Raw genomic sequence first — 137239 nt, forward strand, 5'->3', positions numbered from 1 at the left:
AAATGGTTAATCCTAGACATAAGTTCTGTAAGTTGCTCAGGGAGTAGAGGAATATCATAACCAAATTTGGTCACGTATTGATGTAATTGTTCCCTCAATTCATCCGTCGCATTGAGCAACATAGGATGTTCAGAAACTATTCAAAACATTGCTTCTTTAATAGGGCAATATTGGTCTCCATACTCATATTCTCTTTGCATAGTGGTGATGCAATATTCCCCTTTTCCCCTGTATGTAGGAAACTCCTCTCTTGGGGTAATCACCATGGTATAATTAGGCTCTTCTGGGTCCCAGGCAAACCCACAAGCTGGAGTCATCTGTTCAGTGATATCACATGGGCAAATGACAATGTCTTGTTCTAGGCAGATTTGCTAAAGTCTGGGGCAACACAGGTACTTCCCCCATCCAGGCCAAATATTTGGGATAATCTTGATATCGAACTATGTGTCCTGCTCTCTTTACCCCAATGCTTTCAACCGTAAAAATCGGGTTGGCTCTTAATCCATCCCTCAAAACAGGGTAATGAAGCACTAGCCCCAACAACTTGGTTGTATTACTGAGGTTCTGACACCTTTGTCTCACTGGATAAGCTCGGGCTAAACCTCGGATCTTACATGTACTATTGTTCATGACTAAGTTTGGTGCCAGTGCCGTGCATGCGCACTGTATGCGTGGCCATCTTTTTATAGGGGGCAATGTGCATCGGTGCCCATCCACGGTCATCACTGGCTCTGCAATTATTACAGCACTGGCAGTATCAAGTTAATACTTTTTCCTGTGCTTCTCTTTCTCCAACTATATCCTTTAGATGTACCTTCATTATTTGATCCCCATCTAATTCATCACCTTCTACTTTATTCATCTCGGTCAACACCTTCTGTAGCATTTTTTTACTGACTGATCTTGTGATGCCAAATCCAAACTATTAACTGAAGGAGTCCCCATGTTAAAAGTTGTAGACACATCATTTTGAAGACCTCTGCGCACCCACGAGATCTCATTAGGTCCGGAGCCATTCAATTTTAAATTATATAATGTTCCTATCACTCTCTTCCATCAACTCTGCCCATTCTCAGAATTCTGCAAAAGGTATTTGCAGCACCTGGTCCATTAAAGTCTTAGTAGGCACCAGGAGCCAACTGGCGGACCCAAAGGGCGGAATTTTTCCAGATTTGCACTAAGTGCGGTAGCAGCCAGATAAAACAATGTTTTACCTGCCGGCCACGATGGCGAGTTTTCACGCCATATCGTGTCGAACCTGCCTCATTATTTATGCACTCTTGGGAAACACGTCGTTTCCATAGGCTCTCGTTCACCCTCCCGCCATCACCTCGCTATTGCAAAATGCCGGCCGCCATGTTTAAAAGGCAGCCACCAGCACACTGCTCATCACTACCAGCTCACATCTGCTGCCTGGGAGACATGGCCAGCAAAGAAAAAAGACTGCAGCCCCATGGTTTAATGACGGGCCCTTCGAGTGACTGCTGTCGTGGAAGCTCGCCAGGATGTCCTGTACCCCCACTCTGGCCGCAGGATGGGCAGCAACATGACCAATCCAACTTGGGAGGCAGTGGCAGCGGTGGCCAGCACCAAAGCCCTTCAGTAGGGGACAGCCAGCCGGTACTGCAAGAGGATGAATGATCTCCTCCATTGCACAAGGGTAAGTCACTCTTTTCATCACTCTCAACTCACACACTCACAAACCCAGCACACATCCACAGGGCCCTCACGGCCAGTTCAAGGGACATCACCATTCTCCCTCACACACACACCTTCATTGTCCTCAGCCCATCCTTGGGACCACTCACCACCCAAACAGGCCAGGCACATTTAGCATTTGGCCCAGCAGGCATCCTGCTTATACTTTCTCCATCTCTCCATCCATGCAGGACAAGCTGGCACACAACAAGAGAGAGAGGTCGCAGACCAGTGGCAGAATGCCCAAAATCAAGGTCCTCACGGACTTTGAAAACAGAGTCACCCAGCTGGCCGGCGAGAATCTGGACCAGTCCTGTGCTGACGGTGAGGTGCTACCAAGTGAGGATCCAGCGGTGCAACATCCACCAGACAACCATGCCGTGAAGGATGTGTCCACAGGCCACTGCCATGCATTAATTATCTCCCCTTGCTTTCACAGGCACGTCGGCCAAACAGCCTACAGAGTCCATGACCCAGGGCTTCCAATCAAGCGCGAAGAAACGTCCGAAGGAGAATCTGAAGGCACCATCCTTGAATTTCCATCACAATGCTCACCCACACCCTCCACCAACGCAGAGACGGACGCCTCAGTGGGACCTAGCTTTAGAATAAACACGGGATCAAAATCTGGTGAGCACATCACACTGTCTGATCCACAGCAGGGCAGCGGCAGGGACTTCCCAGGTCCCTGGCATTCGGAGGATTGCTGGAGGCCAGAAATTTGCTGAGTCCGAGTCAGATGACGAGCCTCTGGATTCGGTCATGTCACAGTTGCTGGAGCTGCAAAGGCAAACTCAAGAACGCCAGGAAGGGGTGTCTGTTGCACTCCTCAGATTGCAAGGCACAATGGAGGAGTCTGTCTGCCTTCAGGCTGAGGTGATAACGCCAGCATGCCAATGTACTGAGGTCAACACTGGCAGGATGGTGACCGCCATGGAGATCTTGGTCCAGGACGTTGCTCCTGCACGCTGTGTGGTCTCAACTCCATCGCTGATGCCATAGCTGGCCTCCAACAGTGTGTATGCGAGAGGGGTGAGGGGCAACTCGGTCTCACTCCAGCTATCCCTTCCCCTCAATGAGTCAGCCATGGGCCCGCGGGCACCCATAGGGAGGAGGATCAGCAGGTGCACATTCCGGGCCCATCCACCCAGGTGACTCCAGGAGTGACCAGCCCATCCGAATCCCCTCTTCATGTGACCGCAACAGCTCCAGCTTCACAAGCCGAGGAGGGGGCCACTGCCACACAGCAGGACTGTGAAAGCAATCCGGGGCCCTCAAGGTCTCATCCCTCCAGAGGATGCCCACCAAAGTCATCACAGACAGGGCGTCGTAGTCAGCAGGCTGCCTCCACCTCTGCTGTGGATGTCCGGGGAGCATCTAGACGCAAAGACGGGGTTAGGAAAGTTAAGGAGAATTAATTGAACAACCTGGGCACGGGTGTTAATCACTTTACATTCTGTTCACTATTGTCGATAAACTCTCAAGAATGTCTCCCTGACTATGACTCTTTGTTCTGATGAGCAGTATTCTTGTCACTCAGATGTGAAACCTTTCTGCTCAAGATAAAGACAGATGTCTCAGTCCAGGGCCTCTTCCCTGTGTTTTGTGCAGCCTTCAGAGCAAAGTGATGGTCCGGCCGCACACTCCTGGAAACATTACAGATGCCTGCACCTCAGCGGTGCTTGTCATTGCTGTCAGAATGTAGTGGGAACGCGCCACAGAGTTCTCTCATACTCTGTGTGCTCTCAGCACCTTTAAGGAGGGGCTGGCCCGCATCTCTTCAGCATCTGTGACCACTGATGCTGTGCTCCAGCTCCTGAAGGACTCAGATGCTGAAGGCGGACAAAGCATCAGATGCTTCTAAAGTTTCTTGGCTGCGAATCTATGATATGACCCTGATCATAGAGTGCAAGCAAGCTGCCCTTGGCCAGACAGGAGTCAGATATTCTCAGAGGCTGTGTGAAGATTTATGGAGTGTCTTCACTGCATGTCGTCATCATCCTCCTGCAATTGAGCGACTATTAGGGCCTCCACTGCATCTCTATGACAGGAGCTTTCTCACAGAGGGTATTCATGCTAGCATAAGCCAGACTGGAGTCAAACGTTCACAAATGCGCTGTGAGGATGTATGGGGTCACCTCACTGCAAGTCGTCATCATCCTCCACAAATCTAACAGCTATGAGAGTCTCCCGAACATGCCTGCATTGTCTAGCCACTGTGAGGGCCTCATCGCTATCATCGTCGCCTCCAAGGACCTCCTCACCCTCATATCCGTCGTCATCTTCCTCATCGAAGGAGACATGCAGCTCTTACATTTACTCCTCAGCCAGCTCATCTCCCCGTTGGAGTGCCAGGTTGTAAAGGACGCAGCAGACGATGATGTGTGACACCCTCTAGGGACTGTATTGCAGGGCTCTACCAGACCGGCCCAGGCACCAGAACCTCATCTTAAGCATCCCAATGGTCTGCTGCACTAAATTGCAAGCTGCAGCATGAACCTCATTATACCATCTGCTGCAGTCTGAGGCCGCCACATGGTTGTCATCAGCCACATCCTCTGTGGGTAGCCCTTATCCCTGAGGAGCCATCACTGCAGCTTCTGTAGACCCTAGAAGACACCAGGGATCTGTGACCAACTGAGGATGTAGGCATCGTGCACACTCCCTGGAAACCGTGTGCACACCCACAGGGTGTGTATCTGGTCGTCACATACCAGCAGCACATTCAGTGAGTGGAATCCCTTGCAGTTGATGTATTCCACTGTGCGCAGCAACGGAGACCTGAGTGTCACAGGGGAGCAGTCGATCGCACCCTGCGCCTGTGGGAATCCCGAGATCCAGGCAAATCCAATGGCCCTTGCATCCTGGTTGTCCTGGTCCCAGGCGAAATGCATAAAGTTGTGTGCCATGGAGAAGATGGCATCCATGACTTCATGGATGCATTTGTGGGTGGTGGTTTGTGATATCCCGCAGAGGTCACCTGTGGAGCCCTAAAAGGAGCCACTGGCATAGAAATTGAGTGCCGTGGTCACCTTCACAGCCACTGGCACTGGATGCCCTCCATGTCCCCTTGGCGTCAAGTCCTGCAGTAATTGACAGATGTAAGCAACCAGGTCCCGAGACATGCGCAGTCGTCAGCGACCCTGGTTCTCACTCATCTGCAGGAATGACAGGCGATGTCTATAAACCCTGGGTTTACTAGGTGCTGACCAGCCATGGCTGGTTGTCGCCCCTGGGCAGCGTGTTCGGGTGCCCCAGCAGCCCCTTCTTCCTGAGGTTGCTGCTCCTGTCTTTGCGCGGCCAGGAGCCTTAGTCGCTCTCTCCTCCGTCGTCTTCTCTCTTTGTAGGCCATCAGGCATACAGCTAGGTCATCAGGCTTCGGATGGCCACAGATGAGTGCACTGCATGGCTGCCCTGTCAGCCTGCGACATGGGAGAGATAACTCCTAACCGGGTTCCTGAGGTTGCAAAGGGCTGTGAATGTCTCCAGCAGTGACTACTACATGGCCAGCATTGTCAAGGAGATTGTACAACGTGTGCAGTCCAATTGCTCTGCGGTCCAGTAAAGTGGCCGTGCGCTCTCAGTCTGTGCTGGGGGAGTAGAGGGAGAGGGGGGGGTAAGGTCTGGAGGGCTTGGTGGCACTTTGGTGCCTCCATGCTCCATGCGTGGGAGGGCAGATCAGGAGCCTGAACTGTGGCTGTGCCTGGACTGTTTATACAAGTGCCCCTCCTGCGTGGCCACTTCCCTCACCTACCCTGCTGCCACACACACACACACACACCCCCCCCCCCCCCCCCAGCAATTTCTTGTGCATGGCATCCAACACAAGGGCAGCAGTTGCCCCCGGACACTCGCACACCCCCGCCCAAAAACAGTCACCTTCGAGGCTGGGCAGCAGTTGCCCCCTGACACTTTCCCTCCACCCCCGCTCCCCCCCCGAAAACAATCACCTTTGAGGCAGGGTGGCTCTTCACCCAGGCCTCCCGGTGCCCCTGAAGCCTGCAAATCAACAGGCAACCCTGGTGAGCTGTGGAAAATGATGCTGTTCACTCACCTCTTAAGTTCCCCCAAAGTGAAAGCCGGCAAGTGCACATTGCCTGTGCGCCGTTGTGAAACACATCGACCTGCTTTCCCACCGACATGGACGGACGATCTGGCAGGAGTCCAAGAGCCTGGTGGGATGGCGTTTTAATGGTATGCTGATGTATTACAATGAGCTCCCTGACGACTGTTGGTGGGAAACGCAGTCCACCGTCGACGAGCTCAGTGGAAGATCGTGACCTCCCTTCCCGGCGTTGTGAAACCGATCACGCCATCTTGTCCGTGCATGCCACACATCACACCTGCTGCCAGCAGGCACGGAAAATTCCATCCAAAGTGTTCAGGTCTACAATGACTGACATGATTTCATAATATACATCACTGTAGAGGATCATCCGAGTAGGAATGACTATCAATCCATTCTGGGGTCCTGATCTGAGTGTGGGGCATTTAATGCTGGGCCATCCTTTGATCTAGTTTTGTCTGGGAGAGGCTTCTTTTCTGCAGCTATCAGAGTCACCACATGGGTAGCCCAATTTTCCAGGGAACAGGCTAGAAAGGCCTGTTGAAACCCAGTGAATGGGTACCTTACGTCAGCTGATCTTAAATCATTATAATGGAACATTCCTACGGCCACCCTGGGCATTTCTTGGCCCTCCCAAGTGACCCTAGATATCTGACTTTTTTTATGACGTGGCACAATTCAACACAGTGGCCTCATAACCTGGGGGAGGAGGAACCCACCCTACTTTAAGCCCTGGTGTTAGGTCATCACTACGTAAACATATAAAGTTGCCCAAGTGCAATTTCCTCCACATTGTGGCCATTATAACTTATAGTAATTTGGGGAGGTAACTCTAACCTGGGGAGAGATGGTAAATGCATCCCAAGAGTTTCTCACCTCCTCCCACATATTTTCTCCCGGTTGTTGCCAAAAAAACCAAACTTCATTCTTAAACAAAAAATGCTGGAAAAAATCAGCAAGTCTGACAGCATCTGTGGAGAGAAAGTCAGAACTAACATTTCAAGTCCGAATGAGAGTCATACGGACTCGAAACGTTAACTCTTTTGCCTTTAGCATTTTTTGTTTATCCAGCATCCGCAGTATTTTGCCTACACCCCATTCTTCGTCATTTTCGGATACTCGCCACTTGAACTTACCCTCAATGCAAACCTCGTGCCCTTCTTTAGAGAGTACAAATCTACCAGTAAATCAACAAACAAAACTAGAGGTTATAAAAAGAATAAAAGGATAAAACTAAAATCTCTGTCTCTGAATGCATGTAGCAATTGAAACAAAACAGATGAACTGAGAGTGCACATATAAATAAATAATTACAATTTGACAGCCGTACGGAGTCATGGCTGCAGGAGGACTTGGATTGCGACCTGAACATTGAAGGGTACAGGATGTTTAGGAAGAACAGGAAGCGAGGAAAAGGTGGAGGTATGGCTCTGTTAGTTAATGATGGTATTAGCACAATAGAGAGAGGTGACCTAAGTTCAGGAAACCAGGATGTGAAAACGTTTTGGGTAGAGGTGAGAAATGGTAAAGGCAAGAAGTCACTTGTGGGAGTTGTGGTTAGGCCCCCTAACAATAACCACATGGTAGGGTTGAGCATAAAAGAAGAAATAATTGGAGTCTGTCAGAAAGGCACAGCGATAATCATGGGAGATTTTAATTTACATATACACTGGAAAAGTCAGATGGGCAAAAATTGCCTGGATGAGGAGCACATTGAATGTTTTTGGGATAGTTTCTGAGAACAGCATGTTCTCCATGAGACCAGAGAGCAGGCAACATTAGACCTGGTATTGTGCAATGAGATGGGAGTAATTAATGATTTCATAGTGAAGGCGCCCCTAGGTAGCAGTGACCGTAATATGATTGAATTTTACATTCAATATAAGGGAGAGAGGAGTGGATCTGAGACTAAGTTTTTTAACTTAAATAAGGGCAATTATGAGGGCATGAAAGCTGAGCTGGCTAAAGTAAATTGGCAAATTAGGTTATGGGATAGGTCAATAGAGATGCAGTGGCTAATATTTAAGGGGATATTTCAGAATGCACAGAACAGACACATTCCAACGAGTAAGAAAAAGTCCAAGGGACGGACACACCATCCATGGTTAACTAGAAAGGTTAAATATAGTATCAAACTTAAAGAAAAACTATATAGTTGTTCAAAGATAGGTGGAAGGCCAGAAAATTGGACAGAATATAAATAACAGCAAAGAATGACTGAGAGATTAATAAGGAAGGAAAAATTATGAAAAAGTATGAGAGAAAGCTAGCCAAAATATAAAAACAGATAGTAAGAGTTTCTATAAATATTTAAAAAAGAAAAGAGTTGACAAAGTGAGCTTTGGTCCTATAGAAAGTAAGTCTGGAGAATTGATAATGGAAAACAAGGAGATGACAGGTGAATTGAACAGGTATTTTGCATCAGTTTTCACTATAGAGGATACAAGTAACATCCCAGAAGCAGCTATAAACCAGGAAATGGAAGTGGGGAAGGAAATCAGGAAAATTACAGTCACCAAAGAAGTGGTACTGAGTAAATTGTTGGAGCTGCGGGCTGACAAGAGCCTGGGTCCTGATGGACTTCATCCTAGTGTCTTAAAAGAAGTGGCTAGTGAGATAGTTGACGCATTGATTTTAATTTTCCAAAAGTCCCTAGATTCGGGGAAGGTCCCTTAGATTGGAAGACAGCAAATGTAACTGCATTATTCAAAAAGGGAGGGAGACAGAAAGCAGGAAACTACAAGCCAGTTAGTTTAACATCTGTCGTAGGGAAAATGTTAGAAGCTATTATTAAAGAAGCTATATCAGGGCACTTGGATAAACTCAAGATTACCAGGCAAAGTCAACAAGGTTTTGTGAAAGGGAAATCGTGTTTAACCAACCTATTGGAGTTCTTTGAGGAAATAACATGTCCTGTGAATAAAGGGGAACCAGTGGATGTACTGTACTTGGATTTCCAGAAGACATTTGATTAAGTGCCACATCAAAGGTTATTGCTGAAAATAAATGCTCATGGTATAGGGGTAACATATCAGCATGGATAGAAGATTGGCTGGCTAACAGGGAGTAGGCATAAATGCGTCGTTTTCAGGTTGGCAAGATGTAACAAGTGGCATCCACAGGGATCAGTGCTGGAACCTCAACTGTTTACAACTTATATAAATGACTTGGATGAAGGGATTGAAGGTATGGTTGTTAAATTTGCTGATGACACAAAGATAGGTAGGAAAGTAAGTTGTGAAGAGGACACAAGGAGGCTACAACAGATATAGCTAGGTTATATAAAGTGACCAGGCAAAGATCTGGCAGAAGGAGTTTAATGTGGGAAAATGTGAAATTGCCCATTTTGGCAGGAAGAAGAAAAGAGAAGCATATTATTTAAAAGGTGAGAGACTGCAGAGCTCGGAGGTGCAGAGGGATCTGGGTGTCCTATTGCATGAATCACAAAAGGCTAGTTTGCAAGTACAGCAAGTAATTAGGAAAGCTAATAGAATGTTATCATTTATTGCGAGGGGAATTGAACACAAAAGTAGGGAGGTTATGCTTCAGTTGCACAGGCCACCAGTGAGCCCACATTTGGAGTACGATGTACAGTGTTAGTCACCTTATTTAAGGAAGGATGTAAATGCATTTGAAGCAGTTCAGAGAAGGTGTACCAAACTAATACCTTGAATGGGTGGGTTGTCTTATGAGGAAAGGTTGGACAGATTAGGCTTGTATCCTCTGGAGTTTGGAAGGGTAAGAGGCGACTTGATTGAAACATATAAGATCCTTAAGAGCCTTGACAGGACTTTTTTTTAATTCATTCATGGGATGTGGGCTTCGCTGGCTGGGCCAGCATTTATTACCCATCCCTAATTGCCCTTGAGAAGGTGGTGGTGAGCTGCCTTCTTGAACCATAGAACCATAGAAAAGTTACAGCACAGAAGGAGGCCATTTGGCCCATCTTGTCCATGCCAGCCCGAGGACACCCTGGTGCTCTTTCTAATCCCACCTTCCTGCACCCGGCCCATAGCCCTGCAGCTTACAGCACTTTAGGTGCAGATCCAGGTACTTTTTAAAAGAGTTTAAAGTTTCTGCCTCTACCACCAACTTGGGCAGCGAATTCCAGACACCCACTACCCTCTGCCTAAAAAAGTTCTTCCTCATGTCCCCCCTACACCTTCTGCCAATTATCTTGAATCTATGTCCCCTAGTTCTAGAATTCTCTAGAGTTTCATATGGCTGCAGTCCATATGGTGTAGGTACACCCACAATGCACTGAGGAAGGGAGTTCCAGGATTTTGACCCAGTGACAGTGAAGGAACGGCGATACATTTCCAAGTCGGGCTCATGTGTGGCTTGGAGGGGAACTTCTTGGTGGTGGTGTTCCCATCTGTCTGCTGCCCTTGTCTTTCTAGATGGTAGTGGTCATGGGTTTGGAAGGTGCTTTCTAAGGAGCTTTCGTGAATTCCTGCAGTGCATCTTGTAGATGGTACACACTGCTGCTACTGTCCGACAGTGGTGGAGGGAGTGAATGTTTGTGGAAGGGGTGCCAATGAAGCGGGCTGCTTTGTCCTGGATGGTGTCAAGCTTCTTGAGTGTTGTGGGAGCTGCATTCATCCAGGAAAGTGGGGGAGTATTCCATCACACAACTGACTTGTGCTTTGTAGATGGTGGACAGGCTTTGGGGAGTCAGGAGGTGAGTTACTCATCACAGGATTCCTAGCCTCTGACCTGCTCTTGTAGCCACAGTATTTATATGGCTAGTCCAGTTCAGTTTCTGGTCAATGGTAACCCCAGGATGTTGAGAGTGGGGGATTCAGTGATAGTAATGTCGAAGGTCAAGGGCCATGGTTAAATTCTCTCTTGTTGGAGATGGTCATTGCCTGGCACTTGTGTGGCATGAATGTTACTTGCCACTTGTCAGCCCAACCCTGGATATTGTCCAGGTCTAGCTGCATTTGGACATGGAATGCCTCAGTATCTGAGGTGTCATGAATGGTGCTGAACATTGTGCAATCATCAATGAACATCCCCACTTCTGACCTTATGATGGAAGGAAGGTCATTAATGAAGCAGCTGAAGATGGTTGGGCCGAGGACACTACCCTGAGGAACACCTGCAGTGATGTCCTGGAGTTGAGGTGACTGACCTCCAACAACCACAACCATCTTCCTTTGTGCTAGGTATGACTGCAACCAGTGGAGAGTTTCCCCCCTGATCCCACTGACTCCAGCTTTGCTAGGGCTCCTTGATGCCACACTGGACCAAATACCTTGATATCAACGGCAGTCACTCTCACCTCTCCTCGGGAGTTCAGCTCTTTTGTCCAGGTTTGAACCAAGGCTGTCATGAGGTCAGGAGCTGAGTGGCCCTGGCAGAACCCAAATTGGGCGTCAGTGAGCAGGTTATTGCTAAGCAAGTGCCGCTTGATAGCACTGTTGATAACCCCTTCCATTACTTTATTGATGATCGAGAGTAGATTGATGGGGCGATAATTGGCCAGGTTGGATTTGTCCTGATTTTTGTGTACAGGACATACCTGGGCAATTTTCCATGTAGCCGGGTAGATGCCAATGTTGTAGCTGTGTTGGAACATTTTGGCTAGGGGCGCAGCAAATTCTGAAGCACAAGTCTTCAGTACTATTGCCGGAATGTTGTCAGGGTCCATAGCCTTTGCAGTATCCAGTGCCTTCAGTCATTTCTTGATATCACATGGAGTGAATCGAATTGGCTGGAGACTGGCATCTGTGATGCTGAAAATATCCGGAGGAGACCGAGATGGATCATCCACTTGGCACTTCTGGCTGAAGATTGTAGGAAATGCTTTAGCCTTATCTTTTGCACTGATGTAATGGGCTCCCCCATCATTGAGGATGGGGATATTTGTGGAGCCTCCTCTTACAGTGAGTTGTTTAATTGTCCACCAACTTTCACGACTGGCTGTGGCAGGACTGCAGAGCTTAGATCTGATCCGTTGGCTGTGGGATTGCTTAGCTCTGTCTATCACTTGTTGCTTTTGCTGTTTGGCACGCAAGTAAGCCTGTATTATAACTTCACCAGGTCGACACACCATTTTTAGGTATATCTGGTGCTGCAGCTGGCATGCCCTCCTGCATGCTTCATTGAACAGGATTGATTCCCTGGATTGATGTTAATGGTCGAGTGGGGAATATGACAAGTCATGAGGTTACAAATTGTGTTCGAGTACAATTCTGCTGCTGCTGATGGCCCACAGCACCTCATAAATGCCCAGTCTTGAGTTGCTAGATCTGTTTGAAATCCAGCCCATTTAGCACGGTGGTACTGCCACACAACACGATGGAGGATATCCTCAATGTGAAGGCGGGACTTCGTCTCCACAACAACTGTGCAGTGGTCACTCCTACCGATACTGCCATGGACAGATGCATCTGCAGCAGGCAGAATTGTACTCGAACAAAATCTGTAACCTCATGACTTGGCATATCCCCCACTCGACCGCACCAGGATGAGGTCAATCATGTTTTCTGTTCCTGTTCTTTTCTCATCACCTGCCGCAGACCCAGTCTTGCAGCTATGCCTTTTAGGACTCAGCCAGCTCGGTCAGTAGTGGTGCTACCGAGCCACTCTTGGTGATAGACATTGATGTTCCCCACCCAGAGTACATTCTGTGCCCTTGCCACCTTCAGTGCTTCCTCCAAGTTGTGTTCAACATGGAGGAGCACTGATTCATCAGCTGAGGGAGGACGGTATGTAGTAATCAGCAGAGGTTTCCTTGCCTTTGTTTGACCTGATGCCATGAGACTTCATGAGTCAATATTGAGAATTCAGGGCAACTCCCTCCTGACTGTATAGTACTGCGCCACCACCTCTGTTGGCCTGTCCTGCCGGTGGGACAGGACATAACCAGGGATGGTGATGGTGGTGTCAGTGACATTAACTGTAAGATATGATACCGTGAGGATGACTATGTCAGGCTGTTATCACAGGGCGGATGTGGAGAGGATGTTTCCTCTTGTGGGAGAACTAGAACTAGGGGTCACTGTTTGAAAACAAGGGGTCACCTATTTAAAACAGAGATGAGATGAAATCTTTTCACTCAGGTTCATGAGCCTTTGGAACTCTTTTCATGAAAAGGTGGTGGGAGCGGAGTCTTTGAATATTTTTAAGGCAGAGGTGGATAGATTCTTGGTAAGCAAGGGGGTGATAGGTGGGATGCAGATTTCAGGTTACTGTCAGATCAGCCATGATCTTATTAAATGTGGAGCAGTCTCGAGGTGCTGAATGACTCACTGCTGCTCCTTGTTCATATGTTCATTAACCTCCCATATCTGAATAAACCCCTATAAGGTACAATCAAAAGTGCACCCTGGAGTGTCGGGTTACACCTTGAAATTGGACGTCTCTTAATCCCCTGAAATTTTCCCGCAAATTCCCAATGCTTGTAGTTTCCAGGTTTTGGCTGGCGTGACCTTTGGTGCATGCAAGGCGAATCCACTTCTGCCATTAGCCCAGTCAAAATGTGTGCCCTTTGCACTATGATCTCCCATATTCCTTCGAAGAAATGGATAATTCTGGGTTCGAGGTGTTGTCATCAGCACAAGGCAAAGTAAGTGTAGGATCCTCATCTTCAAACTGCAACATAAAGACCAAATTTAGCATCTATCCTTTACAGTTTTCATCTCCTTAATACAGAGCCATTTTCATTTTCGTTCCCCTTTTCATCCAGAGGAGATCTGCAATGGATACACGACTGGGTTGAGCTTATTAATAATGGTGTACAAATCAATCCATTTCACATCAAGCAAATGTTTCTTCAGGGCAAAATTTCGTAACATCACTTGATCACCTACCCCGTATTCAAAATAATTTACCTTCTTATCAAAATACCTCAATCTGATATTGTGACTTGCCTGTGTTCTTGACTACCAGCCTCTTGACCTTATTTACATGGTCCATTCGTGTCCATAGCAATTTCTGACTACAGGGTTGCAACGGTAGTGGGACATTGGCTCCCAGCGCTAGATGCCCTGGTATTCACATTTGTTGTCCAGTCTTGGCCTCAGAAGGACTTGGCCTTGTTGTTCTATGTGGGGTGGGGTAGCCACCCCACATGCACCATAGCTTGTGACTGTACAACCATGGAACTGGCCCATGGTGTGAGCTACGGAAGGAGGCATCCCTGCCAATGCCAGGCCATGACTTGGCTGTGCGCAGGGGCAGGGGTCAGGGGGGTAGGGAAGGAGTTTTGCAACTCCAATAAACACTGGCTGTGGCCACCCCAACTTCTTGTGGTTTTGGTATTACTCAATATGGCAAGGGGGCTTCGCTAATGGTGACTTCCTTGGCCATTATACCTGCACCAATATTGCGTATGTTGTGGAGCGAGGAGTCCCTCTTATGGGCTTCAAGTTTTCCCACATGACAGGGAGAGTCACGCTGTTGGAGTACATTCCAGAGGGTATGGAGAAAGCTAGAATATAACAAAGTTTTGCCATCCTTTGATCAGAAACCATTCTTGTGGTACCGAGGTAGGGCAAAGACAGCATTGCAGAGATATCTGCTGTCAGGACAAGTATTGGTCATATCAGACAAGGTATAGTAGCAAACAAGGATAACAGTTATCAGTTCAGCTTGCTGTGTGAATAGAGGACAGGGACTTGGAATCCCACAGACCAGTCAGGACTTGTTGAATCAAACACAGCACAACCCATTTTAGGGACATGGTAAGATCCACATCTGCATTCCGTGCCCTGGGAATAGGATGTGGTTGTACTGGACTTGACTCATCTCCAAAGCAGGTAGTGGACACTGATGGGGGCTGCCCTCATCGGCAAGCATAAGTGCTATTCTTTTGGGGGTGATATCTAGATCCTACTGAAACAACTCAAGAGTCCATTTGCTGATCTGTTGAGACAATACTTTAGTATCCCCTGGTCTCAGGAGAAGGTAGGGAGGTGTCTGTGGAAAGTCAAAATGATTTTCAGTAGTCCTTTAACGTAAGTAAAATGATCAACTGCCCAGAATGTGACCAGAAGATGGCACTCGCATGCTGAGTACGTATTTTCTTCCCCTTGCAGCATGCGTGAAACATAAGCTATTGGTCATAACGCACCATTCTTTTCTTGGCTGAGTATAGCTGTTAAGCTGGATATGGTGCAGCCCACCTCCAGGTGGAACAGTTGTTCTGGGTCTGAAGACATTAAAGCAATGGCCTGCAATGTCATCTTTCTCAAAGCCTCTGCCAACTCCGTATGACAGCTATCCCATGATGATTGAAAATTTTCACCTTCACCCCCTTTCAACAACTCACATAGTGGTTTGGCTATCTCAGCAAATTGGGAATAAAGTTTCCTTGGTACCCCAAGTCCCAAAAAGGATCATTGTAATGCTGTTTTTGATACATTATACTCCATTTGTCAGATCTTTGTCCACTTACTTAACCTACCTATATCCCTTTGTTGCCTCCTTATGTCTTCTTCAACTTACTTTCCTACCTATCTTTATGTCATCACCAAATTTAACAACCATGCCTTCAGTCCCTTCATCCAAGCCATTTAAATAGATTGTAAAAAGTTGAGGCCCCAGCACTGATCTCTGTGGCATACCACTCATCACACCTTGCCAACCAGAAAATGGCACACCTATACCTACTCTCTGTTTCCTGTTAGCTAGCCAGTCTTCTATCCATGCCAATATATTACACCATACACCATGATTTTTTATTTTCTGCAATAACCTTTGATGTGGCATCATACCAAATGCCTTCTGCAAATCTAAGTACAGTACATCCACCAGTTACCTTTCATCCACAGCATGTTACATCTTCAATAAATTGGTAAAACATGATTTCCCTTTCACAAAACCATGTTGACTCTGCCTGAATTTTTCCAAATGCCCTGCTATAATGTTTTTAATAATAGCTTCTAACATTTTCCCTATGACAGATGTTAAGCTAAATGGCCTGTAGTTTCATGATTTTTGTCCCTCCTTTTGAAAAAAGGAGTTACAATCACTATTTTACAATCTAATGGAACCTTCCCCGAATCTAGGGAATTTTGGAAACTTGAAAGCAATGCATCAATTATCTCACTAGCCACTTCTTTTAAGACCCTTGGATGACGTTCATCAGGACCCAGGGACTTGTAAGCCCGAAGCTGCAAGAATTTTCTCAGTACCACTTCCCTGGTGATTGTAATTTTCCCGAGTTCCTCCCTCCCACTTCCTGATTTACAGCTATTTCTGCGATCTTACTTGTTTCCTCTATGGTGAAGACCGGTGCAAAGTACCTGTTCAATTCATCTGCCATCTCCTTATTTTTCATTATTAATTCTCCAGACTCACTTTTTCACACCAATGCTCACTTTGTTAACTCTTTTTTAAAGATCTATAGAAACTCTTACTATCCATCTCTATATTTCTAGCTAGCTTTCTCTCATACTCTAATTTTTCCCTGTTGTTTTTCTTTTGGTCATTCTGAACTTTTTTTTAATATTCTGGCCAACCTTCTGACCTGCCACGCATCTTTGCGCAATTATATGCTTTTTCGTTGAATTTGATACTATTTTTAACTTTTTTAGTTAACTGCAGATGGTGGGTCCTCGCCTTGCAATTTTTCTCTCATTGGAATCTATCTATTCTGAATATTCTGAAATATCCCCTTAAATGTTTGCCACTGCATCTCTATGACCTACCCCTTAACCTAATTTCTAGCTCTCTTTCGCTAACGCTACTTTCATGTCTTCATAATTATCTTTAAATTTCAAATACTAGTCTTGAACCCAGTCATCTCCCCCGCAAACTGAATGTAAAATTCAATCATATTATGATTGCTGCTACCTAAGGGCACCTTCACTGTGAGGTTATTAATTAATCATACCTTTGTTTGGTAGTACAGAACATGAGTATTGCTGAAAAAAGACATTTTGTCAAAGCTTTCCATCTTGCACTCATCAGAACAATCAGAAGAATACCAATGTCAGGGGAAACAACAACTTATACTGTATGAGAAGAGAATGCTGATTGGTTGGCAAGGGGACTCTGATTGGTAGAGGCATTGCCATGGAGAATGCACCAGCTAATGGTGACTGACAATTAACTGCCAAGCAGTGTTTGAAATTTAAACCAGGCAGTTTGATTCTGATTGGTCAAGGCATTGCCCTGAGGAATGAACCAATGAATGGCTGATTAGCTGAAACATGCACAATATGTGTACATGTTCTTTATGACTGCAAAGAACAGGGCCCAATGTATTAATGTACGTAGCTTCCAGTACACATAAATGTGCCATACTGCAAGCCCAAGTGACAATTTTAAATTGGTTGTCAGCGTAATTCTTAGCACACTGAGCATTATTTAGCAAATGTTGTCCAATCACAGAATCACATCTCATGTTGGACACCGTGTTTTGAGTTTTGCAAGTAGGGCCTGGTTGGGTATGGTCTGTATTTCGCCCATTGCAAACAGCAGAAGGGACATTCTGTTTGATACTATCCGCCAGTCTTTGGGATGTACGGCCTATATAACTAGCATCACACTGGCACTGAAATTCATATACCACATTATTCATTTTTGTGATAGGCAAAACATCTTTTTGGCTTGACGGCAGCTTCCTGTTAGTGGCAAATGCCACTTGTGTTGCGACTGCATTGTCGCAGCATGAAACAGCAAGCTTCACCTGTTATTCAAATTTCTGAGATACCTTGCCCTTCCAGGATAATCTGATATAGACTAGGCACTTCTCAGGGCTGAAAGGGATGGCCTTAGGCCCGTTCATGAGTTTGCCCAAAATGATCTGCTCATGGTAGCCATTATCCCGCAGGATGTCTTTGATACACCCTATTTCAGCATCAAGCTTGCATGATGAATAAATGGCTAGGGCTCTATTTACGAAGCTACCAATGAGGCCAATCTTACAGGCTGCAGAACTGTAAGGACCCCAACACGTGCATTGACCTATGAAGGTAGGCTTGTGGTAGATAGTGGTAGAGAACCTTCTGGCAGATTTCTCAATTAGTACATCAAGGAAAGGGAGTTCATTTGACTGCTCCATCTCAATGGTGAATTTGGGCACAGGGTACAGCCCATTTAGACATGCAAGGAAATTATTACATGCTGCTACAAAGTTAAATATAGCAAACGTATCATCCACATATTGGAAATAAGCAAGGGGTAGGAGATTAGATATCATTCCATAGAAGACGCTGTGATAATCTGAGGTGCAATACACCTTTAAGAGAATGTGAGCAGATTGACCACATGACTGTATTACCCAATTGCTATGTAGTACGGGCTACAATGTTAATCAGTAGTCTAGAATAGGGTCTGGTTGGAGAAGCATACATGTGTTAGTGCTCTGTTACTTGTGTTAATAAATGCCATGTGCTTCATCTTATATTGGTCTCTGGACCTGCAGTATATTATTTACCAACTCACTTACCATCAGATAGGTGTGCAACTGTAAAAACAAAAAACTACTGCGGATGCTGGAAATCCAAAACAACAACAGAATTACCTGGAAAAACTCAGCAGGTCTGGCAGCATCGGCGGAGAAGAAAAGAGTTGACGTTTCGAGTCCTCATGACCCTTCCGCAGAACAGAGGTGTGCAACTGTGTTTGCTGAGCAAAACGACCCGACAGTTGCTTGCTATGTAGCAGCCTTAAAACAACTGACAGAGCATTGTGAGTTCAGGACATCGATTAACGACATATTAAGAGACCGATTAGTATGTGGGATTAATGAAGACGCCATTCAAAAAAGGTTGTTGTCAGAAACTAATTTAGACTTCAACAAGGCGCTGGAGTTGGCGCTCACAACATAGGTCACAGTCAAGGATTCAGAAGCAATCAAGGGCGCACAAAATGGTGCCATCCTTCACATTGGGAGGGAAACACCCGTTAGAAATGGCGCAAAATCGCAGGGCTCCATGGAAAGGCGGGAAACAGCCACCATTAACAGACAAAAGCAAAAAGCAATGGTTTAACAGAGAAAACCCACAATAATAATGGCAGAAATGGAACCAGACAGCCTGCAAACGAACGACAATTTAAAAGAATCGGATGTTTCTACTGCCATCGTAATAGGCAAATTATGCAATATTGTAAAGACAGATTGAGACAAAACTTTAAGCAGAAAGGTAGAAATCACGAAATCCACATAATAGAGGAACCAGAAGAAACCAGATTCAGATGTTTACTCGCTACACAACTTAAAAATGGGTAAAACAGAGCCAATCTATGTGACAGCGGACGTCAACGGGAATGGAGGTGGATACAGGGGCATCCACAACAGTTATAGGGGAACATACATTCAAATATCTGAATGGAGGAGACCACTCATTAAATCTGGAAAATTCAGATGCTAAATTTAAGATGTATACTGTATATACTGTATATATAAGATGTATACTGGTGAAGACATGTGAGTAAGAGGTATATGCAAGGTTTCAGTATAGTATGGAATTCAGTCTGTTAATCTCCCCCTAATAGTGATAGCAGGCAGTGGATCGAGTCTCCTCAGGAAGAACTGGTTCAGAGAGATTAATCTTGAGACACTACTGAAATCTCAATCAGAAGCAGGAAATGTTACTGTTTGGAAAAGGAGTATGTAAAGATTCAACAAAAGTAACTTGTAGAGGTGATGCTTCAGGACAGAGTTTGATTTGAAATCAGTGACCTGCAAAACCTGCTGAAGGACTTTTGCATATTGCAAGATTCCCTCAGATCCCAATCTGTACCACTGAAAAGGTATGAGGAAGAACAGAAAGAATTCAGCATATCTCTGGCCTGGATGAAGAGTAAATTAGCTGAGAAAACACAACAATGCCTAATTCTCCAAGAAACATCTAACAAATATAAAAAAGAAATGGAAGAGCTGAAGAATCAGCTACATGAAAGCCAAGAAACTTTAAAAATAGAGACCCCTGAGTTTTCAAAGGAGCTGATTGATGAGGAAGTGCTGGAAGACTCAAGCACTGAGTTCACTCAAGTTGAGCTTATACCTGAGCCTAGCCTGGTCGATAGGGAAATTGAAAAGAAGGCAGAGGTTAAAGTCAGCGCTGCCAAGAAGAAAACCCATCAAAAGATGACATGTTGGAAGAAAAAGTGAAGTTACTAACAAGACCTCCAAATTTAAAAAAAATTTTTACACAACAGGAAACTGGTCATACCGTGTCGAATTTAGCCTTGCCCAACATGCTTATTTTGAGAACCTTCCTGACAGTTGACCTTCATATTGTTGAACTTGGAGGGGAGGGGCAGCAGGAGTGCATGCGATTGGGCCCGAAAGAGGATGAAAGCATTCCCGTTGGAGTCTGCACCACATGTGAAAGGAACTCCCCTTAGTTTGGAAGTGCCTGTAGGATCTATTAAGCCCAAGTCGAAGAGACAAACTTACAGGTTCCTACTGGAGAGCCTAGTGGACAGATGACTCCTGGGTGGGGAGCCTCGGATAAACCATCCGAAGTCGTAGAATTATAATGTTCGACACATTTGAAGAAGCCTCCAGAGAGACTGAATTTGTAAATAGTTTATTTATGTAAATAGTTGATATATTGTAACGGTTGCAAATTGTATTTTCGATTAAAGAGGAAGGGATGTGGTAATCGGAGGTGCAGTACACCTTCAAGAGAATGTGAGCAGATTGACCACATGACTGTATTACCCAATTGTTGTATATTACGGGCTACAATGTTAATCAGTAAGATAAAAGCAAAAAACTGCGGATGCTGGAAATCCAAAACAAAAATAAAAATACCTGGAAAAACTCAGCAGGTCTGAGAGGAACACAGTTAACATTTCGAGTCTGTATAACTCTTCAACAGAACTGAGGAAAAATGGAAGAGAGGTGAAATGTAAGCTGGTTTAAGGGGGGGTGGGACAAGTAGAGCTGGATAGAGGGCCAGTGATAGGTGGAGATTGCCAAAAGATGTCATAGACAAAAGGATAAAGAGGTGTTGAAGGTGGTGATATTGGCTAAGAAATGTGCTAATAGGTGACATTAAGGGTAGAAAGCAGGATGAGCAAGGTACAGATAGCCCTAGTGGGGGTGGGGTGGGGGGAAGGGATCAAAATAGGCTAAAAGGTAGAGATAAAACAATGGATGGAAATACATTTAAAAATAATGGAAATAGGTGGGAAAAGAAAAATCTATATAAATTATTGGAAAGAAGGGGGATCAGAAAGGGGGTGGGGATGGAGGAGAGAGTTCATGATCTAAAATTGTTGAACTCAATATTCAGTCCGGAAGGCTGTAAAGTGCCTAGTCGGAAGATGAGGTGCTGTTCCTCCAGTTTGCATTGAGCTTCACTGGAACATTGCAGCAGGCCAAGGACGGACATGTGGGCATGAGAGCAGGGTGGAGTGTTGAAATGGCAAGCGACTGGGAGGTCTGGGTCATGCTTGCGGACAGACCGAAGGTGTTCCACAAAGCGGTCACCCAGTCTGCGTTTGGTCTCTCCAAATGTAAAGGAAACCGCATTGGGAGCAGCGAATGCAGTAGACTAAATTGAGGGAAGTGCAAGTGAAATGCTGCTTCACTTGAAAGGAGTGTTTAGATCCTTGGACGGTGAGGAGAGGGAAAGTAAAGGGGCAGGTGTTGCACCTTCTGCGGTTGCATGGGAAGGTGCCGTGGGAGGGGGTTGAGGTGTAAGGGGTGATGGAGGAGTGGACCAGGGTGTCCCGGAGGGAACGATCCCTGCGGAATGCCGTCAGGGGGGGTGAAGGGAAGATGTGTTTTGTGATGGCATCATGCTGGAGTTGGCGGAGATGTTAATCAGTAGTTTAGAATAGGGTCTGGTTGGAGAAGCACACGTGTTAGTGCTCTGTTACTTGTGTTAATAAACAGCATGTGCTTCATCTTATATTGGTCGCTGTGTCTGCAGTATATTGTTTACCAATGCACTCACCAGTAGATAGGCGTGCAACCGTGTTCGCTGAGCAAAGCGACCCAATAGAAGGAACATCACAGACACATTTCTCATGAAACCCAACAAAGAGCTGGACCTAGAGGGGATCCCATGGCAGCACCATCTATTTGTGCATATATGGTGTCGTTAAAGGTGAACTCAACTGCACACATGCCGAGTTCATAAGCTCAATAAATACTTATTGACACAATGGTGGCAGAACTAGATAGTCATGATATAATGCTCCAGCGCAAATATCCAAGGCTTCCTTAAGTGGAGCATTGTTGAATAAGCTAACAATGTCAAATGAGCGTATGGACACAACGTTGCTATCAATATGACATACTAGTTGAGAAATCTGCCAGGCGGTTCTCTACCACGGTCTACTGCAAGCCTACCTTCATTGGTCAAACCACACATTGGGATTTTTACAGTTCCACATGCTATATGATTGGTCTCATGCGGAGCCTCGGAAATAGGGCGCAAGCCATTTACTCACCATGCAAGCTTGATGTTAAAATAGGGCGCATCAAAAACATCCTGCGGGATAATTGCTACCCCAATCAGAGCATTTGGCATTTATGTCATGCAAACTCATGGATGGGCCTGAGGTCATCACTTTTGGACCTGATAAGTGTCCAGTCTACCTCAGATTAGCCTGGAAGGGCAAGGTATCAAAAATTTGTGCAACAGGTGATGCTAGCTGTTTCATGCTGCCACTGTGCAGTAGCAACATGAGTGGTATTCACCACTAACAGGATGCTGCTGTCAAGCCAAAAAGATGTCCTGCCTATCACACAAATGAGTAATATGGTATATGAATTTCAGTGCCAGTGTGAATCTAGGTATGTAGGCCGTAAATCTCAAAGACGGACAGATCATATCAAAGAGCATTCTCCTTCCACTGTTTGCAACAGGCATGGTACAGACCGTACCCAAAATTCAAAATAGTGTCCAGCATGAGATATGATTCCGTGGTTGGAAACGTTTTCTAAATAAACCTCAGTGTGCTAACAATTACGCTGACAACCAAATTAAGGTTGTCGGTTGGGCTCACAGTGTGGTCATTTGCGTGTACTGAGAGATACGTGTATTAATAGACAGGACCCTGTTCTTTACAGACTGAAAGAACATGTACACAGAATGTACCTGTTCGGCTAAACAAAATAAGTGATAGCCATTCACTGGTTCATTCCTCAGGGCAATGCTTTGACCAATCAGAGTCAAGCTGCCTGGTTTAAATTTCAAACAATGCTTGACAGTTAATTGTTTGTCACCATTAACTGGTGCATTCTCCATGGCAACACGTCTACCAATCAGAGTCCACTTGCCAACCAATCAGCACTCTCTTCTCATACAGTATAAAGTTGTTGCTTCACCTGACATTGTCCTGATGAGTGCAAGACAAAAAGCTTTGACAAAATGTGTTTTTTCAGCAATAATCCTATCTTGTTGCACAACACCAGGTCAAATATAGCCTGCTCCCTGGTTGGCACCAGAATGTGCTGTTCCAAGAAACTATTCAGGAAATATTTTATGAATTCCTCATCGGGGCTACCTTTGCCCATCTGATCTTCCCAGTCTATATGTAGATTAAAATCCCCCATAATTATCACCACATCTTTCTGACAAGCTCCCATTATTTTTTCCTTTATAGCCTGTTTTACCATGTGGTTACTGTTAGAGGGCCTGTACACTACTCCCACAAGTGACTTCTTGCATTTTTCATTTCTCATCTCTACCCAAACTGCTTCTACATCCTGGTTTCCTGAACTTATTCATCCCTTTCTATTGTGCTAATACCATCATTAATCAATAGAGCCACCCCTCCACCTTTTCCTCGCTTCTTGTCCTTCCTAAGTGTCATGTACTCTTCAAAATTCAGGTCCCAATATACGTCATGCTGCAGCCATGTCTCTGCAATGGCTATCAGATCGTACTTCCCTGCTTTTCCCTGCCTCTGTGCTTGCATTATACCTGTTACATCTCTAACTTTTACTAGTTGTGGAAAACTTCTTCGACTTGAACTTAAATCTGTTTCTTCTCCACAGATGTTGTCAGATCTGTTGAGAATTTCAAGCAATTTCTGTTTTTATTTTAGATTTCCAGAAAACATATTATTTTGCTTTAGTATCAGAGATTTGTCTGGACCACATAAAACACTGTCAGATCATGGTCTCATCTGCAAAAACCGTTCACTATTCCCGGACCATCCTGGAATACAAAGATAACCCCTAGCTTCTCTCTCTGTTGTAAACCATTGTCTTAAACCTCCTCCCCTGACTCCTCCACCCTCACCTCCTACAAGATGTGCACGGAGTTCATGGTTCTCTTTGTCGACTGATTGAGACCATCCCATCAATTGCTCATCTGCTTCAAATTCAACGAGACTGAAAGAGGAGCTGATCAATCATGATACTGGAGTAACCTGCTTGACCCTTCTAGGACCTGTTCTGAGGCGATGAGTAATCCTTTGCTGCATATTCTGCTTTGCTGACTGTTATGACAGGGGACTAATGATACCAATCACCTACAGTCATTTTGAATTTTTTAAGGAAGACCTGTGTTTCTTTTAAAAAGAAATACGAGTTAAGATACTGAGCAAAAGATGGCTGATAATGTAAGGTGACCACTTTCTCGAAAATTCCTATGTGGATTATACTTGACCGACTGAGGGGCATAGATAGGGTAGACAGGAAGGAACTTTTCCCCTTGGTGGAGGGATCAATAACCAGGGGACATAGATTTACGGTAAGGGGCAGGAGGTTTAGAGGGGATGTGAGGAAGAATTTTTTCACCCAGAGGGTGGTGGGAATCTGGAACTCACTGCCTGAAAGGGTGGTAGAGGCAGAAACCCTTATAACATTTAAGAAGTATTTGGATGTGCACTTGCAATGTCATGGCATGCAAGGCTATGGGCCTAGTGATGGAAAATGGGATTAGAATAGTTAGGTACTTGTTTGACTGGCGCAGACTCGATGGGCCGAAGGGCCTTTTTCTGTGCTGTAGACCTCTATACTAGACAGGATAGATGCAGGAAGGATGCTCCCGATGGTGGGGGAGTCCAGATCTAGGGGTCACAGTCTGAGGATACGGGGTAGTCCATTTAGGACTCAGATGAGGAGAAATTTCTTCACCCAGAGAGTGGTCAGCCACTACCACAGAAAGTAGTTGAGGCCAAAACATTATATGTTTTCAAGAAGGAGTTAGATATAGCTCTTGGGGTGAAAGGGATCAAAGGATATGGGGAGAAAGCGGGAGCAGGCTATTGAGTTGGATGATCAGCCATAATCATAATGAATGGTGCAGCAGGCTTGAAGGGCAGAATGGCCTACTCCTGCTCCTATTTTCTATGTTTCTCTGTTTCTTAGCCACTTCCCTCCTAGCTTACCAGGCCAAACTTCCTCCAATGTTCCCCCTGTCCCAGCCCTGAATTTGAATTGTTCTATAGTTTCCCTCCTATTTCCCTTCGTGCCCTCCCTGAGCTCATCTTATCCATGACACCCACTTCCTGCTCCCTCAAACCACTAAACTGGTAGTGACCACCTAACTTATTTTTGTCCTTACTGTTATTGGTTCTCTCCCCTCAGGTACTGTACCCACTTCCTCAAATCTGCTGGCATCGCCTCTCTCCTCAAAAAACACCCCTAGACCCCTCCATTCTTGCATCCTCTCTTTCTTCCCCAAAGTCTTTATACATGCTGTCACCTCCCCAATTCATTCACAGCTTTTCTGGAATTCTATGATTGAATTCCTCCAATCAAGTTTCCACCCCTGTCACATGACCCAAATCACTGTTATCAAAGTCACAAATGACATCTTTTGTAACTGTAACAAAAGTAAACTCCTCGTCCCTCTCGACTTATCCCACCAAACCAGGGCCCAGGAGAGAAGGGGGGGGTACAGACGGTTCCAATCACCAGGGCCCAGGGGCTATGGGAGGTCCAGGCTCGGTGTTGTAACGGTATCCCGAGTGAGGAGCCAGACCTGAAAGACTGTTCTTTGAAAAAAAAATCAGAACCATCAGCCTGAGAGTTCAAATTTTTTAAAAGCCAGTTTTTCAGCTTAATTTTAGTGAGCTGTTGTGTTGCTGCTTGACCTTCAGGCAGCTTCGTGGTTCCAATTTTGAAAAGCCCAAAGGTCAGACGCAGCAACTGAGAATATTCTTGATTGAAGATCTGTTTGATTGTTGGCAAGTCCATTTGTGGTATATTGTGGGTTGATGCCAGAGAACGGGAAGGGTGAAGCAACCCAGTTCTTCAGTTAAGGCTATATTGAGTTTTTGTACCCTGTACCATTCTTCTCTGAAAAATTCAGATCAACAATTCAATGTACACCCCTACCCCTTCACTCTCCCAGAGAAGACAGAATGGTAAGGTTATATTAGCTAAACACCAAATGACACATGAACAAATGTATTAGGAGCAGGAGTAAGCTATTTGGCTCCTCTAGCCTGCTCTGCCATTTGATAACATTGTCCACATTATACCAGTGACTACAACAACTCAAAAGTACATAATTGGCTGTAAAGCGATTTGGGACATTGTGAGAGGTATTGTATAAATGTAGGTTTTGTGTTTCTATCATTACAGTAGGCAGAGTGACAGTATCAATGGTGAAATTGAAGGCCCAGTTATCTAACGATATCTAATCACAGAGCAATCAACTAGTGTTAGAAAAGTGTGTAGCTAATGGGCTCATAGTGAATCAGTAACCTGTTTTACATTGCACCTGATTCTCAAGAGTCTTTTCCATTGACTTCAATCTTGTCCTTTGCCCATTTACCTATTATCCCACTCTATCTTGGTGCTTTTATGAGTTTTTTGAGGCATTGAAATAGTGATCAAGTGGTGTTGCACAATAAATATTGAAACTATATTGTAGTGAGAAGCAGCAATCCACAGAGTCTTCAGACTTCCTGATCACGAAGACACAGATACAATTGTGAACCATTCAGTCTGTGCACTCTGCCCTCTTAAAAGGGCATAGAGACGCCTGAGGGTTCCAACTCTTCTCACTGACAGTAAAGACCTATGTTGTTCAATCATTCCATTTTGTTGCTCGGGAGTCATTTGATCTTTCTCCCCTGTGAGATTACTGATAAAACAGAATCCAATTACACCCCTTGTATGAAATAATTATATTGAATAATATCATGCACCCAGGCAGGAAAATGTCTTCTACTTCTTTTACAGAATGGAAAAGATCTGGTGCAGTTTATCTGGTTTGCAATTATTAATATCCCCCCCCACCCCCATATGAATTTAGTGTCACTGTGTCCATATGGTGCAATATGCAGAACATGTTAATTAGGGTTGAGGCAGTCACCAAAATCAGTGTTATCATCTGCACAGTGTTATAAATAACCAATGGGATATTTTCCTGTCAAATTAACAATATTGCTCGATGCTGAAATAAAATTTGTGTTTCCTGGTTTGTTTAATAGTCATGGTGGGGTCACCTATAGCACCTATAGGGTGCACACAAACTAACATGGCATTATATCATTGCTGCTGTTAATATTAATGACCTATGCTGCATATATAATCGGATGATATTTGTAACCAGATGCCAACAATGGGTATTATCATTTCACTAGGACCTCTGGTTGGTTGGTGAATTGATTTGTGATTCTGGAAAGCAGAAAAACATCATGCATGATTGAAGGGGAAGGTTAAAGGGGCGGCAGGAGAGGGGGTGGGAATAAGAAACCCAGAAACAATATAAGCACCAGGGCCCATGGTTTCTCTAACACATTGCTTTTACCCATGATTTCTCTCCCTGGTTCTGCACCAGACCACACTACACCATCATTGTCCAACTCCTCCCTCCTACCATTCAGCTGGGTGGGACTGCACTTACCTGGTCCCATTCTTATCTATCTATAAAATTACTTATAATGGTTTTTCTTCCGGCTCCCACATCATTACCTCTGGTGTCCTGCCAAGGATCTATCCTAAGTTGCTTTGTTGGAATTTTGACTCTATACTAAATCCCAGAGTAATAAAGTTCTTGTCAAGGGACTCTTGGAGTTTGATAGCACTGAGAGCTTGTTCTGGGCTGGCATTGAGGAATAATTGTGGGCTTTGATGAATTTAAGTGGGGGTCCTAGATGTTAGCAGCCTTACAGTTCAATGTGGGTAACAGCGAGACCATTTACTTTGGATCGGAGAAAGACATCTGAGAATATTTTCTTAATGGTGAGAGACTAGGAGCTGTGGAAGAGGAAATTTAGTTGTCCATACATGCCAATCACTAAAAAGGCAGTGCACAAGTACAAAATGTAACCAGAAGACCAGTGGAATATTGGCCTTTCTCTCAAGGAAATTGGAATTCAAAAGTGATGCTTCAATTGTGGAGTGACTTAGTCAGGCCCCATTTGGAATATTTCATTCAATTCTGTGCATTAAAACTGAAATATTAGCCTTGAAAGAGGTACAAAACAGATTCAGCAGAATACAGCAAGGCTTAAATGGTTATAAGGATGGGTTGCATAAAATTTACTTGTATTCCCTTAAGTTTGGAAAGTAGAGGAGAGGCAGAGGTGGATAGATTCTTGGTAAGCAAGGGGATCATAGGTTATTGGGGTAGGCGGGATGCAGGATTGAGGTCACTATCAGATCAGCCATGATTTTATTAAATGGTGGAGCAGGTTTGAGGGGCCAAATGACCTACACCTGCTCCACGTTCATATATTCGTAATCTAATCAAGGGATTTAACTGATAAAGGAATTCATAGGATATTTCAAGGGGTAATAGAGAACAAGAGGGCATAAACTTAAAATTAAAACTAGTCTATTTAGGAGTGACAACAGGAAGTATTTTTTCATGCAAAGGGCAGTGAAAATCTGGAATGGTCTGCTCTAAAAGGCCTGAGCCACTTGAAAATTTCTACACTAATATTGATAGATTTTTGTCAAATGGGGGAATCAAGAGATATAGAACAAAGACAGGTAAATGGAGTTAAGACGCATGTCAGTCATGGTTTAATTGAATATCAGAACAGGCAATGGGGGTTGAATAGCCTACTCCCATTCCTACGTTTTTATGTCCCTATGTTTGAGGATAAATCTCAAAAGGAGGAACAACTCTATTTCTCTTTCCCTGTCCAACTGTCCCTCTTTGGTATCTAAGTGTCACTCATGTTACTAATTAGAATATCAATTTTTTTTTACTTTTAACAGATGTGGTCAGGCTCAAATTAAAGATTCTGTATTTAAATTGTTCCCAATCTTCTGATAGGTGTCATGAATTATAACAGATCATAAGTGGTAATCAAATGGTAACTGGAGGTATAAAAACAGAAAATGCTGGAAATGCTTAGCAGGTCTGGCACCATCTACAAGATGCAGGATGGGAGGATCTCTTCTCAAGGCACCCCACTTCTCAGCTCTTGCCCTCCCAGATGCAGACAGAGCTGCACAAGCTACCTCCTGCCTTGATGATCAAGTCTGCCCCTGCACAGATGCAAGTGAAACAGCCTTTGGTGGGGCCCTCACAGGTTCTGAAACACAGATGCCTACAGTGGACATCCTCTATGTGTCAGATCAGGGTCCAAGCAGCTTGTCTCCAGCTCAACTGAAGCCACAGGGGTAGCACCATGTAGTAATAAAAAACGAAAGAGGGAGATGTCTTAGTTGCACAAAGGGATTCACTTGGGTACTAATAACAGTTCATGTTTCATTAATGCTTTCCATTTCAATGAAAGCACATGTTTATGTGTGTCATGAAGCTATTAATGTATATAATATTATTGGAAAATATTTTTCTTTTAAAATAGAGAATTAGTCTGTGGGTGTGTCTTAATTGGATTAAAACCAGCTAGTCTGGATGCTTTGATGTGCACTAGTTTTCAAATTTAAGAGAGGTAGCGTGCATTTACATTTTTTGAATAGAGCATTCAAGAAATGGAGTGAAATCTGACACCTAGCTAGCAGAAACCAAGCAATATGTTTATATTACTAATAAAATTGGTGCTATGAAAATGGTTTTATTGTTAGAAGAGGTGGAGTTCAAAGAGGCTGGCGATACAATGAGAATTTACAGTCAATGAGATATGCTGGATATAACCAATAGCAGTTTCCTCGTGTGCAGGGCAGAGGCAGTGTAAGATCAAAGTAGCTGTAAGCCTACAACTGTCTCCACAGGAACCAAAGTGAAAAGAACCTCATTTTGAATTTGTAAAGTGAAAATACTATGCCTGGTGTCTGATTAAGTCCATGGGTTGCTGTTGCCTTAATGGAGATTAGTTTGAAAGCATGTTTCTACTGCAACAGCATGCTCAATGGTCAAATGAGGATATGTCAAGCGCACTACACCTCACACTTGGTCCATAAGTTCCAACTCTCTCTTTGTCAATCCCTCCTTTGTTCTCACCTATCGCTGGCCTTCTATCCAGCTCTACCTGCCCCACCCCCCCTTCCACAGTATAAATTTCATCACATTTCCACTTCCCTTCAGCTCTGAAGAAGGGTCATACAGAGTTGAAATGTTAACTCTGTTTCTCTCTCCACAGATGCTGCTCGACCTGCTAATTTTTTCCAGCATCTTCTGTTTTTGTTTCAGATTTCCAGCATCTGCAGTATTTTGCTTTTATTTTGCTTCTTTATTTTACCCATTAGCACTCCCTTTGGCTTTTGAACCATGAACCGACTGTCATTTAATCTCTCCTGTCCTTCACTCGATAACAGACATTCCCTTTTGTTTTACTTCCCCGCTTCTCTCCTTTCACTTAACCTCAAAATCTATTATATTTCTAACTTTCATAAGTTCTGATGAAAGATAACAGGCCTGGAACTTTAACTCTGTTTTTCTCTCAACAGATGATACCAGACCTGCTGACTATTTCCAGCATTTTCTGTTTTTATTGTGCTGTGTAATGTTGCAATCTACATAATGCGGTCTGTGTAATGGTGCGGACTGTAATGTTGTGTTGCTATCCAGCCATTCATACCATGTCGACACAACTTTTGTTTTTTTTAATAAAGTTCCTCCTCACATTCTCCCTGCCTCTTTTGCCCAAAAACTTAAGTATGTGTCCCCTATTCCTTGTACTGACAGCTAATGGGAAGTTTTCCTTGTCTACCTTGTCATAAACTTGTACCTGTGTTGCAGACTGTATTGTTAGCTCTGTATAATATTGCAGATTGTAAGGTTGGGCTCTCTGCAATGTTGCAGACTATAATGTTGCGCTGTGTGTAATTACAGATATGTGGACTCTGTATAATGTTGCAGACTGCAATGTTTGGTTTTATATAGTGTTCCAGACTTTCATGTTGCACTCTTATGTTCTCAGCTGCAATGTTGAATTCTGTGTTTGACTCAACAGTCCGCCCGACGGAAGGGGACGCTCTTGCTCCCAAATCCATTTTCCCAGCTCGCATCGCGCTCGGATCTTCCGGTCAAGATGTCTCCTGGCCTATTCCAGTTTAATGAGGCTCGACAGAAATTCAGTGTAAGGAATCGTCGGCGTTTTTTCCCCGCTACTAATCGGCTCATTCTTTAGTGTTGTCCAGTGGTGATAAGTATTGTCTGGGGTGGGGGTGGGGGAGGTTTTGGTTAAGTGAGTTTGATGGGGAGCAAGAGGACTGCTGTCATCAGCGACATCAAACACACCGCGATCTGGGACATGTGGCGCGGCAATAATTTGCAATGACCCGCATTATTCCCGCCCAATAAAGCCTACTTGTGTGTTATAATGCATAAAACTACTCGGGTCCATGTTCACCGTGTTTCTTGTATTTTCACTATATGTTTTTTTAAGAGGGGAGGGAGGTTTTCGTTTAATGATGTTGCTTAAGGATTAAATATTGGCCAGATCACCAAGAAAACCTCCCTGTTCTTCAAATTGTACAGTATGCATTTGAGAGACAGTTGAGGTCTTTATTTAATGTCTCACCTGAAGGATGGTTCCTCTGACTTGCTGCATTGCCTTAGTATTACACTGAAAGGTCAGTCTAGATTGTGTACTCAAGTCTCTGAAGCTCAATTGAACTGAACCTGAACCCCAATTCATCCAATGAGCCGAGGCTAAAATGTGAAAGTGAAGTTTTAGCTATTCCTGAGCATTCTTAGTCTTGGGACTTGAATCACATTCTCCACTCTTTTAAAACAGGATTTCCTGTGGTGGTGTTTGCAGGACGTGGGGCTGGCAATTATTGAGCAAAAGATCTCTGCAGGGAGGGAAACTGCAAAGAATACAGTTCGGGGAGCAGTGTGAGCTACAGTGCCTGGTGTTGTGGGGACAGTACAAACCTGTTTTTGGAGAGGTGAGGGAAGGAAGTGTGGCCCAGGAGTAGGCTGTTGGGGCATCAACATGAAACAGGCATTCAAGAGGGCATTACATGATTGTTTCTATTCAAATAATGTGCAGGGATATGGGGAAAGGGCAGGGCAATAGTACTAGGTCATAATGCTCATTTGGAGAGCCAGTGCAGACACGGTGGTCCGAATGGCTTCCTTCTGTGCTGTTAAAATTCTGTGAAGAATTATAATGCACCTAAAATATCCGTAGAAACTGGGAATGCAGCAAAATCATGTGTAGATTTTTGGATATGTCATTATTAGTTAACTCAAAAAAATAAACAAAAATTCATATGAATTTACATAGAAACAGGCTCTCCACATGAGCAAATAGATGTGATCCCATATTTCTATCATTTTTTTCTTCGAATGACTGCTTTTTGTGTATAGGACATACCTGGGCAATTTTCCACATTGCCAGTCCATGTTCAAATGCAGCAAGACCCGGACAATATCCAGGCTTAGGCTGACAAGTGGCAAGTAACATTTGTGTCATACAACTGCCAGGCAATGACCATCTCCAACAAGAGAGAATCGCATCCCTTGACATTCAATGGCATTACTATTGCTGAATCTACCGCTATCAACATCCTGGGGCTTATCATTTGACCAGAAACTGAACTGGATTAGCCATAAAAATGCTGTGGCTACAAGAGCAGGTCAGAGGCTAGGAATCCTGTGACAAGTAACTCTCATTCTGACTCCCCAAAGCCTGTTAACTATCTACAAGGCACTAGTCAGGAGTGTGATGGAATACCCTCCACTTGCCTGGATGAGAGCAGCTCCAACCACACTCAAGACACTCAACACCATCCAGGACAAAGAAGCCTGTTTGATTGGCATCCCATCCACAAACATTCACCACCATCAACACACAGTGGCAGCAGTGTGTACCACCTACAAGATACACTGCAGAAACTCACCAAGCCTCCTTAGACAGCACCTTCCAAACCCATGACTGGTGCCACCTAGTAGGACGAGGGCAGCGGATGCATGGGAACACCATCACCTAGAATTTCTCCTCCTAGCCGCAAACCATCCTGTCCTGGAAATATATCACTATTCTTTCACTATCATTAGGTGAAAATCCTGGAACTCCTTCCCTAACAACACTGTGGTGTACCTACACCACATGGACTGCAGCGGTTCAAGAAGGCAACTCGCCACCACCACCTCAAAGGCAATTAGGCATGGGCAATAAAAGTTGGCTTCGTCAGCGATGCCCACATCCCCATCAACGAATTTTTAAAAACTAACCATGGAAGTTAACTCCACATCCTCACAAATCTTTGAAGTAGTTTCTCTTTCTCCCTGTTCTAAATCTCTTACATTTAATCTGTATTTACGACCCGTTGTTCTGTACCCCTCAACTACTGAGAATGGTCTGCTATCTATCCTGTCTCGTCCTTCCAAAATTTTAAAACACTTCTATCTGATTGCCCTGCAAACTGTGTGACAGTGAAAAAGGGATAGTTTTTCAAATCTGCCTTTCAACCTATATTTCTACGTACCAGGCAGCATCCTAACGAATGTATTATTTCCCTCTTTAAAACCTTTATCCTTCATGTCATGTGGAGCTCAAATGCTCATACAGCATTCAAACAGAGGTCTTATTAAGGTTTCTGATATCAGTCTTATATTTTCCTTTTGCTGGTTTTAATCTGCGTTCCCCTTGCACTATTCTGGCAATTGGTTATCTTGTATGTCACTGTAGGATCACATCTCAGTTGTCTTCTTCCAAGACCGAAAAGCCCAAGTTTCTCTAGTCTTCCCACATAAGGGTAGGAAAAAGCTTGCCACTATCGGTAAATTGGTACAGAATTCATAGTGAAAAGATAATGGTTCCATTATCCTGTTTGGGGTAAAATATACAGCATCAAACATTGCAAAGAAATTGGAGGAAGAATTATGTAGACTGAGCTACGACTGAGTAACAGGCAGAGAGTAATAATCATTGAAGTTTTCAACTATCCTCATAGTAAATTGGCAGGATGAAGGAGAAAACCGAATTTAGATTTTAGTGAATACAGGAATCCTTTCTCACTCAGTATGTAAGAGGTCCAATAAAGAAAGAATCATTACTGGATCTCTTAATGGATAATGAACCAGAGCAGTGAGTAGGAGAGCATCTTGGTAAAGTGATCACAACATAGTATGGCTCAACATTAGAATCGAAAGTGACATAAATAGGATAAAGAATAAGCTAAAAGATTGAACAAGTGTAAATTATGAGGAAATGAGCATGGAACTAAAGTTAATCTGGAAGAAAACCTTGAAAAGCAGCGGCAGAACACATCAGTATGAAATCTTTAATTAAAAGGATAATCGGTACATTCTGAGAAATACATTTCACTAAAATTCAAAAACAAGCCAGCCACTTAGGGGCACCATGAATGAAAAAAAACGAAAGAGAAAATTGAATCTAAAGAAAAAGATGGACAAGAAATATTTAGATTGGATTGGATTGGCAGTAGTAGCCTAGATGAGGAATTCATAGAATGCTTTCAACAGTGTTTCTTAGAGTAGCACACTCTGGAACCAACCAGAGAGCAAGTAATATTAGATTTGGTATTGTGTAATGTGACAGGATTAATTAATGACCTCAGAGTAAAGGCATCCCTAGATAGCAGTGACTGCAGTAGGATTGAATTTTACATCCAGTTTGAAAGGGAGAAGATAGGTCTAAGACTAGTATTTTAAACATAAATAGGGGCAACCATGTGGGAATGAAAGCTGAGCTAGCTGAAGTGAACTGGGATACTAGGTTAGGGGATAGATCAATAGAGAAGCAGTAGCAGACATTTAAAGGGATATTTCAGAATACTCATAATAAACATATTCCTACGATAAAGAAAAATTCTAAAGGGAGGACCGATCATTAGTGGTTAACTGAAGAAGTTAAGGAAAGCATCAAACTTAAGGAAATAGCACATAACTCCGCAAATATGAGTTGCAGGTCAAATGATTGGTCAGAATATAAAGAACGGCATAGAATGACTTAAAGGTTAATCAGGAGAAAGAAATTACAGTGTGAGAGGATGCTAGCTAGAAGTGTAAAAACAGAGCAAGAGTTTTTACAGGTATTTAAGCTGGAAAAGAGTAAGTAAAATGAGTGGTCCTCTCGAGAGTGAGAATGGAGGGTTATTAGATAATAAGAAAATGGTGGAGGAAATGAACAAATATTTTGCTTCTGTCTTCACTATAGAGAATACAAAAAACATTCCAATAATAGTTGTAAATCAGGAGGTGGCGGGGAGAGAAGAACTTGATGAAATTACAATCATTGTGAAAGTGGTACTGAGCAAACTGATGGAGTTGTGATAAAAACAAAAAGCTAAAAGCTACTGCGGATGCTGGAAATCCAAAACAAAAACAGAATTACCTGGAAAAACTCAGCAGGTCTGGCAGCATCGGCGGAGAAGAAATCAGTTAACGTTTCGAGCCTTCGTGGCCCTTCGGCAGAACTGAAGCAATGCTTCAGTTCTGCCGAAGGGCCATGAAGGCTCGAAACGTTAACTGATTTCTTCTCCGCCGATGCTGCCAGACCTGCTGAGTTTTTCCAGGTAATTCTGTTTTTGTGATGGAGTTATGGGCTGACAAGTCTCTGGGTCCAGATGAATTTCACCCTAGGGTGTTAAAACAGGTGGCTGATGAGGTAGTAGATGCGTTGGTGTTAATTTTCCAAAGTTCCCTAGATACTGGAAAGGTTCCATCGGACTGGAAAATAACATATAAGCTCCCTATTCAAGAAGGGAGGGAGACAGGAAACTGTAGGCCAGTTAGCTTGACGACTGTCTTGGGGAAGGTGTTTGAGTCGATCATTAAAGAAGTTCGAGCTGGGCGCTGAGAAAAGCTCAAGGTAATCAGGAAGAGTCAGCATGGCGTTATGAAAGGGGAATCATGTTTAACCAATTTAATAGAGTTCTTTAAAGGAGTAACGTGTGGTGGATAGAGGGGACCCTGCAGATGTACTGTACTTGGATTTTCAGATGGCATTTGATAAGGTGCCACATCAAAGGTTATTGTGGAAAATAGAAGCTCATAGTGTAATGGGTAACATTAGCCTGGTAGAAGATTGGCTGGCTGACAGAAAACAGAGTATGCATAAACGGGTCTGTCTCCTTGGCAGGATGTGATGAGTAGGGCCCCGCAGGGGTCTGTGCTGGGGCCTCAACTTTTCACAGTTTGCATCAGTGACTTAGATGAGGGGAGGGAAGGCATGGTAGCTAAATTTGCAGACGACACAAATTTAGGTAAGAAAGTATGTTGTGAAGAAGACATGCATTTAGAGAAAGATACAGATAAGTTGAGTGGTCAAAAATATGGTATAGTGTGGGAAAATGTGAAGCTGTTCACTTTGGCGGGAAGAATAAAAAAGCAGATTGTTACTTAAAGGAGAACGACTGCAGAATTCCGAGGTGCAGAGGGATCTAGTTGTTCTCGTGCATGAGTCACTAAAAGTTAATATGCACATATGGCATGTGATCAAGAGGGCTAATGGAATGTTATCCTTTATTACAAGAGGAATTAAACATAAAAATAAGAACGTTAAGCTTCTGTTATACGGGGCATTGGTGAGACCGCCTCTCGAATACTGTGTGCAGTTTTGGCCTCCTTATTTAAGGAAAGATGTAAATGCATTGGAGGCGGTTCAGAGGAGGATTGATACCTGGAATGAGCGGGTTGACTTATGAGGATAGGTTGGACAGGCTGGGCTTGTTTCCACTGAAGTTTAGAAGAGTGAGGGGTGACCTGATTGAATTATATAAGATCCAGAATGACCCTGACAAGGTGGACATGGAAAGGATGTTTCCATTTGTGGGTGAATCCAGAACTAGGGGCATTGTTTTAAAATTAGGGGTTGCCTTTATAGGACTGAGATGGGGAGAAATCTTTCCTCTCTGAGGGCTGTGCAATTTTGCAACTTTTTCTCAGAAGGCTATGGAGGTGGGGGGGGTCACTGAATATTTTTAAGGCAGAAGTAGATAGATTCTTGCTAGACATCAAAAGTTACAAGGGGTCGATGGCGATGTGGAATTCGAAACACAAACTGATCGGTTATGGTCTTATTGAATGGCAGAGCAGGGTTGAGGGGCCGAATGGCCTACTTCTCCTATTTCATACGTTCGTATGAGAGGAAGACAAATGGGAATAGGAAGAACTTAGGAGAGAGGTAAAAAAATCAAGAAGGCAAAGAGAAATAATGAAATTAAATAATTAAAGAATAGAAATGAAATAATTTGTTCTCTGGACACAAATATCAAAGGAGAATTAAAGTAGGGATAGGGCCACTAAAGAATGAGCAAGATAAACACACAGATATTGACAGTCATGACAAGTATTGAATATCTACTTCAGTTATTCTGTTTGAACGTGAAGAAGGCAACACAATACAAGAAGACATAAGAAAACTTGCTGACTGTGCAGTTAAGTGGCAAATGAACTAATAGATTAATCATGAGGCGATGCACTTTGGTAGGAAAGACAGAAACATCACTGCACCTTAGAAAATAAACTGCATAGAGTAGAAGAACAAAGGGATATGTGGATGGAAACATAGAAAATAGGAGCAGGAGTAGGCCATTTGACCCTTCAAACCTGCTCCGCCATTCATTATGATTATGGCTGATCATCCAACTCAATAGCCTGCTCCTGCTTTCTCCCCATATCCTTTGATCTCTTTCGCTCCAAGAACTATATCTAACTCCTTCTTGAAAACATACAATGTTTGGCCTCAACTGCTTTCTGTGATAGCAAATTCCATAGGCTCACCATTCTCTGGGTGAAGAAATTTCTTCTCATCTCAGTCCTAAATGGTCCACCCCATATCCTCAGACTGTGACCCCTGGCTCTGGACTCCCCCACCATCGGGAACATGCTTCCTGCATCTACCCTATCTAGTCCTGTTAGAATTTTATAGGTTTGTACGAGATCCCCCATTCATTCTTCTGAACTCCAGCGAATATAATCCTAATCGACTCAATCTCTCCTCATGTGTCAGTCCTGCCATTCCTGGAATCAGTCGGGTAAACCTTCGCTGCACTCCCTCTATAGCAAGAACATCCCTCCTCAGATAAGGAGACCAAAACTGCACACAATATTCCAAATGTGGTCTCACCAAGGCCCTGTATAATTGCAGCAAAACATCCCTGCTCCTGTACTCGAATCGTCTCGCTATGAAGGCCAACATACTATTTGCCTTCTTTACCACCTGCTGCACCTGCATGCTTACCTTCAGGGACTGGTGTACAAGGACACCCAGGTCTTGTTGCACATTCCCCTCTCTCAATTTATAGCCATTCAGATAACCTGCCTTCCTATTTTTGCGACCAAAGTGGATAACCCCACATTATACTGCATCTGCCATGGATTTGCCCACTCACTCAGCTTGTCCAAATCACACTGAAGCATCTCTGCAGCTCTTCACAGCTTACCCTTCCACCCAGCTTTGTGTCATCTGCAAATTTGGAGATATTACATTTAGTTCCCTCATCAAAATCATTAATATATATTGTGAATAGCTGGGGTCCTAGCACTGATCCCCGCAGTACCCCATCAGTCACTGCCTGCCATTCGGAAAAAGACCCATTTATTCCTACTCATTCTTTCCTGTCTGCCAACCAGTTTTCTATCCATCTTAATACACTACTCCCAATCCCATGCGCTTTAATTTTACACGCTAATCTCTTAGTGGGACTTTGTCGAAAGCCTTCAGAAAGTCCAGATAAACCACATGCACTGGCTCCCCCTCATCAACTCTACTAGTTACATCCTTGAAAAATTCCAGTAGATTTGTCAAGCATGACACAGGTGAACAAATCACTAAAGCAGCATTCCAGGCCAGCAAAGTAATTAAAAATGCTAATAAAGTATGGATATTTCTAAAGGTATAGAAATCAAAAGTAATTTAGTTATTTTAAACTTGTGTAGGACCCTCAGACCTCACTTCAAGCCCTGTGCAAAATTTTAGTCTCCATACTATAAAAATAGCGTAGAAACTTTGGAGAAGGGGCAAAAAAGATTTACAACTATGGTACTAAAGCTGAGCGGTTACAACTATTGGGAAAGATTGAAAGGTTGATGCTTTTATTCTTTAGAAAAGAGAAGACTTGGAGGAGCTGTTTAAAATTGTGAGTGAGTTGGCCAGGGTAGATGTGGACAGAAGGGTGAGATTTTAACTCGCTCAGAACCCATCTGCTTGCACAGAGTGACATTGGGGTCCAGTATTTCCAATTGGATAATCCAAAACTAAGACCCAAAGAGATAGTTACTAACATAGGGAAATAAGCAGGAATTGTTTTACTCAGAGTGGTTAGAATGTGAACTCCCTACTCCAGTAAGTGATTGAGGCCAACAGCTTAGATGTTCTCAAAAGTAAACTAGATACATATGAACTGGGAGCAGGAGAAGGCCACTCGGTCCTTCAAGCCTGCTCTGCCATTGAATAAGACCATGGCTGATCTGATTGTAACCTCCTGCCTACCCTGATAACCTTTCATCCCCTTGTTAATCAAGAATAAATCTATCTTAAAAATATTCAAAGACCCTGCTTCTACTGCCTTTTGAGAAAGAGTTCCAAAGACTCTCAACCCTCTGAGAGAAAACATTTCTCCTCATCTCTGTCTTAAATGAGCACTCCTTATTTTTAAACCACGACTCCTAGTTCTAGACTCTCCCACAACAGGAAACACCCTCTACACATCCACTTTGTCAACACCCCACAGGATCTTAAAGGTTTCAATCAAGTCATCTCTTGCTCTTCTAAACTCCGGTGGATACAAGCCTAATTTGTCCAACCTGTCCTCATAAGACAACAAAGGTGGTCAAGGAGAGTATCAAATTAAAAACTAAGGCATACAAAACTGTGGAAAGTGGTGGTAGACCAGAGGATTGGGAATTTTTTAGGAACTAAACTGACTAAAGGGGGAGAAAATTGATTATGAAAGTAAATTAGCAAGAAATATAAAAACAAACAGCAAGAGCTTCTACAGGTATATAAAAAGCAAGAGAGTGGCTAAAGTGAGTGTGGGAACCTTGGAGGATGCAACTGGAGAATTAATAACAGGGAAATGGCAGATAATTTAAACCAATATTTTGTATTGGTCTTCGCGGTGAAGGACGCTATAAAAATCCCAAAGATATCAGGTAAGCAAGGAGCTAATGGGAGGAAAGATCCTATCACAGTCTCTATCACAAGGGACAAAGTATTTGACAAACTAATGGGACTAAAGGCAGACAAATCCCCAGGACCTAATGGCCTGAATCCAAGGGTTTTAAAGGAAGCTGCAGAGATAGTGGAGGCAATGTTTCAGAACTCACTGGATTCCGGGAGGGTCCCAGTGGATTGGAAAACTGCTCAAGTGACATCCCTGTTCAAGAAGGGAGGGAGACTAAAAGCAGGAAACTATAGGCCAGTCAGCCTAACATCTGTTGTTAGGAAAATGCTAGAGTCCATTATTAAGGAAGAAATAGCAGGACATTTAGGAAAGCTTAGCGCCATCAGAGTCAACATGGTTTTGTAAAAGGGAAATCATGTTTAACAAATTTTCTAGAGTTCTTTGAGGATATAACAAGCAGAGTTGGTAAAGGGGAACCGGAAGATGTAGTGTGTTTGGATTTCCAGGAGGCATTCGATAAGGTGCCACTCAAAAGGTTATTGCACAAGAAAGGAGCTCACATTATTGTGGGTAATGTATTAGCATGGATTGAGGATTGTTAACTCACAGAAGACCGAGAGCCTGGATTAATGGGTCTTTTTCAGGTTGGAAAGACGAACTAGTGGAACGCTAGAAGGATCAGTCTTGGGGCCTCAATTATTTACTGTCTATATTAATAACTTGGAGGAGGGGGCAGAGTGTAATGTGATGACACAAAAATAGGTGGGAGGGCATGTTGTGATGAGGACATAGGGAATCTGCAAGGGGATATAGATAGGTTGAGTGAGTGGGCAAAACTTGGCAGATAGAGTTTAATGTCGGAAAGTGTAAGGTCGTGCACTTTGGTAGGAAGAATCAAAAGGCAGACTATTATTTAAATGTAGAGAGACTCCAAAAAAAAGTGCAGCACAGAGGGACCTGCGTGTTCTTGTGCATGAAACACACAATGTTAGCATGCAGGTACAGCAAGTAATTAAGAAGGCAAATTGAATTTTGGCCTGTATTGCTAGGGGGTTGGAGTTTAAAAATAGGGAAGTCTTGTTACAACTGTACCGGGTGTTGGTGAGGCCGCACCCGGAGTACTGTGTACAGTTTTGTAATCCCCATAGTTAAGAAAGTATATACTGGCATTGGAGGCAGTTCAAAAGAGATTCACTAGCCTGATACCTGGAATGAAGGGGTTGACCTATCAAGAACGGCTAAACAGGTTAGGCCTTCATTCATTAGAGTTTAGAAGAATGAGGGTGATCTTATTGAAATGCACAAGGTTCTGAGGGGGCTTGACAGGGATGATGTTGAGAAGATGTTTCCACTAGTGGGGGAATCTCGAACTAGGGACCATGGTTACAGAATAAGGGAACACTCATTTAAAATGGAGATGTGAAGGAATTTCTTCTCTGAGAGTAGTGAATGTCTGGAATTCTCCACCCCAGAGAGTTGTGGAGGCTAGATCACTGAAAGTATTTAAAGAGGAGATAGATAGATTTTTGAAATATCGGGGAGTTGAAGGCTATGAGGAGCTGGCACAAAAGAGGAGTTGAGGCCTGGGGCAGATGAGCCATGATCTTATTGAATGGCGAGGCAGGCTTGAGGGGCCCAATGGCCTACTCCTCCTATTTCTTATGTTCTAACATGAGACAAGAGAAAAGGGAATAGAAAGATATTCGCAAAGGTTGGGATGAAATAGATGGAACGGGGTGAGACTCTCATGGAGTATAAAAAGGATAGATGAATTGAGCAGAATGGCCTGTTTCTTTGTTCTATGTAGTTCAATATAACTTAGACCCCTGACTCTGGGGATCAGCCTTGTGTCTTTTTCTACAGTGACTTGAGTGTTTTCCCTGTGACCAGACATATTAGTCAATGTCTGACCAAAGTACGGTACTGTTTAATAATGACTTTCTCCGATTTGTGTTGTATTGTTTTGAATATATCATTCAGCATTCTATTTGTTCTGTTGACTGCTGCTCCACTGGGCATGTTAAGCCGACTAAAATCTCATTTGTAGCTATTGCAATACTATTCATGAAGCACCTGTCACTGTTCCTTTCCTGTGTACAGTAGTTTATGCTTGTCTGTATTGTATTAAATTTAATTTGCCATTGTTCTGTCCATTTGCATATTTGTCCGGCTCACTGGGTAGTTTCTTGTTTGGTGTCATCTGCAAACTTGTATGAAGTTATAGATCCAAATCATTGATTTAACTTAGAAACAGTCATATCTCTAACACCAATCACTGGAGCATCCCCATGTGTCTATCACCCAGACATAACTTTACTAACGAGCACTTTTCAAGAAAATTTATAATCCATTATCAAAATTTACCCTTAATGTCTAAAGCTTTGCTTTTAATTGGTTGCCATTGTGTGAAATTTTGCAGTTAAACGCAGCAGCCAACTGCACACAGCATGATCTCACGTAAAGCAATGAGATGCATGACCAAATAGTCTATTTTTTGAATGATACCATTGATCTCATTTGTAACCTTATCTTATTTAGAAATAATAAACCAAACATCAAAATCCGATTTGAGCCTGTAGCAAACCAATCACAAAGCTCTTGCATTCAACTTTGGACATGACTAAAATGCAAAAGTAACGAGAGAGGAAAAAATGTATAGAGGATACATTTGAACTGTTCTCATGCAGAAAATAAAGCAAATATCACTCAAAAATATATGAATTTATTATGAGCTGAGCATCTCTCCCTTATTTTCCAGCAGTTACTGTAGCCTGCTTTCTTGTAAAATGGTTGAACTGTGGCGCTCATTATTTCATGTACGTACACACTGCCTGAGGCAGTTTGGCCATCATCCGTTTGTGAAGGGCTGATAACATGTTGTCACTGAACACAAATCATTTTGTATGCAATGATGTTGCAGCAGAAAAGCAATGTAAGACTAGCTGTAGATGGGTTTACAAAGTTGACAATGCATATCGACTGGAAGAATTATTCCTTTTCTCCTCACTCCAGATTTTTGCATCTGGCAAGTTGTGAACACACAAGACATTTTAATTTAATTTTAATATGCTATTCAATCACCTGTGTCATTGGTCATGATTGGTGGAGGAAGCCAGAGGATTAGGAAGTTTTAAAAACCAACAAAAGATGACCAAAAGATAATGAGGGGTAAAATAAACTTTGAGGGAAAACAAGCAAGTAATATAAAAATGGACAGTAAGAGCTTCTCTAAATATATAAAAAGGAAGAGAGAGGCCGAAGTGAACATAGGCCCCTTAGAGAACGAGACTGCAGAAATAATAATGGGGCACCAAGAAATGTCAGAGGAGTTGAATAAATACTTTGCTTCAGCCTTCACGGTAGAAGATACTAATAGCATTCCAAAAACACTGAATAATCAAGGGGCAATGGTGGTGGGAGGAATTAAATGCAGTAACTATCACTAGAGAAAAAGTACTAGGAAAACTAATGAGGCGAAAGACCGATTAGTCCCCTGGACCTGATGGGTTGCTTCCTAGAATATTAAAGGAAGTAGCTACAGAGATAGTGGATACCCTTGTCGTAATCTTCCAAGAATCTTTAGATTCTGGAAAAGTCCTAGAGGATTGGAGAACAGCCAATGTAACACCCTTATTCAAAAAGGGAGGGAGACAAAAAACAGATAACTATAGGCCAGTTAGCTTAATATGTCATTGGGAAAATGTTGGAGTCTCTTATAAAGGATGTAATAGCAAAGCATTTAGAAATGCATAATATAATCAAGCAGAGTCAGCATGGCTTCATGAAGGGGAAATCACAACTAACAAATTTATTAGAATTCTTTGAGGAGGTAACAAGCAGGATAGATAAAGGGGAACCAGTAGATATTTAGATTTCCAAAAGACATTAAATAAGGTACTGCACATAAGGCTACTTAATAAAATAAGAGCCCATAATGTTGGGGGTAGTATATTAGCATGGATAGAGGATTGGCTAACTAATGGAGACAGAGAGTTGGGATAAGGCGGGCATCTTCGGGATGGCAACCTGTAACTAGTGGAGTGCCGCAGTGATCAGTGCTGGGGCCACAATTATTTGCTGTATATATTAATGACTTTGATGAGTGAAGTGAATGTACTAATGCCAAGTTTGCAGATTACACAAAAATAGGCAGGAAGACAAGTGGTGAGGATGACACAAGGAGTCTACAGAGGGATATAGACAGGTTAAATGAGTGTGCAAAAACTTGGCAAATGGAATCTAATGTGGGAAAATGTGAGGTTATGCACTTTGGCAGGAAGAATAGAGGAGCTGAATATTATTTAAATGGAAAAGGACTGCAGAAAGCTGCAGAACAGAGGGATTTGGGAGACCTTGTGCATGAATCCCAGAAAGCTAACATACAAGATCAACAGGTAATAGGGAAGGCAAATGGAATGTTGGCCTTTATTTCAAAGGGAATGGAGTATAAAAATAAGCAAGTCTTGCCAAAACTACACAAGGCAATAGACCACACCTAGAATACTGAGAACAATTTTGGCCCCCTTATCTAAGGAAAGATATACTGGCATTGGAGGCAGTCCAGAGACGGTTCACAAGGTTGATCCTGGGTATGGAGGGATTTTCTTATGAGAAGAGGTTGAGTAGATTGGGCCTGTAAGCATTGGAATTTAGAAGAATGAGAGGTGACCTTATTGAAACATATAAGATTCTTAGGGGGCTTGACAGAGTAGATGCTGAGAGATTGTTTCCCCTTATGGGAGACTCTAGAACCAGAGGCTTTAATCTCAGAGTATGAGATTTAAAACAGAGATGAGAAGGAATTTCTTCTCTCAGAGGGTGGAATCTGTGGAATTCTTTACTGCAGAGGGCTGTGGAGGCTGGGCCATTAAGAATATTCAAGGCTGAGATAGACAGATTTTTAATCATTAAGGGAATCAAGGGTTTTGGGGACAAGGCAGGAAAGTGGTGTTGAGGATTATCAGGTCAGCCATGAACTCATTGAATGGCCTACTTCTGCTCCTACGTCTTATGGTCTTATAACCTGAAGGAATAGCCAGAGGAAGTTATCTAGGTTAACTGAAACCATATAAAAGCTTTTTAGCATCTGAAATAGCTGCTTCTTTGTTTATTTTGTTACAAAGTACTCATGCCATCTAAGATGATCTTGCAATTTATTTTAGATTTGAATAATTGGGGAGTCAGCCCATGTATTTTTATTTTACTACATATCATTTGGAGTTAGAGGTTCAATTTTGAGCCTATTTAGCTTGCTACAGTGTCGTGCTCTACACGGTACACTGGATTCAGATGGCTTCAGATGGGTGGAATTGGACAGCAGGAAGACTGGGTTTACAAAATTTGTTTTAGCAGTTGTAAGAGACTTAATTCACGCAGTCAATAAATTAACTTTTAATTAAGTAAGTATAACAACACTGCGAATACTAACCATGAAATGAATATATATGCTTTACTGCAGTTTACTTTTGTTTTATTAGATTTGTACAAAAGAAGCTTTAAACAGCAAGAATGTCAAGCCGCTAATTCTTATCTTCAGCCAGTTGAGTGGCGGGTGAGTGATTTAACATTTTAGTTTGGACATTTAAAACTTAGAGCTTCTGATGGAATAAATTTGGCATTTATATGATTATTATTTATATGACTATCATTATAGAACTAGGAAAGATGTTCTGCTTAGAGAGTATGAGCCACGAGAGGCTAAATTTAACAAGAGAACCTCAAATGTAATAATCTCTGGTTTATTACCTGAACCACAAGCAAATTGGAGTAGGGTTAATAAGATTAGTGGGTTAAATGTGTGGCTCAAAGACTGGTGTAGGAGAAATGGAATTCGATTTATGGGGCACTGGCACCAGTACAGGGGAAAGTGGGAGCTGTACCGTGGGACAGTCCTCACCTGAACTGTACTGGTGTGTTCTGGTGAGTCGTATAACTAGGATAGTAGAGAGGGCTTTAAACTAAATAGTGGGTGTGAAGGATCAAGTGAGGTGAGTTGTGGTAAATTAAAGAGAGAGGACATGGCAAGGGAGTAAGGTAGCAAAAGAGGAGTTGATAATCTGAGTGTGGCAGAGAGGGACAGAGTGTACAAACCTAAGAGTGTGCCAACAGATAAGGCCAGAGGTTGCAAAAATAATAAGACAGAATTAAACTGAATGCACATAGCATTCGCATCAAGGTAGATAAATTGATGGCACAAATGGAAGTAAACAGCATTGACCTAATTGGCATTATGGAGACGTGGCTAAAGGTTGACCTGAATGTTCAAGGGTATTCACCATTTATGAAGGATAGGGAGAAAGGAAAAGGAAGTGGGGTAGCGCTGTTAATAAACAGTGAGATCAGTACATTAATGAGAGAAGATCTTAGCTTGGAAGATCGAGATATAGAATCAGTTTGCGTGGAGCGAAGAAACAGGAAGGGGCAGCAAACATTGGTAGGAGTTCTTTATCGGCTGCCAAACAGTAGTGGTAACATAGGGCATGGTATAAATCGGGCAATTAGAGGTGCATGTAACAAGGGTAATATCGTAATCATGGAATACTTCAATCTACATATAGACTGGGTAAACCAAATTAGTGCTAATGCTGTGGAGGATGAATTTCTGGAATATTTACAAGATGGTTTTCTAGAACACTATGTTGAGGAACCAACTAGAGAACATGTTATTTTAGATCTAGTCTTGTGCAATGAGAAAGGCCCAATTAATAACCTAGTTTTAAAGGACCTTCTAGAGTGACCATAATCTGATAGAACTTTACATTAAATTTGAAAGTGATGTAGTTTAATCCAAAGCTAGAGTCTTTAATCCAAACAAAGGAAACAGCAAAGGTATGAAGGATATGTTGGCAGTGGTAGATTGGGAAACTACTGTAAAGGCAATACCTAGAAAAACTCAGCAGGTCTGGCAGCATCTGCAGAGAGGAGCACAGTTAACATTTCGAGTCCGAATGACCCTTCAACAGAACTAAGTAAAAATAGAAAAGAGGTGAAATATAAGCTGGTTTAAGGGGTGGGGGTAGAGCTGGATAGAGGGCCAGTGATAGGTGGAGATAACCAAAAGATGTGACAGACAAAAGGACATAGAGGTGTTGAAGGTGGTGATATTATCTGAGGAATGTACTAATTAAGGGTAGAACGCAGGACAAGCAAGGTACAGATAGCCCTGGTGGGGTTGGGTGAAGGAATCGAAACAGGCTAAAAGGTAGAGATAAAACAATGGGTGGAAATACATTTAAAAATAATGGAAATAGGTGGGAAAAGAAAAATCTAGAGAAATTATTGGAAAAAAAAGGTGGGGGGGGGAAGGTTGTAAAGGCATGATGGGAGACAGGCAATAGCTAGCATTCAAAGAATTAATACATGGTTTGCAAGAAATTTACATTTCTTTTGAGGCACAAAACCCAGCAGGAAAGATGACCCAACCATGGCTAACAAGAGAAGTTAAAGATTGTATTAGTTCAAAGGAAGAGGCTTATAAAGTTGCCAGAAAAAGTAGTAAACCTGAGGATTGAGGGCATTTTAGAATTCTGCAAAGGAGGACCAAGAAAGAGAAAATAGAATATGAGCTTAAACTAGCAAGAAATATGAAATCAGACTGTAAAAGGCTCTATAGGTATGTAAAAAGGAAAAGATTAGCCAAGAAAAATCTGGGCCCACTAAAGGCAGAGACAGGAGAATTTATAATGGGGAGTAAGGAAATGGCAGAGAAACTAAACAAATACTTTGTATCTCTCTTCACGGAGGAAGATACAAAAAACCTCCCAGGAGTATAAGAGAACCAAGAGACTAGTGGGAATGAGAAACTGAAAGAAATTAGTATTAGTAAAAAAGTAGTACTGGAGAAAATAATGGGACAGAAAGTTGATAAATCCCTTGGACCTGATATTTTGCATCCTGGAGTGCTGTAGATTCTGGAATGATTCCTGCAGATTGGAAGGTAGTAAATGTCACCCCAATATTTAAGAAGGGAGGGAGAGATAAAACAGGGAACTAGAGATCTATTAGCCTGACCTCAGAAGAATGGAAAATGCTAGAGTTTATTATACAGGATGTAATAACTGGACACTTAGAAAATAAGTAGGATTGGGCAGAGTCAACATGGATTCATGAAAAGGACATCATGTTTGACAAATCTGTTTGTGTTTTGTGAGGATGTAATAAGCAGAATAGACAAGGGGGAGCCAGTGGATGTGGTGTATTTGGATTTTTAGAAGGCTTTCGATAAAGTCCCACACAAGAGGTTAGTAAGCAAAGTTAGAGCAAGTGGAATTAGGGATAATACTCTGACATGGATTGAGAACTGGTTAATGGACAGGAAACAGAGGGTAGGAATAAACGGGCCGTTCTCAGGTTTGCAGGCTGAGACTAGTGGAATACTGCAAGGATCATTGCTTGGGCCCCAGCTATTCATAATCTATATCACTTATTTGAATGTGGGGACCAAATGTAATATTTCCAAGTTTGCTGATAACACAAAGCTAGGTGGGAATGTGAGTTGTGAGGAAGATGCAAAAAGGCTTCATAAGGATTTAGACAGGCTAAGTGAGTGAGTAGGCAAGAACATGATAGATGGGAAAAAATATGGAAAAATGTGAAGTTATCCACTTGGGTAGGGAAAACAGAAATACAGAGTATTTCTTAAATGATGAGAGATTGGGAAGTGTTGATGTCCAACGGGACCTGGGTATCCTTGTTCATAAGTCACTGAAAGCTCACATGTAGGTGCAGCAACCAATTTGGAAGGCAAGTGGTATGTTGACCTTCAATGCAAGACGGTTGGAGTACAGGAGTAAAGAAGTCTTGCTGCAATTGTATAGAGCCTTGGTGAGACTGCACCTGTACAGTTTTGGTCTCCATACCTAAGGAAGGATATACTTGCCATAGAGGGAATGCAAAAAACTTATCCAGACTGATTCCTGGGTTGGCAGGATTGTCCTGTGAGGAGAGATTGAGGAGACTAAGCCTAAATTCTCTCGAGTTTAGAAGGAGAGGTGATCTCATTGAAGTATACAAAATTCTTACAGGGCTGAACCGGGTAGATGCAGAAAGAATGTTTCCATTGGCTGATAGGCCTAGAATCAGGGGACAGAGTGTCAGACTAAGAGGTAGGCTGTTTAGGACTGAAATGAGGAGGAATTTCTTCACTCAGAGGGTGGTGAATCTTTGGAATTCTCTACCCTGGAGGACCTTAAGACATAGGAGCAGAAATTAGGCCATTCAGCCCATCGAGCCTGCTCTGCCATTCAATCATGGCTGATAAGTTTCTCAACCCCATTCTCCTGCCTTATCCCCGTAACCTTTGATCCCCTTACCAATCAAGAACCTATCTATCTCGGTCTTAAATACACTCAATGACCTGGCCTCCACAGCCTTCTGTGGCAATGAATTCCATAGTTTCACCACTCTCTGGCTAAAGAAGTTTCTCCTCATCTCCGTTCTAAAAGGTCTTCCCTTTACTCTGAGGCTGTGCCCTCGGGTCTTAGTCTCTCCTACTAATGGAAACATCTTCCCCACGTCCACTCTATCCAGGCCTTTCAGTATTCTGTAAGTTTCAGATCAGATCCCCCCATATCCTTCTAAACTCCATCGAGTATAGACCCAGAGTCCTCAAACGTTCCTCATATGTTAAGCCTTTCATTCCTGGGATCATTCTTGTGAACCTCCTCTGGACCCTCTCCAGGGCCAGCACATCCTTCCTGAGATACGGGGCCCAAAATTGCTCACAATATTCTAAATGTGGTCTGACCAGAGCCTAATAAAGCCTCAGCAGCATATCCCTGCTTTTATATTCTAGTCCTCTCGAAATAAATGCCAACATTGCATTTGCCTTCCTAACTAACCTGCAAGTTAACCTTAAGAGAATCCTGGACTAGGACTCCCAAGTCCCTTAGCACTCCAAAATTCTGAATTATGTCCCCATTTGGAAAATAGTCTATGCCTCTATTCTTCTTACCAAAGTGCATGACCTCACACTTCCCCACGTTGTATTCCATCTGCCACTTCTTTGCCCATTCTCCTGACCTGTCCAAATCCTTCTGCAGCCTCCCCGCCTCCTCAATACTACCTGTCCCTCCACCTATCTTTGTATCATCTGCAAACTTAGCCAGGATGCCCTCAGTTCCTTCATCTAGATCATTAATATATAAAGTGAAAAGTTGTGGTCCCAACACTGACCTCTGCGGAACTCCACTAGTCACCGGCCACCATCCTGAGAAGGACCCCCTTATCCCCACTCTCTGCCTCCTGCCAGACAATCTTCTATCCATGCTAGTACCTTGCCTCTAACACCATGGGCTCTTATCTTACTGAGCAGCCTCCTGTGCGGCACCTTGTCAAAGGCCTTCTGGAAGTCCAAGTAGATAACATCCATTGGCTCTCCTTTGTCTAACCTACTCGTTACCTCCTCAAAGAATTCTAACAGATTTGTCAGGCATGACCTCCCCTTGATGAAACCATGCTGACTTTGCCCAGTTTTACCGTGCACATCCAAGTATTCTGAAATCTCATCCTTAATAATGGACTCTAAAATTTTACCAACGACCGAGGTCTGGCTAATCGGCCTGTAATTTCTCGTCTTTTACCTCACTCCTTTCTTAAACAGGGGGGTTACATTAGCGATTTTCCAGTCCTCTGGGACCCTCCCTGACTCCAGTGATTCCTGAAAGATCACCACTAACGCCTCCACTATCTCTTCAGCTATCTCCTTCAGAACTCTGGAGTATAATCCATCTGGTCCAGGTGATTTATCCACCTTCAGACCTTTCAGTTTTCCTAGCACTTTCTCCTTGGTAATGGCCACCATACTCACCTCTGCCCCCTGACTCTCTTGAACTTTGGGGATGTTACTCATGTCTTCCACCGTAAAGACTGACACAAAGTACCTATTCAGTTCCTCCGCCATTTCTTTGTTCCCCACTACTACTTCTCCAGCGTCATTTTCCAGCGGCCCAAAGTCCACTTTTGCCTCTCTCTTACCCTTTATATATCTAAAAAAACTCTTGCAATCTTCTTTTATATTACTGGCTAGTTTACCCTCATATTTAATCTTCTCCCTCCTTATTTATTTTTTAGTTGTCCTCTGTTGGTCTTTGTAGGCTTCCCAATCCCCTGGTTTCCCACTGCTCTTCGCCGCATTGAATGCTTTCTCTTTAGCTTTTATGCTGTCCCTGACTTCCCTTGTCAGCCATGGTTGCCTCGTCCTCCCTTTAGTATGCTTCTTCTTCCTAGGGATGAATTTTTGCTGTGTCTCCCAAATTACTCCCAGAAACCTGCCATTGCTGTTCCATTGTCTTTCCTGAGGGTGTGATATTAGAATATATCAAGAGATATGGAGATCATGCAGGAAAATGGCATTGAGGTAGAAGATCAGCCATGATCTAGTTGAATAGTGGAGCAGGCTTGAGGGCCGAATGGCCTACTCCTCTTTTGTTCCTATCAGAGGGTGGAATGCTTTGTTTAAGAATGTATGCTTGCTTTCTTTCAATGCAGTGAAACAGAAAAGAAAACAACATTGGATCAGGCGTTCAGAGGTGTTCTTGAAGAAAAAATTGTAAGTCTTAATGGAATTTTGTTAGATATGGAAGAGAGAGATACCTCATTAACAACCTTAGGCAGTGCATGTAATGATAATGACTATGAAATATGAATGGAGTTAAGAACAAACTAAAAACTTTCAAAGAATTATGTAGCATATTCATCAATTATAGACACAGTTGCTTTAGCCTTAATGGCATAAAAGTGCATCAAACCTAGAAGGACTTGTGACAGAAGAATAAATTATCGGTAGCATCAGACCCAGTCTTGCCAGATAGGCCCTTGCCCATAGTCCAGCAAGATTTAAAACTGGGAAAGTAAAGTAGATAAAGCAATTAAACTTACTCTCTTTGTAAGAATACTAGAACTGGAGGGATTTGCAATCAAAGAATTTATCATCAGAACCCTTCTTTAGGGTTATCTAGCAAATTGTTTGCATTCAAACATGGGAAATTTCGATTTGAAGTGGGTTAAATGGAAACATGCCTTTTTAGGCAAAGCAAATTTTCTCTTACGAATTCAAAATGAGGTCCCCTGCAGTTTGTTTCCTTTGCAGACAGTTGTCAACTTACAGGCGGCTCAGATCTCACTTGCTTCTAACTTCCACGCATAAAACTCTTCTGTATATACCTAGCCTTCCCTTTGAATGCAAATTCTCATTGTATCACCAGACCTTTTGAACTCCACCTCTTCTAACAAAACTCTTTCATAGTACCAATTTTATTAGTAATATAAACATATTGCTTGGTGTCTTCTAGCTAGGTGCAAGAATTTACCCTCAGTCTTTGAATGGCTCATTCAACAAAATGCAAAAGCACCCTTTACCCTACTGTTAACATCTCAAAATTAGTATACGTCAAAGCACCCAGGCTAGCTAGCTTTAATCCAATTAAGAGAGACACAGACACACCCACAGACACAGACCCTGCTGCAAGTCAAATTCAAAATAATTTCCAATAATATTATGTACATTATCTCTTCATGACAGCGCCCCCCCCCCCCAAACTGGAATCAAGTATCTATATACTGCACCTATCTGATTGAAAGGTGACACTGGCTGGCAAGCAAACTATAGTAGATCAATTAAGATTAAAAGGAACATTTCTAAAAATGAACTGTATTTTATTGGAAAGGATTTTTTTTTAAATTCTCCGGATATGGATGTCACTTGCAAGGACAGAATTTATTGTCCATCCCTAGTTATCCTTGAGAAGGTAATGGTGCGTCAATCCCTTGAACCACTGGAGCCTGCGTGATGATGTTGATCCCATAATGTTTTAAGTAGGAAATTCTAGGATTTTGATCCAGCGACAATGAAGCTATTGCCAGTTAACCATTTTCTTATGTAATTGCAGACTCTTTGTCTCTTTTTTTTGGCATTGAATTCTTGAAATTACAGTGTTCTGAACAAAGTCTTCCAAAAGAGAGTGACTGATCATTTCATTTTGAAATCAGAATAAAAATCGTTTCAAATCCCAGGCCTGATAACTTGGACAGTTTTAACTTTTGTAGTTCAGGTTACTCAGGTCTGCTTTTTACATGCGTTAAATTTAATGGAGAGTAATCTAATTGGGTTAGAAATATTGTGACCTCAAATTAACCATCAATATTGTGGAGCACAGGGTTTTAGTAATTTTGTTCTTGAAACCTTTTTTTTCTCTTATTTAGTTAGAACAAGGGGAATGTGAAGATTTCTTGTCTATTATCTCCCTTAGCATTAATGGAGTCACAGAAGGTAATTGCATAATCAAAATTTTACTCAAAATGAGTACCTTTATTCATTATTGAGCACTGTGCAATGTTAAAATGTTTGAACATAATCAAGGATATTTCAATGTTTTGTGTAGCTAATGTGCCATTATGTGATATTGCCAATTTATTATATACAATATAAGAATGTAACAAATCAGAATGTAACCATATGACCCTTTGAACCTGCTGTGCCATTCTTATCTGATCTTCCTCAACCCCATCTTCCTGCATTATCCCCTGATTCTCTTCATATCCAGAAATTAATCAAGGACAGTCAGCATGGTTTTGTTAAGGGGATGTCATGTCTGACCAATTTGATTGAATTTTTCGAAGAGGTGACCAGGTGTGTAGATGAGGGCAATGCATTTGATGTAGTCTACTTGGACTTCAGCAAGGCTTTTGATAAGGTCCTGCATGCAAGACTGATAACGAAGGTAAGAGCCCATGGGATCCAAGGCAATTTGGCAAATTGGATCCAAATTTGGCTGAGTGGCAGGAAGCAGAGGGTGATGGTGGAGGGGTGTTTTTGTGACTGGATGCCTGTGTCCAGTGGGGCTCCACAGCGATCGGCGTTGGGTCCCTTGCCGTTTGTGGTATATATAAACGATTTATACTTGAATGTAGGAGGGTTGATCAGTAAGTTCGGGGATGACATGAAAATTGGTGGGGTGGTAAATAGTGAGGAGGATAGTCTTCGATTACAGGAGGCTATAGATGGGCTGATCAGTGGCAAATGGAATTTAATCAGGATAAGTGTGAGGTGATGCATTTGGGCAGGGCAAACAAGGCACGGGAATACACGATGAATGGTAGGGCCCTAGGAAGTACCGAGCATCAGAGGAACCTTGGTGTGCATGTCCACTGGTCTCTTAAGGTAACAGGACAGGTAGGTAAGGTGGTTAAGAAGTCATATGGGATACTTGCCTTTATTAGCCGAGGCATAGCATATAAGAGCAGGGAGGTTATGTTGGAACTGTATAAAACGCTGGTTAGGCCACAGCTAGAGTATTGCGTGCAGTTCTGGAATCTGCATTATAGGAAGGATGTGATTGCACTAGAGAGAGTGCAGTGGAGATTTACCAGGATGTTGCCTGGGCTGGAGAGTTTTAGTTATGAGGAAAGATTGGATACATTGGGTTATTTTCCCTGGAGCAGAGGAGATTGACGGAGCACATGATTGAGGTGTATAAAATTATATGGGGCATAGATAGGATAGGCAGGAAGGAACTTTGCCCCTTGCTGGAGGGATCAATAACCACGGGGCATAGATTTAAGGTAAGGGCAGAAAGTTTAGAGGGGATATGAGAAAGAATTGTTTTCACCCAGAGGGTGGTAGAAATCTGGAACTCTCTGCCTGATAGGGTGGTAGAGGCAGAAACCCTCATAACATTTAAGTAGTATTTGGATGTGCACTTGTGATGCCATGGCATACAAGGCTACGGGCCTAGTGCTGGAAAATGGAATTAGAATAGTTATGTCCTTGTTTGACCGGCACAGACTCGAAGGCCTTTTTCTGTGCTGTAGACCTCTATGACTCTAAATCTGTTGATCCCTGTCTTGAATGTACTCATTGACTAAGCATCCGCAGTTCTCTGGAGTAGAAAATTCCAAAGTTTCACAAACAAGAAATTTCTCCTCACTTCTGTCGTAACTGAATGACCCCTTATAATGAGACAGTGAATCCTAGTTTTGGACTCTCCATCCAGCCAGGGGAAACATCCCCCTACTCCTAACATTTACCCTGTCAAACCTCTTAAGAATTTTATGTTTCAATGAGATAAAGTCTAAAAACTTACAGAACAGAAGGAGACCATTCACCCATTGTATCTCTGCGGCTGAAAAATAGCTTTCCAGTCTAATCCCACTTTGCAGCTCTTGATCCTCAACACTGTAGGTTACGACACTTCAAGTGCATAGCCAAGTATTTTTTTAATGTAATGAGGGTTTTACCACCCTTTCTGATAGTGAATTCCAGACCCCACCACTCTCTCTAGGTGAAACACATTTTCCTCAATTTCCCATTCATCCTTCTACCAATTACTTAATATCTAAGGCCCCTGGTTATTGACCTCTCTGCTAAGGGAAATATGTAATTCTTATTCCCTCTATCTCTGCCCCTCATAATTTTATATGCTTTAATTAAATCTCTCCAGACTCCTCTGTTCCAAAGAAAACAACTGCCGCCTATTCAATATTTCCTCCTGGTTAAAATTCTCCATTCAGAGCAATATTCTTGTATACCTCCTCTTGAGTGCAATCACATCCTTCTTATAATGATGTGGTGACCATCGCTGTATGGAGTACTTTATCTGTGGCCTAACTTGTGTTTCATGCAGTTCTAGCATAACCTCCCTGCTCTTATATTCTGTGCCTCGGCTGATAAAGGCAAGTATCCCATTATAACTTCTTAATGATTTGATCTACCTCTTCTGCTACCTTGAGGATTCTGTGGACAAGCACTCCAAGGTTCCTCTGTTCCTCTACACTTCTTATTCTTGAGTTCTTGGAATACTGAGGGTTAGAACTAGACCATTCGGCCCCTTGAGCCTGCTCTGCCATTCAGTAAGATCGTGGCTGATCTGATTTGGCCTCAGCTCCACTTTCATGCCTGCCCCCCATAACCCTTGACTCACTTATCGATGAAAAATCTAACTCTGCCTTGAATCTATTCAATAACCCAGCCTCCGCTTTTCTCCAGGAAGAGAATTCCACAGACTAACCGACCCTCTTAGAGAAAAACTTTCTCCTCATCTCAATCTTATATGGGATTCCCCTAATTTTTAAACTGTGTCCATTAGTTCTAGACCCCCCCCCTCCCACAAGGGGAAACATCCTCTCAGCATCCATCCTGTCAAGTCCCCTCAGGATCTTATATCTTTCAATAAGATCACCTCTCATTCTTCTAAACACTAAATGGGTGTCAGCTCAGCCTTTCCTCATAAGCTTCATCCCAGGAATCAGTCAAGTGAGCTGTCCATGCAATTATACCCTTTCTTAAGTAAGGAGACCAAAACTGTATACAGCGCTCCAGATGCGGTCTCACTAAGGTCCTGTGCAGCTGTAGCACATTTCTTACTTTTATACTCAATTCCCCTTGCAATAAACGCCAACATCCCATTTGCCTTCTTAATCACTTGCTGTACCTGCATACTAACTTTGTGATTCATGTAGCAATAACACTAGCTGAATCTTCATTTTCATGTTTAGACCATAAGACGTAGGAGCAGAAGTAGGCCATTTGGTCCATCGAGTCTGCTCCGCCATTCAATGAGATCATGGCTGATTTGATAATCCTCAGCTCCACTTTGCTGTCTTTTCCCATAACCCTTGATTTCCTTATTGATTAAAAATCTGTCTATCTCAGCCTTGAATATACTTAACGATCCAGCCTCTACAGTCCTCTACAGTAAAGAATTCCACAGATTCACTACCCTCTGAGAGAAGAAATTCCTGCTCATCTCTGTTTTAAGTGGGTGCCCCCTCACTCTGAGATTATGTCCTCTGGTTCGAGACTCCCTCCCACAAGGGGAAACAACCTCTCAGCATCTACCCTGTCAAGCCCCCTAAGAATCTTATATGTTTCAACAAAGTCACCTCTTGTTCTTCTAAACTCCAATGAGTACAGGCCCAACCGACTCAACCTCTCCTCATAAAATCCCTTCATCCCCAGGACCAACCTAGTAAATCTTCTCTGGACTGCCTCCGATGTCATTATATCTTTCCTTAGATAAGGGGACCAGAATTGTTCACAGTATTCTAGGTGTGGTCTAACTAGTGCCTTGTATAGTTTTAGCAAGACTTCCCTACTTTTATACTCCATTCCCTTTGAAATAAAGGCCAACATTCCATTTGCCTTCCCTGTTACCTGCTGAACTTGTATGCTAGCTTTTTGGGATTCATGCTTGAGGACCCCCCAGTCTCTGTTTGCTGCAGCTTTCTTCAGTCTTTCTCCATTTAAATAATATTCAGCTCCTCTATTCTTCCTGCCAAAGTGCATAACCTCACACTTTCCCAAATTATATTGCTAAAGCACCCAGTTTTGCTGTCAGACTCCAGCTTGGGTCCCATGACCCCCTTTATTTAACCTACATTTAAAGATACAGTCCCAAACTATAATTATAAACCAAAACATGTAGTCCTAAAACATAATTTTAGAAGTTTCGCACTTGTAGCACCCTTCATATTAGAAATCAGTTTAGTAAACCTATGTTCCACCCACTTGGAAACAAGTATATCCTTTCTTAGGTAAGGTGACCAAAACTGTACACAGCACTCCAGGTGTGGCCTCAGCAAGGCCCTGCATAATGATAGTAAGACATCTTTACTCTAATACTTCAATCCCTTTGTAATAAAAGCTAATGTATCATTTGCTTTCCTAATTGTTTTCTGTACCTGGTTGTTAACTTTGTAATTTGTGTGCAATGTGTCAATGTCCCCCTGAATATCAATATTTCCCAGCCTTTTGCCATTTAAAACTACATAAATTGATATAACATATATGTAAATGACCTATTTACATAAACATTTCAACAAAACCTGAATAGTTTTGTAGAAAAACATATAACTTGAAGTGTGTTTTAATTCAGTGATCAAGAGAACTGGTAAGTTAATAAACCTATTGTATACCATGTCATTTGACAGTTATTGGAGGTTTATTTTTCAGTCTACTAAAACAGAGCACTATAACTGTTGCAAATTATGTGAAAGATACTGAGCATTTTATATTTTTGTTGCTATGTGTAAAACTGTGGAGTTATAGACCACTGCACAAGGAGCTGCATTCAGGGCTTTCTTTGTGGGGATGGTTGAAAAATATGATTACATTTTTCTGATGTAGGAAGAGTAAACCAACTGTCACTGTGTCATTTTTTTTTCATTCATTCACGGGATGTGGGCTTTGCTGGCAGGGCAAGCATTTATTGCCCATCCCTAGTTGCCCTTGAGCTGCCTTCTTGAACCGCTGCAGTCCATGTGGTGTAGGTACAGCCATAGTGCTGTTACGAAGGGAGTTCCAGGATTTTGACCCAGCGACAGTGAAGGAATGGCGATATATTTCCACGTCAGGGTGGTGAGTGATTTGGAGGGGATCTTACAGGTGATGGTGTCCCCATCTATCTGCTGCCCTTGTCCTTCTAGATGGTTGTGGATGTGGGTTTAGAAGGTGCTGCCGAAGGAGCCTTGGCGAATTCCTGCAGTGCATCTTATAGATGGTACACATTGCTGCTACTGTGCGATGGTGGTGGAGGGCATGAATGTTTGTGGATGTGGTGCCAATCAAGCAGACTGCTTTGTCCTGGATGGTGTCCAGCTACTCGTCTCACTATTCCTAGCCTCTGACCTGCTCTTGTAGCCATTGTATTTACATGGCTAGTCCAGTTCAGTTTCTGGTCAATGGACATCCCCAGGCTGTTGATAGTGGGGATTCAGTGATGGTAATACCACTGAACAGCAAGGGGTGATGGTTGGATTCTCTCTTGTTGGAGATGTTTATTGCCTGACACTTGTGTGGTGCGAATGTTATTTGCCATCTGTCAGCCAAAGCTTGGGTGTTATCCAGGTCTTGCTGCATTTGGACTTAGACTTCTTCAGTATCTGAGGAGTCAGGAATGGTGCTGAACATTGTGCAATCATCAATGAACATCCCCACATCTGACCTTATGATGGAAGGAAGGTCACTGATGAAGCAGTTGAAGATGGTTGGGCCGAGGACACTACCCTGAGGAACTCCTGCAGTAATGTCCTGGAGCTGAGATGACTGACCATCAACCACAGCCACCTTCCTTTGTGCTAGCTATGACTCCAACCAGCGGAGAGTTTCCCCCCATGATTCTCATAGACTCCAGTTTTGCTAGGGTTCCTTGATGCCACACACTGTCTAATGCCACCTTGATGTCAAGGGCAGTCACTCTTACCTCACCTCGGGAGTTCAGCTCTTTTGTCCATGTTTGAACCAAGGCTTTAATGAAGTCAGGAGCTGAGTGACCCGCGTGGAACTCAAATTGGGCGTCATTGAGCAGCTTATTGCTAAGCAAGTGCTGCTTCTTAATAGCACTGTTGATGACCCTTTCTATTACTTTACTGATGATGGAGAGTAGACTGATGGGGTAGTAATTGGCTGGGTTGGATTTGTCCTGCTTTTTGTATACAGGGCATACCTGGGCAATTTTCCACAAAGCTGGATAGATCCCAGTGTTGTAGTTGTACTGGGACAGCATGGCTAGGGGCGTGGCATGTTCTGGAGCACGTCTTCAGTACTATTGCTGGAATATTGTCAGGGCCCATAGCCTTTGCAGTATTCAGTGCCTTCAGCTGTTTCTTGATATCACATGGAGTGAATCGAGTTGGCTGAAGACTGGCTCCTGTGATGCTGGGGACCTCTGGAGGAGGCTGAGATGGATCATCCACTCAGCACTTCTGGCTGAAGATTGTAGCAAATGCTTTAGCCTTATCTTTTGCGCTGATGTGCTGGGTTCCTCCGTCATTGAGGATGGGGATATTCGTGGAGTTCTTCCTGTGAGTTGTTTAATTGTCCACCACCGTTCATGACTGGATGTGGCAGGACTGCAGAGCTTAGACCTTATCCTTTGGTTGTGGGATTGCTTAGCCCTGTTTATCACTTGCTGCTTATGCTGTTTGGCATCCAAGTAGCCCTGTTCTTTTATAGCTTCACCTGGTTGACACCTCATTTCTAGGTATGCCTGGTGCTGCTCCCGGCTTGCCCTCCTGCACTCTTCATTGAACCAGGGTTGATCCCCTGACTTGGTTGTAATGTTATAGTGGGGGATATGCCAGGCCATGAGGTTACAGATTGTGTTCGAGTACAATTCTGCTGCTGCCGATTGTCCACAGCACCTCATGGATGCCCAGTCTTGCATTGCTAAATCTGTTCGAAATTTATCCCATTTAGCACGGTGGTAGTGCCACACAACACGATGGAGGGTATCCTCAGTATGATGCCGGGACTTGGTCTCCACAACGACTGTGCGGTGGTCACTCCTGCCGATACTGTCATGGACAGATGCACCTGCGGCAGGCAGAATGGTGAGGATGAAATCAAGTAAGTTTTTCCCTCTTGTTGGTTCCCTCACTGCCTGCCGCAGACCCAGTCTAGCAGTTTTATCCTTTAGGACTCGGCCAGCTCGGTCAGTTGTGGTGCTACTGAGCCACTCTTGGGGGTGGATATTGAAGTCCCCCACCCAGAATACATTCTGTGCCCTTACCACCCTCAGTGCTTCCTCCAAGTGGTGTTCAACATGGAGGAGCACTGATTCATCAGCTGAGGGAGGGTGGTTCATGGTAATCAGCAGGAGGTTTCCTTGCCCATGTTTGACCTGATGCCATGAGATTTCATGGGGTCCGGAGTCAATGTTGCGGACTCCCAGGGCAATTCCCTCCTGACTGTATAGCATTGTGCCGCCCTGGGACATTATCTGTAAGGTATGTGAAGATGACTACGTCAGGCTGTTGCTTGACTAGTCTGTGAGACAGATCCCCCAATTTTGGCGCTCGCCCCCAGATGTTGGTAAGGAAGACTTTGCAAGGTCGACAAGGCTGAGATTGCCATTGTCGTTTCCTAGGTAAATGCCAGCTAGTGCATCTGGTTTCATTCCCTTTTTGTTACTTTGTAGCAGGTTGTTGCAACTAGTCCATTTCAGAGGGCATTTAAGAATCAACCACATTGTCCTGGGTCAGGAGTCACGTGTAGGTCAGACCAGTTAAGGATGACAGATTTCCTTCCCTAAAGGACATTAATGAATCAGATGGGCTTTTGCAACAATCGACAATGGTTTCATTGTCATTATTAGACTTTTAATTCCAGATTATTACTGAATTCGAATCCCACCGTCTGCTGTGGCAGGATTCAAACCCGGGTCCCCAGAGCATTACCCTGGGTCTCTCGATCACTAGTGTCAGTGACAATACCACTCTGCCATCTCCTCCCCGTTGAGGAGATGGTCATTGCCTGGCACTTGTGTGGTGCAAATGTTACTTGCGACTTGTTGGCTCAAGCCCGGATATTGTCCAGGTCTTGCTGCGTTTGGAAATGTACTGCTTCAGTATCTGAGGAGTCAAGAATGGTGCTGAACATTGTGCAATCATAAGCGAACATCCCCACTTCTGACCTTCTGATGGAAGGATGGTCATTGATGAAGCAGCTGAAGATGGTTGGGCCTAGGACACTACCTGTGTAAATTTGCATCAAATGCATATTTGTCAGGGACCAGATGTCACTCCTTTGAAGAAGCAAAATGATTTTCAAAAGAGAAAGAAAATCATTGACTTTGAGCCTTAAAGTCAATGGTCAGGTTAGCAATCATGCTCAAGAACCTAGATTGTTTATGAGCAATGCTGCAAGAGATTCACTGATCTATCATAGTCAAGTGTCAAAATCACAGAAAAGGAAAGAAAAATTTGCTGTTTCGGAGCTAAAAATTTACAAGCACAGGGAGATCCACAAACCTTCCTCACCAACCAGTAATTATGCTCTGACTTCAGGGCCTGTTCAGCTTACTTCTTCGTAGGGAGTACCTGTGCACTGACTTAAAGGGGCATACCAGGTTGTTAGCTAAACATGTCAACTTGCTTTGGACCAGTGTTCCCACTAACGTTTCTTTGTTGTGCAGAGCCTGTTGGTGCACTGCACAGTCCGTTTATAATTGCTGCGTGGCCTATTTGTTCCACTGTGCAATGCATTTCAAATTGCAGCACAGCCATGTACCCACATAGCTTAGAAGGAACATTGCTCTCGAACCCAGGTTATCTGTAAGCATTCTTACAGAAGAGCAGGTAGCTACTTTTGAAATGGTTTATTATAAAACATATGGATCTGATTCAACACCTTTTTGAATGTAAGAATTAGTTTTTAAGTAATATAGTTGGGTTGGATGAAAGCTAACCGTGCTTGAAAATGTGTTTTGCTTTTAGAAATACATATTGGCATTCTTGGACATTGAAGCATGTTATATTCATATAAAGTTTTACCCTATATGTTTTGGCAAAGTCTTTTGAGACATTTTGAATGAAAGCTAGCACAGTTGGATAAAGCACGATGTCAAATTGCCTGGCCTATTCTTATTTACTTCCTAACATATGGCTACAGTTCAGACTGCTGGAGGTTGGGGAAGTGGTTACTTGCATGTGCTCTCAGCCAGGAAGCTAACATGGAGAGAGAAATGAGGTTAGCAAGGCTTAACTAATAAGGGTGAAAATGATCCAGTTTGGTTCATACTAATTTCAGTTTTAAACATTGATTAACATTGAATCCTTTACAAAGATGAAAGTTGACAATCCCTTTTTCTTAAAAGTTAGAGTGCCTTTACTCACAACATTTAAAAGCCTAATCTTCTCACCCCACCTGGGAGAGGGGAGAGTTCACATTTCTCTTACAAGATCCCTATTTGAACCACCAATATGTTACTTATGATAAAATACCTCTAACCTTGATTGCTCCTCATCATGAATCCCTTGTGTTATGGACTCTAGTATCTGCCAACATTTATAATTATAAAATCCTGTTGCCCTCTTCGATCCAGCTAATTAATTAAGGTGACCAAAGTGATAGGTAAATATTTCAATTTATTCGTGGAAGAATGTTTAGCTTTTCACTGGGGGCAGAAATGCACCAGTGCTTAATAGGATTTTTTTTTTAAACTAACAAGTATGTTATGCTGTAATAATTTCATAACTTCAGTGCTTATTTTGTGCTTGGATAGGTATCTGCTCTGCAACAACACCCTTTCTGCTGCTTGGTGATGTTCTTGATTGCCTTCCTCTTGATCAATGTGACAGAATATTCACTTTTGTTGAAAAAAATGTTGGAACTTGGAAATCCGTAAGTAATGCTTGAAGTAAAATAATGATTGGACAAAAACAGTTCAGATGAAATAGTTGACAATTGATTTTTAATCACTTGTTTCCTGAAGGACAGATAATGCCGTTTATTTCCTACAAGTTAATTTATTGGTCATTTTTTAATGAGTGAAAATAAAACTAAAATGAAATTGTTAGTCTGTTGGGAATCTCAGTCACGTAACACCAAGGAGAGACACCCCATAGTTATTTAAATTTCAGAGTAATAGAGGCCTGAAAGTAGATGGCTTGCTTTCATGTCTGCTGTTAGCAATAAAAGATCATGTGAAAGACATCTCACTGTCTTGCTTCCTAAATTTCTTCAAAGAAACGTCCTAAAAATTGTCTTATGTTGGGTCATTCCCATAGGCACTGGCAGTCACCTGGCATCGTAACAAGACGGCCATTATTTAATATAGAAACTAGGAGCAGGAGTAGGCCATTCGGCCCTTCGAGCCTGCCCTGCCATTCATTATGTTCATGGCTGATCATCCAACTCAATAGCCTGCTCCCACTTTCTCCCCATACCCTTTGATCCCTTTCGCCCCAAGAGCTATATCTAACTCCTTGAAAACATACAATGTTTTAGCCTCAACTACTTTCTGTGGTAACGGATTCCAGAGGCTCACCACTCTCTGGTTGAAGAAATTTCTTTTCATCTCAGTCCTAAATGGTCTACCCCATATCCTCAGACTGTGACCCCTGGTTCTGGACTCCCCCACCATCAGGAACATCTTTCCTGCATCTACCTTGTCTAGTTCTGTTAGAATTTTATAGGTTTCTATGAGATCCTCCCTCATTCTCCTGAACTCCAGCGAATACAATCCTAATCGACTCAATCTCTCCTCATATGTCAGTCCCGCCATCCCAGGAATCAGTCGGGTAAACCTTTGCTGCACTCCCTCTACAGCATTCCTCAGATAAGGAGACCAAAACTGCACACAATATTCCAAGTGTGGTCTTACCAAGGCCCTGTACAATTGTAGCAAGACATCCCTGTTCCTGTACTCGAATCCTCTGGCTATCGAGGCCAACATACCATTTGCCTTCTTTACCGCCTGCTGCACCTGCATGCTTACCTTCAGCGACTGGTGTACAAGGACACCCAGGTCTCGTTGCACATTCTCCCCTCTCAATTTATAGCCATTCAGATAATAACCTGCCTTCCTGTTTTTGCTACCAAAATGGATAACCTCACATTTATCCACATTATACTGCATCTGCCATGCATTTGCCCACTCACTTAGCTTGTCCAGATCACACTGAAGCATCTCTGCTCCTCCTCACAGCTTACCCTCCCACCCAGCTTTGTGTCAAATGAGTCGAGATGATAAGTCATGCAGGGTTTTGGTTTCCAAGGATACCACAGCTGAGTTTAATTCTCAGCTACCCTCATGCGTACACTTTACAATATAGAACAATGGTCTGTTATTGAGAACACTGACTGATTTTACCAATGTTAACGTTAAAATAAATTGTAGTTGCCCTGCTATCCCTGCCGACATTTTCTAATTCATGTATGATTCAGTAGCATCCTAGAAGGTATATTTGTTCACTGTACCACTGGGAAGGTTTTAACCCCATTTAAATGATTTGCATCATAATATTGAGAAAATTTCATTATTAGGTTATCATACCTTCAGTGATCAAGCATTTTTAATCGACAGTCAAAATTTACAAAATCATGTTAATGAACATATGCAATGCTAAATAATTGCAGGTGCAATCAATATTTTCACAATCCAGTTATATTCCATTTGTTGAATCAGAATAGTTGTAAAATTGAACAAAATCCAACTTCATGGAAGCAAATGAACCTCTAAATTTCAGTTGAAGCCATAGCAAAATAGGATTAAAATGCGTACATGCTGATTCTTATTCACTTTGCCAAAGATTTGGTTGTGTTAGAACTGGGGACCACATCCCCCTGTCATTTTTTTTTTCTGTTCAGGCACTTATCCAATTTGCTGTTGAAAGCCCCAATCATATCTGCTTCCACCACAATGTCAGTGCTTCCACCACAATCTCAGGTTGTGCACTCCAAACCCTAATCACTTGCTACATTAAAAAGGTTTTCCCACATGTTGCTGCCGCTTCTTTTGCCAACCACCTTAAATCTGTATCCACTGAACCCTTCCACCGATGGGAAAGTTTCTCTCTATCTGCTCTATCTAGCCCTTCATGATTTTTAACACTTCTATCAAATCCCCTCAAGGAGAACAGTCCCCCAACTCTCCAATCTACCGACATAACTGAAGTCCTGCATTCCTGAACCCGTTTTTGTGAATATTTTCTGCACTTTCTCTCTAAAGCCTGCACACCCTTCCTAAAGTCTGGTGCCCAGAATTGGAAACAATAACTTCCGTGCTTTTTATGCTTTTTAAACCATTTTCTCAGCCTGCCACCTTCTACCTTCAACAACTTGTGTGCATATACGCCCAAGTCTTTCTGTTCCCGTGCCTTGTGCCCTTTAATTTATGTTGTGTCTCCTCTTTCTTCCTCCCAAAATGTACCACTTCACACTTCTCTGCATTAAATTTCATCCTCCATGTGCCTACCCATTCAGTCAGCCTGTCTATATCCTCTTGAAGTGTACTCCTATTTTCATCAGAGTTAACAACACTTCTAACTTTTGTGTCATCTGCAAAAATTTGAAATTTTATCCTGCACATCCAAGTCTAAGTCATTAATATGTATCAACAAGAGCACCGGTCCTAGCATTGACCCCCAGAGGAAGTCCACTGTCTATCTTACTCCAGTCCGAAAAACAACCATTCACAACTATTCAGTTTCCTGTCACTCAGCCAAGTTTGTATCCATGCTGCCAGTTTCCCTTTTACTCCATGGGCTTTTACTTTGCTGGCAAATCTATTATGTGGCACTTAATCAAATGCCTTTGGCAGCCCATTTCCACCATATTAACCACATTACCCTCATTATACATCTCTGCTATCTCATCAAAAAACTCAATCAGGTTGGTTAACACAGTTTGCCTTTAAGAAACCTGTGATGGCTTTCCCTAACTGATCCACATTTGTCCAAGTGATCATTAATTTTATCCCGAATTATCGTTTCTAAAAGCTTTCCCACCACCAAGGTTACTGCATATAGCCACAGGTTAGTAAATTTGAACTTTCTTCTCATTTTTTCAACGTTCTTTTGGCACAAATCTATTGCTGGTAAATTGTTGAATTTGGTTATTGGTTTCCATTACCAGTGGGCTTTTAATAGTTTTCCAAATATTCTTTAAGTACTTGTTCTCTCCTTAATTTCGCAACAGTGTTAAATTGCCAGTGTCAAGTAAATTGCTGTGAGCAAAAATAAAAGGAAACTAGGTTTTTAATGTTTTCATGGGATGTAAGCATCGCTGGCATGGGCAGCATTTATTGCCCATCCCTGGTTGCTCTAGAGGAGATGGTGGTGATCGCCTTCTTGAACTGCTGCAATTGGTATAGTATAGGTACACCTGCAGTGCTTTTTGGGATAGAGTTCCAAGATTTTGACCCTGCAATAGGAAGGAACGGCAATATAGTTCCAAGTCAGGGTGGTGAATGAATTGGAAGATTCATGCAGGTAATGATGTTCCCATGTGCAAGGGAAACTTGGTCCTGGGTGCTTGGGGTCACAAGTGTGTAAGGTGCTGCCGAAGAACACTTGGCCAGTTGCTGCAGTGCGCCTTGTAGATCACTGATGCACCAGTGGAATACTGTATGAATATTGGTGCAATACTGCCTTGAATCCTGCTATGGTGTACCGGTGGTAAAAGACCGCATGTTTAAGGTGGTGGGTGCAGGAGCAATCAAGAGGGTTACTTTGTCCTGAACGATGTTAAGCCTATTGAGTGTTGTTGAAGCTACGCTCGTGCAGACACGTAGAAAGTTTTCCATCACGCTCCTGATCTGTGCCTTGACGGTGGTGGGCAGGCTTGGGGAGCCAGGAGGCAAGTTTCTCACTGCAGAATTCCCAGCCTCTGACCTGCTCTTGTAGTAACAGTATTTATGTGACTGACCCAGTTAAGTTTCTGGTGAATGGTGATGATGGGAGATACAGTGATAACAATGCTATTGCATGCCATGGGGAGGTGCTTAGAATCTCTCTAGTAGGAATTGGTCATTGCTGGCACTTGTTTGGTGCAATAATAACTTGCTACTTATCAGCCCAAGCTTGAATGTTGTCCATGTCTTCCTGTCCGAGGATTTTGTGAATGGAACTGAACACCATGCAATCATCAGCACACATCCGCACATCTGACCTTATGATGGAGGGAAGGTCATTTGTTGAAGCATGTGCCTTTCACATCCTCAGGATGTTCTAAAGTACTTCAAGATCAATTATTTGCTTTTGAAGTGTAGGCACCAAGTGGAAGCCACGTGCTTTCCCATAGAGGCTAAATAAAGAGACATAGCCACAGGATTACATTAGATACCTCCCTGCAATTAGCTGAAGAATAACAAAGGCAAGAGCCCTCAGAAAATATTACACACCTGCATATTTGGATCCTTAGAAGACTAAATATATGTTGGATTGGGGGGAATAAAAGTCAGATGATAGCACACTTTCAATAGACTGAGATAAATCTATGTAAAATGGTCATGATAACGATTGTGTTTTGCTTTTAGGCAACATTTTACTCTGCTGGAAAAAACTACTTATTAAGAATGTGCAATGGTAAGTGGGTATAAAACAATCAGTCCACACTTGTGTTAGTTATTACAGACAAATTTATGAAAAAATAGGTTCAACTTGGTATTGTTGTTCATGCTTTCTTTGAAAACCTTTTTCTTAAAATATTTTGCCCTTGTGTAGCAAGGCAGTTTTCACAAATACATAAATCATGTATGGACCAAATCAATTATAAACTGAACTGCTTAAAACTTCAGGTGATTTTAATTTGATGCATTACATTTCGGCAGTCTCATGTGAGCACCAGAATTGTTTAGAAGATCATTTAGTCTTTTTATAAACCCACCCATCTTAAACATTCTCTGGATCATTTCAGTATTCAGTCATTCATTTGGAGTCCAGGAGCATGTAGAACACACAGCAGTGTTGACAAAGTGAAACTTCGCAGCAGAGTACAAGCATGAAAGTCAGCAATTTCAAATTTCTTGAACCATGGGAGTCATCATCCATTAACCACATCAATGGAATTTACATAGGATATACAGCACAGGAACAGACCCAACCAGTCCACGCTGTGCTATGCTGCACTCAAACCTCCTCTCATCTTTCCTTATCTAAATCTACCATCATAAATACCTGTTCCCTTCTCTCTCTTATACTTGTCTGATTTCCCCTTAAATGCATCTGTACTATTTGCTTCAACCAGTCCTTGCGGCAGTAAGTTCCACATTCTCACCTCATTCTTCTGAATTCCTATTAGATTGCTTGGTGGCTATCATATATTTATGCCTTCTAGTTATGCTCTTTTTCTGTACCCACTTTATCAAAACCTTTCATAATTTTAAATACCTCTATACCTCAGCCATTTCTCAAAGAGATGAAGTCTGTCAATCCTTTCCAGTTAGATATACCCATGCATTTCAATATTGTAATTTTCTCCGCACCCTCTCCAGAGCCTCTATCCTTTTTATAATATGGCAAGAACTTGGCCAGTGAATGAACCTTAATCCTGAACCTCCAAATTTGGTAGTTATTTCACAAATCTGAATTGGATAAGGAAACCTAAAGTTAGAAGCTTTCTGTTTACTTCTCTCATTTGCCTGCTTGCTTCATTATTCTCTCCCATGGGCCTCTTACTATCTATATAAATGGCCTCCTTCAGTTAAGATTGGGTTTATTTTGGCCTCAGCATGATGCAATCACAATGTACCCTTTATGGATCCTTTGTGCCTTTTTCACAGCATGTTACTCTTTAAATGTAGTTTTGAGTTGGGATTGTTGGGTCCAGTGTATTTGTTAGTTGTTTTAATGTGAACTCTCCTATTTCAGATGTAATTCTAGTCTAGCCAATTAAGTGACCAGAGCAGAAATAAAGCCCGCAAAACAATTAAACTAGCCACACAATTATACCCCCTGCAACTGTATACTGGCACATCCTATTCTGATACAGATATAATTAAACTGTTCACTGGTCCATACTACTGGAACACATTTCCCTCCTCCGCCCACCACCGCCCACTATCCTTTACATATCAGCTCCTGCATCAAATGCACACAGGTGGTAGGAGCATGAGTTAGATGGATATTGCAGCTACCCTTTCTGTCTTAATCATGTACCTTGACCCCTGCTATTCCAATATGGTATTTCCAGTTTTTGGTACACGGCATAATTAAGGAACTCTCTGAACTTTGCCGTTTATTGATCAATTGTATACAATTTTGTAACGTTGTTTCGGGCACGTGAAGAGTTGAAATAAGGTTGCTCAGTTTTGGTTGACTTCTGAGATGCCCAATTATTCAGGCAAAATGTCGAATTCTGATCTTCGAAATGAAAACCTGGTATTTTCAACCCATCCCATTACACGATCTCAACAATTGAGTCTTTTTCTTTATGATTTATATTAACTCTTTTGCCTTAAGATAATGTACATCAGCTTTCTCAAAGTGTTTTCCTTTCCTTCACACATCTCCCCTCCCTACCCCTCCCACATTTTTAGCGATTTCCATTAACTGTTTTTGAGATGATGGGGAAGGGCAACCTGCTTCTGAACTTCTACTGTATGCAGGATATGTCAGGCTAACTTTGTAACTACTCTCCTTTCACTTGATGCCTTTTGGTAACACAATGTTGAACATCTCAGAATATGTAGCTGTGAGTGCATGGCTTCGTCATACTACTCCATAATGTTGTGTATTAGAGTTCCAATTTGTTTTCCTGATGTAATGCCCTATTTATGTGTTTTTCGCTAAATGTAAATAATTTTGCAGATCTCCTCCGAAGACTTTCCAAGTCACAAAACACTGTTTTCTGCGGAAGAATTCAGTTATTCTTGGCTAGATTGTTTCCTTTATCAGAAAAATCAGGTAAGAAATTATAATAATTTAAAGAAATTTCCATTTCTATTCATGAACTTTTGCTGTAGTGACTGTTAGATAGAATAGATTTTTTATGTTGGCTTTCTCTCTACACGTATCAGAGAGCTCCATGCAAGATGTGTTAGAATTAAAGGTCATTCATTGTATGTCTCCCAACAAAACTACGAGGGCCCAGATTTTTTGGTTAAAAGTGAAGGGGTGGCATTCGTTGCTGACCTCAAAGAAAGCAGCCCACGAAGATCTAGTGATCTCTATGGAGTAGATTTCACCTTTTCTATCATTAATTTCACTCTGATGCCAGCTGTAAAGAATCTGGCATTCAGCAACAGTGAAGCCATCAAGTAGCCTAAGCAGCCAGTTGCATTGAAGAATTCTCATAGACAGCAAACCAGGAGGTAATGAATAGGTATTATCGTTCACTTCTTATAATTTTACATCAAGCTAAATAAAGATTGAGACATAGGCATGGGATTAAGGTAGTGGCTGAAGTAGAAATTTCAAAAGAAAATGTTATTATTTTAAAAATCTGTGTTAATTTTAGCATGGAATGGAGAAATTTGATTTTACACAAGCGTAAAATTAATTTTTCAGGGTCAGAGAGGCTGGTTTGAAATAATTATGACCTGGCACGAGTTCAGAACCCAGTTACACCTCTTTCAGTAAGGCGCAACTTTTTCAGGCGTCTTTACAGTGATGGAAAATGGAATCTGAAGTCAAATCAGCAATTTTTAATTGATTTCCATCTGCAAGGATTTCAAGAGCGCACTACATGGAGGAGCAGGAAATACTGGCAGCAGCTTCTGGATTTCCATGTTTAGCTGCGTATTTGCGGATGCCAGAAATTGCTGTCAGTTTCGTTAGAATAATGAAGATGAACACTGACATTCTTACCATCATTACAACCACAAAATCTGGGCCCATGTCTATCCAGTTTCCTTCCCCCACTTTCTCTATCTTTGTTATGGCTCAGTCTCTTTAATTTTCCAGAGTTTTCATCTGGAACTTTGTCTATAAACAATCTCCCTCTCACTCTCCCCCGCTCTCTTTGACTCTTTCTCTCTCTCTTTGACTCTTTCTTTCTTTCTTTGACTCTTTCTCTCTCTCTCTCTCACTCTCTCTCTCTCTCTCTCTCTCTCTCTCTCTCTTTCTCTCTCTCCCACTCATGCTCTCACTCTCTATCTCTCTTTGATTCTCTCTCAAAAAGCTTCCTCAAACCCATCATTTCAGTTAAGCTTTGGGTCACCCATTCTAACCTCTCCTCTTGGCTCAGCCTCCATTTTTGAAGCATGTTGTGCCTTTTATTATGATAAGTATGCTTTTTAATTGCAAGTGGCTGTCGTCAATTAATGAAAATAGAATGAAAATGTCTATGGCTTCTTAACCAATTTCCCCACTAGCAGCCTGTGCAGCCTGAGCAGTTATCAAGAAAGCAGAGCGATTACACCTTATAGCCTTAAAGGGAGATATACATGCACTTTATCAGCATGCTTAATTCTAATTTGCATAATGTTCCAGCCCTTATAAAGCAGGACATCTTCTGATGCAAAGCAAACAGCTGGACAGAAGGTTCTCAATTCTATTAATGAGGGAATATACACTTATAAAGATCCTTATGACGCCCACAGGACAAACCAAGCTCTTTAACAATGAATTACTTTTGAACTACAGTCACTTGTTATGCAGGTAAGTATGGCAGCCATATTGTGCACAACCAGATTCCAAAAACAACAGAAAGGAAGTTCTTGATTTAGTGGCGAGTGTTGGCCAGGGTCAAGTGCAGTGCCATCTTTTGCATGCAGCCTTTCATTTTAATGTGCCATCCAAAAGTTGGCATTTCAGCAAAGCAATGCTTCTCTGGCCTGCATCTCGGGGAAACGATGGACAGTGCCCTGGGCATATGTCACTTTTGGATCAAACATCGTCTATTATGGCTGCAGAGGCTGATTGGTTTGTGGCAATCCCTACTGCAGTGGGCGCCAATGAATAACATTGGCCCAGTGAGCTTCTTTTCTGCCATCTGGTTGTTTCTTTTGCCCTTTGCCTTTTCCAAGTCCTCCCTGACTGCTTGTCTCTAGGCACTCCAGTCAGCAGCGAGGACTTGCGATGCATTGACTCTAATTATGGTCAACTTGAGGTCTCGCTTACAGAAAATTGTTTTGCAGATGTGGGCGACTTGTTGGTCTCATGCTGATAGCAAGCTTGCCATAGACACATCTTCCATTTGCCTCACATGACTCAGCCAATGGAGTCACCGTGGACTCAAGAGGGCAAACATGCTGGGGCTCCTTGCAAATTCAGCACTCTGACCTGCCAGGAGATGCCAAACATTTGTCTGAAGCAGCGGAGGTGGAAGCTGTTTAGCCACTCTTCTTGGCTTACGTAAGTTGTCCATGCCATGCTACTGTAAAGGAGGGTGCTGAGAACACAAGCTTGATATACGCGGAGCTTTGAATTTTCAGTTAGTTTGCCATTGGTTCACATTGTTCTCAACACTTCTCCTGTGACTTGTTTTGTCCGCGTCATATGCTGATGAACTTGCAAAGAAATTGGACATTTTACCTTTAAAAAGCAGCATGGATTTGGACGAGTTACCTCGACAAGATGCGGCCCACTGGTGTCAGGTGACCTTCTGTTGAGTTTTCTGTACAGATAGGGACTGCTTCATGTCTGCACATGTCTCTGGGAAGTCACTTAAAAGACAAGTGATCTTTCTCAGGTGCTGGTGACTGCTCCTGCCCATTTCAATTAAAGTGACTTAGACTAACAAACCTGATAGACTTGCCGGCCCTATGGAGCTGGAAATGCAAATAAAGATATTCAGAGGCTTTTCATAACTGGAATGTCAATTGGGATATTAAGCGTTACCAATTGTGTGACAGTTGTTCAAACTATTTTGTGTGGACAAAATGGGAATATCGATACCGTGGTCATATGACAGAAACTGGCTCATGGTGGGAAGCGCCTTATTAATTCACAAGGACTAGTCAGTCTGGGATACAAAGATTATAGAGGGAAACCATCTCGCCCAGCGAAAGGAAGAACACTTCCTAGAAACTCACCCACTGGCAGAGAAGTGGGACTAATTTGTTTACCTGCAGAATTATATTTTCACTACTGAAGTTTGACCACAGCTTTGACTGGAAAAGCTGGAAATCTGCTGATGCTTGGAGTAAGCCACTGTGAGCTCATCGCTAGAAACTTCAAACCTCTATTGCCTTCAGTGCACTGAGAAAGAATCATTGGGCCTGCAACATTTCCAAACACCATCTTGAGGACTGATAATAGAAGTGACTTTTCAATTCTTGAAGTAATTTAAGTGCATGCTGCATCATTTGTAACCATCTATTCTTGTGTGCACGGGTCTTGTGTGAATGAGTGTGGGTGCTGTTGCATTTACGTTGCTTTTGTTAAGAAAATAAATGTTTATTCTTTTAATTTAAACCTACAAGAAAGTCTTTTTTGTGTTTGCTCTTAAAAGTCACAGCACTCAAGGGGTTCAAACGCTTCTTAAAAATACACCTTATTGCATTTAGTTGAGAGATGGAAAAAAGGAAATTTTCCCACATCTCTCCCCCTTCTGTAACAAACTGCCGTCTTGAAAAAATCATGTCGACTGGAGATCTGACAGCTCTGAAGCCCCACTGAGACTCGGCAGATGTGTGACACCAGGAGCTGCAATCTGGTCAGAGGAACGTGTGCAAAGACCTTCCCCACGATCCTTAAGGTGATGCCTCAGTAATTGTTGCAGTCATTACGATCCCCTTTGGTTTGTTACAAAGTGACTATATTAGCATCATGCGTGTCTTGAGGCACAAATCTTTCTTTCCAACAGAGAGACAGAAGTTCATGGAGATGCTGCAGCAGTGCTGGTTTTCCACTTGTGATGATTTCAGGTGGAATTCATCATTTCCCAGGGCTTTACTGGCAAGAAGTTCAATGGTGGGCTCACCGTCCAGCTCCTCCATGACAGGAAAGTCTGGAACGGCGTCGAGAGCTTCTTCAGTGACAGTGTTCTCTGTTGTGTAGAGTTCGAGGTAATGCTCCACTCGCCTTTCCATCTGTTTGCTAGTTTGTGATGATCATCCCTGCCTTTGTCTTCAAGGGAGCTGATTTGGTTGCTGCTGGGCCATTGCTTTCTTGGTACCTTCATACATCCGTCTAGCATCCCCAGGTTCAGCAGCAGATTGTATGCTGTTGCAAAGTTTCAACCATTATTGTTTTGGGCAGTGCCAAGCAGTCTGCTGAAATTTGACTGGCAGCTTTGAGAGCATCTCAGTTTTGTGTGCTGGAGATTTGCTTGTAGTTCATGAAGGCTCTCTTCTTGGTTGCAGTAACTGACTCCATTTTAGTCCAGTAAGCCTCAAACCAGTCAGCATTCCTCTGATATCTTTTGCTGTACACAGTGAATGCAGAGTTATAGATGGTTCCGCACAGATGGCCCCACATTAATGCCTCCCTCTGGCCTTGGGTGTTTTTGTCCAAAAGAGTCTGATGGAGGATGTTGAGGAACTCCTAGCTCCATTCTGGGTCAGTGGTATAGCAATTGTTGATCTGAAGATGCCCTTTCTGCTTGTGTGATATAGCTTCCTTGGTTGAAGCCTGACCTTGCTGCACACCAGGGGTGGTCAGCATCACAGTCAGCCCTGTGAGAATTACGAGCGATGAGGACCCTGTTGAGGGTGGTACATCTGGTGATGTTGAGATCTAACTGGTGCCAGAGGTGTCATCTCAGATGTCTCCAGGACACCTTGTGTGCATAGCTTGGTTTGGAAGTAGCTGTTCATCACACAGAATCCACGGAAACAGCATAACTTCAGCAACCTCTTTTTCATTCATCTTGTCAATTCCCTGGGGTTCTATGCACATTGCCCAAGCTATATAGTTGGTACCCACCCTTGTGTTGAAGTCTGCTGGAAGGCACAATCCCTCCGTGCTCGGAATTCTGCTGATGGCAGTGACAAGTAGTTCATAGAACTGATCCTTGACATCTGGGGTGGAGGGGAGTTTCAGGACATAGATGCACGTGAGGATAACTGGGTCCATGCTTGTTGACAAACAAAGAGTAAGAAGTTTTTCTGAGCCTTCTGTGGGGGGGTTCAATCATTGCGAGTAGCATGTTTTTTTACCTTGAAAACTACTCCATGCTCACATGTTGCCTCTTGGGTTTTTCCCTGCCTGAAGAACCTGTAATATTTCTTTTTAAGAGATTCACTCTGAGTGAGCTTGGTTTCTTGCAGCACAGCAATGTCCACATTGAGCCTTATAAATTCTTTTGTCCATCACAGCTGTCTTGCATGCGTCATCAACTTGTAGAAGGCTGTCGGTAAGGCCAGGACGCATGATCCTTATGTTCTAGCTTACGATGCAAAAGACTGCTGTTGCCTTTGTTGAGTTTGTCTTGCCTAGTGCATAGATTACCAACTCGCCTGCCAAGGAATAACTCTAAGTTCCAAGCACCCATTAAAGCAAGCAGTCCGTGGTGGGACAGCACCTAACTGTCCAGCTTGAAGCAGGCAATAGCTTTCCAATGAGACGCGATGTTCTCTCCCACTTTTGGACGTAACCCCTGGCACTTGTGCTGTATGCCAATAAAGCAAGAGCTTATAACCATTAACTGTTGTTTCCTGTGTTGTGCCAACATTAAACCTTGAAGCTGGAGTGTCCTCTCCAGGGCACAGGCCTGGGCAAATATTTTGGAGACCCTGAGTTGTCCAAGCATCAGGCTCAGCATTGCTAGTATTGTCCAAAGGAAAGGATGAAACCAGTGCTGATCGGTACCAACTCTGCTGTAGGAGTTGCCAAATCTATATAGGATATAGGATCGTAGAATGGTTACAGCAGAAGAGGAGTATGTTCGCCCTCCATGCCCTTGCTGACTTTCTGCAAGAATAACTAATCTAACCCCACTTCTCTGTCTTCTCCCCAATAGCCCAGCGCATTTTCCTCTCCAGATAATTATCCAATTCTCTTTTGAAGGCTTTGATTGAATCTGCCTCCACCACACACTCAGGCAGTGCATAACCACTCGCAGCATATAAAAAAAAGATCACCGTTGCTTCTTTTGCTGATCATTGTAAATCAGTGTCTTTTGGTTGTCACAGAATCACAGAATCTCACAGTGCAGAAGAGGCCCTTCCGGCCCATCAAGTCTGCACCGACTCATGAGAAGCACCTGACCTACCTGCCTAATCCCATTTACTGGCACTTGGCCCAAAGCCTTGAATGTTATGACGTGCCAAGTGCTCATCCAGGTACTTTTTAAAGGATGTGAGGCAACCCACCTCCACCACCCTCCCAGGCAGTGCATTCCAGACTGTCACCACCCTTTGGGTAAAAATGTTTTTCCTCACATCCCCCCTAAACCTCCTGCCCCTCACCTTGAACTTATATCCCCTCTTGACTGACCCTTCAACTAAGAGGAACAGCTGCTCCCTATCCACCCTGTCCATACCCCTCATAATCTTGTACACCTCGATCAGGTCGCCCCTCAGTCTTCTCTGCTCCAATGAAAACAACCCAAGTCTATCCAACCTCTCTTCATAACTTCAATGTTTCATCCCAGGCAACATCCTGGTGAATCTCCTCTGCACCCTCTCCAGTGCAATCACATCCTTCCTATAATGTGGCGACCAGAACTGCACACAGTACGCCAGCTGTGGCCTCACCAAGGTTCTATACAACTCCAATATGACTTCCCTACTTTTGTAATCTATGCCTCGATTGATAAAGGCAAGTGTCCCATATGCCTTTTTCACCACCCCACTAGCATGCCCCTCGGCCTTCAGAGATCTATGGACACACACACCAAGGTCCCTTTGTTCCTCAGAACTTCCTAGTGTCATGCTGTTCATTGAATACTTCCTTGTCAAATTACTCCTTCCAAAGTGTATCAGCTAACACCTTTCAGGGTTAAATTCCACCTGCCACTTATCTGCCCATTTGACCATCCCGTCTATATCTTCCTGTAGCCCAAGACACTCAACCTCACTGTTAACCACCTGGCCAATCTTTGTGTCATCCGCAAACTTACTAATGCTACCCCCCACATAGTCATCTATGTCGTTTATATAAATGACAAATAATAGGAGACCCCGCACAGATCCCTGTGGTACACCACTGGACACTGGCTTCCAGTCACTAAAGCATCCTTCTGTCACCACCCTCTGTCTCCTACAACTAAGCCAATTTTGAAACCACCTTATCAAATTACCCTGTATCCCACGTGCATTTGCCTTCTTTATAAGTCTCCCATAAGTTGACTTACTGCTAACAGGAGCAATTTGTCCTTGTCAACTCTGTCCAAACCCCTCATAATTTTGAACACCTCTGTTAAATCTCCTCTTAATCTTCTCTCCTGCAAGGCAAACAGCCCCATCTTCTCCAATCTATCCACGTAACGAAAGTTCCTCATCCCTGGAACCATTATTGTGATTTTCTTCTCTGCCCACTCTAAAGCCTTCACATTCATTCTGAAGTGTGGTGCCCTGAACTGGACAGAGTACTTTAGTTGAGGACAAACCAGTGTAATACATATGCTCCATAGCATGAGCCTTCTAACTTGAGGTAAGGGGATGCCACCAACTGATCCAAGCTAAAACTTTTAATGGAACAAAGAGAGAGAAAATAATAATTCACCTATTTTAATTTCTGCAGCCATCATTCTTCCTAATTTATCCAATTAGTTTCTGTTTGGAACAATTTTATTTTGCAGGGTTGAAACTTAAATTGAAAGTTAACAGTCTGTATCTATACATTTTTCTTCCAATTTAAAAAGAGTGCAACAATCTTCTTCAGAAAATTGAGAAAAAACATGACTAGAGCTGTGCCACAAGAAGTAGCCACAATTATCACAGGTTTAGTACCTTTGACCTAGTTTATTATTGTAAGTCTGCTTTTTTTAATTTCAGGACTCAACTTGCAAAGCCAGTTTAACCTAGAAAATGTCACTGTGTTTAACACTAATGAACAAGATAGTACCCTGGGGTTGAAGGTGAGTGTTTATTGGGTGAAAAACTACAATTGAGCTATATCCTACTAAATACTGTGATTATTAATAATTTTGATACATTTTGAGAATTTGCAGCACACTGAAGATAGAGAAGATGGAATGGAAGTTGAAGAAGGAGAGACAGGCGATGAGGAGCCTACTACAACTTGGTGAAGAACTTTTTATTAACCTTGGAGAACTGCAGAAATGACCCATATTTAGCCTCATTTAGTGCATATCTCTTTAAATGTAAATTGTATGAAAGTTGCTGTTGAATGTAAACATAGAATTTACAGCACAGAAACAGGCTATTTTGCCCAACTGGTCCATAATGCTGTTAGTGCTACATGCTAGACCTTTCCAACCCTATGTCGTTAGCTATCTGCATATACTTCTATTCGTTTCTCCTAACTAGCTATGACTGAAAGGCATCTGTACTATTTAGTTACTTCTCAAATTCCACATTTAACCAATCTCTGAATAAATAAATTACTCCTGAATTCTTTATTGGATTTATTAGTGACTGTCTTAGGGGCTGTCAGCCCCTAATTTTGGGTTCCAAAAGTGGAAACATCATCTCCATGTTTACCCTATCAAACATCTTAATAATTTTAAAGACCTGTTTCAGGTCACCCCATAGGCTTCTACTTTCCAGTATATGGTTATGATCTCAGTTCAGGGTATCACCCTTGTAAATGTTCTTTGTGCCTTCTCCAGTTTTTCTATATCCTTGTTATAATTCAGAGACCAAAAATGCACAATGCTCAAATTTGGTCAAACCTAGCTTCTGTGTAACCTTTAAATAACTTTTATTTAGTTAAATATTTTCACATTAACAGACACGCTCCAGAGAAAGCAAAGTTTTTTTTCTTTCATTCAATCATTTGTAGTATACATGCAAACACTAGGATGCATGTGGTCCCTATTTTTGTTCAAATGGTTGGTTGTATTAACCAATTTCCACGAAAATAGATAGAAACTTGAAGTATATTTGTAAAAGTATTAGGTAGGATATTATTGTCAATGTACCTTTAGGTCAGAAAAATTTCTTGGAATTTAGCAGATTTTCATGACAGGGATATGATAAACCAAATGCTGTTGCTTTTAGGGTTATGGAAATGATCTTAAATGTCTAACAATTAACTCGGTCTTTATGTATATTGCTTTGTAAGCTATTGTGTTTCATTCCTTTAGGTATATATATATTTCTTATAAGCCCATTTCAAATTGGCTGCTGGCTGTCACAATTGAATCAAATGATTGGATTTTTGTTTATTGCTATTCGGGCTTGGATATCCTAAATATTATTCCACTATTATGACTTACAAAGCCCTGGTTTAATAGTTTCGTGCCTTAGCCTTAATTGGCGTAAGCATTTGTATATATTTTCTTGTTTTAAATAGCTCTGTTCCAATTGATTACAACCTGTACCGCAAGTTTTGGTCACTCCAAGACTTCTTCAGAAATCCATTGCAATGTTATGAGAAAATTTCTTGGAAGACATTTCTGAAGGTAAAATCCATTCATTAAGATGATGCAGTTGTATCTCTAAAAAGCTCTTTGTTGTGCTTGTGTTTTATAAAAAAAATCCATATTCATCAAGTTTTTTTTAAATCGTGTCCACGGACAGTCTATACATGGCCCACCCAGAACTGGACACATTTTTGCGCCTTGTTGTTGAACTCGGCAAGATCTGCAACAGTGCAGGGTTCCTCTAGCGATAGGCATTGCAGGAGATGGGGGCCAAGGTAGAAGCGTTCACGTCGCAGCCCTGTTTCAACCAATTCTACCACTACCACGCATAGCAAGTAGTATATACACCATTCATCAATTGATCGTGTTAGATAGTTATAATTCCCAGAGGTGGTCCTGTGATTGTGTATAAGTTGCTTTTGGAGAAAGTGAGATATTTGCCCCACCTGTTCCTGAAGCTTGGAATAAAAACAGAAAATGTTGGAAATGCTCAGCAGGTCTGGCAGTATCTGTAGAGAAAGAAACAGAGTTAACCTTTCAGGTTGATGAACTTGCATCAGAACTGGGAAAAGCTAGCAATGTAATAGGTTTTAAGTATGTCAAATGAGGGAGGGTGCAAAAAGAACAAAAGGGAAGGCCTGTGATAGAGCAGAAAAATAGGAGATATTAAATAACAAAATAATTGGTGGGCAAAAGCCAAAAGCAGTTGTAATGGGACAAGTAAAGAAACAAAAGATGTGTCCAGAGGAGGTCTGAATGGCAGAATAATGAAAAGCTGCCACCTGAAAGCAAAAACAAGAGTAAGACTAACTCACATGTAAAGAAAGTGAAACAAAGTGGGGGGCCAATGATTATGGTTTGAAATTGTTGAGTTCGGAAGGCCTAATCGAAAGATGAAGTGCTATCCCTCGTGCTTGTGTTGAGCTTCATTGAAACAGTGAACTAGGCTGAGGATAGAGATGTCAGTGTGAGAACAAGGTGGAGAATTAAAATGACAGGCTACCAGAAGCTTGGGGTCACGCTTGCGGACTAAATGGAGGTGTTCCGCAAAGTGGCCACCTCATCTGTGCTTCGTCTCCCCAATGTAGAACAGACCATACTGTGGTAATGCAATACACTAAGTTGAAAGAAAGACATGTGAATCGCTGTTTCACCTGGAAGGAGTGTTTGGGACCATGGATAGTGAGGAGCAAGGAGATAAAAGGGCAGATGTTGCTTGCCTTGTGCTTGCATGGAAAGGGGACAGGATGTTGGGGGTGATAGAGGAGTGGACCAGGGTCACAGAGGGAACCTTCGGAATGCTGAAGGGAAGGGAAGATTTGATTGGTGGTGGTATCAAGGTGGCAGAAAAAGCAGAGGATGATCTGTTCAGTACACAGGCTGGTGGGGTGAAAGGTTAAGGGGTGGGTGGGAACCCTTTTGTTCAAGGAGGGAGGGAAAGTGGCAAGAGCACTGTGCGGGTAATGGGTTGAACATGTTTGTGAGCCCTGTCAACTATGTTAGAGGGAGTCCTCGGCTGAGGAAAAAGGAAAACATACCTGAAGTGCTGGCGTGGAAGGTTGCATCAGAACAGATGCGGCAGAGGTGATAAAATTGGGAGAATGGAATAGAGTCCTTATGGGAAGCAGAATGGGAGGAAATGTAGTCGAAGTAGCTGTGGGAATCGGGGGCTTGTAATGAATATTTGTTGATAGCCTATCCCCAGAAATAAAAACAGAGAAGCTGAGGAAGGGAAGAGTCCAAGATGGACTCTAGTGAAGGATAGAAAGGTGGAAATTGGAAGCGATGTTGATGATGCTTTCCAGTTAAGGCTGAGAGCAGGAAACACACTGATACAGCCATCAATGTACCAGAAAAAGAAGTGAGGGAGGGGGCCCAAGTAAAACTGGACCAAGAAATATTCCATACACCCACAAAATGACAGGTGTAGCTTGGACCCATGTGGGTACCCACAGCAACACCATTTATTTGAAGGGAGTAAGATCAGTTAAAGGAGATGTTGTTCAATGAGAGAGCAAGTTTAGCCAAGTGGAGGAGGGTGATGGTGGATGGAAACTGGTTGGACCTCCATACAAGGAAGAAACAGAGAGCCCTCATATCATTTTGGTAAGGGATGGAAGTGTTGAGAGATTGGATGTTCATGGTGAATATGAGACAATTAGGACCAGGAAATTAGAAACTCTTAAAGTTACTGAGGGCATCAGAACAATCATGGATGTGGATGGGAGAGACTGGGCAAGGGGATTAAAAACAGAGTCAAGATGAGAAGAAATAAGCTCAGTGGGCAGGAACAGTCTGAAACCATGGAAAGGTAATCCTGTTTGTGGATCTTGGGAAGGAGGTGGAAGCAGACTGTTCAGAGTTAGGTTACTCTGATGTTGGAAACCTTGGAAGGAAGATCTCTGCCAGGTTTACCTTGGAACTACTGTTGGCTGCATGAGACATGCTCTTTGTGAGCCAGTGGTGCAATGACCCGAATAAAAAAGCAGCTGTGCTTGATGATATCAGTCCATCTTTCCATGAGTGACCATCAGTACTGCTGTTGTGAATTAGCCATCCAGTTGCCCCAAAGATTAAATGTCTCCCTATTACATATTGGTCCATATAGAGCCAGACTGGGGATACTTTAGTTGTACAGGCGATAAACTGTTGGGAACTTCAACAGGTACTGAATTATGATTTTTGGATTTGGAACTGAGGGTTAACCTCTGACCCGGACTCATAGAAGTTGGTGCAGATCAAAAATAGATTATAGTAAATTGTGTAATGACATAAAGAATATTCAAAGCTGATGATGTAAATGTGTCCAATTTAGTTTGCCCTTTGGCGTCTGTTCATTTAATTAATTTCAGCACGCAACCTATGAAGAGTCTGCATAATAGAATAAAGTACCTCTTTTTATGTTTGTAAGATGTTCATGATCCTGGACAATTGAATGGTTTTTATCTTAACCCACTTATGTGAATTTATTTTACAGCATTCAGATGAAGTGTTGGATGTTTTCAGAAGCTACAAACTGGATGATATGCAAGCTTCAAAGAAGAAGCATGAAGAATTAAAATCTCCGGGCGAGGAACATGTTTACTTTGCTAAATTCTTGACTAGCGAAAAGGTATTTTTTTTTGATAGTTTGGTCATCGGATTTACGATTCTTTTGGATATGGAATTGTATGCACAAGTGATTGCTTTTATTTGTGACTTTTTGTCTTGTAGTTTCCATAAGCAAACTGAGTTTTCTGTGATACAAAATTTTATACACATTGTGTATAATATAACATGCCCAAGATTAACTCACCAATTACAATATATAATACACTAGAGATTTCATAAGCTATCTGCCATGTTCTGTTGTCTCTCAAAAGGTGGATTCTGCACAATGACAGGTCATCAATAGGTTAACCCGACTTCGTCAGATTTAATTACAGGTTAATTAAACCACAGAAGCATGCTGGTAGAGCAAGAAACCATCGGCACAGTATTCAAAAACAAAATTAGAATCAACCCAAGTCGGCTTGAAATGTTTTTTTTAGGAACAGATTTATTACACCATTGGATAATTGACAGAGCTTTTGTGATCTTACACAATGTATTCTGAACAATACAAACTTCAGTTCATGGAGTTCAAATCTGCAGCAGGCACTAAAACAAGCACTATGCGACCAGTGATTTCAGCCTTGGCTGTCATCTCTGGATTAAAGGCACAATGGTCTAAGATTGAATAAAATGATCCTGAGCAGTTGCTCATATGTGGTCGTTTTCAAGTGCTGGTTAATGCCATGACCAAGTATAGTTTAATTAGCATCTTGAACAAAGCCCCCATATTTCATAACCAATCATTCAGGCCGCGGCCAGTTTCTTATTCATCTTTGATCGTAGTTTTGTATTTTGTTAAGGAAAGACAGCTTCCATTTTAATTCTAATTGTTTCGGAACTCTATGAGTTAAGTTACAGCAATCCGTCTATTGTTACAATAGCCTCTTTGAGAATGATTAACATAGCTTGGGAGTAGAATAGTTTTTTTAGCCCGTGAATGAGCATGCAGCATATCCCTTCATTTCTACCAAATATTGACATTTTCTAAAACAAAAACAGAATTACCTGGAAAAACTCAGCAGGTCTGGCAGCATCGGCGGAGAAGAAATCAGTTAACGTTTCGAGCCTTCATGGCCCTTCGGCAGAACTGGCATTTGACATTTTCTATCTATTTACCTTTATCAAAATAGCTTAAAACTTAAAAAATATATATTTTCAGTTCCATGTTACTGGATTGCTGTTTCATTCTGGAGATGAGAATATTCTGTTAGATTCCAGTATCAACATCAATGGCATGAGACCAATTATGCAGAATGCCAATTGATGCCCACTCCCTACTCCCTCCCTGCCCCTTTCTCTGCCTCTGCACCCCACCCCTCCAAGATTTTCCAGAATAACTTTGTGAGGTTTCTGTAATGGCATGAAAAATTGCCACAATACACTCGATTACTTGAATTCAGAAAATTTCACTTGCAAATTTCCTGACTTTACTTTTTCTTTTGCTAGTTGATGGACCTACAACTGAATGACAGCAACTTTAGACGGCATATTCTTTTACAATATTTGATATTGTTTCAATACCTGAAGGGCCAAGTCAAATTTAAAAGGTAACCTGTCTGAAAACATTGAGTGTATACAGGTTAAGGTTACAGTCTTAACATCTGCAGTTAAAGATGCACCATTACTATTTTTATTAAGTTTAGTGGTAGATCTGAAAACACTTCTAGGTTCTTCAGATCAAGCATGTGAATAGAACAATAGGAAGATCATAGTAAAGGTATAAGTCTTGGGATGAAGGCAAGGGAGGCCGAAAAGGATTAAGCAGGAAAAGTTGGTAAAACTCAATATTCAAGCGTTCATTTCAAAACCCTGAAGGACTTCTTGATGTATAGAAATGTGTATTTCATCAGTAAGAACATTTCTGGACAATACGAATCAGTCTTTTCCTTGAGGAAAATAATTTTAAAGTTTCTTTATAAATAAAAGTAAGTCCTAGGTAATGCATACTGAAGCTACTCTGACACATTTAAACAACTGAATACGTGTTCCATCGCTAAAAAGGAAAAACTCTGGTCTTTGCTAGAAAGCTCTTGAATCTTGCTACTCATTGTCACTATCTTTTGCCACAACCACAAGAAAGTAAACATGTGCTGGAATTAAGGAGAAAAGATATAAGATGTAGAACAAATAGACTATGAGACAGCTCAATCAAGTACTTTATAAAATTCATAAATAGTATGTAAAATGATTGAGAATTTAATAAACTCAACTTGACAACATATGACCTGTGGACTTTAATACAAAATACAGAGTGCAGTAGGCCTTTCATTTTTATTCTGTAAATTACATTTTGCAATGTATTGTAATTATTTGTATACAGAAATGTTCATGATTGTGCAATTGTTTTATTATTTTATGCTTTACTTTTATTTTAATGATTGGTGTGAAATATAATTACTTGTTTTAGGTGTATCGTCATCACAAGTCAGCACCTGCAGCCAAGGCGATTATTCAATAAATTAACTAGTATGTTTGTCTGTCCATCTTCCTTTCTCTCTCGCAATTCCTTGACTTTCTCTTTCTCCCCTTCCCCCTTTCTCTCCCTCTCTCATTCTCCCCCTTTCTCGTTCTCCCCCTCATTCTCTCGGTCTCTCCCTCGTGCTCTTGGTCTCTCCCTCGGTCTCTCCCTCGTGCTCTCGGTCTCTCCCTCGTGCTCTCGGTCTCTCCCTCGTGCTCTCGGTCTCACCCTCGTGCTCTCGGTCTCACCCCCATTCTCTCGGTCTCTCCCTCATGCTCTGGGTCTCTCCCTCATTCTCTCGGTCTCTCCCCCATTCTCTCGGTCTCACCCCCATTCTCTCGGTCTCTCCCTCATGCTCTCGGTCTCTCCCTCATGCTCTCGGTCTCTCCCTCATGCTCTAGGTCTCTCCCTCATGCTCTCGGTCTCTCCCTCATGCTCTCGGTCTCTCCCTCATGCTCTCGGTCTCTCCCTCATGCTCTCGGTCTCTCCCTCATGCTCTCGGTCTCTCCCTCATGCTCTCGGTCTCTCCCTCATGCTCTCGGTCTCTCCCTCATGCTCTCGGTCTCTCCCTCATGCTCTCGGTCTCTCCCTCATTCTCTCGGTCTCTCCCTCATGCTCTCGGTCTCTCCCTCATGCTCTCGGTCTCTCCCTCATGCTCTCGGTCTCTCTCTTTCTGTCCCTCTCTTTCACCCTCTCTTTCCCACTCTTTCTCTTTCGCCCTCGCCCCCCATCTCGCCCTCGCACTCCCTCTCGCCCTCGTCCTCACCTGCTCTCTCCCCCTCATCCTCTCTCTCCCCCTCACCCGCTCTCTCCCCCTCACCCGCTCTCTCCCCCTCGCCCTCTCTCTCCCCCTCGCCCTCTCTCTCCCCCTCGCCCTCTCTCTCCCCCTCGCCCTCTGTCTCCCCCTCGCCTTCTCTCTCCCTCCCTCGCCCTCGCTCTCCCTCCCTCGCCCTCGCTCTCCCTCCCTCGCCCTTTCCTTCTCGCCCTCGCCCTTTCCCTCTCGCCCTTTCCCCCTCGCCCTTTCCCTCTCGCCCTCGCCCTTTCCCTCTCGCCCTCGCCCTTTCCCTCTCGCCCTCGCCCTTTCCCCTTGCCCTCGCCCTTTCCCTCTCGCCCTCGCCCTTTCCCTCTCGCCCTCGCCCTTTCCCTCTCGCCCTCGCCCTTTCCCTCTCGCCCTCGCCCTTTCCCTCTCGCCCTCGCCCTCTTTCTCTCGCCCTCGCCCTTTCTCTCTCTCTCGCCCTCGCCCTTTCTTTCTCTCTCGCCCTCGCCCTTTCTCTCTCGCGCGCCCTCGCCCCCCCTCTCTCTCTCGTCCTCGCCCTCTCTCTCTCGCTCTCCCTTTTTCTGCTTCCCTCCCTTTTTCTCTCTCCCTCCCTCCCTTTTTCACTCTCCCTGCAGTTTTTGCTCTCCCTCCCATTTTTTCTTTCTCTCCCTCCTTTTTTCATTCTTTTTCTTTTTCTTACTTTTTCGCTCATTCTTTTCTTTCTTTCGCTCTCGCTCTTTTGCTCTCTTTTCTTTCTCTTTTTCTTTCCCTCCGTCTCGTCTCTTTATTTCCTTCCCCTCATACTTTCTCTTTTTCTTTCACTTTCTTTCTCACTCTTTTTCTATCTCATTCTTTTTCTTTCTCTTTTCTCTTCTTTCTCTTTTCTCTTTTTTCTTCTCTTTACTTTCTTTTTCTTTCTCTCTGTCTTTGTCTTGCTCTTTTTCTTTTTCTTTCTTTTCCTCTTCTCTCTTCTTTTTCTCCCTTTTTCTCTCTCTCTTCCTTTTCTTTCTTTTTCTCTTTTCCTTCCTCATGCTTTCTTTCTCTTTCTCTCACTTTTTCTCTCTCTTTCTCTCTTTTTCTCTCTCTCTTTTCCTTTCACGCTTGCCCTCACTCATTCGCCCTCCTTCGCTCCTAATTTGCAGTTATTCATTGTGAACTCCTGTAGTGAATACTGGTAGATTAGTTCACTCCAGGGGCTGTCACAGTTGACACTGATACTGTCCTCAGCTGATCTACTCTACAAACAATTCAAATATGGCAGCTGGATACTGATTTGGAATGGGTGTCCTGGCCAACATACCTCTTAAAAATACAAGAGGCACCATTCAGCTGAGATAGCTAATTTTGTATTGACCAGGAATCACATCTCTGCATTTGTTGTCCTGTATGGCTCAACTACTCATTGAATAAATAAGCTGAACCATTGCCAAAACCTTGGTACGGCTTCCTCATTTTAAAGTTCCCCGCCGCCTGAAGTTGACTTGTCTTGTTATGCATGATCCTGTATCAGTTTCACCTTCTAGTCACTTTATCTCCCAGAGGTGTGTGAAACAGCCTGGAGGTAATTCTGCCTTCAGTTTACTTTACCTTCCCTAGGCATTTGTGCCTAGTTCCTGGCACTTATTGCTGTTCATGGGGCTCAGTTCACTGAGATCTCTTATAATGTGCTCTGAAACCTACATTTTGTGCCATGTTCCCGCAAAGCAGTATTTGGTTATAAGATACCTGTAGCAGATAGTCTTCAGGGCTATGTGGGAAGAAATGGCTGAGACTTTGATTAATGTTTTAGGAAATTTGACCCTATAAGAGGTATTCAGAAATTTGAGGTATACTTCTGGGATCCTAGAGTGAGTTATGTTATGGGAAAATAAATTAGTATAAAGGTGGGGAGGAAGATGCACAAGCTTGTTATATAGGATAGTGGTGTTCATCTTGAGCACAGAGACTGCAAATAATGAGTAGTATTCCAGTATCTTACCCATCTGCAGCTATTAAAAACCACAGTAAATGAAATGTGATCTGGAATAATTCTGCTTCACAGCTCCTACTGTGTGTTGACTGATGAACAATCTCTCTGGATTGAAGATACCACCAAAGCAGTTTATCAGGTTGGTGGAAAGGAATTAATTGTTAAGTTGGCTTGTAACATCATTAATTTTCTCTCAAATTGTGTTTTTTTTTAAAAAATAATATTGTACGCAGTCTGTCTTTTCATTAGTCCCCACATTAATTGCATAAATTATGCAGTCTAATAGGGAATTGCAAGAGATTTCCCTGCACCATGTAAATCCCCCATACTGCAACCTTGAAACATTGTTCACATTTGTTCTTTCTTTAGGTCTTTTTCTCCTGGTCTCAAAATCTGCATTTATGTTGCTTCTGCAAGTAGGAACCACTTGATTAGTACTACAGTTCAGCCTCAGTTATCTCAAACCGGGCAGGTGGCAGTCAGAGTTTTGGGTGAACTCTGACCTTTAATCTGCTGGGCTGAATGTTTGGACTGGGTCTCGTATGTAATTCGTTAAATTTCCAGGTGGACCTTGGGTCCAACCAGGGATTCAGATTGGTTCGGTGCCTTTCTCTGGGTTTTTAACTGTTAGACTAGTGCATACAATCAAGTTTTACGACCAGGTCTCTTGCCAGCACGGGATCGCAACTTAATCATTACTAATTTTAGTTATCCACTATGGGGCCCCATCCATTAATTGTGGATAGTTGAGGTTCCACTATATATTAATCTATGGCCTGAAATTAATAAAGTATTTTGTTTTCCAATACAACATTTTGAAAAACAATGACTCGTGCCAAGTCCTAGTTTCACACTAGGTATTCAATCTCCTCATGCTTTATACCTATATTTTGGGCTTGGCAATGTTAGGCAGAGATTAGGGAAACAGAAACTGTACATGTTGGTTCTTCTGTTTTGATTTGAAACTTAAGCAAGGTGATCTTGTTTTAGAATTTCCAACCAAACCAAAGTGTACTACTTCCAGCATACCAAGAAACCTGGGCATAATAAAGCATCCCTCTTGCAAGCTCCATAGAATCAAAATATGCATGACTTCATTAAACATGTATGTGAAAGTACGTCTTTTAATTATAAATTATTTATAATTATAAATTGAAAAGGGCTGCAAAAGATTACAGGTAATATGCAAGAGTCTGAAGAAGAAGTTCTTCAAAAAGAAATTGTCATCCTGATGGCCAAAAAATAATATGAGTGCAGTGGATTATCCCAACAATAAATGCATTTTTCATACGTGTCCCATGTGCTTGGGGAGGTCACCACTTCAACTTGCTGAGGCTTGAAGTGAGACCTCCACTAGCCTGCTGATTGTGGACAGTATTGCTCTCTAGTGGGCAGGCCCAACAATACTGAGTTGAGTCTTCTGGGATTGCAAAGCTGGCTATGTTCCTAACGATTTTCTGCACTCTGTCCAAAATGGCTGGATGTGGAACATTACCAGAGTACATGTCAAGAGTTGCCTTCTGGCTACAGTAACTTTAGTGTTTGTCAGATATGGAAGGGTGAAATTTGTGCAGTTTGTGTAGAATATGTTGAGTTTGTCCAGTTAGACCACTCCTGGAGTGCTGTGTACAGTCCTGGGCATCAGATCTTACATTGGCATTGGAGAGAGTGCAGTGTAGATTTACCAGAATGATACCTAGAATCATAGAAAATAAATCATTCCTGGACTCGGAATGTTAAATTCCAAGGCCATTACACAAACCAGGGTTGTATTTTCTGGAATTTAGAAGATTAAAGGGTAATTTCATTAGTTTCCAAGATGTTAAGGACAACAGATAGGTTAGATAAGAGGGAAACTCTTTCTGCTGGTTGGGGAGTCGAGTACTAGGAGAGGCACAATCTTAAAAAAACAATAGAGCCAGACCTTCCAGGAGTGAAATTAGGAAATACTTCTACACACAAAGGACGATAGAAGTTTGGAACTCTATTCCACAAATAGGTCAATTGTTAGTTTTAAGTCCATGATTGGTAGATTTTTGTTATGTAAACATATTAATGGATATGGGGTAATGTTGGGTATATGGAGCTAGGTTGCAGATCAACCACAATCTTACTGAATGGCCACACAGGCTGCAGGAGGTAAATGGCCTACTCCTGTTCCTGTGTTCCTAAATGAGCTAGTTGGTCATGAAAATATAAAATCAGTATAAGATTGAAAAATAGGGAAGTTTTGGTTAATCTGTATGGAACCTTGGTTAGACCACTACATGCAGCTCTGGTTGTCATATAGAAAAATAATGTAGAGACCCTGGAGAAGGTGCAGAGAAGAGTTACAAGGATGATACCAGAAATGCTTTGGCATACCAGTCAGGAAAGAATTAACAGGCTGGCTCTCTTTTCTCTTGAGAAAAAAAGGCAAAAGGGCGACCTTATAGAGGTCTTTAAAATGAATCGTTTTGATGGAGTGGATACAGAGAGAATGTTTCCTCGTGTGGGGGAAGAGCATAACTAGAGACCATCAATGTAAGATAGTCACCAAGAAATTAAATAGGGAATTCAGAATAAATTTCTTTACCCAAAGAGTGGTGAAAATGCGGAACTCACTACCAATGAAGTAAATACTATGGATGCACTTAATGGGAAGCTAGACAAGCATATGAAGGAGGAAGGGAACAGAGGTTATGATGGTAGATTTAGATGAGAAAAGATGGGAGAAGACTTGATTAGTGCATAAACCCTGGAATGGATTAGTTGGGCCGAATGGCCTGTTTCTGTGCTGTATATCCTTTGTAAAAGCATCCAGAAAAGAGAAAATGTGCTGCTGTATCAATCTGCATTTCTTTGCTCATTTGCGTTCTTTTCTTTGGTAGGTAAATACTGCCAAATACCATTTTTGATTGTTCCGAGGTGGATTATGCAATTAATCAAATTTGACCACTGAATTAAATATTTAAAGAAGTTAATTTGCAGCATGTTCTTGAAAAAAGCATCAATCTCAAGTTTAATGTGTTTTAATGAAAATGTTACCTCAATCCTGACCAGATGAACAATTTTAATTGTAAATGTAGAATTATTTAGATAAAATGTCATTTTAACAACTTTGTTCATCATTCACTTATGTAGTTATTCAAAGAGACACCACCTGATGGGGAAAATTTTTCTAGCATGGTAGAGGTATGTCAAGATATCTTTATATTGAATTTCTGAATTAAATCTGTCAGTGCCAGATTGGAAATAATTGACCAGAACAAAGCTATCATTCCTTTAAGCACATGCTTTCCTGCAAGCGTACTGAATTGTGATCAGGATTGGATATTCAGCTAATTTTTCCCTCGCTGCTTCCCCTCTTTCAATCCTCACCTTGTGCAGGAACACTGAGGCCAATTATAATGCCATACTCTGTTCTAGCAAAAATCAACTCATAACACACAAACCAAATGTGAGACCTTTTTGTTAATTCATTCTTGGAGTGTGTATGTCGCTAGCAAGGCCAGCAATTATTGGCCATCCCTAGTTGCCCCTGAAAAGGTGGTGGTGGGCATTCTTTTTGAACTGCTTCAGTCCATCTGGGGAAGCTTCTCCCACAGTGCTGTTAACTGGGGAGTTCTGAGATTTGGATCCAATAATAGTGAAGGGACAGTGATATATTTATATCCAAGTCAGGATGGCTTGTGATTTGGGGGAGATGATGTTCCTAGACTTGTTTGGCTCATTAATACATTCAGTGCATTTACTCACTAAACTGTTTATGTTGGTGATGTAGCAAAGCCACTTATTAAAATAATTTTTTGATTCATATTTATGTATATGTTGAAAACAAATTGTTTTTTTCTAACATATATTAAGAGTTTATGTACTTATTTGGTTACAGCATATACTGCACAGTGAAGAAAATTGGATTGCATGGAAAAATGAAGGTTGCCCAAGTTTTGTTAAAGAAAGGTATATCTTTTAAGATTTACTATCACTTCTTACATGCCTGTCATCACATTTCCATCTCCTCCTCAACATAGCTTATGTACTTCAATTGATTGAAAGGGCAAACAGGCATCCTGTCTTGTATGTCTAGTGTAACTCCCCTCCTTAACAATCCAACGTGCACACAGATACACTAAAAACAGTACCATCTGGCCTCTGTCAGAATACTCATATTTTCTTCTTGGAAGTTTGTATGTAATCTTGTCATGAGGATTTAATTTTATTTAATGAATTTCAAACAGGCAATTCTTATCAAATAATGCTGAATGAATAAAAGCTGGTGTTTTCTAGTTTTATGTAACTTTTCATTTGTACCATGTTTAGAAATATGAGCAATGAAATTGATATAACTAAAGCAATAAATCAGGAGCTACCTAAATTCTGACTTGATAGTGGAATTCAATTATTAAGCATATTCCAAAAATGATAGTTCTAGTAATTTGCTTTATGTTTCAGACTGTGCCAGTGTTCTGTTTTTTTCCTCCTCTCATGAGCACGCGCGCGCGCAAACAGAAATCATAAGTTCACTTTGATTAGTTATATTTGGTTTTTAAAGACCACCTGAATCCAAAGTTCCAAAGCCTGCAAGAAAACGACCTGCTCCTGAGGATTTCTTTGGGAAAGGACCGGGCAAGAAGGTCTTGATGGGAAAGTAAGTACAAATGCTATTTTGAATAGCTGTTTACAATATGGGGCATGATCAAGCACTGCCAAAACTGAAATTAGGCGGGTCGATAGAAACATGTTATGAGTACTTGGGTACTTGTCTGCTACTCTAGAAGTGTTTTCTTAAGCATATAATTTATTAAAAAACCAGATAAGCATAACTAAGCTCAGTAAAATATGTGAATAGTTTAGTATCGTAATTATGATAATATAACCATAAATAATTGTGCATGTCTTCTAACTCCAATTTAACTGATCCAAATAAATTCAAAATTACTAATTAATTTTGCATACAAGTTTGTGAATTCTAGTATAAAATTTTAGAAACTATCCTACTAGATCACATTCAACAAAGATTTGATTGATGAATGGTGCTTTTTTTTTGTCTGTTTAACTGAACATTTATTGACACGTTTGGTAGTCGAAATATTTACTTCTTCTTGGACACACCGACTGTGCGTCCTCTCCTGCCTGTGGTCTTTGTGTGCTGGCCACGCACACGGAGACCCCAGAAGTGTCGCAGACCCCTTTGTGCACGGATCTTCTTCAATCGCTCCAGGTCCTCACGCAGTTTGTTGTCCAGGCCGTTGGCCAAGACTTGGCTGTATTTTCCATCCTTAACATCCTTCTGCCTGTTCAGGAACCAGTCTGGAATCTGGTACTGACGTGGGTTCTGCATGATTGTTATAATGCACTCGACCTCATCCTCAGAGAGCTCCCCAGCTCTCTTGCTCAGGTCGATATCAGCTTTCCTCAGTACCACATGAGCGTAGCGCCTTCTGACACCCTTGATGGTGGTGATCGCAAACGCTATCTTCTTTCGCCCATCAATGTTGGTGTTGAGGACTCAAAGAATGTGCTGGAACTTTTAGGGAATAACCAATGACATGATGGCTTCAACGGTCACTCGGCCTAGAATTTTTGTAGATGTCAAGTTCATTATTTTTTGATACTGGAATTTCAAGATTATGGTATTACCTGGCACAACAGGTTCATTATTTGGTCACTGTGACATTTAGTTTCAGTCACATTCTTTGAAAAGAACTTTAAAAAGATTACAGTTAGACTGTGGCCTCGGATCAGTCTCCCTAGCAATGGGTACATAAGGATAGAGGTAGTTTCTTTTACCCCTCTTGATTTTGTCTTGGATCCCTCAATAATGAATGATACTGTGTTGAAACGTAGCCCATTAAATGGTTAAACGACAAGTCTGTGTAAATGATAATGTTATCATACTTCACATATCTAAAATTGAGTGTTTTTGGTTTCCTACAGTGAAGAACTGACACGGCTTTGGAATCTCTGCCCTGACAACATGGAGGCCTGTAAGTCTGAAAGCAGGTGAGAGATGCAAGTTGACATTATAAGACCTTTTTGAAGGATTTGAAAGTTTGACGATACTTAAGTCAGTCGCAGATACTGCCTTGATTTAAAGTCAGAAGGCTATCAGTATATTTGTGGATCAGTGGCGCACACTGCGACATGAAGGGTTAGGATTATGTCCTGAATTTGCGGTTTCCAGCTAAATAAATTTCCAGTTCTAACTGGGAAATGTAAAGCAGCAAAAGGTTCCTTCCTACTAAGGACAATGTCGGGGAGGCGATGACGTAGTGGTATTATCACTGGACTGGTAATCCAGAGACCCATGTTGCTGGGGTGGGGACGTCAATGTCCATCACCAAGTGGCTCGAAAGCACCAGCACAGACCGAGCTGCCCAAGCCCTTAAGAATATAGCTGCTAGACTCACCACTGGCAGGTGGTGAGGGAACCAACAAGAGGGAAAAAAAGAATACTTGACGTCACCCTCACCAACCTGCCTGCTGTAGATGCATCTGTCCAAGACAGTATCGGTAGGAGTGCCATTGCACACTCCTAGTGGAGATGAAGTCCCATCTTCACATTGAAGATAGACTCCACTGTGCTAAATGGGATAGATGTCAAACAGATCTAACAACTCTAAACTGGGCATCCATGAGGCATTGTGGGCCATCAACAGCAGTAGAATTGTACTCAACCACAATCTGTAACTTCATGGCCCAGCATATCCCCCACTCTGCTGTTACCACCAAGCCACAGGATCAACCCTGGTTCAACAACACAGGATTACTTGCGTGTCAAACTGCATAAACAACAAGTGATGGACAGAGCTAAGCAATTCCAGAATCAACAGTAATCTGTAATCTAAGCTCTGCAGTCCTGCCACATCCAGTCATGAATGGTGATGGACAATTAAACAACTCATTGGAGGAGGAGGGTCCATAAATATCCCCACCCTCAATGATGGGGGAGCCCAGCACATCAGTGCAAAAGATAAGGCTGAAGCATTTGCAACAATCTTCAGCCAGAAGTGCGAAGTGGATGATCCATCTCAGCCTCCTCCAGAGGTCTCCAGCATCACAGATGCCAGTCTTCATCCAATTCAATTCACACCATGTGATATCAAGAAACGGCTGAAGGCACTGGAGAGTGCAAAGGCTATGGGCCCTGATAATAATCTGGCAATAGCACTGAAGACCTGTGCTCCCCAAGCCAAGCTGTTCCAGTACAGTTACAACACTGGCATCTACCTGGCAATATGGAAAATTGCCCAGTTTGTCCTGTACACAAAAAGCAGGACAAATCCAACCTGGCCAATTACCACCCCATCAGCCTACTCTTGATCATCAGTAAAGTGATGGAAGGGGTCATCAACAGCGCTATCAAGCTCCACTTGCTTAGCAATAACCTCATTGACGCTCAGTTTGGGTTCCACCAGGGTAACTCAGCTTCTGACCTCATTACAGCCTTGGTTCGAGCATGAACAAAGAGCTGAACTCCAGGGGTGAGCTGAGAGTGACTGCCCTTGACATCAAGGCAGCATTTTACCGAGTATGGCATCAAGGAGCCCTAGCAAAACTGGAGTTAATGGGAAACAGCGGTGGGGGGGAAACTCTCCGCTGGTTGGAAGATGGTTGTGGTTATTGGAGGTCAGTCATTTCAGTTCCAGGACATCACTGCAGGAGTTCCTCAGGGTAGTGTCTTCGACTCAACCTTCTTCAACTGCTTCATCAATGGCGTTCCTTCCATCATAATGTCAGAAGTGGGGATGTTGGCTGATGATTGCACAATGTTCAGCACCATTCACGACTCCTCAGATGCTGAAGCAGTCCATGTCCAAATGCAGCAAGACCTGGACAATATCCAGGTTTGGGCTGACAAGTGGCAAGTGACATTCGCACCACACAAGTGTCAGGCAATCTCCAGCAAGAGAGAATCCAACTGTTGTCCCCTGACGTTCAGTGGCATTACCATCACTGAATCTGCACTGTCAACATCCTGGGGGTTACCATTGACCAGAAACTGAACTGGACTAGCCATTTAAACACTGTGGCTACAAGAGCAGGTTAACATAGAAACTAGGAGCAGGAGTAGGCCATTTGGCCCTTCGAGCCTGCTCCGCCATTTATTACGATCATGCCTGATCATCCAACTCAATAGCCTGCTCCCGCTTTCTCCCCATAACCTTTGATCCCTTTCGCCCCAAGAGCTATATCTAACTCCTTCTTGAAAGCATACAATGTTTTGGTCTCAACTACTTTCTGTGGTCACGAATTCCAGAGGCTCACCACTCTCTGGGTGAAGAAATTTCTCCTCATCTCAGTCCTAAATGGTCAACCCCATATCCTCAGACTGTGATCCCTGGTTTTGGACTCCCCCACCATCGGGAACATCCTTCGTGCATCAACCCTGTCTAGTCCTGTTAGAATTTTATAGATTTCTATGAGATCCCCCCTCATTCTTCTGAACTCCAGCGAATATAAGCCTAATCGACTCAATCTCTCCTCATATGTCAGTCCCACCATCCCAGGAATCAGTCTGGTAAACCTTCTCTGCACTCCCTCTATAGCAAGTACATCCTTCCTCAGATAAGGAGACCAAAACTGCACACAATATTCCAGGTGTGGTCTCACCAAGGCCCTGTACAATTGCAGCAAGACATCCCTGTTCCTGTACTCAAATCCTCTGGCTATGAAGGCCAACATGCCATTTGTCTTCTTTACCGCCTGCTGCACCTGCATGCTTACCTTCAGCGACTGGTGTACAAGGACACCCAGGTCTCGTTGCACATTTCCCTCTCTCAATTTATAGCCATTCAGATAATAATCTGCCTTCCTGTTTTTGCTACCAAAATGGATAACCTCACATTTATCCACATTATACTGCATCTGCCATGCGTTTGCCCACTCACTCAGCTTCCTCCTCACAGCTCACCCTCCCACCCAGCTTTGTGTCACCTGCAAATTTGGAGATATTACATTTAATTCCCTCATCTAAATCATTAATATATATTGTGAATAACTGGGGTCCCAGCACCGATCCCTGCGGTACCCCACTAGTCACTGGCTGCCATTCGGAAAAAGACCCATTTATTCCTACTCTTTATTTCCTGTCTGCCAACCAGTTTTCTATCCATCTCAATACACTACCCCCAATCCCATGCGCTTTATAGGTCAGCTTGGAATACTGCGGTGAGTAACTCACCTCCTGACTCCCTAAAGCCTGTCCAGACTCTACAAGGCACAAGTCATGAGTGTGATGGAATACTCTCTACTTACCTGAATGAGTGCAGCTCCAACAACACTCCAGAAGCTTGATACCATCCAGGGCAAAGCAGCTGCTTGATTGGCACCCCTTCCACAAACATTCACTCCCTCCACCACCGGCAAACAGTGGTAGTAGTGTATACCATCTACAAGATGCACTGCAGAAACTCACCAAAGTTCCTTTGGCAGCACCTTCCAAACCCATGACCTGACCCCTCCAGAAGGACATGGGCAGCAGATAGATGGAACACCACCACCTGGAAGTTCCCCTCCAAGTCACTTACCATCTTGACTTGGGAATATATCGCCGTTCCTTCACAGTTGCTGGGTCAAGATCCTGGAACTCTCTCCCTAACAGCACTGTGGATATCCCCAACCCCGCTCCCCGCACCATCCCCGTCCCCCCAGTGAAGGCTGTTATGCTTTGTTAATGGCCATCTTGCATTGTACTGCCATTCTGATCACAATTTTATTGTGTTTTTATCTTCATTTTGACATTATCTATATGGATTGCAGAGAGTTTATGCCCACTTTGGAGGAGTTTTTTGAAGAAGCTATTGAGCAAGCTGATCCAGAAAACATGGTTGAAGAAGAGTACAAGTAAGTTATTGTGATTTCACAAACTTAAAGGTTAACTATCCATGAAAGTATGATAATCAGAATCTGTTCACATTCTGACAACAGTTTTTACTTGAATGACGCAGGGTGGTAAACAATTCCAATTATGGCTGGCGGGCTTTGAGGCTGCTCGCAAGACGAAGTCCACACTTCTTCCAGCCAACTAATCAACAGTTCAAGAGCTTGCCTGAGTACCTAGACAACATGGTTATCAAATTGGCTAAGGAACTACCTGTAAGTATCTTGTCTGCTTTCTGTTTGTGAAGCATATAGTGCAGTGCCACATTTTGAAAGCTGGAAGATATGCCTGAATAATGAAATCATTTAGTATATAATATCCTGAATCACCAAGCTGTTTGTTTGTGTGCCATCGTTGTGAGGAACGAAGTCCACTCAACAGCTACCACTATACCCCTGCTTCATGCAGGGCCTTTTGGAGTACTAAATTGGATTAAAAACAGGCAAACTTCAGTGAATAACTGAAAAACATGCCTTTGCCCAATACATCTCAATCATATGGTTCAGCGCACCTTGTAGGGAAAAAGCAACTTACTTTAATGTAAAATCTGTAATATAAAATGTACCAAAGCTTTTCACAAAGGTAGAAACTAACCAGAGACCAAGCAATACAGCAAGAAGGATTAGCAGAGGTGGCCAGAAGAAATAAATTTTGAGAAGGGTAGAAGGGTTTCAAGGCAGAGGAACTGAGGTAATGTGCAAATTGTTCAAAATGGCTGGAAACCTTGCAGAAAAGAAAGGATGCAGATGAGATTAGAATTGTAAGAATGGAAATGCATGCAGGAGCATTTTTTGTTCTTGGAATTCGATCGTTTCTGGAAAGGCCAGCATTTGTTGGAACCATAGAACAGTTGCGCTGCAGAAAGAGGCTATTCAGCCCATCGTGCCTGCGTCGGCCAAATAGAGATATAAGAAACTAGCCGCTCATTTTAATCCCACTTTCCAGCACCTGGTCCATAGCCTTGCAGGTTACAGCACTTCAGATGCAGATCCAGGTACCTTTTAAATGAGTTGAGCGCTTCAGCTTCAACCACCAACTTGGGCAGTGAATTCCAGACGCCCACCATCCTCTGGGTGAAAAGGTTTTTCCTCACATCCCCTTCAATCCTTCTACCAATCACCTTAAATGTATGCCCTCTAGTAATTGATCCCTCAGCTCAAGTCTTTCCTGTCTACCCTATTTAGGCCCCTCATAATTTTGTACATCTCAATTAGGTCACCCCTTAGCCTCCCCTGTTGTAAGGAAAACAATCCTAGCCTATCCAATCTCTCTTCGTAGCTACAGTTTTCAAGTCCTGGCAACATTCTTGTAAATCTCCTCTGCAGTCTCTCCAGAGCAATTATGTCCTTCCTGTAATGTGATGATCAGATCTGTATGCAAAATCCCAGCTGTGGCCTAACCAGTATTGTATACAGTTCCATCATTACATCCCTGCTTTTGTATTCAATACCTCACCCAATAAAGGAAAGCATTCCATTTGCTTTCTTGACCATCTTGTCCACCTGCCCTGCCACCTTCAAGGACCTGTGGACATGCATACCAAGGTCTCTCACTCCCTCAACCCCTCTCAATAACTTCCCATTTATTGAGTATTCCCTTGCTTTATTTGCCTTCCCCAATACATTGCCTCACGCTTTTCCGGACTGAATTCCATTTTCCACTTCTCCGCCCACTCAACCAAACCATTGATATCATTCTGGAGTCGACAGCTACCCTCTTCGCTATCAACTGCACGGCCGATTTCTTCGTCATCTGCATATTTCCCAATCTTGTCTCCCACACCTAAATCTAAATCATTAATATATACAGCAAAGGCCCCAACACTGAGCACTACGGAACACCACTGGAAACCGTTTTCCATTCGCAAAAACATGCATCACCCTTTGTTTCCTGGCACCGAGCCAATTTTGGATCCAATCTGCTACCTTCCCCTGTATCCTGTGAGATCTCACTTTTCTGACCACTCTGCCATGTGGGACCTTGTCAAATGCCTTACTGAAATCCATGTAGATAAAACCTCTGCACTACCCTCATCAATCCTCCTTGGATCTGTTAAGTTAGTAAGACACGATCGTCCCCTAACAAAGCCATACTGACTATCCCTAATCAGTCCGTGCCTTTCTAAGTGACAGTTTATCGTGTTTCTCAGAATTGTTTCCAATAATTTGCCCTCCACTGAAGTCAGACTGACTGGCCTATAATTTTCTGGCCTATCCCTTGTACCCTTTTTAAATAACGTTTGCAGAACTCCAATCCTCTGGGACCTCATCTGTTTCTAGTGAGGATTGGAAAATGATTGAGCATCTGCTATTTCCTCCCTGGTTTCTTTCAACAGCCTGGCATACAATGCATCTGGCCCTGGTGATTTATCCACCTTCAAGGATGCCAGTCCCTCCAGTAATCCCCCCCCTCCCAACCTCACTATTCTATTGTATCTAATATTTCATCCTCCTCTTTAACTAGAATGCCTGCAGCATCCCTCCTTATTGAAGACAGAGACAAAGTACTCATTGAGAACCCTGCCCACATCTTCTGCATCAACCCACAAGTTACCATGTACATCTCTGATAGGCCCTACCTCTTCCTTAGTTATTCTTTTGCTCTTAATGCACTGGTAAATCATCTTAGGATTTTCTTTGATTTTACCTGCCAATATTTTTTCGTATCCTCTCTTTGCTTTCCTAATTTCTATTTTTACTTCACCCCTGTACTTTCTATACTCCTCTAGGCGTTCTACAGTATTAAGTCTTTTGTGACTGTCATAAGCTTTCTTTTTCTGCTTTATCTTGGCCTGTATGCTTCTGGATAACCAGGGGACTCTAGATTTGGCAGTATCACCCTTTTTCTTTGTGGGGACATGTCTACACTGTGCCCAAAGAATTTTGCCTTTGAATGCCTCCCACTGATTTGACAGTTTTTCCTTCTAATAGCTGTATCTAGTTCACTCTCGCCAGTTCCCCTCTCAGCTTCGTAAAATTTGTCTTCTCCCAATTTAGAACTTTTACCCCTGTTCTATTTTTCTCCTTTTCCATAATGATGCTAAACCTAACTATATTATGGTCACTATCTCCAAAATGGTCCTCCACTGCTACTTCATCCACTTGCCCACTTCATTTCCTAAGACTAAATCTAGAATTGCGCTCCCTTTCGTTGGGCTTGTTAGGTGCTGGCTAAAAAGATTCCCTTGAATGCAGTTCAAGAATTTTGCGCCTTCTGTGCCCTTTACACTGTTTGTATCCCAGTTGATATTAGGGTAGTTGAAGTCCCCAATGATTACTGCCCTATTGTTTTTGCGCTCAGAAACCTGTCTACATATTTGCTCATCTAACTCCCTTCCACTATTTGGGGGTCTATGGTACATTCCTAGCAGTGTGGCTGCCCCTTTTTTATTTCTGAGCTGAACCCACATGGCCTCATTTGATGCTTCATTTACTATATATCCCTCCTCACAGCTGTAATTGATTCTTTAACCAATAATGTTACACCCCTACCTTTTTTATCCCCCTCCCAATCCTGCCTAAAAACTCTATATCCAAGGATGTTGAGCTGCCATTTTTGCCCCTCCATAAGCCAGGTTTCCATTATAGAAATGATATCATGCTGCCATGTGACTACCTGTGCTCTCAGCTCATTGGCTTTCTTTACTATGCTCCTTCCATTTACATATGTACCTTCTAACACTGCCATATTCCTGTGCTGCTTCCGTCTTTCAGAGTCACTCATTCTCCATTTCCCGCTCCCTGCTCTGAATTTGCCCTCAGGTTCCCATCCCGCTGCCAATCTAGTTTAACCGCACACACCTCCCCGCCCACCCCCCTCTCCACGCACACACACACACACCCACCCCAACATATCCGTCCCGGTCCGTACGGCTGCTTTACACATCCTGGTTTGCAGGCTCCGTCCTATCTCCCTAAAGTCTGCTTTCAGGACCTCATTTCCGCCCACAGAAGAATGTCTTGCCACTCTGTGACATTTTTGACCCTGGCATCAGGGACGCAACATACCGTCCTGGAGTGGCGTCTACGACAACAGAAAAGCCTGTCCGTTCCCCTAACGAACGAAACTCCTATTACTACTGCTCTTGCCCTATTCTTTCTCCTTTCCTGTACAACAGAGCTGGATGTGATGCCACAAACTTGTCTCTGATTGCACTCCTCCGATGCCCTCACCAGTATACAAAACGGAAAACCAATTGGTGAGCGGGACCCCAGGGGACTCCTGCACCACCTGCCTAATTTTCTTAGACTGCCTGGTGGTCACCCATTCTCTTTCGGCTCCAGGCTCCTAAGCTGCAATGTGACCACCCCTGAACATGCTATCCACGTTGCTCTCAGCCTCACGGATGTGCCACAGTGACTCTAGCTGCCGCTCGAGCTCCAAAACCCAGAGCTCCAGATTCTGCAGCTGGTGACATTTACTGTACATGTGGTTGTCTATGACACGGGTAGCGCCCACAATTTCCCACATATTACAGGACACACATTCCACACAACTGAGCTGTCCTGCCATGGCTTCAATTTACTTCCCTTGTGTTAATTTTATTTTACTTTGGCTTACTTATGCAACTTTATTTCACCTGGCCTCGACTTAACTTTATTTCCCTATTGCTTGTGTTTCTTATTGAAGTGTAAGTAGCCCCTTCTTTTAAAAACAATGTGTTTTTCTAATACTCAGCTACTTGATGACACTCCCTAACTGCAGTTTCTCACTAACCAATGAGCTTATGTTTCTCCTGTGATGTTAGGTGCTAGGTGCTGCTGACTGCCTGTCTCAGGGTCCTCTTCTCGCACTCCTCTAGGTGCTGCTGACTGCCTGACATGGGGTCCTCCTCCCTAATTATCCTTGAGAAGGTGGTGGTGAGCTGCCTTCTTAAAACAGTGTAGTCCAGGTGGTGTAGGTGCACTTATAGTGCTCTTTTATTTCCTGTGTCAATTTTATACAACTGAATGGCTTACATCAGTTAAGAGTCAACCACATTGCTGTGAATCTGAAGTCACATGTAGACCAGCTTATGTAGACTGGGTAAGGATTGCAGATTCATCTCCTAAAGGATATGAGTGAATAATTCAACAGTTTCATGATCATTATTCAAGAAACTAGCGTTTTATTCCAGATTTGCCATGGTGGGATTTGAACCCGTGTCTCTGGAGCATTAGCCTGGGTGCCTGAATTACTAACCCAGTAACATTACCACAATGCAATATTTCCTATGGGTGTGAATGTGGTTGTTGAAGGAGGGAGGGGCAAGGCGAAGGATGGATGTATAGACAAGGAAATGAGGGTTGATAATAATAAATAAGGTAAAGACCCATTGAAGTTGGCGAGCACAGAAATTGAGACTGTGATAGTGGGTGCAGCTGAAAGGATTTTTGATGAATAGCATATTATAAAGGGTAACACTCAGGATTCTGGCAAGAAAAATTTAGTGTATTTGACTCTGAAGGTGACCAAAAACATGGCTGAGCATTTTTGCAGCAGTGAGCATGGCATGGGGGCAGACATTAATGACAGTATGCAGGTAGACATTGGTGGTCTTGGTGGTGATGAGGATGTGGGATTTGAGTGATCTACAAGTACAAGTACAATTGGAGCAGGAGTAGACCATGTGCCCCGTCGAGCCTGCTCCCCCATTCAGTAAGATAATTTTTTAAAAATTCATTCGCGGGACGTGGGCTTCGCTGGCTGGGCCAGCATTTATTGCCCATCGCTTGTTGCCCTTGAGAAGGTGGTAGTGAGCTGCCTTCTTGAACTGCTGCAGTCCATGTGGTGCAGGTACACCCACAGTGCTGTTAGGAAAGGAGTTCCAGGATTTTGACCCAGCGGCAATGAAGGAACGGCGATATATTTCCAAGTCAGGCTGGTCAGTGACATAGAGAGGATCTTCCAAGGTGGTGAGGTTCCCATTTATCTGCTGCCCTTGTCCTCCTAAGTGGTAGTGGTCGTGGGTTTGGAAGGTGCTGTCAAAGGAGCCTTGGTGAATTCCTGCAGTGCATCTTGTAGATGGTACACCCTGCTGCTACTGTGCCTTAGTGGAGGAGGGAGTGAATGTTTGTCGATGTGGTGCCAATCAAGTGGATTGCTTTGTCCTGGATGGTGTCCAGCTTCTTCAGTGTTGTAGGAGCTGCACACATCCAGGCAAGTGGGGAGTATTCCATCACTTTCCTGACTTGTGCCTTGTAGATGGTGGACAGGCTTTGAGAAGTCAGGAGGTGAGTTAATCGTCGCACAATTCCTAGTCTCTGGCCTGCTCGTGTAGCCACAATATTTATATGGCTAGTCCAGTTCCGTTTCTGGTCAATGGTAACCCCCCCACATTGATAGTGGGGGTTCAGTGATGGCAATGCCATTGAACATCAAGAGTCGATGGTTGGATTCTCTCTTGCTTGAGATGGTCATTACCTGACACTTGTGTGGCGCGAATGTTACTTGCCACTTGTCAGCCCAAGCCTGGATATTGTCTAGGTCTTGCTGCATTTAGACATGGATTGCTTCAGTATTTGAGGAGTCGCGAATGGTGCTGAACATTGTGCAATCATCAGCAAACATCCCCACTTCTTACCTTATGATGGAAGGAAGGTCATTGATGAAGCAGCTGCCTTGGCGGGATTCGAACCTGGGTCCCCAGAGCAGAGGATTACTAGTCCAGCGACAATACCACTACGTCATCGCCTCCCCTCATGGCTGATACTGAGTTTCAACTCCATTTTACCACCTGCTCCCCATATCCCTGAATTCCTTGAGACACCAAAACTCTGTCTCTACCCCATGCACAGCCCCCTGGGGTAGAAAAATCCAAATATTCATAACCTTTGAGTGAGGAAATTTCTCCTCATCTTAGTCCTGAATGATCGACCCCTTATCTTGAGACTGTGAAACCTCTCAGTGTTTTCGATTCCCCGATCAGCGGAAACAATCTCTCAGCATCTACCCTATCAAGCCCCTTCAGAATTTTGTAGGTTTCAATGAGACCACCTCTCATTCTTCTGAACTCCAGAGAATATAAGCCCAATTTACTCACCCTTTCATCATAGTACAACCCCCTCATCCCAGGGAACAATTTATTGAACCTTCACTGTACTATATCCAATGAAAGTATATCCTTTCTTAAATGTGGGGACCAAAACTGAACACAGTATTCCAGATGTGGTCTCGCCAAAACCATGTCCAATTGTAGTAAGACTTCTTCATTCTTGTACTCCAATCCCTTTGCAATGAAGGCCAAAATGCCATTTGCCTTCCTAATTGCTTGCTGCACCCGCATGCTAATATTCTGTGTTTCTTCTGTGAGGATACCCAAGTCTCTCTGAACATCAACATTTACACGTTTCACACCTTTCAAATAATATTCTGCTTTTCTATTCTTATGTCCAAAGTAAATAACTTCACACTTCCCTACTCCATCTGTCATCTTGTTGCCCACTCACTTAACCTGTCTATACCTCTTTGCAGCCTCTCTGTGTCCTCCCCACAGCTTACCTTTCCATGTAGCTTGGTATCATCAGCACACTTAGATACATTACTATCAAGGGAGTCAAGGGTAATGGGGGACAGGTAGGAAAGTGGAGTTGTGGGCCATGATCAGATCAGCCATGATTTTATTGAATGATGAAGCAGTCTCGAGGGGAAAATGGCCTGAGCAGGGCACTAAGACTGCACACTGTTAGTTCAACCTGAGGAATCTACCAAAGGTGGAGGGAGTTAAATACAAAGCTGTGGAATTTCAGCTGAGAGATGAATGCACTGACCTCAGTTTTCCTACTTGAGTAAAAAGAAGTTTTTGTTTATCCAGGACTGGATATTAGATCAGCACCCAGAGCATGGTGGTGGTCAAGGATTCAAGAATGGTGCCAGAAAAGATAAAACTGGGCACTGCCAGCATACATGTAAAAGCTGACACCATGCTTATGAATGATATCCCCAAGGAGCTGTATATAGACAGGAGATGGTGGCGTAGTGGTAATATCACTGGACTAGTAATCCAGCGGCCCAAGCTAATGTTTTGGGGACATGTGGTGGAATTTTACACCAGTGGGATTTTATGGTCCTGCCAAAGTCAATAGAAGTTTGAATTGCTTGTCGCATTTTACGGCCCATCCCCACCGAAACAGGGCCGTAAAATCCCATCCATGGATTCAAAGCCAATCTCAGTAATGATGATCTTGAGACTTCATCAATAATCATAAAAACCCACCTGGCTTAGGATATCTGCCATCCTTACCTGGCCTGGCCTGCATGTGACTCCAGATCCACAGCAATGTGGCTGACTCTTAACAGCCCTCTGCAATGGCCTAGCAAGTCATTCGGTTCAAGGGCAATTAAGAATGGACAACAAATGCTGGCCTTGCCAGTGATGCCCGCATCCCTTGAAAGAATAAAGAAAAAAAAGGGTGTTGTGGGTGCAACTTTTGGAACTAAACTTGTAAGATCAAGATGAGTACTATTATTGGGGGGGCTGCTGGTAGGTGTGGAACCATGCCATGGCAGTGCAACAGGAGCTGACAAATGACAAGATGGTGGAGAAGAATGGAGTAGTTAAATGTCACAGAAAGGCCAAGAAGACAAGGTAGTATAGTGCATGATGATCACAGTGACATAGGATTTCACTGATGGATGAATAAGGTGGTACAGACAGGACAGAAATCTGATTGAAGGTATTGATAGGATGTATTGACATGGAGCTAGGTCTCAATGATATGTTCAAAAAATTTAAAGAGAAAGGGCAGGTAGCTGGAGAAAGGAAGGACAAAGGAATGTTTTGTGAGAAAAGAGACTACTGATGGCAGGCTGGGTGAACAGAGAGCAAGTTATCCAGTGCTGATAGAATGGTACTTGTGTGATGAGTTGAAAGAGAGTGAGGTAGAGGAGAAGACCTCATTATGAGCTTGGAGGTAATGAGGGAGAAATGAGTGATGTAGGGTGGAAGTGGTGGTATGGAGAATGCTGGGTGGAGTAAAATGTATAAGACAGCTAAGGGACTGATTGTATGTCACAATCTTGGAGAGAAATATGTTTTATGAGATCCTCCCATTTCTTGTTCCGGGTGAAAATGATGGGACCAGGGGAAGAGTGTCAAGAAAGTCCTTACCAAAAGCTCAAAGATGTTCAAGTTTTTGTTTTGTTTTTAAGCCCATTGTTAAAGTTTTCTCCCTTCTAATTCTAGCATTATTAAATAAACACTTTGAACTGTAATTACCCTAGGTCTTTTTGAATAGCACTTACTTCACAGTTGCTTATCAGTTTCTCAATTAGATGTTGCCATTTAACCCTAACCCCAACCTAAAAGCTATATTCCTAAAACTGAAAGTTATGCCTCTAAAACACACGAATTATGGAATCAGATAATCACAACATCAGTATACTAGTAATTCTCTTGAAGCTGTATTGGAAATTGCTTTAATCACTTCTATGACCAATTGCAGCCTCCTTCTGAAGAGATAAAGACAGCAGAGGATGAAGATGAGGAAGAAGACAATGATGATGCATTGCTAAAGGAAAGCACTGAAAGTAAGTCTGAAATGCAGCTTTTATATGAAACATATTGAAGATTCATAGCTACCTAATAATAATTTTGACTAGACTAATTTCTCAACAAATAGCAGATCGTGGACCTAATGATATAAGTGTGTCTTCAACCCTCACCAACGCCCCCTCAACCCCACCCCAGCACCTTCCCTTGGTAAAGAAGATAGCAAGAGAAGTCTGCCTTTCCCATTTCTACATTCAGAAAAATAAGTTGATCTATGAAAGAAAAAAAGGAGTTAATTTTTTTTCTAGTTGCTAACCAGAGTTGTTAGCATTGCTCAGAAACCAAGGAATGGAAGGGTAGCATAGAAAGATAAGAATAATAAGAAATTTTAATGGAAAGCTCCAAGCTCAAAACAGGATACTTCATCCACAAAGATAGTTTTTAGAAAGCATTGAATTTAATTTAATTGTGAATGTTTCAGTCGATTTGACAGCAGCCACTAACTGCTTTGAGGACGTTGTTAACAAAATTTTGTCACCGCATGATGACAAATGTCAGGTAGCCTGCCACTGGCTGAAAAATACATGGGAACCTAAATTTGTGAATTTTGTAAATGTTATTTCTCTCAGCAGAGCTCAGGACAACTGCTGAACCGCAGAAAATTTACCATTGTAATTGGTCAGTGGGAAAAATTGTTGCTATTAAGTGTAGGTGGAGCTTGCTGTGTAGTACAAGCAAAAATCACTACTTGCACAATTTAATATATTTTTTATAATTTTTTTGAGTATTAGTGACTGCTCTGGACTCTGTTGGGATTAAAAAAATAAAAATGGGCTAGATGCTGAACAGTCATAAGGATTTATTGCTTTTACAGGCTCCCCATGAGATGAAAACATATGAGCTGTCTGCTGTTTTTTGTCTTAAATTATGCCACAGATTAAAGGCATGATTGCATTGGCATCAAGTTCAGAATCATTGCTGCTGCTAACCATTGTTTCATGCATGTTTTGGATTGGGACTACTGTTGTGGTTTCCGATCAAATTCTGCCATTGAGAATACAAAAAGTGTTAGATATTTTACAAGATTAGGTCTATTTGCTGTGTGTAGGTTTGGTACTTGACCAGCAGTGCTAAAACACAGCACTTATCCACACATGGCAATGATAAGCCTTGAGGAAGAGAGTAGCAGCCTGATGAATCATGACATTCACACTGATTCGTTCAAGAATCACACTAAAGGCTAATAAAACTAGGAAAATCCATGGCATTCATTCTTGAAATAACAAATGTTACTGGAACAGATGCTCATCTTCTGTTTAATAAGAACTATCAAAAATATATTATGAAATCTTAATTTTTTTAAGAAGGCCTCCAATGTTGACATTTCTAGTTTCCCATGTATTTCAGCCAACAACAGCAGGCTACCTGACATCATCGTCTGGTGACAAAAGGCTGCTAACGACCTCTCCCAAGCAGTTAATGGTTGCTATCAGGTAGGTAGAAATATCCACTTTGAAGGCACTTTTGCACTGTTACATGGGGTCCCAGGAAACAGCACTCAAATGGAGACCTGTGACCTTCATGTGCCACGCTGCCTCATTTATTTAGACTCATTAGAAGCTGAATTCCTATAGGTAAATGGAACAGAATCTAGCTTCATGCCTTCAGTTGTAAGTAAAGACTTGATAGCATTTCACAAGTCTCATGAAAATCTAGATTTCTTGTATCATTGTGTCTCCCAAAATTGCCTCCTTTATATTAATGAGTGTTGTAGATGACAGGACTACTTTGCATCTACTGTAGGTGGTTTTCCTTCAATGTAAATGGACATTGAATCTGGTATAGGTGAGTTATTTAATCATGAATTGGTTCTAGGGATTAGATAAGGAGGAGTATGCTGTCAGGAGTTGTGCTTTGTAAATGAAGTGTAAACTATGAACATTTAGTTCGCCCATTTTCATAGTGGTAATGCATTTAGCTGCAGAAGAATGAAAGATTTCCAATGTAGCTTCGCCCACCTCCTCCAGCCGTTCGATCACGCTGATCCCTCTTTATGCCACATGGGACTCTATAATGTAAAGGATGCATAGATTTGGCTGGCAGATGAGAATGGCATAGCAAACTGTATAAAATGTTGCAGGAACATTAAGGTGGATAATGTTTCGTGGTCATTGAAGGTGTAATTTGTAACTTTGGTTAGGGTTGTTTCAGGATTTAAAGAGGGACTTTCATGTGATATGGACAATGCTGGAGGGCAACAACATGAGAACCTCATAAAGGAAGAGATTGCGTGGTAGTTGTGGAGCGTGATTGGGTTGAACTGGCTTATTTTTGAGAAAGGTGGTCATAATCTTAGTTTTGAAAGGAGAGAGACAGTGACTGAGGAAATAGTCTCATTGATGTCAGCTGACATGGGAGTCGAGAGGGGGCCTGAGTTGGAATTGGGGAAACACGGGTATTATGGCAATGATGATCTTGGTGAGCACAAAGGACAAAATTGGCAAGAAACTGAAAGATAACATCTTTAGCGGGTGGGAGACTGGTTGGAAGTTAGGGCCAGGAAGAAGCAGGGATGATAGCCAAAATCCAAAATTGAGTGATTGAGATTGAAGCAAAGGACAAGAATGGAGGGACTTAAGGAGGCAACTGGTTTTAGAGGTTGCAGAATGATTCTGAACTTATCGATTGTTTTGGCTGAGGAGATTAACACTGTCAAACCAGATCTTTGGATTCATGTCTGAACCAGTTATGAGCCAGATGAGCTTGAATTTGCATTCTCCTGACTTCAGGAAGGAAACCTTAGGGCTACGCCCAGGAGGGACAGGGCTGGGCAACTGATTTGCTGGGAACAAGAGGCAAGGCAGTGGTTCAGCATGTCAGTGGCAGCAAAGATGTGGTGATGAAAGAAGGGTCAAAGGCAAGAGAGTTTAGAGTTTGTGCCATGAGTCAGTGGCAGCACTCTGACTCCTGAGTCAGAAGGTTGTGAGTTCAAATCCAAACCCAATTTGGCCTTTATTACAAGAGGATTTGAGTATAGGAATAAGGATGTCTTACTGCAATTATATAGAGCCTTGTTGAGACCACACCTGGAGTACTGTGTGCAGTTTTGGCCTCCTTATACTTTCCATAGAGGGAGTACAACAGAAGTTCATCAAACTAATTCCTGGGATGGAGGGATTGTCCTGTGAGGAAAGATTAAATAGACTGGGCCTTATTATCTGGAGTTTAGAAGACTGACAAGGTGATCTCATTCAAACGTACAAAATTTTTCCAGGGCTCGACAGGATGGATGCAGGAAGGATATTCCCTCTGGCTGGGTGGGCCTAAAACCAGGGGACACTATCTCAGAAAAAGGGGCAGGCCATTTAGGACTGAGCTGAGGAGGAATTTCTTCATTCGCGATAGTGAATCTTTGGAATTCCCTGCCCCAGAGCGCTGTGAAGACTCAGCCTTGGGTATGCTCAAGACTGAAACTCATAGGTTTCTACATATTAAAAACATCAAAGGATATGGGGATAGTGCAAGAAAATGGTGCTAAAGTAGAAGATCAGCTATGGTCTCATTCAAAGGTGGAGCAGGCCTACTCCTGCTCCTAATTCTTAAGTTCTTAAGTCTTGAACAATTTATTTCAGTGTAAGACTGAGGGAGTGCTTCACTGTTGGAAGTGCCATCGTTTGGATGAGGCGTTTAAACCAAGGCCCCATCTGTCCTCATAGTTGGATGCAAACGATCCCATGGCACTAAAAGAAGTGCAGGGGAGTTTTCTTGGTATCCTGGCCAATTCTTTATCCCTCAATCACATCACAAATAGATCATCTGGTCATTTATCTCATAGCCATTTGTGGGACCTTGTATGCAAATTGGCTGCTGCATTTCCCCATAATATAACAGCATCTACATTTCGATTGTACTTTATTGGCTGTGAAGAGCTTGGGACATCCTGAGGTGGTATTTAAATGTAAGTTCATTTTTACTTTGAGAGGGAGCTGGAGGGGAAGTTTTATCATGACCAGGTAAAGGGAGTATTGGGATTGGAGGAGGTTGAGGCCACAAGAGCTGATGAGGGTGTGGCTGAGGGCATGGTAGGCCTTGCTGCTGGTTCTGATCTTGGTATCCCAATTAGCCTGATGTACAGACCAGCACTGCACTTTCATCATGGCTGACCTTTGTCATATCCACTGATACCAAGGAAACTTCTTAGACAGGCGGTGAAAGTCACTGATTTACGAAGCTTTGAACCACCAGATGCTAGAAGTTGTAGATGCAGCTACAGATGTAATTTTAGAATAAATTAGAACTATGTTAAACTTTTGTTAAGTCCTTTAATTATGTTAATTTACACCATGTACTTCCTCCATGTTAATAATGAAATACACAAGGACAGTGGAATGATCCTGATATCAACTGCCATCTCCCCAGTCCTTACTTTGCAAATGCTGGAAATCTGAAGTAAAAACAGAAACTGCTGGAAATAATCATGTCAGGCAGCATCTATGGAGAGTAAAAGTTAATGTTTTAGGTCGCTGACCTGTCATCAGACTTTCTGTTTTTATTTAAGATTTAGTGTTGTCTGACAACATGTTAACACATTGTATCATAGCTTCAACTAGCAGTGCCAGGGAATGATAGCACATAGCTTTGTACCTTGTGTTTCCATTCTCAGCAAAGCCAAATGCTTACTAACAGTAAATGTTGAAAAAAAAAATGCCAGGGCAGCTTATGTTGCACCTGCTAGCAGTTTAAAGGAGCAATAGTAAAGGCCTGGTCTGTTGCCACAAGTTCTGCCTTCAGAGTGATGATGATTTGTGGTGTGAAATTTTTAAAAATTGCTATTGGCTCTTTTCAAAACTATTCCCTAAAGAAATCCTTTCTGAAATTGTTTAGTCATTAGCATAAAAATATGTTGAATTTCTGATAGATCCAAGAGAAGTATGAAAACACCAAATTCTGTTCTAAAAATGTCAGTGCAGTGAAAATGTATAATGTTACAACAAAATTCTGAAAGGTATTGCTATGTCAAGGATTGGAGGCCGTACTTATATCTGTGTTCTCATTTTAGTGTAAAGCTAAAGTTAGCAAACAAGAAAATTTTGGCGCCAAACACCTGAAGTTGAATGAAATAGGTTTCTTGCATTACAGCACTGACTACATTTCAGAAGTACTTCATTGACTATTAAGTGCATTAAAACATCCTGAGGCTGTGAAATGCAAATACAGACTCTTTCTTTCGATAGTCCATCCCAGTAAAGAAATGCATGTTAATGTTTCATTTTATTTTGCCATGAAATGGTGGGGCATTGGATTTGCACCAACTACCTTGATTTGCACCAACTACCTTTAGGACAAGAGGTGTGTAATGGTTAAAGTAAGGGCAAATTAAGAAAGGAAAACAGACCGACCCAGAAAAAAATCAGTGAGTGACCTTTCTCCCTCAGTGGCAAAATCTTAACGTTGGCGCCAGGCAGTTTTTCTATAGATAACGAAATATGGAAGGTAATTCAAACTTCATGAATCATTCCAGTTGCCAGTTGTAGTACATCATAATGTGGGCGTGAGTTAACATGCCGGTTCTATCAATTTTGGGTGGTGGGGGATCAACTAAGGAAAGATTTCTTTTCATATTCCTGTATGATAGCTAACAACATAGTAAAGTGTTTATTTTTATGCTAATTTACTTTGATATTATGTATTGAAGTCCAGTGTTTTATTCTGAACTAACTTTTAGATCTAGATTATAGTTTTTGCCCATAAACATTTCTCAATATTTGATAAATGTTTAACTTGATGGCGTGAATTAGGTATTGAATGTCTGAAAGTAGCATTTAATAATTTTCCTTACTTTTTTAGGCCCTGATGTGCAGACTAAGCTGGTAACAGGTGAACAGATAGATATACTTGCCAACAAGCTTGGAGAACAGTGGAAAGTATTGGCGCCACACTTTGAAATGAAGGAGTCTGACATCCGTGGAATTGAATCCGATAGTGAGGATGTGAAGATGCGTGCTAAACTGCTGCTGGTTGCCTGGCATGATCGGGAGGGATTGCAAGCTACAGTGGAGAATTTTTTGTCTGCACTGATTGATGCTGGTTTAACTGAACTTGCAGAAATCCTGACAAATGAGGCTGATAGTATCAGCTAGTCAATTGCTGAAAAACTAAGCAAGTGTACAAATTGAACAAGTAGTATTTTTTTACTGTTCTACTTTAAGTAAAAGGAGGTGGTTAATTTTACAAAAGTGACTTTTTTATAAACCCATTTCTTGGATATGGGAGTTTCTAGTTATTTCTGTTACAAAAAGGGTTTTTTAAGTAGATGAGCAAAAACTTGGAATGGTGTTCATTTTCACCATTGCAGAAGTTCATTTTGAGAATGGGGATTTCTTCATTAAATTTAAAGGTGGCTGACTGCCATGTTTTAGTGTAATCTCAATAACTACTTTGGCATACATCTGTATTCAGTTTGATTAGTGGACGGATGTCAGTATCAGTGGTTGCTACCCTCTGAGTTAAAGGTAACAGCATGTATATACCAGTAAGTAAATATGACCAGCTGTTCAATGTTCCTGATTATGGATAAATGGCCAAACAATCCTTGTTGATTTGTGAACTCATGTTGTTTTGAGCCAGCTGGTCAAAAGAGCTCCAGCTAGGAAATTTATTGTGATGATAAAAGGTATAATTTTTCAATCAGTTCAGCTTTTTAATCTCTTCTATTTAGTCTGTCTTTTTACCCCTCCCAGTTTTCCATGGGCCTCTATTCAGTGTTATGGAATGTTATTTGCATTTCTCACACTGGTGCCACCTCCTTTGAGTTTCCTTATGCCATACATCATCCCCAATTAAAACAGATGGACAACCTCAGTCAGTTCCATTCCAAAACAACCTACTAAGAAGAGTACAAGAGTAGATTGGAGAAACATGGTTCCTTTTTATTTTTCCATCTATTTTTGTGGGCATGTCTCAGCTTCAGAATTCCCCATGCCACCACAACTAAGATCAAGAATTCTAGCGTCCAAAGATTGCAGATGTGAAACCTGACTCATCATATTGTGTCAGCACACTGCTACATGATTTCAACTCATTTATGAATTGCATGTGACTGTTTAATAAATGAATGATTCTTACCAAAACTATACTATATATTTAAAGTATTTTATGTGGTTCTGCAAACACAACAGTATGTACTGTGAGATTTACTTTGCACAGAAATTTTATTTTGCCTTTCATTTATTCTCTTAAACTCCATGTCTGTTCGCTTACTTTGTTGGAATCCTCGATGAGATGATCAGCTCTCAAGATCAGGAACTACCAACCACTACTGTGCTGCCTATTAAATTTTCCTGTAAATCTTCTCATTAGGATGTTGCCTCCTGGAGGAGTAAATTTCCATTAACTAACAAATTCCACAAAATACTTGATTTTGAGATAACTATATTAGGGTTTTATTTCGTCAAGGTTAAGCTAGAGAAAACTTAAATGTTTACATGAGATTTACTGAAGGGAATGGGGATTTCTTCATTAAATTTAAAAGTGGCTGACTGCCATATTTTAGTGTAATCTATTTTGAGGGAATGAAAAATACGTATCAATCAAAAAAGCCCTATGTGTTTTTGTTCCTTTTCCATTGGCTAGTATATAGTTACAAAGAATCCACAAAATCTTGCTTTTATCATCTATCTTAGCTTTTGTGTTCTCTTTTTCTTTTCCATTTGTTTTTTATTTCCTCCTCATTTTGCATTCCTTTATAACATTTAGGATTATGTGGCAATTAGTTAAAATATTTTCCCTTTAAAATTCAAATAGCTTGGCTCAGTTCATTTTTAAGCACATAATCTAGGTAGATACTTCTGTGTAGCATTGAGGGAATGCTGTATGTTGGGAGGTTTGAGCATTTGGATGAGATGTTAAATCATCAGCAGACTGAGCAAAGGTGTTCCGTGAAGCAGTCACCCACTCTGCGTTCAACCTCCCCATTGTAGAGGAGACCACATTGTGAGCAGTGAATATAGTAGACTGAATTGAAAGAAATGCAAGTAAATTGCTGCATCACTTGGAAGGAGTGTTTGAGGCCTTTGACAGCAAGAAGGTAAAGGGGCGGATGTTACACCTTCTGCAAATGCATGGGAAGGTGCTGTGGTGTTGGGAATGATAAGAGGAGTGGACCAGGGTGTCACAGAGGGAACAGTCTCTTTGGAATGCTGACAGGGGAGGGAAGGAGAAGATGTGTTTAGTGGTGGCATTGAACTGGAGTTGGCAAAAATGGCAGAGGATGATCTTTTGAATATGGAGGCTGATGGGGTAGAAAGTGTGGGCAGGGAGGGGAACGGGTACAGGCAGAAATGGGTCAGACACGGTTGAAGGCCTGTCAACTACAGCCGGGGGCGAATTCTCGACTGAGGGAAAAGGAAGACGTCAGAAATACTGTTATGGAAAATAGCATCATCGGAACAGATGCGACGGAGAAACTGGGAGAATGGAATTAGAGTCCCTACAGGAACCAGGAAGTGAGGAGGTGTAGTCGAGGTAGCTGTGGGAGTCGGTGGATTTGTAATATGTATTGGTAGACGTCTATCACCAGAAATGGAGACAGAAAGTCAAGGAAGGGAAGAGAAGTGTCGGAGATGGACCATGTGAAGGTGAGAGAGGGGTGGAAATTGGAAACAAAATTGATAAACTTCCAGGTCCAGACAAGAGCATGAAACGGCACCGATAGTCATCAAGGTACCAGAAAAAGTTGTTTATGGGAGTGGTCCTGAGTAGGACTGGAACAAGGAATGTTCCCCACACCCCACAAAAAGACAGGTGTAACTAGGGCCCATGCAGGTACCCAGAGCTACACCATTTATTTGGAGGAAGTGAGACAAGTTAAAGGAGAAATGGTTCGATGAAAGCGCGTTCAGCCAGGCAGAGGCGGGTGGTGGTGGATGGGGATTGTTCAATAGGGTTTCTTCTTGAAGGAAGAAGCAGAGAGCCATCAGTCTGACCTGCTGGGGGATGGAGGTGTAGAGGAATTAGACGTTCATGGTGAAGTGGAGGCAGTTAGGCTGAGGAAACTGGAAATTGTTGAAATGACTTAGGGCGTCAGAAGAATCAAGAATGTCAGTGGGAAGAGGCTGGACAAGGGAAGAGAAAGAGTCAAGATAAGAAGAAATAAGTTCAGTGGGGCAGGCATAGTCTGAAACTATGGGTCTACCAGGACAACCTTCTTTGTGGCTTTTGGGAAGGAATTTAAAGCGAGCTGTGCAGGGTTGGGGGACTATGAGGCTGTGGAGGGAAGATCTCCAGAAGAGATGAGGTAGGTGACTGTCTTGGAAACAATGGTTTGATGTTCGGTGATGGGGTCATGGACCGGGGGAGGTAGGAAGAAGTGTCTGAGAGCTCCCTTCGTAACAGCACTGTGGGTGCACCTGATGATTGCAGCGGTTCAAGAAGGCGGCTCAACACCACCACCTTCTCGAGGGCAATTAGGGATGGACTATAAATGCTGGCCTAGCCAGTGATGCCCACATCCCGTGAATGAATAGAATAACACATTTATGTAGCACCTTTAATAAAATGAAATGTCCCAATGTGCTTCACAGGAGCGTTGGAAAGCAGAGTTTGACACTGAGACACATAAGGCTGTATTAGGGCAGATACTTGGTCAGTTAACTTTGAAGAGCATCATAAAGGAAGAAAGAGAGACAAGAGTGGGTTTAAGAGGGAACTATAGAGCTTAGGAACTAGATATCTGAAGGCACAGCCACCAATGGTGGAGCAATTAGATGAGCAAAGATATATTTGGGGGTGGGGGGGGGGGCGGCGTTGTGGGGCTGAAGGAGGTTACTGCAATCGGGAAGGGAAGCCGAGGGTGGGGGGTGGAATTTGAAAACAAGGATCAGAAACTTAAAATCTCAGCATTGTTAGAATGGGAGCCAATGCAGGTTGCGAGCTCGTGTGTGTCAGGAACATATCTTTTTATTTATGTTTGACTTGTAAAGAGCATATCTTTTTATTTTCTGTTGGACTGTGGATTAAAATTACAATGGCTGAAGGTTGAAAGGCATGTCCACTGGAACAGGATGAGAGATATATACAATGTTGCAGTCCTGGAACAGAGTGTGCCATGAAAGACAGGATGGTGCTGGAAAGGAGTGCTGGACGAAAGGAGCTGCCTGGCAGCCATGTTTTAATTGGCTCCTGACCAGGTTTTGTGTGACAGCAATGCAGCAGAATAGCTCCTAGCCTGAAAGGAACAAGGCCTAAAACCTAAACAAAACCAGAAACAGAAATACCTTGAAAAACTCAGCAGGTCTGGCAGCATCGGCGGAGAAGAGTACAGTTGACGTTTCGAGTCCTCATGACCCTTCAACAGAACTGTTGAAACTGAAACGTCAACTGTACTCTTCTCCGCCGATGCTGCCAGACCTGCTGAGTTTTTCCAGGTATTTCTGTTTCTGGTTTTGTTTTGGATTTCCAGCATCCGCAGTTTTTTGTTTTTATCTCTGTTATTTAAGGCCTAAAACATCTTTCTTTTGTGTGTGGAAGATTCCAGTAATTACACAATAATAGCTAGCTGGCTTTTTCTCCTCATATTTCTATAACTTTGCTCTCTCTCTCAAAACCCCCTGTCACGAGGCAAAGGGAAAAATCACTGTTAGAGACATTGAAAGGCAAGAGCTCAGCCAGTGAACTAAATACTGAAAGTGCTGGAAAACCACCTTGTGTCATCAACAAGAACTGAAAGGAATTTGGAAGACATGGATCAACCCATCAAATCCTGTACTCCGGAATTGGTGCTATTGAACTGTTTTATCCAACCCTTAAAATCCATGTTTTTGTGTGCCTTATGTGTCTTGTATGTGTATGTATAGAGATTTAAGAAGGGGTAGAGTTTAATAGAGTTAGAAATTAGCAGTTCACATTTCTTTCTTTTGTCATTTGAATTAGAAATGGCAAAGTTAGAAAGGAGGAAAGAGAAAAAGAGAGAATTCCAGCTTAAAATACTGACAGTTAAAAAAGAGACACGAGTAGGTGAGGCAGAACTTATTTCCAGATCAGAACCCGGTGCACAGATGTTTAAATTCATACAAGCTCTTCCAAAGTTTGAGGAAAGGGATGTTAAAGCATTCTTTATTTCACTTGAGAAGATAGCTAAACAGATGAACTGGCCAAAGGAAAACTGGACATTGCCCATGCAGAGCAAGTTGACAGGTAGTTAGGAAATTTATGCTTCAGTGTCAGAGAAGGTTTCTAGGGATTATGATGTGGTGAAAAAGGCCATTTTGAGTGCATATGAGTTGGCCCCTGAAGCATCCAGACAAAAGTTTTGAAATTTAAGGTAACAGCCTGGGCAAACTTACATTGAATTTGAAAGGATTAAACAAAGTAGTTTTGACAGGTGGATACGAGCATTAGGAGTTGAAACTACCTACAAAGCTCTCAGAGAGACCATTCTCTTGGAAGAATTTGAAAAACTCACTACCTTCTGTAATAAGAACCCAAGTTGAAGACCAAAGGGTTGCAACTGCTAGACAGGCAGCAGTAATGGCTGACAACTATGAGCTGATTCATAAAACTAAACCTTTTTTCCATCACCCCCATAAATTTGAAAAGGATAGAAAGTATAAGAGTGAAAGGAAGGGAAGTAGCCAGGGTAAAGAATGGATAGCTGGGAATACCTTGACATCTTCCCAGATCATGGAGGAAGGTACTGAGGGTGGAGGTGAAACTTGAAGGCCTAAGTGTTTCCATTGTAATAAAGTGGGACACATTCATTCAGACTGCTGGAAGTTGAGGGAAGCCCATGGAACTTATTGGAGTTCATAAGAGTGAGTCTGAAAAGGGAACTCAAAAAGAAAATGCCATGGATCAAATTTAACTATAAATAAAGGTCTGGAGGTAAACACTGCTGTGAATGCAGGTGAAGTGAATAAGGTAGATGAGCGATATAAAGGGTTTTCGTCTAAAAGAAAGATAATCCCTTTTTCATCAAATGATGCAGCTAAACCCATAACTACATTAAGGGACACAGGAGCTACTCAAACTTTTTTGCTGGAGGAGGGCCTAGATTTCCCTCCAGAGAGTTCAATGAAAGCTAAAGTATTGGTAAACGGGTAAGTGGAGATTATATTCCATTGTACAAAGTGCAATTGGAGTGTGATTTGTTGTCTGGATCGATGGTTGTAGGAATGGTTAAGAAATTATCCGTGGATGGATTTGATTTACTCCTGGGGAATGATTTGGCAGGAGTGAAGGTTATAGCTTCGCCCATAATTATGGAACGTCCAAGAGAAGCTAAAGAGACAGGGCAGTTACAAGAACAAGTTCCTGGGTGTGTGTGGTGACCAGAAAAATGGCTCAACAAAGTCCATCACCAGAGGTCAAAGTAATACCACGAGCAGTTGTTAGAGTAGCTGAAACTTTCTTTAAGAATGAGGATATTTCTAAGGAAGTGTTTGGCATGTCTTCATTAATTGAGGTTCAGAAAGCAGATCCAGACAAGTTAGCACAGTCAGCTCACACTGAAGCTGAGGTGGAAGGAGTTCCTGGCCGCTATTACATTAAAAACAGAGTTCTGATGAGGAAATGGAGACACCCTTACATACCTACGGATGAGGAATGGACGGTTGTTCATCAGATAGTGGTATCGCCCAAATGCCGTAAGGAGTTATTGCGAGTAGCATATGAGATCCCTATGGCAGGACATGTAGGAATATGGAAAACCCAAGCATCGATAAATAGGCATTTTACTTGGCCAAGACTTCATACAGACGTAGTGCAATTTTGTAAAACATATCATAGGTAGTAGGTAAACCTCAACAGGTAATCAAACCAGCACCTTTAATACCCGTGCCAGTTTTTGAAGAACCATTCAGTCAGGTATTAGTAGATTGTGTAGGACCATTACCCAAAACAAAAGCAGGACATCAGTATATCCTTACAATCATGGATATGACAACCAGATTTCCAGAAACTATTCCTTTAAGGACAATTACAGGTGGTAGTGGAAAAGTTTACTCAGTTTTTCTCTTGTTATGGCCTACCAATTGAAATACGATCTGACCAAGGTTCTAACTTCATGTCTAAAATTTTCCAGGACATAATCAGCAATTTGGGTATCAAACAACTAAAGTCTACCGCCTATCGACCACAGACACAGGAAGCTTTAGAGGGATACCATCAGACCCTCAAAACCGTGATTAAGACCTACTGCTATAAATATCCAAAGGATTGGGACAAAGGGTTAGATTTATTCTGCTACCAGAGATTCTCCAAGTGAATCTACTGGATTTAGTCCATTCGAATTAATCTCTGGTCATGAAATAAGAGGTCCATTAAAAGTGATTAAGGAAAATTTTCTAAAGTAGAAAGATGACTGCTCCCAGTTGGATTACATGTCAATGTTTCTAGAAAGACTCACAGGAGCATATAAAGTAGCACGAGAGCACTTAAACATTTCCCAAGCCAGAATGAAAGAATGGGCAGAACATTCCAAACAGGAGATTAAGTATTGGTATTATTACCTTTGTAGGGTGAACCCCTGAAAGCGAAATTCGGTGGCCCCTGCAAGATAGTCAGGAGAGTTAGTAAAGTGACTTATCTAATAGATACTCCTGACCGTAGGAAGGAGAAACGGTTATGTCACATGAACATGTTGAAGCATTATCATCGCAGAGATGATAAGACAGAGCAAGTGTGCCAGGTGGTAGGAGTAGTGGAGGATGACAGAGACAGTAAGGGCAAGGTAGAAGGAGAAGCAGACAGTGCCCAAATCATACCCTCTACAATTCGACTAGCCAATACAAAACTGGGACAGTTAGACACTGTGTTCTCCTATTGGAGGAACAACCAAGGAAAGATCTAAAAAGGTTACTTAGGAAGTATAAGGGAATTTGTAGGGATACAACTGGATGTACTACATTAGCTAAACATGATGTGGACTTAGGAGACTCAGTGCCAATAAAACAACATCATTATTGTTTGAGCCCAGAAAATCTAGCTCAGTTAGAAAAAGAGATCCAATATATGCTGGACAATTAATTGATTGAGCCTAGCCAAAGTGACTGAAGTTCATCGGTAGTACTGGTTCCTAAGCTGGTTGGATCCACTAGATTTTGTATGGACAACGGGAAAGTGAACGTAGTAACGAGGACAGACTCATACCAAATTCCTCGGTTAGAAGATTGCACCGATAGGGTTGGCAGTGCCTCATTTCTTTCTAAAATTGATCTATTGAAGGGGTACTGGCAAATGCCATTAACATAAATGGCTAAAGAAATATTCGCCTTTGTTACACCAAGTGGGTTGTATCAATGACTAGTCATGGCCGTTTGGGTTTAAAAATGCCCCAGCTACATTTCAGAGACTTATGAATCAAGCTGTAGCTCAAGCACCTAGCTATGTTGTTCATTTAGACAATGTTGTAATATACAGTAACACATGGGAAGAACATGTGAAGCAATTAGAGGACCTATTTAAGTAATTGCAGTTGGCTGGTTTAGTCATAAATCTGGCCAAAAGCGAATTTGCAAAAGCAAGGGTAACTTACCTAGGTCACATTATAGGAAAAGGGCAAGTGTTGCTAAGAACCGCAAAAGTAAACACTCTAATAGAATTTCCCATTCCTAAAACTAAAAGAGAAATCCTGAGATTTTTGTGAATGTGTAGGTTTACTGGAAATTTGTGCTTAACTTCAGCACAATAGCTGTACTTCTCACCAATTTGTTAAGAAAACAGGCACAAGTGGTATGGCCAGCAGAATGCCAAACAGCCTTTGAAAAGCTGAAGGCAATCTTAACAAATGAACCAGTATTGGCCGCCTCTGGCTTTAACAAACCTTTTAAAATGGTAATTGATGCTAGTGACTTGGGGGTAGGTGCAGTCCTACTACAGGATGATCAATTTGGGATAGAGAAGCCGGTGGGGTACTTTTCCAAGAAACTAATCAATATCAGAGGAAGTACTCTACAGTAGAAAAAAAACTCTAGTTTTGTTATTGTCCCTTCAACACTTTGAAGTTAATGCCTGAAACAATAACAATGAAACACTAATCTACACTGACCATAATCTGCTGGCGTTCATTGAAAAGTTTAAAACTCAAAATGCGAGGCTGTTTAGATGAAGTCTATTTTTTGTTTGATTGTTCACATTGCCAATAAAGATAATGTGATCACAGATGCATTGTCTCGGGTGTAAAATACTAAAATAAGTTAAAGGGGCAAGAACTGCTGAAGATTGTATAAGGGGAGGAAGAAGAATGAAAGTAAGTCTCATGTTTTGTTGTCCATGTGTCAAATACCTGGTAATGAAATGCATTTTGAAATGGCATTTCATTTCTTTTAAGGGTGGAGTCACATAAGGAACATACCTTTTTATTTCTGTTGGACCGTTGTAAAGAACACATCTTTTTATTTTCTGGAAAAACTCAGCAGGTCTGACAGCATCTGTGGAGAGGGATACAGTTGACATTTCGAGTCCATATGACCCTTTATCAAGGGTTCTGGTGAAGGGTCATACGGACTCAAAATGTCAACTGTATCCCTCTCCGTAGATGCTGTCAGACCTGCTGAGTTTTTCCAGGTATTTTTGTTTTTGTTCTAGATTTCCAGCATCTGCAGTATTTTGCTTATATCTTTTTATTTTCTGTTGGACTGTGGATTAGAATTACAATGGCTACAGGTTGAAAGACATGTCCACTGGAGCAGGATGAGAGATATATGTAATGTTGCAGTCCTGGAACAGAGTGTGCCATGAAAGACAGGATGGTGCCAGAATGGAGTCCTGGACCAAGGGAGCTGCCTGGCAACAACGTTTTAATTGGCTCCTGACCAGGTTTTGTGTGAGAGCAATGCAGCAGAATAGCTCCAAGCCTGAAAGGAGCAAGACCTAAAACCTCTTTCTCCAGTAATTCCACAATAATAGCTAGCTGGCTCTTTCTCCTCATAGCTCTATAACCTGCTCTCTCTCTGAAAACCCCCTGTCATGAGGCAAAGGGGAAAATCACTGTTAGAGACATTGAAAGGCAAGTGCTCAACCAGTGAACTAAATACTGAAAGTGCTGGAAGACCACCTCGTGTCATCAAGAAGAACTGAAAGGAATTTGGAAGACATGGATCAAAATCAATCCATTGAATCCGGTACTCCGGAATTGGTGCTATTGAACTGTTTTATCCCACACTTAAAATCCATGTTTTTGTGTATCTTATGTGTCCTGTATGTGTGTGTATAGGGATTTAAGAAGGGGTAGAGTTTAAGTTATAGAGTTAGAAATTAGCAATTCATATTTCTTTCTTTTGCAACTGGTTAAAGAAAATGTGTTCAATAAACAGTTATTTACTTAAGCTTACAAACCTGGTGCTCGTATTCTGTTAACTGAAATTAAACAGTTAGGTAGAATTGGGGCAATCTGGTAGTTTGGTCAAACGTTTCACATTTGTCGCATCTCGGGGAACAGTGGGGCTTGATATCACAGCGCATTGTCCCCAGTGAGTTGTGACAAATGTGATAGGTAAAGTGGACTTGGTGCAAGTATGACACAGGCAGCAGAGTTTTGGGTGAACTCAAGTTTACGGAGATTGAATGTGGGAGACCAGCCAGGAGTCCATTGGAATAGTCAGGTTGAGAGGAAACAATGGCAAGAGCTTGAACATGAGGTGAGCTGAGGCAGGGACAAGGTCAGGTGATATTACAGAGCTGGAAATAGGTGTGGATGTGTGGTCAGAAGCTCATCTCAGGGTCAAATAAGAATATAATATAAGAAACAGGAGTATGAGTTGTCCATATGGCCTCTCGAGCCTGTTTTGCCATTCAACAAGATCATGGCTGATCTGATTGTGTCCTTAACTCCACTTTTCTGCCTTTTCAATAAAGAATAGAGTTTCATTTGCCTTCTACTTGTACCTGCATGTTAGGTTTTTGTGATTTATGAATGAGGACACCCAGATCCCTCTGATCTGCAGCATTGTGCAGTCTTTCTCCAATTCTCCAATTTGCAAGTAATCTGATTTAGTCTCAGTCGCCAGGGAGATTGATGGAGTTAGTAGCTAGGACTTTGGAATGGGGATTGAAGACAATGGCTTCAGTCTTCCCAATATTTCATTGGAGGAACTTTCTCCTCATCCAGTACTGGATATTGGATAAGCAGGCTAATAACAATAGTGGAGAAGTCAAGAGAAACCAGTGTGCATTGGTGCCAGTCTCTAACCTGGAATAATGGGAAGGGTTAGCAGCAGGAAGGGCATCCAGCTGTAGAAGTCCCCGCCAAATCCAAAAGATGATGGTTGATAAGAAGGAGTGATCAACCATCATTATGGCGAGCCCCATGTAACATGGGAATAGCCAAAAGAGAAAGGAAAGAAGCGGAGGAATCAAGAGAGGTGGCGGTGAGGTAGAATTGTGTGTCATCATGCATGTGAAAATTAATGTTGTGCTTTTGGGTACTGTCGCTGTGGGGTCATGTCGATGAGAAATGGGACAGGAGGGACAATAGAGTTAACAGTCCATGAGCAGGAAAAGCCATGGCAAATGATATTCTATCCAAAATTATGTAAAAATGGAAACAAACAAGTGCAACGGTAGAAGGATGTTGGAGGAGGATGGTGTGGTCAACTATGTCAAAGGCTGCACACAGGTCGAGAAGGACAAGGAGGGATAGTGTCATGAAGAGATTAATGTCCATAACGTTATTGGAAATTATTTTTAATTTGGAATTGCAGTAAGGTCTGTGTCTATGTGCGTGTCTGTGTGTGGCTTAATTGGATTAAAGCCAGCTGGTCTGGGTGTTTTGATGTATAGAAGTTTGAGATGTTAATTAACTAAACATAAGGAATAAAAGGTAAAGTGCAATTTGCATTTGTTGAATAAACCATTTAAAAGAATGGGTAAAATCTTGCACCTAGCTGGGAGTTGCCAAGCAATGTGTTTATATTACTAATAAAATTGGTGGAATGAAAGGATTATTGGTAGGAGAGGTAAAATTAAAAGCCTAGGATACAATGAAAAATTTACATTCAAAGGGAAAGCTAGGTATAAACAGAAAGGAGTTTTGTGTGTGCAGGTCAGAGGCATTTAAGATCCAATCAGCCTGTAAGCCTAAGACTATGTCTGCAAAGGAACCAAATTGAAAAGAACTTCATTTTGAATTCATAAGGTCAAATGTGCTTTGCCTGGTGTCTGTTTAAAGTCTATGGGTTATTGTTGCCTTGGTGAAGATTAATCTGGGAGTGATTAATTTGGGAATTTGTTTAAAAGTTATTATGGTAGTAATTTGTAGACATGTGTATGTGTTTAAATTTCTTGTTAAATTAATAAATATTTAATTTAGTTTTATATAAAAAAACCTCAAAGCTCGGTGGTTTTATTCCTGTATCAAACATACCAATTGAAAATATAGATCACGACAGTTGTTCAAATTTCCTCTGGGATTTAACAACTCAGTGTTTACCAACTGCTGTGTCATAATAATAGTTTACTGTTGTTACAGTCGCATAGTCATAAATCAAGGCTGTTTCCCCGAAGACCAGAGATTTTTCCTGATGTCCTAGCCAGCCTTCTTTCCTCAACCAATACCAGATTACTTTTTATCCAGTCACGTGCTATTTATGGGAACTTGCTGTGCACAACATGTTATTTACTTAGATAGTAACAACAAAGCCAAACATCATTTGTTGGCTTTGATTTGTTTTGGAATGGTTTGAGGATGTGCTACAGCATTGTGTCAATGCAGGTTCCTTACTGCTCTAGTGGCTTATGAATTTTCACAATACTGCCTTACAGTAACACAATACAACTGATAGAATATGCAGACAACTGGTCTAAATCCATGAACATGAAATACATTGAACTGATAAGAACAGTCTTCACTCAGAGGGTGGTGAATCTTTGGAATTCTCTACCCCAGAGGGCTGTGAAGGCTCGGTCAGTGAGTATACTCAAAACAGAGATTGATGGATTTCTAGATATTAAAGATATCAAGGGATATGGGGGAAGTGCAGGGAAATGGTGTTGAGGTAGAAGATCAGCCATGATCTCATTGAATGGCGGAGCAGGCTTGAGGGGCTGAATGGCCTACTCCTGCTCCTATTCCCTATGTTCCCACATTTTACCCTCTGTAAACCTGAGAATATCCAAAACTCTGCCCATGTCTTAACTCACCCTGTTTCACTGAGCTACATTGCTTAAATGGGATCCAGTGTCTTGATTTTAAAATTCTTGTTGTTTTCAAATTCCTCCGTGGCCTTGTCTCTCCCAATGTCTGTAATCTCCTTTGACCCCACAACCCTCCAACCTATCTGCACTCTTTGAAGTCTGGCCTCTTGTGCATTCTCAATTATAATTGTTCCAACATTGGTGGCCTTGCCTTCAGTAGCTTACACCTCAAGTTCAGGAATTCCCTCCTTGCACCTCACCGTCTCTCTACCACATGCTCCCTCTTTTATTCAGTCCTTAAAACATATCTTTGACCAAGCTTTTGATCATCTGACCTAATAGCTCCTTATGTGGCTTGGTGTTACACTTTATATTGATTTATATTGCTTCTGTGAAGCAACTAGAGAAATTTCATTTCTTTAAAGATGCAAAATAATTATGTGTTGTTGTTGGACTTTAGAAGAATGAGAGACAATCTCATTGAAACATACAAGATTCTGAAGGGGCTTGACAGGGTAGGCAATGAGAGGTTTCACCTGACTACAGAATGTAGAACACAGGGTGGCAGTCTCAGGATAAAAGGGGCCAATCATTTTGGACTGAGATGAGGAGACATTTCTTCCCTCAAAGGGTTGTGAACTTTTGGAAATCTCTATTCCAGAAGGTTGTGAATGTCCAACAATGTGTAATTTAAGTCTGAGATAGAATTTTGGCCTCTCAAGGAATTAAGGGAAATGGGCAATAAGTAGGAAAGTGGAGTTAAGGACAGAAGATCACCCATGATGGTATTGAATAGTGGAACAGGCTCATGGAGCCTGATAGGCTACTCCTGCCCCTCCTGTTCTTAGATACGGGGGAACGTGAGGATGAACCTTTTTTGTGCAGCAAATAGCAGTGACCTGGAACTCGCTCCCTGCAAGGGTAGTGAAAGTGGAGATGATCAATGATTTTAAAAGGAAATTGGATTTCACTTGAGGGAAATAAGCTTGCGGGGTTATGGGGATAGAGTGGGGTTGGGGAAATGGGACTGACTGGATAGGTCAACATGGACTTGATGGCCTGAATGACCTCCTTCTGTACTATAATGACTCTAACTCTATGACAACTGCTGCTCACTAACTGTTAATTTTTACATTTAAAAAAAAGGAAATTCTAAACAAGATCCTCTTTTTAGAAGGTATTGGAAATACCTCTGACCAGTTTGAATACCTGATTTACTTTTCCAGCCTTTCATTTCAAAAAATGTTTAGCAATTCAAGGGGTACAAGGAAGTCTGGAAGAGAAATAGTGATGAGTGATTCGATACTCAGTAAAATAGGCAGGTGTTTCTGTGGCCACAGATGTGAATCCAGGATGGCCTGTTGCCTCCCTGGTGCCAGGGTGAAAGATGTCACTGAACGGCTGCAGAGCATCTTGAGGCGAGAGGGTGTACAGGCAGAAGTCGTGGTCCACATTGGTACCAATGACATAGGTAGAAAGAGGGATGTGGTCCTGCAGTCTGTATTTAGCTAGATAGAAAATTAGCAAGCAGGACCTAAAAAGCAGTAGTCTCTGGATTACTCCCAGTGCCATGAATAAATGAGTACAGAAATAGGAGGATAAGACAGGTGAAAGTGTAGCTGGAAAGATGGTGCAGGAGGGAGAGCTTTAGATTCTTGGGACATTGGAATCGGCTCTCGGGCAGGAGACCTGCACAAGCCAGACGGGTTGCACCTGAACAGAGCCGGGACTGAGTTCCTTGCAGGGCATTGCTAGTGCTGTTGGGGAGGTTTTAAATTAACTCGGTAGGGGTGTGGGAAACGGGAGATAATATTAGAGAGGGATACCAAGATGCACAGAATACTGAGACACATAGCACTAGAGTAGAGAATGGTAAGTTAATAGTTGGGGTCAGACTAAATCAGGGTTACTGTCCATGTATGTGAACGCATGGAGTGTGATAAATAAGATTGGTGAGTTACAAGCATAGATTGCCATGTGGAAATGTGATGTTGTGGCAATAACAGAGACCTAGCTCAAAGAAGAGCAGGACTGGGTATTAATACCCCTGGATACAAGGGGTTTAGGAAAGATAGGAAAGGAAGAAAAAAGGGAGGGGTGGTGGTATTGATAAAGGAGAGCATTGCAGTGCTGGAGAAAGAGAACGTTCCAGAGGGGTCAAGGACAGAATCTATTTGGCTAGAACTCAGGAACAAAAAAGGTGGCAATTACATTGTTTGGTGTAGCCTATAGGCCACAAACTAGTAGGAAGGATGTAGAGGGGCAAATTTGCAAATAAATTAGAGAGGTGCAAAAAATATTGCATGCTTACAATGGGAGGACTTCAATTATTCCAATATAGACCTGGATAGTATTAGTGCAAAGGACAGAGAGAGGCATGAGTTCCTAGAGTGTATTCACGAACATTTTCTTCAGAAGTATGTTTCCAGTTCAACGAACAAGGAGACACTGCTACACCTGATTCTTGAAAATGGGGTAGGCTAAGTGGATCAAGTGTCAGTAGGCGAACATTTAGTGATCATTGTATCATACATTTTAGGCTGGCTATGCAAAAAGGACAAAGAACAGCCCAGAGCTCCCAGGATGAAAAAGGAGACAGAAAGTAGGATAAAGAAGAAAATGTATGCTTATGACGGGTGTCAGGTAGAAAATACAATTGAAAACCAAGCTGGATATAAAAGGGGAGGAGAAGAAGAAAATAAAAGAAGCATAGAGGGAGTATGAAAAGGGACTGGCAGCTAACATATAATAATCCCATAGTCTTTTATAGACACATAAATAGTAAAAGGGTGGTAAAAGGAGGTGTAGAGCTGATTAGGCACCAAAAAGTGGATTTACACATGGTGGCAGAGGGCATAGCTGAGGTACTAAATTAATACTTTGCATCTGTCTTTACAAAGGAAGATGATGCTACCCAGGCCATGGTAAAAGATGAGGTAATTCAGACACTAGAAGGGTTTAAAATTGAAAAGCAGGTTGTATTGGATAGGTTATCTGTGCTTAAAGTTGATAAGGCTGGAGGGTAAAGGGACCAGGTGAGATGCATCCAAGGATACTGAGCGAAGTGAAAATGGAAATTGCAGATGCACTGGCCATAATCTTTCAGTCTTCCTTCGATTCAGGGGTGGTCCTGGAGGACTGGAGAATTGTAAACGTTACGCCTTTGTTCAAAAAAGGGTGTAAAGATAAGCCCAGCAATGACAGGCCAGTCAGTTTAACTTCGGTGGTGGGGAAACTTCTAGAAATAATAATTCAGAACAAAATTAATAGTCACATTGAAAAATGTGGATTAATAAAGGAAAGCCAGCATGGATTTCTTAAGGGCAAATCATGTTTAACTAACTTGCTGGATTTTTTTTTAAAGAGGTGCAGAGAGGGTTGATGAGAGCAATGCTGTTGATGTGGTGTACATGGGCCTCCATAAGGTATTTGATACAGTCCCACACAATAGACTTGAGTAAAGTTATAGCTCATGGAATAAATGGGGCAGTAGCAACATGGATACCAAATCAACTGAGTGAGGAGAATCAGAACAGTTGTTAATGGATGTTTCGCATGCTGGGGAAAAGTTTGTAGTGGAGATCCCCAGGGGTCGGTGTTGGGTTCTTGCTTTTCCTGATATATATTAGCAATCTAGACCTTGGCATGCAGGGCACAGTTTCAAAGTTTGTGGATGATACAAAACTTGGAAGTATTACAAACTGTGAGGAGGATAGTGGAGAACTTCAAAGGGAAATAGACAAGTTGGTGGAATTGGCGGGCAGCTGGCAAATGAAGTTCAATGCAGAAAAATGTGAAGTGATTCATTTTAGTTGGAGGAACATGAAGAGACAAAATAAAGGGTACAACTCTAAAGGGGGTGTGCAGGATCAGAGGGACCTAGGTATATATCTCCATAAATCATTGAAGGTGGCAGGACAGGTTGAGAGAGCAGTTCATAAAGCCAACGGTATCTTGGGCTTTATAATTACGGGCATAGAGTACAAGAGCAAGGAGATTATGTTGAATTTGTATAAATCAATAGTTCAGCTTCAGATAGACTATTGCACCGCACTTTAGGAAGGATGTGAAGCCATTAGAGGGGGTTCAGGAAAGATTAATGAGAATGAATCCAGGGATGGAGAACATCAATTATGAAGATAGATTGGAGAAGTTGGGTTTGTTTTCCTTGTAGGGAAGGTTGTGAGGAGATTTGATAGAGGCATTCAAAATTGTGAGGGGTTTAGGCAGAGTAGATAGGGCCAAACTGTCCCCGCTCATGGAATGATTGAGCACGAGAGGGCACAGATTTAGGTAATTAGTAAAAGCAATAGGAAGAGAAACTTTCTTGTGCAGCCTGAGAGTGTGGTGGAGATGGGTTCAACTGAAGCATTCAGAGGGGAATTAGACTTATCTGAAAGGGAAGAATGTACAGGATTACAGGGAGAAGGCAGGGGAATGGTACTAGGTGAGTTGGTGCAGACAAAATGAGTCAAATGGCCTCCTTCTGCACCATAATAATTCTTTGATTCCGTGAATACAGTGATGCTTTTCTTATTTGACTTTCTTTTGTCCTGCAATTTAACCTTCAAATATACATGGATTATTCCTGTCAGGGGAAAAATAATCCTTGTTCTTTTTAAGAAGGCACATCAATTTCAAACTTTGTCTCTGCTCTGTTCCATATATTCTACATAATGGAAGGGAAGGCCAAGATGCGCACACCAAATTCAATACGATCATGGCTGATCTACCTCAATATTGCTTTCCCACCCTAGACCCATATCCCTTAGTTTTCTTATTGTCCAAAAATCTATTGATCTCAGTCTTGAATATGCTCAGCAATTCTGAACTGCAATTTTAATTTTACTCCTGCCAACAGCAATGGACTATTGTTAAGGCACAGCAGACAGGTCAGTTTTATTATTTACTGCTTTCTCTTTAAGGGAAACCAATGTGGTTTGTAACCATGGTGAGACCTTACTGTATGGAAATTGGCTGACAGAGTTATATCCATCAAATGACCACGGTCAAAAGTGATTCAAAGTGCTTTGAAATGAAAGTGCTTTGGATATCCTGAGGACTTAAATATGCGATATATCTTGAGTTATTTATTATACCTTATGGCCCATTCCACCCTGGAGCAAATTTCAATTTATCTTCTCTCTGTCCTCAGTTTAAATTCCTTTGTTCCCAGGTCACAGTCATGTTCATGTGACTGTCTCTAACTGGGTAAATGCTGTATCTGCTGTGGCAAGCACAAGGCCGTTTCTCCCATCATCAGGTCCTATTTTCTTGTTTTTATCCTGGCCATACCACCTTTCCTCTCCTTTTCTCCAGAATTGTGTTTTCTTCTATTCCTTTTTCTGCCCACCATAGTTATTCAGCTTTGGTTCGTTTCAGCAGTGGTTCCAAGTTCGAACGCCTCCTAGAAATGTTCCTGAGAGATATGTTGCCGAAGTTCTGTCTTGCAATCATCAGGACAAACACAAGAATGCCAAATTTCAATGATCACAATAATTTATACTACAGGAGAAATAGGTGCTGATTGGTTGGCATGTCGATGCTGATTGACTGAGGTATTGCCATGGAGAAAGCAAGGAACTATAGGCTTTAACATATTCCTTTTGTTTGCAGAGAATGGTCCGTGTGCATGAATGCATGCCACTTCCACCGAATGTAAATGAGCAATGTTATAAGCTCAACTGATTATCGTAGATTGGTTGTTAGTGGAGCTATTAGCACATTCAGGATTGTTCTGAACATGCTGCTCAATCACGGAATCACATCTAATAGTGGGCTTTTGTTTTGGGTTTTGCATGCACGGTCTGGTCGAGTATGATCTGTACTTTATCTGTTATGAAGAACCAAAGGAATATGCCACTTGATTTGATCAGCCAATCATTAGGATAAATTGGTCTACCTACCTGGCATTGCAATTCATACATGACATTGCTTAATTGTGTGGTAGGCAGGCCTACATGCAACACTGGCACTTCCAGCTCAACAATGCAAATGGCCCCATTCTCTTTCAAGGAAGCACTTGGTCTTGCATGCTCTTTAGTTATCGCTGCAACCTTTTTCATATTTGCACCGTTGGCCCTGAAGCCTGATGGGGAGATGGTGGCATACTGGTCATGACACTGGGCTAGGGCATGCCTTCTTAGCACAGTAAGCAGTCCATCAGTTTCAAGCTGAAGGTCCTGAGTTCATCCTCAGAGGCACATTTTTTGAGGGAGGTGATGGCGCAATGGTACCACTGGATGAGAATTCCAGAGGCCCAAACTAATGCTGTAGGGACATGGATGCAAACCCCAGCAGCTAGTGGAATTTAAATTCAATTAATAAATCTGGAGTTAAAAAGCTAGTCTCGCTAATAGTGGCCAAGAAACTATTGACGATTGTTGTAAAAATCCATCTGACTCTCTAATGTCCTTTAGGAAAGGAAATCTGCAGTTGTTATTTGATCTGGCCTACATGTGATTCCAGATCCCATAGCAAGGTAAATGCCTCTGAAATAGCTTAGCAAGTCATTCAGTTGTATCTAACCACTAAGAAACATAAAAGGAATGAAACCGGGCAGACCATTGGGCTACAGGACCCTAAATGACAATGATACATGCAGTCCTATTGACCCTGCAAAGTCCTCTTTACTAACATCTGGCGGCTTGTGTCAACCTGACATAATCATACTTATGGAATCATACCTTACAATGTCCCAGACAACACCATCACCATCCCTGGTATGTCCCACTGGCAGGACAGACATACCAGAGGTGGTGGCACAGTGGTATACAGTCAGGAGGGAGTTGGCCTTGGAGTCCTCAACATTGATTCTGGACCCCATAAGGTCAAACATGAATTAGTACTCCTCCATGTTGACCAGCAATTGGAAGAAGCACCAAGGGTGGAAAAGGCACATAATGTAATCTGGGTGGGGGACTTCAATGTCCATCTCAAGGAGTGGCTCACTAGCACCACCACTGATGGAGCTGGTAAGTCCTAAAGGACAAAACTGCTAGATTGGGTTGTGATGAGGGAGCCAACAAGAGGTATAAACCTACTTGATCTCATCCTCACCAATCTACCTGTTGCAGATGCATTATTAGGGTACCCTCAATTGTGTGTGACACTACCACCGTGCTAAATGGGATAAATTTTGGACAGATCTAGCAACTCAAAACTGGGCATACATGGAGCACTATGGGTCATCAGCAGAATTATATATACCCACAATCTGTGACCCCATGGCTCAGTATCTCCCCCACTCTACCATTACGCCAGAGGCATCTTCAGAAGAGTCCGACATACGGACTTGAAAAGTTAACTGTTTCTCTCTCCACAGATGCTGCCAGGCTTGCTGAGTTTTTCCAGCATTTTCTGTTCTTATTTCAGATTTCCAGCATCCACAGTATTTTGCTTTAATTTAAGCCAGAAATCAACCCTGCATCAATGAAGAGTTCAGGAGGGAATGCCAGGAACAGCATCAGGCATACCTAAAAATGAGGTGTCAACCTGGTGAAGCTAACACGCAGGACTACTTGCATGCCAAACAGCGGAAGCAGCATGCGATAGGCAGAGCTAAGCAATCCCACACCCAACGGATAAGATCTGAGCTCTGCAGTCCTGCCACATCCAGTCGTGAATGGTGATGGACAATTAAACAACTCACCATAGGAGGTGGCGCCATAAAAATATTCCCATCCTCAATGATGGAGGAGCCCAGCACATAAGTGCAAAGATAAGGCTAAAGTATTTGCAATAATCTTCAGCCAGAAGTGCCGAGAAGATGATCTATCTTGGCCTCCTCCTGAGGTCCTCATCATTACAGATGCCAGTCTTCAGCCAATTCAATTCGCTAATATCAAGAAGTGGCTAAAGATACTGGATACTGCAAAGGCTATGGGCCCTGACAACATTACAGCAACAGAACTGAAGACTTTTTGCTCCAGAACCAGCCGCACCCCTAGCCAAGCTGCTCCAGTACAGCTACAACACTGGCATCTACCCACCAATGTGGAAAATTGCCCAGGCACGAAGGACAAACCCAATCTGGCCAATTACTGCCCCATCTGTCTGCTCTCAGTGATTGAAGGGTTTGATGACAGTTCTATCAAGTGGCACTTACTCAGCAATAACCTGCTCACCAATGGTCAGTTTGGGTACTGCCAGGGCCCTCTCAGCTCCAGACCTTGTTACAGCCTTGGTCCAAACATGGGCAAAAGAGCTGAACTCAAGGGGGTGAGGTGAGAGTGACTTCCCGTGACATCAAGTCGGCATTTGACCGAGTATGGCATCAAGGAGCTCTAGCTAAACTGGAGTCGATGGGAATTGGGGGAAACATCTCCACTGCTTGGAGTCATAGCTAGCACAGAGGAAAGTAGTCGTGGTTGTTGGAAGTCAGTTATCTTAATCGAGGTTTAATCCTTAATCGAGGTTTTCCACCCACGGTCGTTGACAGGGCCCTCAACCGTGTCCGGCCCATATCCCGCGCATCCTCCCTCACGCCTTCTCCTCCTTCCCAGAAACATGATAGGGTCCCCCTTGTCCTCACTTATCACTCCACCAGCCTCCGCATTCAAAGGATCATCCTCCGCCATTTCCGCCAACTCCAGCATGATGCCACCACCAAACACATCTTCCCTTCACCCCCCCTGACGGCATTCCGTAGGGATCGTTCCCTCTGGGACACCCTGGTCCACTCCTCCTCAACCCCCACCTATGGCACCTCCCCATGCCCACGCAGAAGATGCAACACCTGCCCCTTCACTTCCTCTCTCCTCACCATCCAAGGGCCCAAACACTCCTTTCAAGTGAAGCAGCATTTCACTTGCATTTCCCCTAACTTAGTCTACTGCATTCGTTGCTCCCAATGCGGTCTCCTCTACATTGGAGAGACCAAACGCAAACTGGGCGACCGCTTTGCAGAACACCTGCGGTCTGTCCGCAAGAATGACCCAAACCTCCCTGTCGCTTGCCATTTTAACACTCCACCCTGTTCTCTTGCCCACATGTCTGTCCTTGGCTTGCTGCATTGTTCCAGTGAAGCCCAACGCAAACTGGAGGAACAGCACCTCATCTTCCGACTAGGCACTTTACAGCCTTCCGGGCTGAATATTGAATTCAACAACTTTAGATCTTAAACTCCCTCCCCCATCCCCACCCCCTTTCCGTTTCTTCCCCCTCCCTTTTGTTTTTTCCAATAATTTATATAGATTTTTCTTTTCCCACCTATTTCCATTATTTTTAAATCTATACCTGTAATGCCCTGTCAGTCTTTCCACCCCACCCCCACTAGAGCTGTACCTTGAGTGTCCTGTCTTCCATTCTTAATTAGCACCTTTCTTAGACAATATCACCACCTTCAACACCTCTTTGATCCTTTTGTCTGTAACATCTTTTGATTATCTGCTCCTATCACTGCTTGCTTATCTCCACAATCACCACACCCTCAACTTCTCTCCCTCCCCCCGCCCCCCCCCCCACCTTAAACCAGCTTATATTTCATCTTTCTCCTAACTATGCTTCAGTTCTGCCGAAGGGTCATGAAGACTCGAAACGTTGACTGATTTCTTCTCCACCGATGCTGCCAGACCTGCTGAGTTTTTCCAGGTAATTCTGTTTTTGTTTTATCTTAATCCCAGTAACTGGTTGTTACTCAGGGTAGTGTCCTAGGCCCAACCATCTTCAGCTGCTTCATCAATGACCTCCTGTCCATCATATGGGCAGAAGTGGGGAGGCTCACCAATGACTGCACAATGTTCAGTACCATTTGTGACTCCTCAGATACTGAAGCAGTCCATGCCAATATCCAAGAAGACCTGGACAACATTCAGGCTTGGGTTGAGAAGTGGCAAGTAACATTCGTGCCATGCATGTACCAGGCAATGACCATCTCCAACAAGAGAGAATCTAACCATGTTCCCTTAATAATCAATGGCATTACTATTGCTGAACGCTCCATTATCAACATCCTGGGGGTTACCATTGACAAGAAACTGACCTGCTCTTATAGCCACAGTATTCATATGGCTGGTCCAGTTCAGAGGCTGGGAATTCTGCGACAAGTAACTCACCTCCTGACTCCCCAAAGCCTATCCACCATCGACAAGGCACAAGACAGGAATATGGTAGAATACTCTCCAGTTGCTTGGATGAGTACACAAGTAGCTGGACACCATCCAGGACAAAGCAGCCCGCTTGATTGGCACCCTATCCACCACCTTCAACATTCACTCCCTCCACCAAAATGCAGTAGAATGTACCATCTACAAGATGCAGTGCAGCAACTCACCAAGGTTCCTTCGACAGGGAGATGGTGGCACAGTGGCAATGTTGCTGAACTATTAATCCAGAGACCCAGGCTAATGCTCCAACATGGCAGCTAGTGGAATTTGAATTCAGTTAATAAATCTGCAAGTGAAAGCTAGTCTCAGTAATGTTGACCATGAAATTATCACTGATTGTTGTAAAAATCCATCTGGTTTACTAATGTTCTTTAGGGAAGGAGATCTGACATCCTTACCTGGTCTGGCCTCCTTGCGACTCCAGAGCCACAGTAACGTGGTTGACTCTCAACTGCCCTCTGAAAGGCCTCGCAAGCCACTCAATTCAAGGGCATTTAGGGATGGGCAACAAATGCTGGCCTTGTCAGAGATGCCCACAATCCATGAAAGAATAAAGAAAAGCCTTCCAAACTCTCAGCCTCTACCATCAAGAAAGACAAGGGCAGCAAATGCATAGGTATACTGCCACCTACAAGTTCCCCTCCGAGCCACTCTCAATTCTGACTTTGAAGGAACAGAGATATACTTCCTTGTTGCTGGGTCAAAATCCTGGAACTCCCTAACAGCACTGTGGGTGTATCTATACCACAT

The 137239-nt window shown here is 42.4% G+C and overlaps 1 protein-coding gene and 1 pseudogene across 5 annotated transcripts; one reads left to right on the forward strand and one right to left on the reverse strand.

Annotated features, from left to right (window-relative positions):
• The first annotated feature begins 31005 nt into the window (after positions 1-31005).
• Positions 31006-114390, forward strand: thoc1 (THO complex 1). 4 transcript variants are annotated; one of them, XM_078540614.1, is made up of 22 exons: positions 31006-31087; positions 45530-45603; positions 51540-51600; positions 53253-53319; positions 63050-63168; positions 67805-67853; positions 70077-70172; positions 78092-78174; positions 78268-78341; positions 79575-79683; positions 82622-82756; positions 84184-84284; positions 87994-88060; positions 91045-91095; positions 91793-91863; positions 92456-92551; positions 93841-93906; positions 97666-97749; positions 97854-98001; positions 107209-107293; positions 108663-108748; positions 113103-114390. In XM_078540614.1, exons 1-21 carry the CDS (start codon positions 31040-31042, stop codon positions 108698-108700), a joined length of 1722 nt encoding a protein of 573 aa, XP_078396740.1. In that variant the 5' UTR covers positions 31006-31039; the 3' UTR covers positions 108701-108748; positions 113103-114390. The 4 variants fall into 4 exon arrangements, with proteins under 4 accessions (XP_078396740.1, XP_078396738.1, XP_078396737.1 ...); XM_078540612.1 differs by lacking the exon at positions 108663-108748 and having other exon boundaries at positions 78092-78180; XM_078540611.1 differs by lacking the exon at positions 108663-108748 and having other exon boundaries at positions 78259-78341.
• On the reverse strand, positions 92955-93454 carry LOC144679807 (small ribosomal subunit protein uS13 pseudogene; annotated as a pseudogene). The gene has a single exon (XR_013576427.1). The product of XR_013576427.1 is annotated as a small ribosomal subunit protein uS13 pseudogene (transcript).
• Positions 114391-137239: the final 22849 nt, after the last annotated feature.

The sequence above is a fragment of the Cetorhinus maximus genome, chromosome 4, assembly GCF_964194155.1.
Source record: "Cetorhinus maximus chromosome 4, sCetMax3.hap1.1, whole genome shotgun sequence".
NCBI classification, from domain to species: domain Eukaryota; kingdom Metazoa; phylum Chordata; class Chondrichthyes; order Lamniformes; family Cetorhinidae; genus Cetorhinus; species Cetorhinus maximus.

Bases quoted from the DNA above. Each gene is read 5' to 3' on its own strand.
- thoc1 (XM_078540611.1), top strand. From the start codon at position 31,040: ATGTCTCCTGGCCTATTCCAGTTTAATGAGGCTCGACAGAAATTCAGT. The intron at 45,604-51,539 runs GTGAGTGATTTA...CTTTCAATGCAG, and splicing joins TTCAGCCAGTTGAGTGGCGG to TGAAACAGAAAAGAAAACAA. The intron at 91,096-91,792 runs GTATGTCAAGAT...ATTTGGTTACAG, and splicing joins ATTTTTCTAGCATGGTAGAG to CATATACTGCACAGTGAAGA.